This window comes from Thalia democratica, chromosome 8 (assembly GCF_965202585.1).
Source record: "Thalia democratica chromosome 8, ktThaDemo2.hap1.1, whole genome shotgun sequence".
Taxonomy (NCBI): domain Eukaryota; kingdom Metazoa; phylum Chordata; class Thaliacea; order Salpida; family Salpidae; genus Thalia; species Thalia democratica.
Genome location: NC_139172.1, coordinates 40,471,686 through 40,615,864, shown reverse-complemented (window position 1 = coordinate 40,615,864; position 144,179 = coordinate 40,471,686).

Sequence of the window (144,179 nt, the reverse complement as noted above, 5' to 3'; positions counted from 1 at the left end):
TTTATAAAAACTTATTCTAATTTTAATTAATTTATAATATTGCTTTCTGATAAAAAAGTTAATTTTTTATACAGTAAGTTAGTTATGTCTGTAATATTTTTGTTTTAAATAACAAATTTGAATTTTGATATACAATTTGTAAGTTCATAACTTTTTTCTAGTTCTTTTAGTTTTAATTTATCTAGATTTAATGCAGTATCATAAATAAATATATATAATATTTTTCTATTACTACTTATATGTTTTTTTTCTAAGCAGAAAAAAGGTATTTTAAACACAGAATTTTTCGGCAAATATTACGTACTTAACTGGCAGTGCATACCTAAGAAAAGCGTACTTAAGAATAAAGAACAAAAAAAAATTGTGAACTCCCTTTTAAAAACGGATAGACACGCCCCTGGTATATATATACATATAATGTTATATTATAATAATATTTTTGTAAATACTTTTATTTAATTTAGTAGTTTAAATGTTTATAATGAAAATGTTCTACCTCTTTTTAAGTTATTAAGTATCTTGTGCTATAAAAATGTGTTTAGTTATGAAAAAATAAAGCTTACTCTAACTTGATTATTGAAAAACTCTTTTAACGGTGTGAAAACTTCGAGTTTCTCAACATTTTTCAGTTTTTCTGACAATATGGGATCGTTTGAGATTTTGAAGACAAAAACCGCATCGTGCCTTTCATCAGGGTTCATTGATCTTGTTTGGCTGATCTGGTTTTCCATTTTTATGATCTTATGAGTGCTTTATGTAAATGATTTTATCAACTCTGTATCGAAATGTTTTGTAAGCCTTTTTTTATTCAAAGGTGATATGAACTAGGAAACTATTTTTCATCAAAATATTGAATTATTTTAGTTAAAAACCTAATTTTAAAAAATTGCCATTGTATAGTTCAGCTGTTTTTTTAAGAACAAAAGTCTATCATTTACCAAAGACTACTATATTTTTTGTATAATATAACAAAAAAGTACTAAATTTAAAGCTGTATTTTTTTCATGAACCACTACGTAATTAACTAGATTTTGTTTCATTAGATAATGTTATTCGTACAATTAGTAGCTATAAAAATCGTTTATTAGTAAGTAAAAATGAATGAAGTTTTTAATAAAAAATCAACATAACTTTTATTTAAATAGCTACGAATAAGTTTTTTGATTTAGTTATAAAATGTAAACTTTTATATTTTATGTCGCAATTCAAAGCTTAGTAATTTTGTTAATATTATTAATCTTTAACTTTGTTTAAAATCTAGCACTTAATGCATAAATAATTAAAACTTTAGACTTAAGTTATCTTAACAACAACCTCTTTTTATACTTTTAAGTACTAAAAGCTTAGAAATTTACTAAAACTGTAAAGTATATATTTTCTGTTATACTTTTAGAAAAAAAAAGTTCTATTTTCTTGTTAATAAAGTACTTTCAAATGTAATAAACGCAAAAAAATTAATTCAGAACTTATAAAAATCTGCTTTAAGGTACAAAAGTGTCTGACTACTAAGTTTAATTTCTAAGTATTAGCACTTCACTTGGAAACTTTGCTCAATTTTAAACCGAGCTGCCTTTCAATTGCTACTACAAAACAAAAATGAAACATCAAACAAAAATTTCAAAGAAACTTACTCTATTAATTTTAATGGTGCAAATGAATCAGGTATCAAATATATACAAAGCAAAATGATTGATTACTTACAAGCAAGCATAATTATTAAAAAACAATTCGACTATTTTGTCGAACTAAAATATGATCATTAACAAAAAGTACAAAATATGTAAGTTGCATGTAAAACATTTTCAATAAAAAAACTACACTTCAGTCATAAAAACTGTTCTGAGAACTTAAAAATTTTCTCAAAGTACAGTAACCTCTCGCTTATATACGCACATTGTGTCCACAGAAAAAGTGCGTAAAGATACTAGAGATCGTAAAGATACTAGAGGTACCAAATATACTTACTATAATGGCTGTATTAGGCTTCTAATTAAAAGCAGACTGGGGACATTCCCACTTTTAACAAATTGTTTACTTTATTTGTAAATATGAAAACAAAAGATAAAATTATGCATGTATTTAAAAAAAGATTTAAGTTTATATAAAATAATAATACTTGTAGAAGAATTTTACTAATTTTAATAATAAGTAGATTTTATTTTTATCTTTTTCTATATCTTCATTTAACATTTATGTTCTATTCTACTTAGAAAATTCAAGTCATAATTAAGCATTTGTTTAGAATTAAAAAATTGTGTGGTGTCTATATTAAAATTTGTTTCTACAGTATTTTACTAAATATGCATTTGGTGCTGTAATGGGTTTCTTCTTTTGAACAGAAAATATATAAATCATAAGAAAAATATTTAATAAGAACTGTTTATGTTACTACAACTTTTTTTTAATTTGACCTTTGCCCACATAAGGATAAACTTGTATTGTATTAGAAATCTATTAATGAATTTTTTAAGTAGGAATGAAATTCGATGCCAAATTTCTGGAATACTAAGCCTTATTTACTAAGGCATAACTAAATGTTTATCAATTAGTCAAGGAGCATAAGTTTACAAAGTTTAAAGATATAGAGAGGTGTATTAGCATTTAAAAACAAACTTTGAATTAAAAATAAACAGTAAAACTAATTTGTGCAATAATAAAAAAAAAAATGAATTTTTTAGAATTCTCAAATGCGTAACTAAACGAGAGTGCGTATAGTCACGAGTGCGTAAAAATGCGAGAGGTTACTGTACTTAAATATAGAATTAACACATACTTGATTTTTTGAAAATGTCTTAAACAGGTTTAACTTAGTCTGAGTTTTCAAATTTTTAAACTAGCCTGTTTGTATAGCAACCCTGTTTAAAATAAAGCTAACTAAATAAAGAAATAACGAAATTTATTAACAGTGAATTAGATATATACAGCAAAAAAGAAAGTAATTGTAAGTCAGCTTAAATGGACAGTTAAGTTTTTTAAATATTTATAACGAAAGTAAAAAAAAAATTATTAACTTCTAATGAAGCAAAAATACCTATTATTTTATTCAGCATTATAAAAATTCTTTATCTGCAATAAAAATAATTAATTTAAAAAGATTAAATGTGAAATATAAGACGAACTAGGAGAATTAAAAAACGTTAGTTAGGAGTTATTGCAAAAAACTAAACAAAATCGCTTAAGTCAGTTTTAACAAAGCACATGATTATCTTCAGTAACTACAGACTGATCAGAAAAGACTGTCAAGGCATTTATAAAGTGGCAAAAGTAAATACTAAACAAATGTACGGGTTAAAATGTTTTTTTCAATTAGTTTGTGTTGGCAGTAGTAAAATATTTTTGTTTATTTTTTCAATGAAGTCGTGTCTGAAGATTATAAAGCCGCATAAATCAAATTAGGACTTGAATCGATCTGTTAAGATAAGAGCACTGATATAACAAATGCTGCTAATCTGAAAACATTTATTAGATGTGTTTTTACTAAGTTTGAAATTTTAGAATAACTAATATGTTTAGTTCCGATGCAAAGTACAACAATAGGCAAAGACATTTTAAAAGCAATGGTGCAACGCACGATTATAATGGGTATTGATCTTAAGTTCTTGTGACTTTCATTGTTGCTACTGCTGTTATTGCTAAATACATTGTAGTAGTAGTAGTGACATGATTTTGTTTAAAAACCAGATCTTGGACTTATCTTGTTTATCAATTAACTTCATTTAGTAATACACCAAGAAGCATTACTTGCGAAGACAAAAGTTTAATGGTTAAGAAATTAAAAATTAAAGTTGTGAACACAGCTTTGTGTACGAATTTTACCTCCGACAGTTTTAAAAAAAATTAGAACAAGCGGAAATTCAATATGTTGTCCTATTTTAGTTTTGGCTTATTCGTTGGTTAAGTTTCTTCTTGATGTTATAACTGGTCTACAAATTAAGGGAAGAAATTATATATTTTCTTCGAAGTAAAAATATACGTGTAACTGTGTATGGAAATTAAAACTCAATATTTTTGTAGCACTTTTTGTATGTCTTACATCGCAACTAACAAACCTAACTTGACAAGAAAAAAAGTTACTTAAATGTGGTAAAATTTTATGACTCTTAAAACAAATTGGTAATTTATTAAGTAAATATATTATAATTATAACCAAAACTAGTAATTGCACAAAACATACAGCATTTGTTTACTTTAATACTCTTCAAGCAAAAAAGTTAACCTGAGTGACCAAAAACTAGCCTGATACTATGAAACAGAAAAAAAAATAATCCAAATACTAAAAAAAAGCCTTAATTGGTCTGAGATTTAAAAGTTCTACAAACTTCCCTGACTTACTCTGAGTGTATGTCAATGTTAAGTTTTTTAATTGCTTGAATTTGAACTATTTTGATTAAAAATATGCAGACTTAATAATTAATCACCCCTTAATCTAGCTTTTAATAAATCGGTAGTTCCAAAAACTAGCATCTGTGTATATTAGTATGAAAAACAAAAAAAAAATAAACTTGATTTGCAAAAAATAATGTTTGAAAATTGAAAATGTATACCTAATAAAAACTGTTATAGTTAATGTCATATATACTTTTTTAATTGTGTTAGTAAACACTTAGAATTTTATGTAGAAACAATAATATGAGTATCTTATGCATAAACTTTACTTATTCCGAACTAAGTATTAAATAAAAATGTCGTTTAAAAAATGGTTAAAAACATATGTGTACATTGGTGTGCATAAGAATTAACTAAAGTGCAAAGAAATCATTTAATAACAGAAGTAATTAACTATTAAATAATAACAGTTCAAAACCAAAACAAATCAAACTTTATCTCCTATTCTTATGTTATTTCAAACGTTTTTTGTGCACATCCAAATATAACATCTAGTGAAAAAACATCTATTAAAGAAACTTAAATATGAACTATAAATTTAACAAAGTACCTAAATTATAAAGAATGACATTTTAGTTATTTACTGCCCATTAGTTTTGTACACAACGGAAAACATTTGCGTTTAGTTTATTTACTAAACAGGTATTATAAAAAATACCTACTGAACCTAAGCATTCCTAAATCTCTTTTTTTTTACTAATAACTTGCTGTTGTAATAAGAAAGTTGTTATGAAACTGATAGAAAATCACTAGTCGAATGCTAATCTATCTTTTTCCAATGTTTAAGCCAAAGCAGTAAAGTCTTTTAATTGGTTAAAAATGTGTTACAGGGACTTAAAACAAAGTTAATCAAATTAAACTAAATTACCAAAACGAATTTAACCTAATAAAAATTTTTGCTCTGCGGGCCGGAAAATTTTCTCTCGCGGGCCGCATTCCATTCAAAAAAAAGCATTCTCGGGGACCGCAGATTAACCTATCGCGGGCCGCAGTTTGCCGGCACTTGTACTATGCGATGCTATTATAAAATTGTTTAACAAAATTTAACGTATAAAGCTTCAGTACTAGAAATTGAAAGCATTAATAGCAATTTTAATAAGAGGAAGAGGACTTATTTAAGCTTTCTTTAAAAATTTAATTAAACAACAAAAACAAAACTTAGTAGCTAATTTACAATAACTTAATTAAATAAGAATTATAAAAAAAATTTGTTTGCATAAACTTGGCTTATTAGTTTTTATAACTAGAGATTCTAAAACACTTAAATGATACATATTACGTCCTTTACAAACAATTAAAAACATATTATCCTTATAGTGTTTTAATCATTTTAAGCTGTTTAACAAATATTCACCTATTGTCGATTGACTTTTTATTGGCTTGTTTGTCCCATAGGTCATCCATTTTCTTAAGGCGTTAATAACATGTTGGTCCCTGCTTATGTGGAATCGTTGCGGAGTTCTCTCACTATCACAGTGACATTTAAACTTATAGATTATGTTGCATTTCTCTGAATCATGATAAGATCTTTAACAATCCCGTTAAGGGGTTTTCTGGTGAAATGAGTTATATTTAGAATATCTAAAAAAAACTATTAAATTATAAATTGTACATGACTATTAAAATTATGACAAATCAAATTCAGAAAGTTTAAAATATAATAAAAAAAAGGTTAAATCTTAAAAATCGTTTCAATTTTAAAAGTGTACAAAAATCTCGTTTATTTTTTTTTAAATACAAAAGTATATAATGGTAAAAAAATGTTTTAAATGTACTTATCAAAAGATAAAATTTAACGCTAATAAAAAAAGCCGTACTTTATTAAGTTTTTTAAATATATTTTTACCATATCACTTAAACTATTTCATTATATTTTTATATGCAATAAGTAAGGACGAAATTGAGACAGTAGTCCACTGCTGCAAATCAGTCCTTTTTTATAATGATTGTGCGTGGTTTAAAAAGGCTATAAGTGATGATTTTGATATACCGCAGGGAAGCTTTTATGGTTCAAAGGAATGCAAACAAGTAGGGTTTCTGATACTGTATGAAATTGAGAAGAAAATATTTTTGAGCAGAACAAACTTAAAAGAGAGACGATGGCTTAGCGATCAAAGAAAGTAAATTAAGTTAAATTATTGAGCGGGTTTTAAAAAGGCTTAGAAAGGTGTTAGACAGGTTTGTTTCAAAATAACTACAGATACAAATCTTGTAAGAACTGATTATTAGTGTAGAGCTAGACTTCAAAGGAGTTTCAGAGCTAAAAAATCAAGCCACCTCGATATGTTGACAACCAAGTACCTGAATCCACCAAAAAAAGTTTGACTAAAATGTCTAAGGATAAAAGCTCTTTTAGTAGAGCAAAAGAGCACTACCAGGAAGCGTTAGTTAAAGAGGGTCACAAACACAAGTTAAATATAACGCTGGTAACGATAAAAACATCAAAAGGAAAAAAAAAACATCCTATACTTCACGCAACCATTTTGTTTGTTGGAAGAGACAAAAATCGACAAACGTTTCCTGGAAATTGTTAGCCGAAACTTTGGCTGAACGAACCAGTACAATAAAATTTTGAAGAAAAAACTGTTTTGTCTCGTACTCATGTATGCCAAATATGAAGAGCAAAATAATGTCTCATGATCGCAAAATGTTAAAAGATAAGGCAGAGGAACGAAAGCAATGCAACTGCAGAGATAAATGAATAGTAGATGGCAATAGTTTATTAACAAATGTTATCAATAGAACGAATTTAAAAACATCAGGAAAAAGTAAGCAGTAAGTCTGGTCATCAGGTTTTTTGTTTAAAAATACACACAACATAAATTTTCTTTTAACAACAGTAAACACAGACTAAAACTACGTTTCAAAATATATTTAGGATTTGAAAGATAATAATGAAAGTTTTAGCACTTACAAGGAAATTTTAACACGAAGAAATAACAAATTTTATTTAAAACATGGCTGCACTCTCTGCAATATGGAACAACAAACTTAAATTAAAACTTTGCTTCAAATAAACAAAATAAACTTTTTAGTAAATGTGAACATTTTTCTAGCTTCTATCTTAAATAAATTTAATCAAATAAAAACGTTCGTGCAAATTTAGTGTTTGTTATATTTTTAAATGATTTATTTAGTGACGTTTTAATCTTTAAAGTATTTTGCCTAATTTCATGTATTTGATTTATGTTTTGAGATACTACTGTAAAAACTAATTGAAGAGCTGTTCTGTCTAAGAGAACAGTGAAACATTTGAAATAGTAAAACGTAGTGTTGTATTAATAAAACGCTTATGTAGGTCAAAGAGACTAGATTACATAATTTAAAAACAGAAACAACATTTCATTAAAAGACATAGTTCACAATAAATAAGAATTATTATAGAATTTAAATTGTCTGAACTTGAACAGTCGTGCATCTTATTCTTTGGGTTTTTTTTTAAGAAAGTAAATTTTGCTAAAATTACGAAAAGCTTGAATATTAGCAAAAACATTTTTTAAATCAACAAAGTTTTTGTATTTACAATAAAATATTAAGCAAAACATGAAAATATATAACAAAAGCTTTACAGAAATAATCAAGCATACCGTGTTTAGTAAATATTTCTAGCCTTTTTTTTTGTTCCTCCTACTTCAATCGACTGTACGTTTCTTTTGATCCAACCCATCTTTTTGTATAACTCCGATTCTTCTCAAGAGACAGATCCTCACTGTATTAAAATAAAATGTTGTTAGTATCTTAGCTGTACCATTTCTAAAAATGTTTTAATTGATTTAAACATTAATATACTTTGGTGATCCAGAAATTTTCTTAACTGTCTCACGCTTCGAAAAAAGCTGAAAAATATTTTTGTTTTAATTTATTTGTAGTATTTAATAAAAGTAATTTTAAACATTTTTTACTACATAAACTTTTGATGTTTTCAACTACGTTTTACTTCCGAAAGTTTTACTAAAAACAATCAGTTTTTACAATTATCGTACCACATTCAATGCACGAAGTTTCCGTAAAAACATAATTTAGAAAAATAAATCAAATAGAAATATATTGTCCAATGACTAACAGACATTTTCATTTATTTTAGAACCTTTATTTAGTAAAATAGTTCAACACTATTTTTAATTTTAAACAAAAGCTTAAGGCACAATTTAATCAAAAACATTTTATTGAGCTAACAAGTAAGATGTTTTTTAGCTAATTGTTATCAACTATTACTTTTAGCAACTTATTTCAAAATTAAAATCAAGAAAGTTACTTAATTTTTTTTTAATATATTGGTTGTTTTTTTAATAGAATACTCAATCAAGTTAAAAAGAAAATTTAATTCGAAAAAGTTAAAATTTTTTAAATTTTTGTATTTTAAACACTTTTTAAGGCATTGTTCAGTGGTTTAAATAGCCCATCTAAGATATATACTCAAAATAAATCTAATAAAACCCGTAGAACTCTAAGTATATATCTTTGATAAGCTATTAAAAAAACTAACGTTGTTGAATTATAATCTTAATTACAAAGCTTTAAAAACGGAAAGGTTTGAGCTTGTAATCATTAATTAAAAAAACATAACATAAAATGTTGAGAACACATAAATAACTAAAATTTTTAACAACGTTTAATAGAAAAAATAATTCTATTTACATTTTATTTTACAAAATTTTGAGTAAACTCCACAAAAGTTGTTCGCAATATAAAATCTTACTTATCGCGTGAAAACTAGTATAAAAATAAAACAGAGCTTTCAGCTATTTAGATACGGATAATTAAGTATAAATACATTGGTATTTTATTATCAAAAAACACAATGAAAAAGGCTTGACTAATTTTTAAATGTAACGTTAATAGTAGCATACATATTTAAAAACGTCATTCAATACTTTATAAAAATTATGTATATTGAATATTATGCGGTATAATGAAATTGGTTTGTTATTCATTTGATTAATTGTGCCAAAAAAGCTTTATAAGAATACTTGTTTTTTATTTTAGATAAAAAAATGTCTGTTCACTTAGATATTACATTCTCAATATTTACACACGTGTTAAGACCTAAAATAAATTAAAATTAATCAAAGAGTCAGGTTAAATAAGTACACTTTGCTTTAGAATAGTAAAAATTACTAATTGTTCCTAATATTGCTTTTGCTAGTAAAGTTTTTAAAATTATTATTCTATTAATAGCTATCAACCGTTTTAAAAATCTACTTATTGAGCCATTTAGCTAAAAACATTAAAGAAAACTGCTTTGAAAAACAAAATAATAATTTGATCAAGTCAAGATAATATTTATTTTAATTTCAAAACAGATATCAGTAGAATCTTAAGAACAGTTTAATATTAATTTTGAAAAAATTAAAAACAAACATAATTATTGCGTGCCAACTGATGGAAAAATGAAACAGAACTTTCACATAATTATAATTTAATGTAATTCTATATCACATAAAATCTGTTCTAAATAACTTGATACGTTGATTTGAAAAAATAGAAATGCTTCATTAGTTTTTAATGTAAAGGTATTTACGCGCGCTAAGAAACATTAAATGTGTCATTCTGCACATATTCAAAATCATAGTACGATTTAATATATAATACAAAGCATTCTATTTATCAATGATTTATTTCACGCTAAAAAAGCTTGAAAGAGAGCTTATTACTAGATTAACTAAAAATAAAATACAGTATGATCTTTATTTTTCTATTTAAATGTTAATGTAACTGTATACTTTTAAAAGTAAATTTATTCAAAATGCAAAATTTTCAAACACAAGTAGTTTACTTAAAGAACGTTCTAGATTCTAGAATAAGAAGAATAGCATATCTTTTGTGTAACTAATTAAGAACACATAATAAATTCTAGCTGTTGATATATAATTAATTTTTTACTGCATTCAAAACTAGACTTTGTGAAAAACTTTTAGTACAAAACAAAATAAATTAACTAACTATAATGTATGCTTCCTCTAAGTTTAGTGTTTTTTGTTAAAATTTTATAATGCATTTGCTTCAAGACATAATATTTTATTTACATTTGTTGAAACAATAACTAGATAAACTCTTTTTTAGTACTTTATAACAATATACAGTTTAGAATATCGTTTTGCATTATTTCATAAAAGAGTTATATATACCTTCCGTTAAAGTAAATATATTTTTTTTTATTAAATTTTAATTTTTTATTTTGTTAAATATAAAAGTATGTGTATAGAAAATTAAAAATGACTAGTTGTATTAACAAAAAAAAAAAGAATGTTTTATTGCAAATACAAAGTAACTTAAGAGTACTAAATTAAAAAAAAATTACCTATTAAATTTCAATGAATTGAGAAATGTATTTAACAATTTATCTATATATTTCTTTTTTGAACGAAGAAGTTTTAACATTCCAAATATTTTTTTAAAATAAATTCATATTCACTTTTTGTTTTCAACAAAAAATAAAGGTTAAAAGTTTAAATCAAATTGTTAAAGATAAATCTTAACATAAGTGACATGTTTTTACAAAAACTTATCTTGATAGTTTTTAATAAAAGTTTAAAAATTTTAAAATAAACTTTGCTTTGTTGGTTAAGAATCACTGAACAAAAATAATATTTATTTAAATGTGTTTAATCATCCTACCTAATTGTGTTGATGAAACTTACTAATCATTTGAAAAGTATAAGTTGAAAATAAAGTTATTACAAGAGTAAAAATTTAATATTGCGTTCCAAATATAGTAAAGCATAAGAATGTGTTTACAAGGCTTACGAATAAAAATGTTTTTCTAATTACTAGTTTTCATTTCATGACGAATTTGTTAGAGAGTATAATTTTAAAAAATTACAAGACAATCAATCAAAACTGTTTAAACTGTAAAGTTTCAATGAAGAGTTTTGCTACCTAATTAAGAGTTACAGTCGTTTAGAAAAAACCTCGATGTAATAAAAAACTAAGTTCGTCAGGTTTTAATCGTTAGTTAATCGAGACAAAACTTTCACAAAATGAATTTATCGTAATTATCGACTCTTGAAATTTAACAAATGTATGTTTAAACATTTGTAAGGTTAAAAGGTAAAACGTATTAACTCATAAACTTTAATAGTGAAAACAAAAATTAAATAAAGTTAAATAAAGTAGGTACAAGATAAAAAAATACATTGTCTGTCACTAACTAATGTTTTTAATGATTTAAAAATAGTATTGAATCTAACATAAGCTTTTAAAATTCGTTTGTATAGGAAAACAAAAGTGTGACAATACAAATCATTTTTTACTTTAATCTTTATACAAAATTATATCGTGAGTTTATGACAAATAATGTGGAATATTAAACATTGAAATCAATAGTTTTTGATTAAATTGATTTATTAAGGTTGAGTTATGTAAACATTAATATGAATAAAATAAAACAACAAATGTAACTAGTATATATTTTACTAATAGAACTTAAATTTTATATATATAATAGATGGCACAAAATGTATAAAACGCTATAAAATTAAAGGTTTAAATAAATTGTTTTGACTGTATAGATTTTCTGAAATTATAAAACTTTATTTACTAAAGTTTTTTTGACGTTTATGTTTATTCTAAACTAAAATTTTGTGTTTTTACAGTAGCCGAGTATCTTATTGACATATTTCGAAAATGCAGCTTAGTATTGTTTAACTAACTTTAACTTTCTTTTAAGATTTAAGAAAAAAATCTTAAGTTATTTTTAATTCAAACTAGTTAGTGAAATATACTTGAGCAGATCTTAAGTAATTTTGTCTAGACAAAAAAAAAAGAAAGTATATCATTAAAGTCTTTTAAGTAACAACTAAAAATTGCAATTCTCCTAAAAGTAATCTAAGACATTGGAAATGTTTTTTAATAAACAACGTCCTTTAAATGTTCCACAGATAAAGTTAAGCAATATTAAAAGAGATTTTTTTTGAAAGCTCATATTCGTGCAAAAATAATATCAGATAACAAAAAAATTAAAAAAAAAAATTGCTTAAAAAAAATTATAACGCGTTGTAGATAGCCCTTAAAACGTTTTTTTTTTTTTTTTTTTTGATTTTCTAAACGTTTAAAAACTGTAGAGTATAATATATTTAACAAATATCATTATATTATTAAATCATAAATAAAAGTACCTATAAAAATCGATTTAAATTTATTATGATCAATATACTGAGTATTTGCTATATAATTTGTTTCTCTAAGTATTTTTCTAAGTACCTATGTTGCAAAAACATTAAATACAAACACTACCCGAGTAAAAAGAAAAAAAGAATTAAAAAAAATCTAGCTAAAAACATGTATATTTAAATATTAAACTTTCTTTTAATTGTTATGTTTAATTGAAAAGCATAAAAATACTTTTATTTAATTTTAGAATACTTTAGTATAAATTGAATTTAGTTAATAACGATTAAGCAATGAAAATTTTCAACAAAACTTGTTCATTTTTATAATTAAGTGCGTGTAAGTTTAAAGTTTAATCTTAAAGTAATTACAAACAACCAAACATATTAAAATTATAAAAAAGTTACTTTTTGCAATAGTAAAACAAGTTATACTTTTACTCTTCAATCATCCAAAAAGTGTCTGGTTATGATAAAATATTATTTTTGCACAAATTTAAAGTCTTAAAAAGCTTTAGATAAAATATTTAAAAGCTTATAGTATTTAAATGCTGTTTACTTTCCGATAAAAAAATTCAAGTTTCTAAACTTACTTTTTGCCTCAAGTAAAATAAAGAAAGTATACTTGTTATTTGTTTTAAACTTTGTAATATATTCAAACTGTTTTGAGTAAAACACAGCATGACTTATTTCTATTCATAAACTCTAGAATAACAATTACATTTTAAAATAGTTAAATAGCATGTTTCTAAAACTAAGAAGAGTTTTATAAATTATACTTTTTATTGTAAGCAGTGCTAAAATTTAGTTTATAATATATTATACTAATGAAAATACGCATATTTTAATTTAAACTAAAAATATTACAAAATAAAAATCAAGGCAGACATCCTTTAAACCATTCATAATAAAAACTAAAATTATGTATATTAAGTTCTGTAATAAAAGTACTTTTTTTACAAAGAATCTTGTATAGTTATTTGCCTTAACTAATACTTGAATCCGGTACAAATTGCATCAACAAAAAAACGGAATTAATGAACTCATGCAGACACAGAAACAAATTTTTATTAATAAACTGGAAAGCAGACAAAACTTAAATTAAATCATAATTAAAGTACAAAACAGGTTATTTTTCTTGATTTTTTCATTGAGTTTTTGTTGACATCAGGCTTAAATTGAAAAAAAGTTTTTTTTAGACAGTTCTTAATTCAAATTAAATAAATTTTTAGAATTTTTTAGATAGTTCGTAAACACGTTAAAATTTTGACTGTTATATTAACTTAACACAAATTAGATTTTTAAATCTTCAGCGACTTTGAGTTTTATTAATGTTTTGTTGACTCTTGGCTTAAAATCACAATTTTAGACATTTCTTAATTTTATTTAGATAAATTTTAAGGTAAAAATATTTTATTATCATTATTTTTTTTTAAAGCTCTTAATTCAGTATTTTTATTTTGACTTATTATATAAATATTAATTCAATCCGTTTTTTTTTAACTAGTACCAATTTTACTTAAATATACTCTGATATGCTTGAATTTTCGAATATGCAACATTTTTATTTTTGTTTATATTCTTCACGCATGAATAAGTTTTTAAACACCAGTATAATTAACTAACATGGTTATATGCAGTTTCATATTTTATTTTTTGCTTGAAAATATCGCATTCTTTTGCCATCGAAACCATACAAGGCTTGCGAATAAAAATATTTTTTATTTACTAGTTTTCATTTCATGACGATTTTGTTAGAGCGTATAACTTTAAAAAAATAAAAGACAAATAATCTAAACCGTTTAAACTGTAAAGTTTCAATGAAAAGTTTTGCTACCTAATTAATAGTTACAGTCGTTTAGAAGAAACCTCGATGTAATAAAAAACGAAGTTCGTCAGATTTTAATCGTTAGTTAATTGTAGACACAACTTACACAAAATGATTTTATCGTAATTATCGACTCTTGAAATTTAAAAAATGTATGTTTAAAAATTTGTAAGGTTAAAAGGTAAAACGTATTAATTCATAAACTTTTTTAATGAAAACAAAAGTTAAATAAAGTTAAATAAAGTAGGTACAAGATAAAAAAATACATTGTCTGTCACTAACTAATGTTTTTAATGATTTAAAAAAAAGTATTGAATCTAACATAAGCTTTTAAAATTCGTTCGTTTACACAAAAAAAAGTGTGACAATACAAATCATTATTTTACTTTAATCTTTATAGAAATTTAAATCGTGAGTTTATGACAAATAAGTTGGAGTATTAAACATTGAAATCAATATTTTTTGATTAAACTGATTTATTAAGGTTGTGTTATGTAAACATTAATTTGAATAAAATAAAACAACAAAAGTAAATAGTATATATTTTACTAATAAAGCTTAAATTCTATATACATAATAGATGGTACAAAATGTATAAAACGCTATAAAATTAAAGGTTTAAATAAATTGTTTTGACTGTATAGATTTTCTACAATTATAAAACTTTATTTACTAAAGTTTTTTTGACGTTTTTATTTATTCTAAACTAAAATTTCGTGTTTTTACAGTAGCCGAATATCTTATTGACAAATTTCGAGAATGCAGCTTAGTATTGTTTAATTAACCTTAACTTTCTTTTCAGATTTAAGAACAAACTCTTGAGTTATTTGAAATTCAAACTAATTAGTGAAATATACTTGAGCAGATCTTAAGTCATTTGTGTCTATTTAAAAAAAAAAAAAAAGTATATAATTAAAGTTTTTTAAGTAACAACTATAAATTGCAATTCTCCTAAAAGTAATATAATACATTGGAAACATTTTATAGTAAACAACGTCCATAAAACGTTCAGCAGACTAAGTTAAGCGATATTATCAGAGATATTTTTTTGAAAGCTCATATTCGTGCAAAAATAATATCAGATAATAAAAAAAATTAAAAAATAATGCTTAAAAAAATTTAATACGCGTTGTAGATAGCCCTTAAAACGTTTTTTTTTTATGATTATATAGACGTTTTAAAACTGTAGAATATAATATATTAAAAAAATATCATTATACTATTACAATCAAAAATAAAAGTACCTAGTAAAATGAATTTAAATTTATTCATATCAATATACTGAGTTTTTGCTACATAAATTATTTCTCTAAGTATTTTTGTAGTAGTTTTATTAGTACCTGTTTTGCAAAAACATCAATTAAAAACACTACCCGAGTAAAAAGAAAAAAAGAATTTAAAAAAAGTCAAGCTAAAAACATGAACATATAAATACTAAACTTTCTTTTAGTTGTTTTGTTAATTAAAAAGTATAACAAAACTTTTATTTAATTTTAAAATACTGTAGTATATATTGAATTTAGTTAATAACGATTAAACAATGAAGTCTTTTAACAAAACTTGTTCATTTTTATAACTAAGTACGTGTAAGTTTAAAGTTTAATCTTATAGTAATTACAAATAACCATACAGATTAAAATTATAAAAAATCACTTTTTGCAATAGTAAAACAAGCAATACTTTTACTCTTCAACATCTAAAAAGTGTCTGGTTATGATAAGGTGTTATTTTTGCACAAATTTAAAGTCTAAAAAAGCTATATGCTACAAAAAATATTAAAATGCTTATAGTATTTAAATGCTGTTTACTTTCAGATAAAAAATTTCAAGTTACTCAGTTTACTTTTTACTTCAAGTAAAATAAAGAAAGTATACTTGTTATTTGTTTTAAACTTTGTAATATAATTATACTGTTTTGAGTAAAACACAGCATGACTTATTTTTATTCTTAAACTATATAATATCAATTAAATTTTAAAATAGTTAAATAGCTTGATGCTTAAACTAAGAAGAGTTTTATAAATTATACTTTTATTTTAAGCAGTGCTAAAAGTAAGTTTATAAAATATTATGCTAATGAAAAAACACATATTTTAATTTAAACTAAAAATATTACAAAATAAAAATCGAGGCAGACTTTCTTTTAACCATTCATAATAAAAATTAAAATTATGTATATTAAGTTTAGCAATAATAGTACTTTTTTTTACAAATAATCTTGTATAGTTATTTGCCTTAACTAATACTTGAATCCGGTCAAATTGCATCAACAAAAGAACGAAATTAATGAACTCATGCAGACACAGAAACAAGTATTTATTAATAAACTGGAAAGCAGACAAATCTTAAACTAAATTATAATTAAATTACAAAATAGGTTATTTTTCTTGATTTTTTCATTGAGTTTTTGTTGACATCTGGCTTTCATTGAAAAAAAGTTCTTAACTCAAATTAGATACATTTTTAGAATTTTTGAGATAGTTTTTAAATCCGTTTAAATTTTGACTGTTATATTAACTTAACACAAATTAGATTTTGAAATCTTCAGCGATTTTGAATTTTTTTAATGTTCAGTTGACTCTTGGCTTAAAATAAAATTTTGAGATAATTCTTATTTTAATTTAGATAAATTTCAAGGTACAAATATTTTATTATTATTTTTTATAAAGCTCTGAATTCAGAATTTTAATTTTGACTCATTATATAAATATTAATTCAATCCGTTTTTATTTTAAACTAGTACAAATTTTACCTTAATATACTCTTATATGCTTAAGTTTTCGAATATAAAAAATGGTTGTTTTTGTTTATATTTTTCAACCATGAATAAGTTTTTAAACAACAGTATAATTAACTAACATTGTTATATGCAGTTTCATATGATGTTTTTTGCTTGAAAAGGTCGCATTCTCTTGCCACCGAAACTGGTCGCTAATAAAATATACAATTTGCATAAATCTATTTAACTCTTTACATCCCAGTAAATTGAGCATTTTTTTTAGTTAATACAAAGAATCTTATAAATAAATTAATATTGTCATAGTATATTTTGAATACAATAGTAAGTTACTTACCAGATTTATTGATACAAGAATGTTGAACAAAATGATGGTTATTTTCACAAGCAAATTTATATAATATAATTAGTTATTATCCTAGATATACTTTTAAAAACTTTATTCTGCAATATTTTTATTTTCAGTTGAGAATAAACTATTTAATTATTATTAAAAAAAAATTAACATAAAACAAATACACAAAGTATTATTAAATACTAATTTTCTCGAACCTTAACATTGGCTAAATCCGATCTGATAACTATAAATAGCTTCAAGATAAAATCATTTTTATTGTAATGTACTATTTACACTACAAACTAAACAAATTTATAAATTTAAATAGTTATCTTTTTCTAAAACTGTTTTTTTAGAAATTTCAAAACTATTTAACATAAGCACTTAAACGAAACAAAACTTGCACAACTAAAAGAATATTATATACCGAGAAATTCCAAAATGCGTTTATAAAAAAACGCACGAAAAAGTTTGTAAATGCTTGACTAACTTTAGGTTTAACGTTTAATTCATGGATATCAAGAAAAAAAGAACTTGATACTCTCGTTTGATCAATGCATAATATTAAAACTTTTGTTTTAAAACAAGACGGAAACTTAATGCAAATAATAAAGAATTAAATAAATTATATATATCAGAAAAAAAATAAATAAATTGTTTTTCAATTATTTAATATCTAATTAAATAAGGTAAACTTAACATACAAGCTTAAACAGTGATCTTTAACAGAACAACTCTACTTACATCAACAATTTTCATAAAATTAATGGAACATTCTTTAAAATACAAAAAACCAAACAGTATTATTAGGAAAGTATAAAACATTTATTATTATTAATTTATAGTACACATTAAAATTTGGTTACAATTCAAAAGACTTTTAATCTTTTAAAATTGTAGACTTAATACAATGTTATTAGTTTATACAGTTTATAAATTGAAATTGAAATTTTTAAACAGTTAAGCGTTGTTCTAACACACTGCAATAGCGTTATAGTTATAGCGTTTTGTGGGTAATTTAAACACTAAAAGCTTGATGACGATTGTTTAGTAACTATGACGTAATTAAAATCCGTAATTGCAAAAGAAAGTTTTAAACACAATAAACATTTATTCTAAATTGCTGTTAAAACAAAAACGATCCGAATATTGTTAACACCAAAAAAAGTAGTAGGAAACTTGTCCCATACAACTTATACAATTTTTTGTTGTTTTTTATTAAAATGCACGACTATATATACTGATGTTAACATTTAAGCTGGTTACTTTTAAAGCGAATTACTGTAAAGTAAACAACGTTTATCTAAAAAATTATCCTAACGGTCGGCTGCATTTTATGAGTCGCGAGCCAATTTTACAGAAAAGGTTTCAGGCTGCATCATGTAATAAAATTATTTCAAGTTACTAATAAATAGCTTCAATTCTTAACTTGAAAATACTATTTCTAACCAAAACTGTAATTAAGTATGCTATAATAAAGTACCAGTAAATACTATTTTTTTAGTTAAGACTCCAACATTAAATTTCTAATCTAAAAACTTTCTTTACCATTTTAAAAAGCATGTTTTATCAGGCATGTTTTAAAATCACATATTTTTGTTTGCGGACCGCATTTTCCGATACCTTGTGTACAATGATAACAAGTTTGCTCCAAACCAGAAAAACCAAATACTTACTCATAAATATCTTGAAAATTTTAAGCCCGGAAGTTTGTATGCTTTTAAATATCCTTTAGAAGTTACATAAGTTTTGTTATTACTGCTTGTCTAGTTGAATAGATGTTGATAGAGTTCATTAAAAATGTACATAAAATTTTGCTAAAGATTTATTTAAGATATCACTGTAATTACGAAGACAAAGTTGTAAAAATTATTTTTGTAACTATTTTTTTAAGTATTAACAGACAAAACGTAAAATTAAGTATTATAACATAAGATTATGTCAGAACTTTAAACTAATTATATTAACAACGTTTAATAAAAAAAAATAATCCCGTTTACATTTCATTGTACAAAATTTTGAGTAAACTCCACAAAAGTTGTTCGCAATATAAAATCTTACTTATCGCGTGAAAACTAGTATAAAAATAAAACAGAGCTTTTAGCTATTTAGATACGAATGATTAAGTATAGAGCTTGATATTTTAACATCAAAAAACACGATGAAAAACGCGTGACTAATTTTTAAATGTAACGTTAAAAGTAGCATACATATTTAAAAACGTCATTCAACACTTTATAAAAATTATATTGAATATCATTATGCGGTATTATGCAATTGGTTTGTTACTCATAAGATTAATTGCGCCAAAAAAGCTTTATATGAATACTTGTTTTTTATTTTAGATAAAAGATGTCTGTTCACTTAGATATTACATTCTCAAAATTTACACACGTATTAAGACCTAAAATAAATTGAAATTGATCAAAGAGTCAGGTTAAATAAGTACACTAAGCTTTAAAATAGTAAAAATTACTAACTGTTTCTAATATTGCTTTTGCTAGTAAATTTTTTTAAATTATCATTCTATTAATAACTATCAATAGTTTTAACAATCTATTTATTGAGTCATTTAGCTAAAAACATTAAAGAAAACTGCTTTGAAAAAACATAAAATAATTTGATCAAGTCAAGATAATGTTTATTTTAATTTCAAAACAGATATCACTAGAATCTTAAGAACAGTTTAATATTAATTTTGAAAAAATTAAAAACAAACATAATTATTGCGTGCCAACTGATGGAAAAATGAAACAGAACTTTCACATAATTATAATTTAATGTAATCCTATATCACATAAAATCTATTCTAAATAACTTGATACGTTGAAATGAAGAAATAAAAATGCTTCATTAGTTTTAAATGTAAAGGTATTTACGCGCGCTAAGAAACATTAAATGTGTCATTCAACACATATTCAAAATCATAGTACGATTTAATATATAATACAAAGCATTCTATTTATCAATGATTTATCTCACGCTAAAAAAGTTTGAAAGAGAGATTATTACTAGATTAACTAAAAATAAAACACAGTATGATCTTTGTTTTTCTATTTAATTGTTAATGTAACTGTATACTTTTAAAAGTAAATTTATTCAAAATGCAAAATTTCCAAACACAAGTAGTTTACTTAAAGAACGTTCTAGATTCTAAAATAACAAGGATAGCATATTTTTTGTGTAACTAATTAAGAACACAAAGTCAATATTAGCTGTTGATATATAACTAATTTTTTACTGCATTCAAAACTAGACTTTGTGAAAAACCTTTAGTACAAAAAAAAATTAACTAACTATAATGATTGCTTCCTCTAAGTTTAGTGTTTTCTGTTAAAATTTTATATTGCATTTGTTCCAAGACATAATATTTTATTTACATTTGTTGAAACAATAACTAGATAAACTCTTTTTTAGTATTTTATAACAATATACAGTTTAGAATATCTTTTTGCATTATTTCATAAAAAATGTTATATATATCTCCGTTAAAGTAAATATAACTTTTGTTATTAAGTTTTAATTTTTATTTTGTTAAACATAAAGTATGTGTATAGAAAATTAAAAATCACTAGTTGTATTAAAAAAAAAAAGATTATTTAATTGCAAATACAAAGTAACTTAAGCGTACTAAATTAAAAAAAAATTACTTATTAAAATTCATTGAATTGAGAAAAGTATCTAACAAACTATCTATATATTTCTTTTTTGAACGAAAAAGTTTTGACATTCCAAAAAGTTTTGTAAATTAAATTCATATTAACTTTTTGTTTTCAACAAAAAATAAAGGTTAAAAGTTTAAATCAAATTGTTAAAGATAAATCTTAACATTAATAAAGTGTTTTTACAGAAACTTATTTTGTTTGTGTCTAGTAAAAAATTAAAAATTTTAAAGTTAACTTTGCTTTGTTGGTTAAAAATCACCGGACAAAAATAGTATTTATTTAAATGTGTTTAATTATCCTACCTAATTGTGTAGATGAAACTTGCTAATCATTTGAAAAGTAAAAATTGAAAATAAAGTTATTACGAGAGTAAAAAATATAATATTGCATTCCAAAATTAATAAAGCATAAGATTGTGTTTACAAGGCTTACGAATAAAAATACTTTTTATTTACTAGTTTTCATTTCATGAGGATTTTGTTAGAGCGTATAACTTTAAAAAATTAAAGACAGATAATTTAAACCGTTTAAACTGTAAAGTCTCAATTAAAAGTTTTGCTACCTAATTAAGAGTTATAGTCGTTTAGAAGAAACCTCGATGTAATAAAAAACTAAGTTCGTCAGGTTTTAATCGTTAGTTAATTGTAGACACAACTTTCACAAAATGAGTTTATCGTAATTATCGACTTTTGAAACTTAACAAAAGATTGTTTAAAAATTTGTAAGGTTAAAAGTTAAAACGTATTAACTCATAAACTTTAATAATGAAAAAAAAAAGGTTAAATAAAGTTAAATAAAGTAGGTACAAGATAAAAAATACGTTGTCTGTCACTAACTAATATTTTCAATGATTTTAAAAAAATATTGAATCTAACATAAGCTTTTAAAATTTGTTCGCTTACAGAAAAAAATGTGACAATACTAATCATTGTTTTACATTAATCTTTATACAAATTTATATCATGAGTTTATGAAAAATAAATTGGAATATCAAACATTGAAATCAATAGTTTTTGATTAAACTGATTTATTAAGGTTGTGTTATGTAAAAATTAATATGAATAAATTTGATTTTTTCATTGAGTTTTTTTTGACATCTGGCTTAAATTGAAAAAAAGTTTTTTATAGACAGTTCTTACACAACTTAGATAAGTTTTTAGAATTTTTAGACAATTTTAAATATGTTTAGATTTGACTGTTATATTAACTTAACGCAAATTAGATTTTGAAATCTTCAGCGACTTTGAGTTTTTTTAATGTTTTGTTTACTCTTGGCTTAAAATCACAATTTGAGACAATTCTTAATTTCATTTAGATAAATTTCAAGGTAGAAATATTTTATTATTATTATTAAAAAAAAAAGTTCTGAATTCTGTATTTTTATTTTGACTCATTATACTAATATTAATTCAATCCGTTTTTTTTAAACTAGTACCAATTTTACCTAAATATACTCTGATATGCTTGAATTTTCGAATATGCAACATTTTTGTTTTTTTTTATATTCTACACGCATGAATAAGTTTTTAAACAACAGTATAGTTAACTAACATTGTTATATGAATTTTAAATTTTTTCTTTGCTTGAAAAGGTCGCATTCTCTTGCCATCGAAACCGGTTGCGAATAAAATATACAATTTGCATAAATATATTTAACTCTTTACATCCCAGTAAATTGAGCATTCTTTTTTAGTTAATACAAAGAATCTTATAAATAAATAAATATTGTCATAGTATATTTTAAATACAATAGTAAGTTACTTACCAGATTTATTGATAAAAGAATGTTGAACAGAGTGATGGTTATTTTCATAAGCAAGTTTATATAATATAATAAGTTAATATCCTAGATATACTTTTAAAAACTTGATTCTGCAACATTTTTATTTTCAGTTGAGAATAAACTATTTAATTATAAAAAAAAATTAACATAAAACTAATACACAAAGTATTATTTAATATTAATTTTCTCGAACCTTAATATTGGCTAAATCGGATCTGATAACTATAAATAGCTTAAAGATAAAAACATTTTTATTGTAATGTACTATTTAAACTACAAACTAAACAAATTTATAAACTTAGTTAGTTATCTTTTTCTAAAACAGTATTTTTAGAACTTTCAAAACTATTTAACATAAGTACTTAAACGAAACAAAACTTGTACAACTAAAAGAATATTATATACCGAGATATTTCAAGATGCGTTTATAAAAAAACGCACGAAAAAGTTTGTAAATGCTTGACTAATTTTGGGTTTAACATTTAATTCATGGATATCAAGAAAAAAAGAATTTGATACTCTCGTTTGATCAATGCATAATATTGAAACTTTTTTTTAAACAAGACGAAAACTCGATGCCAATAATAAAGAATTAAATAAATAATATATATCCGAAAAAAATAAATAAATTGTTTTTCAATGATTTAATATCTAATTATATAAAGTAAACTTAAAATACAAGCATAAGCAGTGATCTTAAACAGAACAACTCTACTTACATCAACAATTCTCATAAAATTTATGGAACATTCTTTAAAATACAAAAAACCAAACAGTATTATATAAGACAGTATAAAACATTTATTACTATTAATTCATAAAAAACATTTAAATTTGTTTACTATTCAAAAGACTTTTAATCTTCCAAAAATTGTAGACACAATTCAATTTTATTAGTTTATACAGTTTATAAATTGATATTGATATTTTTGAACAGTTAAGCATTGTACTAATACACCGCAATAGCGTTATAGTTAAATGTTTTGTTGGTAATTAAAACACTAAAAACTTGATGACGATTGTTTAGTCATTATGACGTGATACAAATCCGTAAGTTTGATAGGAGAGTCTTTAAGACAATAAACATTCACATTAACTTATTTTTAACACCAATTAAGTCCGAATATTGTTAACATTACATAAAGTAGTAAAGCAAACTTGTCCTGTACTACTTATACAATTTTTTGTTGTATTCTGTTAAAAAATGCACGACTATATATACTGATGTTAACATCTAAGCTTGTCACAACGTTTACAGTAACCTTTCGTATCTTTACGCACTCGTGACGTTACGCACTCTCGTTTAGTTACGCATTTGAGAATTGTAAAATTTTTAATATTTTTTAATAACGCACAATTAAGGTTTATTTTTTATTTCAATGTAAAATATGTTTTTAAATGCTAATTGACTTCACTAGTCTTTAGAATTTGTAAACTTATGTTCCTTGACTAATGTCATTAATGTTATACCTCAGTATATCAGAAATTTTGTTAACAATAAGTGTTTAAATTAAAATTCTGAAAGAAATGTGACTTTGTTAAATAATGAAAGTTTAAAACACAAACCAATAATACAGCACTCTTGCCCTATATATGAACAAGCATCTAAAAAAGAAATCTTATGAAACTTCCTAGCAAAAAGTAGCAGTGATATTTAATAAATATAGAGTTTACATTTAACAAAAATGCTTAATAATAAATTGAATTTGCTAAGTAGAATATAAATGTTAAGTATCAAATAAATCACAGATAAATAAAGATAAAATCTACTTATTATTAAAATTAGTAAAAATTTTCTAAAAGTAGTATTATTTTATATAAATTTAAATCATTTTTATTTTAAATAAATGTATAGTTTTATCTTTTGTTTTCATATTTATAAACAAATTTTTTAAAAGTGAGAAAGTCCCCAGTCTGCTTTTAAATAGAAGCAATATCAAAAACCAGCCATTATAGTAAGTATATTTGGTACCTCTCGTATCTTTAATGTCTCTCGTATTTTTACGCAGTTTTTCTGTAGACACAATGTGCGTAAATAAGCGAGAGGTTACTGTATTTAAAAAACTATCCTAGGGGTCGCTAGCCTTTTATGAGTCGCGAGCCAATTTCGCAGAAAAGGTTTCAGGCTGCAGCATGTAGTAAAAACTATTTCAAGTTATTAATAAATAGCTTCAATTCTTAACTTAAAAATGCTATTTCAAACCAAAACTGTAATTAAGTATGCTACAATAAAGCACCAGTAAGTAATTTATTTTTAGTTAAGACTCCAGCATTAAATATCTAAAAACTTTCTTTACCATTTTAAAAAGCATGTTTTATCAGGCATGTTTTAAAATCACATATTTTTGTTCGCGGGCCGCATTTTCCGATACCTTGTGTACAATGATAACAAGTTTGCTCCAAACCAGAAAAACCAAATACTTACTTATAAATATATTGAAATGTTTAAGCCCGGAAGTTTGTATGCTTATAAACATCCTTGAGAAGTTACATAAGTTTTGTTATTACTGCTTGTTTAATTTAATAGATGTTGATAGAGTTCATTAAAAATTTACATAAAATTTTGCTAAAGATTTATTTGAGATATCACTTTTATTGCGAAGACAAAGTTGTATCAATTATTTTTGTAACTATGTTTTTTTAAGTATTAACAGACAAAACGTAAAGTTAACTGTTATAACATAAGATTATATCAGAACTTTAAACTAATTATATTAACAACGTTTAATTGAAATCCTGTTTACATTTCATTGTACAAAATTTTTAGTAGACTCCACAAAAATTGTTCGCAATATAAAAACTTACCTATCGCGTGAAAACTAGTATAAAAATAAAACAGAGCTTTCAGCTATTTAGAAACGGATAATTAAGTATAAAGCTTGGTATTTTATTATCAAAAAACACAATGAAAAACGCTTGACTAGTTTTTAAATGTAACGTTAAAAGTAGCATACATATTTAAATACGTCATTCAACACTTTATAAAGATTATATTGAATATTATTATACGGTATTATGCAATTGGTTTAATACTCATTGGATTAGTTGTGTCAAAAATACTTTATACAAACACTTGTTTTTTATTTTAGATAAAAAGATGTGTGTTAACTTAGATATTACATTCTCAAAATTTTCACACGTATTAAGACCTAAAATTAATTAAAATTAATCAAAGAGTCAGGTTAAATAATTACACTAAGCTTTAAAATAGTAAAAATTAATAATTGTTCCTAATATTTTTTGCTAGTAAAGTTTTTTAAATTATCATTCTATTAATAACTATCAACAGTTTTAACAATCTACTTATTAAGTCATTTGTTTAAAACATTAAAGAAAACTACTTTGAAAAAACAAAAAATAATTTGATTAAGTCGAGATAATATTTATTTTAATTTCAAAACAGATATCAGTAGAATCTTAAGAACAGTTTAATATTAATTTTGCAAAAATTAAAAACAAACATAATTATTGCGTGCCAACTGATGGAAAAATGAAACAGAACTTTCACATAATTATAATTTAATGTAATTCTATATCACATAAAATCTGTTCTAAATAACTTGGTACGTTGATATGAAAAAATAAAAATGCTTCATTAGTTTTAAATGTAAAGGTATTTACGCGCGCTAAGTCACATTAAATTTGTCATTCAACACATATTCAAAATCATAGTACGATTTACTATATAATACAAAGCATTCTATTTATCAATGATTTATCTCACGCTAAAAAAGTTTGAAAGAGAGCTTATTACTAGATTAACTAAAAATAAAACACAGTATGATCTTTATTTTTATATTTTATTGTTAATGTAACTGTATACTTTTCAAAGTAACTTTATTCAAAATGCAAAATTTTCAAACACAAGTAGTTTACTTAAAGAACGTTTTAGATTCTAGAATAACAAGAATAGCATATTTTTTGTGAAACTAATTAAGAACACAAAGTCAATATTAGTTATTGATATATAATTATTTTTTTATTGCATTCAAAACTAGACTTTGTGAATAACCTTTAATACAAAACAAAAAAATTAACTAACTTTTTGATCGCTTCCTATAAGTTTAGTGTATTTTGTTAAAATTTTGTAATGCATTTGTTTCAAGACATAATATTTTATTCACTTTTGTTGAAACAATAACTAAAGAAACTCTTTTTTAATACTTTATAACAATATACAGTTTAGAATATCGTTTGCATTATTTCTTAAAAGAGTTATATATACCTTCCGTTAAAGTAAATATAATTTTTGTTATTAAACTTTAATTTTTCATTTTGTTAAACATAAAGTATGTGTATAGAAAATTAAAAATGACTAGTTGTATTAACAAAAAAAAAGAATGTTTTATTGCAAATACAAAGTAACTTAAGAGTACTAAATTTAAAAAAAATGTACTTATTAAATTTAATTGAATTAAAAAAAGAATTTAACAATTTATCTATACATTTCTTTTTTGAACGAAGAAGTTTTAACATTCCAAAAATTTTTTTTAAATAAATTCATATTCACTTTTTGTTTTCAACAAAAAATAAAGGTTAAAAGTTTCAATCTAATTGTTAAAGATAAATCTTAACATAAGTGACATGTTTTAACAACAACTTATTTTGTTAGTTATTAATAAAAGTTTTAAAATTTTAAAATAACTTTTGCTTTCTTGGTTAAGAATCACTGGACAAAAATAATATCTATTTAAATGTGTTTAATCATCCTACCTAATTGTGTTAAAGAAAATTACTAATCAATTGAAAAGTATAAGTTAAAAACAAAGTTATTACAAGAGTAAGAAATAAAATATTGCATTCCAAAATTAAAAACGCATAATAATGTGTTTACAAGGCTTACGAACAAAAAAATTTTTTAATTAATAGTTTTCATTTCATGACGAATTTGTTAAAGCGTATTATTTTAAAAAATTATAAGACAAATAACTTAAACTGTTAAAACTGTAAAGTTTCAATGAAAAGTTTTTTCGATGTAATAAAAAACTAAGTTCTTCAGGTTTTAATCGTAAGTTAATTGTAGACACAACTTTCTTAAAATGAATTAATCGTAATTATCGACTCTTGAAATTTAACAAATTTATTCTAAACTAAAATTTCGTGTTTTTACAGTAGCCGAATATCTTTTTGACAAATTTTGAAAATGCAGCTTAGTATTGTTTAATTAACTTTAATTTTTTTTTGAGATTTAAGAACAAATTCTTAAGTTATTTTAAATTCAAACTAGTTAGTGAAATATACTTGAGCAGATCTTAAGTAATTTGTGTCTAAATAAAAAAAGGAAAGTATATCATTAAAGTTTTTTAAATAACAACTATAAATTGCAATACTCCAAAAAGTAATCTAAGACATTGGAAACATTTTATAGTAAACAACGTCCTTAAAACGTTCAACAGATTAAGTTAAGTGATATCTTCGGAGATTTTTTTTTTGAAAGCTCATATTCATGCAAAACTAATATCAGATAATAATCAATTTTCAAAAAAAAAAGCTTTAGAAATTTATAACACGTTGTAGATAGCCCAGAAAACATTTTTTTTTTTTTGATTATATAGACGTTTTAAAACTGTAACATATAGTATATTTAACAATGATCATTATATAATTAAAATCAAAAATAAAAGTACCTAGTAAATTCGATTTAAATTTATTATGATCAATATACTGAGTTTTTACTATATAATTTATTTTTCTAAATAACTCTGTAGTAGTTTTATTAGTACCTGTTTTGCAAAAACACCAAATAAAAAGACTACCAGAGTAAAAAAGGAAAAAGAAACTTAAAAAAAGTCGCTAAAAACATGAAAATATAAATACAAAACTTACTTTTAGTTGTTATGCTAAATAAAAAAGTATAATAAAACTTTTATTTAATTTTAGAGTACTTTAGTATAAATTGAATTTAGTTAATAACGAACAAACAATGAAATTTTTCAACAAAACTTGTTCATTTTTATAATTAAGTACGTGTAAGTTTAAAGTTTAATCTTATAGTAATTACAAACAACCATACAGATAAAATTATAAAAAATCACTTTTTGCAATAATAAAACAAGCAATACTTTTACTCTTCAACTACCAAAAAGTGTCTGGTTATGATAAGATATTATTTTTGCACAAATTTAAAGTCTAAAAAAGCTATAAGCTATAAAAAATATTTAAAAGCTCATAGTATTTAATTGCTGTTTACTTTCTGATAAAAAATTTCAAGTTACTCAGCTTACTTTTTACTTTAAGTAAAATAAAGAAAGTATACTTTTTATTTGTTTTAAACTTTGTAATATAATTACACTGTTTTGAGTAAAACACAGCATGACTTATTTCTATTCTTAAACTATATAATATCAATTTAACTTTAAAATAGTTAAATAGCATGTTTCTAAAACTAAGATGAATTTTATAAATTATACTTTTTATTTTAAGCAGTGCTAAAAGTTAGTTTATAATATATTTTACTAATGAAAAAACACATATTTTAATTTAAACTATAGATATTACAAAATAAAAATCAAGGCAGACTTCCTTTAAACCATTCATAATAAAAATTAAAGTTATGTATATTAAGTTTAGCAAAAAAAGTACTTTTTTTTACAAAGAATATTTTATAGTTATTTGCCTTAACTAATACTTGAATCCGGTTCAAATTGCATCAACAAAAGAACGGAATTAATGAACTCATGCAGACATAGAAACAAATTTTTATTAATAAACTGGAAAGCAGACAAAACTTAAACCAAATCATAATTAAAGTACAAAATAGGTTAATTTTCTTGATTTTTTTATTGAGTTATTGTTGACATCTGGCTTAAATTGAAAAAAAGCTTTTTTATGACAGTTCTTAATTCAAATTAGATAAATTTTTAGAAATTTTCTAGATAGTTCTTAAATCCGTTTAAATTTTGACTGTTATATTAACTTAATACAAATTAGATTTTGAAATCTTCAGCGACTTTGAATTTTTTTAATGTTTAGTTGACTCTTGGCTTAAAATCAAAATTTGAGACAATTCTTAACTTCATTTAGATATAATTAAAGGTACAAATATTTCATTATTATTTTTTAAAAGCTCTGAATTCAGTATTTTTATTTTAACTCATTATACTAATATTAATTCAATCCGTTTTTTTTAAACTAGTACCAATTTTACCTAAATATACTCTGATATTCTTGAACTTTCGAAAATGCAACATTTTGTTTTTGTTTATATTCTTCACGCATGAATAAGTTTCTAACAACAGTATAATTAACTAACATTATTATATGCAGTATTATATTTTATTTTTTGCTTGAAAAGGTCGCATTCTCTTGCCACCGAAACTGGTCGCGAATAAAATATACAATATGCATAAATCTATTTAACTCTTTACACCCCAGTAAATTGAGCATTCTTTTTTAGTTAATACAAAGAATCTTATAAAAAAATTAATATTGTCATAGTATATTTTAAATACAATAGTAAGTTACTTACCAGATTTATTGATATAAGAATGTTGAAAAAAGTGATGGTTATTTTCATAAACAAGTTTATATAATATATAAAGTTAATATGCTAGATATACGTTTAAAAACTTGATTCTGCAACATTTTTATTTTCAGTTGAGAATAAACTATTTAATTATTATTTAAAAAAAAATTAACAGAAAACTAATGAACAAAGTATTATTAAATATTAATTTTCTCGAACCTTAACATTGGCTAAATCCGATGTGATAACTATAAATAGCTTCAAGATAAAAACATTTTTATTGTAATGTACTATTTACACTACAAACTAAACAAATTTATAAACTTAGTTAGTTAACTTTTTCTAAAACAGTTATTTCAGAACTTTTAAAACTATTTAACATAAGTACTCAAACGAAACAAAACTTGTACAACTAAAAGAATATTATATACCAAGAAATTCCAAGATGCGTTTATAAAAAAACGCACGAAAAAGTTTGTAAATGCTTGACTAACTTTAGGTTTAACATTTAATTCATGGATATCAAGAAAAAAAGAATTTGATACTCTCGTTTGATCAATGCATAATATTGAAACTTTTGTTTTAAAACAAGACGGAAACTTAATGCCAATAAAAAAAAATTAAATAAATAATATATATCCGAAAAAAAATAAATAAATTGTTTTTCAATGATTTAATATCTAATTAAATAAAGTAAACTTAAAATACAAGCATAAACAGTGATCTTAAACAGAAGAACTCTACTTACATCAACAATTCTCATAAAATTAATGGAACATTCTTTAAAATACAAAAAACCAAACAGTATTATATAAGACAGTATAAAACATTTATTACTATTAATTCATAATACACATTTAAATTTGATTACAATTCAAAAGACTTTTAATCTTTTCAAATTGTAGACTTAATACAATGTTATTAGTTTATACAGTTTATAAATTGATATTGATAATTTTAAACAGTTAGGCGTTGTACTAATACACTGCAATAACGTTATAGTTATAGCGTTTTGAGGGTAATTTAAACACTAAAAGCTTGATGACGATTGTTTAATACTTATGACGTAATAAAATCCGTAAGTGCAAAAGAGAGTTTTGAACCGGTAGGACTTTTTATGGGTAGTTTTAAATATTCGGTACTTTTAATTGCAGCAATTTTGCAATAAAAAGTACCAAATATTTTAATGATGTCATTAACTTTACTTAGGTTACTTTTGAAGCTTAAACTTTTTAACAAAACAAAACTGCTGTCCAGGCCTATGATAAATTTACTTTGTTTATATTTCTAAATATGAAAATAACTATATCTGAAATAAAACAATAGAAGGTAAATAAATATTTCCCTATGTTAACAAAATTATAGAAATATAATTTTCTACCTTGATATTTTTTGTGTGAGTTACAATTTTAAGTTCAAGCATAAATTAAGCTATTGACTTTTTAAATATTTCTTTAATAGTTTATTGATGAATTTCAGTCATAGAAAAATTTGAACTAGTTGTACATAAGTTAAGTACTTCTATAAAAGCTACCTTTTTTTAGTTTGAAATAAATCTAACAGGGTGGCCATCAAACCTAGATGCTTAAGGAAATCTTGAAAAATGTTGTATAAAATCCTAGAGTGACTTGAAATTCTGATCCCTTGTTTTTTAAGAAAAGTAATTAAGACTTGCATTTAAAAAGTATATTACATTTAGAAAAGTTTAATAAAATTTCAAAAAAAATTAGGAGTCACTTTGGGTACAGGAAGGGTGTAGATCACTTTTATTACAAGTTGATGTCACTTTACAAATTTTAATCTAAACTACAAGTAGCTTTATACAGATTTTTTATACCAAAACAAACTTTTGATATGTAACATTAAAATAGGAGAGTACAGTAGGTTTTAATTGTCATCTTTTTTAATTTCTTCTTATTATAATAAATATTGAAAGGAATACTTCCTAAAAATTTGAGCAGGGTTTGCAACACACCTGGAATCCAGGAACTTGTCAGTTTAAACAAAAACTGGAAAAACCTTGAACTTGTGAAATTAAAAAAATTGAAAAAATTTAGTATTTAAAACAAAAATCACCTAAAAATCTGGAATTTTTAAACTACTTCTACATGTAAAATAGTGAAATTTTGATAAAATATAATAACTTAAAGTCATTAATAAACTATAAAAGAAAAATTTAAAAAGTAAATTGCTTAATTTGTGCTTTAATTTAAAATTGTAACTTACACAAAAAATATCAAGGTTGAAAATTATATTTCTATAATTTTGTTAACATAGGAAAATATTTATTTACCTTCTATTGTTTTATTTCAGATTATTGTTTTTTTTTTCAGATATGGTTATTTTCATATGTGGAAAAATAAACAAAGTGAACTTATTATAGGCTTGGACAGCAGTTTTGTTTTGTTAAGAAAGTTTAAGCTTCAAAAGTACCCAAAGTAAAGTTAATGACATCATCAAAATATTGGGTACTTTTTATTGCAAAATTGCTGCAATTAAAAGTACCCAATATAAAAAACTACCCATAAAAAGTCCTATCCGTTTTGAACAAAATAAACATTTATTCTAATTTGCTGTTAAAACCAAAACGATCCGAATATTGTTAACACCAAATAAAGTAGTAACGGAAACTTGTCCTATACAACTTATACAACTTTTTGTTGTTTTTTATTAAAAAATGCACGACTATATATACTGATGTTAACATCTAAGCTTGTTACTTTTAAAGCGAATTACTGTTAAGTAAAAAACGTTTATTTAAAAAAAATTAAAAAATTCCTAGGGGTTTGCTGCATTTTATGACTCGCGAGCCAATTTTGCAGAAAAGGTTTCAGGCTGCAGCATAAAGTAAAAACTATTTCAAGTTACTAATAAATAGCTTTAATTCTTAACTTAAAAATACTTTTTCAAACCAAAACTGTAATTAAGTATGCTATAATAAAGTACCAGTAAGTACTATTTTTTTAGTTAAGACTCCAGCATTAAATTTCTAATCTAAAAACTTTCTTTACCATTTTAAAAAGCATGTTTTATCAGGCATGTTTTAAAATCACATATTTTGTTTGCGGGCCGCATTTTCCGATACCTTGTGTACAATGATAACAAGTTTGCTCCAAACCAGAAAAACCAAATACTTTCTTATAAATATCATAAAATATTTAAGCACGGAAGTTTGTATGCTTATGACAATCCTTTAGAAGTTACATTAGTTTTTTTATTACTGCTTGTTTAATTTAATAGATGTTGATAGGGTTCATTAAAAATTTACATAAAATTTGGGTAAAGATTTATTTAAGATATCACTTTAATTACGAAGACAAAGTTGTGAAAATTAATTTTGTAACTATTTTTTTTAAGTATTAAAAGACAAAACGTATAGTTAACTGTTATGATATAAGATGATGTCAGAACTTTAAACTAATTATGTTAACAACGTTTAAAAGAAAAAAAAATCCTGTTTACATTTCATTGTACAAAATTTTGAGTAAACTCCACAAAAATTGTTCGCAATATAAAATCTTACTTATCGCGTGAAAACTAGTAGAAAAATAAAACAGAGCTTTTAGCTATTTAGATACGGATAATTAAGTGTAAAGCTTAATATGTTAACATCAAAAAAACACGATAAAAACGCTTGACTAGTTTTTAAATGTAACGTTAAAAATGTACATATTTAAAAATGTCATTCAACACTTTATAAAAATTATATTGAATATTATTATGCGGTATTATGCGATTGGTTTAATACTCATTTGATTAGTTGTGCCAAAAATACTTTATATGAATACTTGTTTTTTACTTTAAATAAAAAGTTGTTTGTTCACTTAGATATTACATTCTCAAAATTTACACACGTATTAAAACCTAAAATAATTTAAAACTAATCAAAGAGTCAGGTTAAATAAGTACACTAAGCTTTAGAATAGTATAAATTACAAATTGTTCCTAATATTGCTTTTGCTAGTAAAGTTTTTAAATTATCATTCTATTAATAACTATCAACAGTTTTAACAATCTATTTACTGAGCTATTTAGCTTAAAACATTAAAGAAAACTGCTTTGAAAAAACAAAAAATAATTTGATCAAGTCAAAATAATATTTATTTATTTTCAAAACAGATATCAGTAGAACCTTAAGAACAGTTTAATATTAATTTTGATAAATTTAAAAACAAACATAATTATTGCGTGCCAACTAATGGAAAAATGAAGCAGAACATTCACATAATTATAATTTAATGTAATTGTATATCACATAAAATCTGTTCTAAATAACTTGATACGTTGATATGAAAAAATAAAAATGCTGCATTAGTTTTTAATGTAAAGGTATTTACGCGCGCTAAGAAACATTAAATGTGTCATTCAACACATATTCAAAATCATAGTACGATCTAATATATAATACAAAGCAATTATTCTATTTATCAATGATTTATTTCACGCAAAAAAAGTTTGAAAGAGAGCTTATTACTAGATTAACTAAAAATAAAACACAGTATGATCTTTTTTTTATTATTTAAATGTTATTGTAACTGTATACTTTCAAAAGTAAATTTATTCAAAATGCAAAATTTTCAAACACAAGTAGTTTACTTAAAGAACGTTCTAGATTCTAGAATAACAAGAATAGCATATTTTTTGTGTAACTAATTAAGAACACGAAGTCAATATTAGCTGTTGATATATAATTAATTTTATACTGCATTCAAAACTAGACTTAGTGAAAAACCTTTAGTACAAAACAAAAAAAATTAACTAACTATAATGTATGCTTCCTCTAAGTTTAGTGTTTTCTGTTAAAATTTTATAATGCGTTTGTTCCAAGACATAATATTTTATTTACATTTGTTGAAACAATAATTAGATCAACTCTTTTTTAGACTTTCTAACAATAAACAGTTTAGAATATGGTTTTGCATTATTTCATAAAAGAGTTATATATACCTTCCGTTAAAGTGGATATAACTCTTAATATTAAATTTATTTTTTTTATTTTGTTAAAAATAAAAGTATGTGTATAGAAAATTAAAAATGACTAGTTGTATTAACAAAAAAAAAGAATGTTTAATTGCAAATACAAAGTAACTTAAGCGTACTAAATTTCAAAAAATTAAATTACTTATTAAAACTCATTGAATTAAGAAAAGTATCTAACAAACTATCTATATATTTCTTTTTTGAACAAAATAATTGTAACATCCCTAAAAGGTTTGTAAAAAAAATTCATATTAACTTTTTGTTTTCAACACAAAACAAAGGTTAAAAGTTCAAATCAAATTGTTAAAGATAAGTCTTCACCTTAAGTGGCATGTTTTTACGAAAACTTATCTTGTTAGTTTCTAAACAAACTTTAAAACATTTTACTGTAAACTTTGCTTTGTTTGTTAAAAATCACTGCATAAAAATAATATTTATTTTATTTTATTTATTTATTCTACCTAATTGTGTTAATGAGCTTACCTGTAACTTAAAACATTTAAGTTAAAGATAAACTTACTACGAGAAAAAAAAAACAATACTAAATTCCTAAATAAATAAAGCATAAAAATGTACTTAAAAAGCTTACGAATAAAAATAATTTTTAACAACTAGTTTTCATTATATTTTCGTTAAAACGTAAAATTTTAAAAATATTGAAAGACATGTAATTCGACGTGTTTTTACCGTATAGTTATGAATTAAATATTTTATTAAGTTAGTTAAAATTTTATTCTTTTTTTATAACATATAACTAATACACAAACTAAATTTAAATATTATTCTTTCTACCAACCTTGAAATTGGCTTCATCCAAAATGATTGTTATAAACAGCTACAAGATTAAAAATAATTATTTGTTGTGTATTATTTTTACACTACAAACTGAAAAACATAAAATTAGTTAGATATCTTTTACTCAAACAGTTTTTTAATAGCTTTTAAAACTATTTAAACTCACTATTTCTCACTAAAGTAAAAGTTATATCATTCAGAGTTAATAACCATCTAGAAATTTCAAACTGCGTATATAAAAAATGCACAAAAATATTTTTTAATGCTTGACTTTCTTTATGATTAAAGTTTAATTCAAGCATATGAAGAATAAAAAGATTGTAATACTCTAGTTGGATCAATGCATAATGATTAAACATTTTTTGCAGCAAGACCGAACATTCTATACCAATAATATTCAGAAAATCAATATTTGTACTTTTCGGGGAAAATCAAAATCAAAATGTTTTCAAATAATTTAAAAAACTTAAATAGGGTAAACTAAAATTAGAAGCTTAAACAGTGATCTTAAAGAGAAATAAATAATCCTTATTTAATTAATGGTAGATTCTTTAAATTATAAAAAAGTAAACAATATTAGTAAGAGGCAAAAAAAAATTACTACCATATCATAGTTCTTATTTAAACTTGATAACAATTCAAAATAGTTTTAACTCGACCAAAATTGTAGATTTACTACTATGATTACTAACTCATTAAACTGTAAAATGTTGAGTTTACATTTATTTTTTTATAATAAATGTTAAAATACTGCATTGTAATGACAATATAGTTAAAGTATTTAGCGGTTTATTTGAGAACTAAGGCGTTTGATGAAGTTGTTAAGTCATTATGACGTAATTGAAATACGTAAATGAAGTAGGAACACAATAAACATACGAAATTATTTTACCTTTGACACAAACAAAATACGAACATTGTAAAAAACAAAAAAATAATAATAACAGAAACTTATTCTGTACAGCAAATAAAAGTTTGTTATCTTTGATAAAAAATTCACGGTTATAAATACTAATATTAAAATTTGTATTGGTTATCATAAAAGTTCATTACTGTAAGTAAATTCTTTAAAAGTTAAAAAATGTTATAAAAGAGTATGTTATCATAGAATAGGGGTCGGCAGCTTTTTATGAGTCGCGGGCCAATTATGTAAAAAAATTTGCTCGCTGCTGACTATAGCAAAAACTACTTCAAGAGCTAAAGTTGTTTAGAATAGTTTGCAGTAACAAAACACAAGTAACTACTTAGTTTTGTATTAAAACTAAAACTTTAAGTTTTTAATGGTAGAACCATGCTTTTGTTTCGTTGAAAAGTGTGTTTATCTAAAGTATTAACTCGCTTTCGAATATTTTTAATTTGCAGGTTGTATATCCCCGACCACTGTTGTAAAATGATAATTGATTTATAATTAAAATTAAATACTTACATTTAAACAGTAAACTTTTGTAACTTAGTGAAATTAATTATAAAAAGTATAAACACGAAAGTTTTGATGCTTATAAATATTTTAAGAAAAGATAGAAGTTATTTCATAACTGTTTTTTAATTATAACGATATTAATATAGTTCATTGAATAATGTCTACAAAAACTTTACTAAAATTTAAATTTAAGATGTCTCTTTAATTATTAAGACACAATTGTACAAAAAATGCTTTATAATATTATTTTTTTCAGTTGTAAAACATTAAACGTAAGATTAACTATTGGAAAAATAGATTGAGTCAGAACTTAAGATTTATTAGTTAATGAGGTGTTAGAATTTTTCTTTATTAGCGTCTTCATACTTTAAAGTATAATAAGTTAAGTAACTTCCTCAAAAATAGTTCTCAGTATAAATACTTCCCTATCGCGTGAAAACTAGTAAAACAAAATAGAGCTTTCAGCTACTTAGATGCGGATATTGTAATATAAAGCTTGATATTTTTTAACCAAAAAACACAACAAAAAAGCTTGACTAATTTTATTGTAAAGGTAATTACAGTACACTACCGCTTAAGTACGCAAATTGAACCCGACCAAAAAGTGCGTACTTAGCACGGGTAGTGCGTACTTTTTGACGACATAGTATATTATGAAATTTAATTGTTTGTTTTCTTTCTTACAACTAGCCACCAAATAATTAAGCCAAACAAACAAGTCTTTTTTATTTTAAATAACATTTAATACATAACTCTAATTTGTAAATTTTTTTTATAAATTTTAAAATGATTTATTTTTTCTATAAAAAGTTTCTACATAATTAATACATACATTTAATATAGAAATTCAATGTCAGTCAATGATTTAAAAAAAATATTAAGCTACATTTTGTTTTGTTAGAGGAAAAGTACCAAACTACATTGTGTTTACCAAACATTTTCAAAACATCGATGTATGTACATTTAAATTAATTTATGACTTAACTATTTTGTATTTGTAGGTTTTTTTAACTTTGTCATCTATATTTATTTACTTTATAGCATTACAGCTCAAATATCATTATTCTTTTTACTTTTCTGCAACCACTACATAAGTATTTAGTTTATTAACATTTAATAACAGGACTGTCACAATCTCAGGTTACTTTAGACTACTCAGGATTACTCACCCTAGTTTAAAAGTTGTGAAAGTCTCAGGCTAACTCAGCAGGTTGGCCATTCTATCTGGAAACATAAAATAATCTGGAAAAACTTGATGATTGAAAATTTAGGCAAAAAAACTGGAATTTCTTATAAGTTCTAGTATAACATCCTTTACTTTGTCTTTCTGGATAAGTGCGTACTTAAGGCGTGATGCGTACCAAAAAAAGTGCGTACTTAAGCGGTAGTATACTGTAATCATACTTATTTATATGATTACATACTTAAAAACGTCATAGAACACTATTTTGAATTAATATTGAAGATTGTTATGCCATACAACAAAATTGGTTTAGTTCATTGAATTGTTTGTGCCAAAAATACTTTATATAAATACTTGTTTACTTGTTTTATACAAAAGGTTTTTTTTACTTATATATTTCTCATAGTTTCAAATAATTAATAACACCGAAGAATCATCTAAAATAAGTCAAAGAGGGTACACTAAGCTTTAAATATTACTTTTTCTAAAATACTTATAGCAATTATTGTCGTACTGTATAAAAATTAGTACTACAATGCAGTTTTTGAGATATTAAAATTCAAACATTTTAAAAGTTATTTTCAAACATTGTTGATCTAGTAAAAAACTAACTTTTATTTTAAGTTGAAATTAGCTACAATTAGAACCTGATACAAATTTAACTGTTAGTTTTAAAAAAAATATTAAACATAGCATTGTATAACTATTGTGTGCCAACAAATAAGAATTAAATCAGAAATTTTACATAATTTTAACTGAATGTTGTGCTTTATCACATAAATGTTTTCCTATAAAACTTGATGCGTTGATATGAAAAAGAAAAAAAAACAATTAATCAGTTTGAAGTATAAAGAATTATTAACGTACAAAAACTTTTAATGCGTCATTCAACGCATATTTAAAATCAAGTTAAGTTTTTATTTAGGTACAAAGCAAATTTTCTGTTTATCAGTGGTTCGTTTTACGCTAAACTAATAACTAACTAAAAACATGGTATCATATAATTTTTCAGTGTCTTTAATTAAATTTAGCTTAAAGGAGATATAAGAATCTAAAATTTAATAAAGACATGTAAAAACACTTATAAGGTTTATAGAGGGCGTCAACTCATAGAGATTTTTTAAATAAAGGAAATAAAGAAAGTTTATGTTATAAAAATGGTTAAATGAAATTTGAGAAAGTAGGTATAGGATAAATATTTACGTTGTCTGTCATATAATGATGTTTTCAAAGATTTTAAGTAAGTGTCATATCTAACATAAGCTTTTAAAATTCTTGTTGATTTGCAAAATTCAAGTATGACAAAACAGTTTTTTATTTTAAACTTTATTAGACTTTAAATCGTTAGTTTCTAAAATATATAATTTGAAAAAGAATATTTAGATCCGTAAGTTTTGATTGAGCTGATATTACAAAGTTATTTTATGGAAACATTACTAAGAAAATCAACAATAAAAGTAACTACAAAATCGACTGTTAATAATATTGTTACATATATAATAGGTTTTAGGTCCTAAAGGCGTTTAAAACTTACCTTTAATGTATTAAAATGTGAAGTTGAGTAGTTTGACTAAAAATAGTTGTAAATTTCTTGTTGGAAAAAAATCTTAGTTTTCATACAAACAACCTTCTATTTATTCGGGAAGATTGTCATTTTTAACTGGATTATTGTTTATGAATATCATTGTTATGGTAGATTGCTAAATGTACATATGTAAAATATTGTATTTAAATAAAAACTATGATTTGGGTAATTTGACAAAAGAATGTTCTAACATAGCAAGAACAAAATAATATATTAGTACAAAACAATGTTTTTATAACAACACATATATTAAAGTAAAATACATTTGTAAATATTTTTTCAAAGTCTAATTATTACGTTTCCTCTGTAAAAGTATGGTACAAAGCTATGTATATATAGATATGTAAAATTATCAGATTTAAATAAAAACTTTGCTTTGGGTAATTTGACGAAAGAATGTTCCAACTGAGTTAGAACAAAACAAAATATCAGTACAAAAATAAAAGTTTTTATAAATAAACTTAAACTAAAATAAAATACATTTGTAAACCATTTTTTAAGTCTAACTATTACGTTTCCTCTGTAAAAGTATGGTACAAAGTTTCATACAAATTTTATAATACTGACCTTGTTAGGCCGGTCACTTCACTCGCGGGCCGGTCTTCAACTAATTCGTATCCGACCCGCTAGCCGTAAGTAGTCCCTAAACTAAATTTTATCAAGCATTCTTAATTCTAACGCCTTTGTTTTGTTTTATCCGTTAACATATGTCAAGAGTAATACCATAGCAACTAAATTGAATGAATTACCTTTTTCATACACTTGTTCAAACTATTTAGAAAGTTTGTAATTTATCAGAAAAACTACTCACGGAACATTAAACAACTTGCTAAACCCTAAACATATAACAAGTTGTTGTAAGTTGTTTTATTTAATAAAACAAAGTATCTAAAAAATAAGTAAGAATTGGTTGTATTACGTCACAATAATTTCTATCGTTTACTCAGGGTCGGCAGCCTTTTGTAACTTGCAAGCCATTTATAGTAGAAAAAGTTTAAAAATTTGCAAACTATTTTTACTAAATTATCTCGTATAAGTTTTATTTTAGTTTTTTTATCAGTCGTACAAAAACTAATGTGTATTTCTAAAAATTATTTTGTCTACAACACACTAAACTTTTTACAAACGTTTTTTTATTGCTCACTACTGATTTTCTTTGCAGATTGTCAACTGCATGTTAAATTCTTTGTTTAATTAATTCTTATTTAATTTAAATAAAAAACTACTTATATTTTAAACAGTGCTTTCTCCTGACATTTTAGTAAGTATATTTTTATATTAATTTTCATTGCCGTTATAGTTTGTACACTTTTTCTTTATTTTATAAATATATGAGCTGATTGGAAACACTGTTTAAAACTTATTATAGCTCTTTTTGCAAACATTCTTAATACAAACATTAACTGGTAAAAAGTATTTGTTTTATTATTGCAATTTATTTCTTAGAACAATTTTATAATTATGTTGATAGTAATTCGCTTAAAGTTACAACTACTAAATGATAATAATACTATTAGTTGTGTACTTTTTAAAGCAGTTGAAAGAATACTAGCTCTTTTACTTAAAATTACAAAACTGTTTAACTTTCTAAGGTAATTGCATCTAATTTTACACTTTTTACAAAACTAAACGAAGTTTATTTACGCTTAGTCGAAGTAAAATGATGTTATCAAAAAAATTGTGTACTTAAGCTAGCCGTTACTGGTAGTATTTTAATTTGATATACGATGAAAAATTAGTTTAACCCTAATGTTATACTAGGGAACGGTCACAAATTTTTGCATAGAGCGACACTTTTGCAAGAAGCGTCACTTTTGCACGAGAGCTTAAACTCTTCTAGTTAAGTACTTTTTTGATTAAAAGATTAAACATTATTTGACACTAAAATAAATTCTTTCAAACAATATAATTAATACTCAATTTTTCAGAACAAAATATATTTAATGCTTCTTTCGTCAGTCGTATACTAAGCAATAAAAATAAAATTTTCAATTTAATTTATATAGTGAAAATGCAATCAACGTATTTAATAATAATTAAGCAAAGAGTAATTAACAATACATGAGTACATTTAATTACAATGTAACTAAAAAAGTAATAACACAGAGCAACAACTTATAAAACAATTTAAGAAAACAACAAACAGTATAATCAAAATCTTTATGTTTACACAACTTAGGTTTTCTTAGCAAAATACAAATAGCTTCAAAGTTAATTAAATCCGAAATGTGAAAACAATTTTTAAGAATTTTAAATCGTTTTAAATTATAATTACTAGCACAATCAAGGTTATTTACTAAGTGTTCAGCAATAGCAGATGTTTTTGAAGCATTTACTACTCTAATAGGTTTAGTTTTCTCATTACTCTTACAAAATTCATCAATACTTTTTGGAATATGTTCCTTTATTCTTTTGCCAAATTGTCTTGAGGTCATCCCATTTTTCAATAAAATTTACTTCACAAAAGGAAAATTGCGATGAATTGGCTTTTCTTGACGTTTTAGTTAAACGACACAAGACCAATTTTTGACATCTGTTTATAGAAAGAAAACTTTCACTTGTAACTACTTAAACTTTCATTCGTACTGTAGCATGAAGAGAAAGACAGATTTAATAAGAACGCTCAGCCATAGAGCACATAAGATTTGTTCAAGAGAAATATTTGATGACGAAATAAAACAGATAAAATTGATACTAAATAAAAATAGCTATCTACAAGAACTTGTAAATAAATTTATAAATTTACATCTCAATAGTTTGAACAAAATAAAGCCAGCAGGGCCGGAGAAATGCTTGATTTCTTTAGTATTGCCTTATGTCAATAGAACTCAGGAGTTTTGTAAAGAGAGATTTGTCAATTAGTAAGTAGGATTTAACATTCGGCAAAGCCGATTGTTATTTTCGTATCCAAACCAGTGTTCAGACCTGGAGGAAAAAATCCGTTAGGATAATTTAAACAAAGTATTGTAGTTTACAAGTTAAACTACTTCTGTGAAGCTAGTTATATCGGGATAACCTAAAGATAATTTGGCGAAAGAATAAAGGAACATATTCCAAAAAGTATCGATGAATTTTGTAAGAATAATGAAAAACTAAATCTATTAGAGTAACAAATGCTTCAAAAACATCTGCTATTGCTGAACACTTAGTAAATAACCTTGATTGTGCTAGTAATTATAAGTTAAAAAGATTTAAAATTCTTAAAAATTGTTTTCACATTTCTGATTTAATTAAACTTGAAGCTATTTGTATTTTGTTAAGAAAACCTAAGTAGTGTAAACATAAAGATTTTGATAATACTGTTTCGTTGTTTTCTTAAATTTTTTTATAAGTTGTTGCTCTGTTTTATTACCTTTTTAGTAGCATTGTAATTAGAAGTACTTATGTATTGTTAATTACTCTTTGCCTTATTATCATTAATTACGTTGATTGCATTTTCAATGTATAAGTTAGATTTGAAATTTTATTTTTATTGCTTAGTATACAACTGACGAAAGAAGCATAAAATATATTTTGTTCTGAAAAATTGAGTCTTATTTATGTTTTTTGTTTAAAACTTTATTTTCAATAAACAAAAGCTCTTTTGTTAATATTTGTAACCCGTTCCCTAGTATAACATCGTTGTTAAACTAAACTTTTCACGTCTATCAAAATAAGTATGCTACCAGAAAGTGATAGGTTAGGTACCCAATATTTTGTACAAAAACTTTAAAAATAATTAAGTATAAAAGAACGTCGTTTTCTTGTAATTAAAAGTGCAAAATTACTTACGCTTATCTTAGTGAGTTGGATAGCTTTGTATTAATTAGTGAGTTAGCTAAAAATCGCTTGCAAAAACATTAGCTAATTTTTCAGATACTTTTCTTGTCAACTTACAGTTTATAAGAAAGGACGAATGTTTATTAAAAGTATAAATTTTTTACATTACAACATTTTCTATCCACTAGCAGGTATCAAGAGTAAAACAGCAGCAAATAATTTGAACAAAGTTGGCTTTTATTATAAGTTTGTTAAATATGTTATTATCAGATAACTTATTTACGGGACACTAGATATTTAGTTAAACCCGATACATAAAGCAAGCTGTTGTAAGTTATTTTATTTTATAAAACAAAGTAAAACAAAGTAACTAAAATATTAGTAAGGATTGGTTGTATTACGTCACAAAATATTTTGATGTTTACTCAGGGTCGGCAGCCTTTTGTAACTCACTACTACTTTTGTTAGAAAACGTTTTTCTAAAAATGTACTTTTTCGGAAAAAGGTTTTAGACCCACAAAAAAAGGTTTTAGACATTTTTGATTAAAGAAAAAATTGTGTTAAATACTAGAAAAATACTAAACTAAAATTATATCAAAAAAAGCAAAGCACTAATAAAATACATTTATTTAATTAAGGTGCTCATTGAAGTTTTTTAATGCAATATCTTTTACTTTTATAATTAAAATAAATCACTTTTTCAATAGATAATACCTCTTGGGTTTGGATTTTGGCTTTGAGGGCCGCATTTATCCGTTCCCTATTTTTACTGATTCAAAGGATTTTAGCTTTGAATAATAAATTCTAATTTATAACGACTAAAATTTAATTGATATTTAATCAAATAATTACAAGTAGGTTTAAGTCGAACGTCATAATAAAAGTATTTTTTAAACAATTTAAGCGAATCAATAAAAGTACAAATGAATTTTTTGGTTTATTAAGTATACAACAAAAAAAAAACTTTTTGAACATAGGAACACAAAGTGTTATTAAAATTTTGTTTATAGATATGTTTAACTTTATTTATAAAACTGAAGTTCTTAGTATATTACAATTTAAAATAATAAAACAATATAGTTCAGTTGAATAAATAACTAAAGTTCAATATATATTTTTATATTTACTTAAACTAACTTTTATTATTGAGTATTAATTTTTCTCGAAATAAAAAGTGGATTTAACAAATTTAAAATTCAGTTTCTGCAATAAAAATCTTTACAACTAAATCGTACAAAAACAAGGTATATGCAAAAGATTAAGTTCTAACACTTCTAAAATATATTTTTTCAAATCAAATATTAACAGGTTAAAAACACTATTAATAAATTTATATTGATTACAAAACATACACAATTATTTTTAGTTTTTTAATATCAAAAAGTGTTAAAAGTATACAATAAAGAACCATGTGAGAAAAATGTTATTTTTTTAGTTTTTGTTTTTAAAAGAGTAGAAATTGTGTATACAAGTTTTTATTGGGCTTTTAGAGATGTTTCTTCTTGAAAAAGATATTGCATTTAATGAAACATAGTTTATCAATAAAAAATTTAAGTTAGTAAGATGTTTTTCGTAATAAGTGTAAACAAACAACTAAACAGTTCATAAACATTAAACTAATAAGAATAAAAATGTGAAAATGAACACATAATAATAGAAGCAATTTTAAGCAAAGAATTTTGAATAAAAGTTTTATAAATACCTGCTACTTTCAGAAAAAGTGATTAAATAAACATTCTACTCTACTAAAAATTTTATGTAGTTTAAAATACTTTATAAAAATAATCGATATATCAACTAAAACAAACTGGAAATTACGAAACTGATTGTTCATATTACATATACTCTTGTTTGATTGTTGAACTATTCTCATGATGTAACACTTAAGTCATCTGATGATATTTAATCGTAATCTTCTAGTATTGTGATGTAATCACTGTTGAAAAGTTTTGAGTTAATAATTAAAAACTATTAACTTGAAAAACAATCGTAAATTGTATTCGTGATTTAATTGCTTCAGTGGTTTTATTGGTTAAAACAACGTAAGAAAACATAAAATCTGTTTAACAATTTAATTTTAGAAATAAAATAAGATGCAGTTAAGTTACATATGTGCAAACACTTTTAAAAACTTTAATTGCATAATTATAATAAAAATTATACTAACAATTAATGCACAGTACTAACAGTTTATGAATTAAATAGTTTATATTTGAAAAAAAAAAAGTAACAACGCTCAACAGCTACGTAGCTTTCAAATTATACATCAAAATAATTTTTACAAACTGAAATGATAGAAGTTAAAGTGTAATATTGTAATTACTTATCTATAAGACAAAAAAGTTTTTGAAATATAATAAACTTGATTTAAATTAAAATTTAACCGGTTAGTAAACACTGGTGGTTGTCCTCTTTTTAATTTGGCTACAAATAAGGTTCGATGACCATAACCCCAATCTCCTATTTCGATTTCAACTTGCTGTTATGGAAATTAACAACTTTTCAAAATTAAAATTAATTTGTAACAATTATTATCACAAATTACAACATTATACTAACTTAAGTTAAAAATAACTAGATTAAAAACTAACATCATCAGAAGCGATGTTGTTTGTGTGGAAGTTTGAAATTATTTCATCATATTTTCTACAAATTCTAAAAATTGTTTCATCGTTACCGGACAACCAGATACGAATCTTATAAATTTGAATTTTATTGATAGAGTTGATTAACAATGAAACAAATTCCTCATTGTAATTTCGTACACCATAGAAAAGAAACGATTCAACCTTTTTAATTATTTATAACTTTATTTTGATAAAATTTTCAAGTTCATGTTATGCATTTACTAGTATTTTTAGCTAGATACAAAATAAAATGTTATAAATATCATATTTGTTCTTGTTACTTTAATTGACACGAAACCTAATCTTAATAAATGTATTTTGCCGAAACAATAAATATAAATAAACAAATGTCTAAAAACTGTTGTTCGATATTTATTTATAACATTAAAACAACTTAAAGAACAAAATAAACTTCAGTAACATGAAATTATCTAAATAATATTATAAAAGAAAATAGCAGTTCAAAATTTATTTAACTAATATTAAAACAAACTTTGATATGCGATGTTAATAAAGTTCTTATCATCCTCTTTAGATTAATTGTATTGAGACTAGATGGAAACCTCAACTCTTTCATTTGAGTTACGAAGTTTCTTATAAACAATAAGTCGGTTGTAACTTGTGTGATGTCGGTATCAATAACAAAATGGTGACGTCTAAAATCTGACTTTAATTCACTTATTATGTTTTGATCAGCAATTTCATTATAATCTTTTCTGGCTATAGCTGGATGTGGCACTGTTGTAATTTTTTTTGTTTGTTTGTTATTAAGTAAATTTATGTTTAATTTAGTTTAAATAACAAAATTTGTGTAATTTCAAATAATATAAAGCTACTATGTTTTTAATTTAAACAAAAACCTTAAACAACGTTAGTTTTATGTTTCTTTAGTAAATTACTATTTTTAATTTCAGATGAAGCTTCTTAAACAAATAGCAGTATAATTTAAATAAAATGCTTTATATACTAGTACGATAATATTATGTATAAAAACAAGTGGTTAGATATTTTCATAAAATAAATTTCATGAATAAAAGTTAAACATGTAGGATAAGTTTAAATAGATCAAATAATTTTATTATCTAAAATCAATTTTACTTTACATTAAGTTCTAAATATTACGAGCTATGGATAAATTGTATTACTTTTATACGTATTAGTTTGATAAGTTAATGTTAATTTAATTTTCAAACTAAAGTACTAACAACTAGTATGTAAATTGTTTCTATGACAACTGATGATATGTTCTGCTGATTTTTCAACAAATTTCATTTTCTTTCTTATCAGTTCATCATTATCTAAAACAATTATTTTGGTATTGAATTTACATTATAAGTTTCAACAAATAAAATAGCACATTAAACTATGTGTATTGAAAACTTTAGACTGAATAAATACACAACATAAGCTTTAATTAAACCCTAAAAGTACAACAAATTAAAAAAAACTATTTGAAACTAACCAAATACTAGAACATTCAGTAATGAAACTGTTAAGATACGCACAGTTGCAAAATCATCTTCTCTAATTGTATCGCCATATTGATCGAATTCAGGAAAAATTTTCTGTAAAAATTCGCAGAAATTGTTGAAGTCTAGTTTCAACCATGCGTGTCGACTTGTTAAATATTCCTGTTTAAAATGTGATTTTGGTAATAAACAGGGTTTACAAATAAATTAAAAGCTAATTCAGTTTTTAAATTCTACTAACTTTTTTTTAAACTTTAAATTGAATACATAACATTTCATTTTCAATTCATTTATATAGTACTGATCACAATAAGTTCTGTTTAAATAATTCCTTAAATTGATTTTAGATTAAGAGTAAAATCAATACTAAAAAATAAAATATAAATAAAAATGTATTTGTTTTTTTTAAACCAAAACATAAAATATTTAAAAAGATTAGCTTAACAACCTAACCAACAACTTTCGTTTAATCTAACTCAGGGGTCGGCAAACTGCGGCCCGCGGGCCAAATGCGGCCCGCGAAGGGTAAATCTGCGGCCCGCGAGCACGTTGTTTTTTTGAATGGAATGCGGCCCGCGAGAGAAATTTCTGCGGCCCGCGAGCTACTAAATGTGGCCCGCTGAGCAAAAATAAATTTTGGTGAATTTTTTTTCGGGAATTTGGTTTAGATTGATTAATATCGTTTTAAGTCCCTGAATAACATTTTAAAACAACTAAAAAACTGTATTGCTTTGACTTGAAATTGTTAAAAAGACAGATTAGCATTTGACAAGTGATTTTATATCAGTTTCACAATAACTTTCTTATTGCATCTGTAAATTTTTAGCTGAAAAAAGAAGTGCTTGGATGCAGTAGGTTGTTTATATAACATTTATTTAGTTATTTATATAACAAACCAAACGCAAATGCTTTCCATGTAATGCACAGTACTTAACTAAAATTTCTTTCTGTATAGTTCAGGTATTTTGTTTAACATGTAATTAGTACCTAAATTCTTTTATAAATGTTTTATCACAGTAATTTATATCTAAGTGTGCACAAAAACATTTAAAATAGCATAATAATAAATGGGTTTATTTTATTTTCCATTTAAAACATATTAAATTTTAGAAGAATTGTGTGCAATTTAAATTAATTGCTATAAGCACCAATGTACACAGATGTTTAGAACCATTTTTTAAACCATTTTTTTAAATACTTAAGTTAGATTAAGTGAAGTTTAATCATATATATATATAAATTTTTTTTCTACTTGAAAATCTTAGTGTTTACAAACACTTTTAAAACAGTATATATGCAGAAATAAAAATTGATTTGTTATGTAAATTGGTAGGTATACAGTTTCATTTTTCGAAAAAAAGTTTTTGGTAGATCGAATTTATTTCTTTACTTTCCACCCTAATATACATATATGCTATTTTTTGTAACTACGTATTTATGATATATTATATTTAGTGACGGTAAATTTAATAAACTTAAAAGTTGTTAATCAAAATAGTTCAAATTCAAGCAATTAAGCAACTTAACTTTGCCACAATATTGGACTAAGTCAGTCATTGAATATTTTTCAAATTTCAGGCTAATTTAGACATTTTTTTAGTATTTACCTTGAATTTCTATTTTTGTTCTAAAATTTAAATTTAAGTTATCAGGCTAGTTTTTGGCACTCATTCAAAACTTTTTTGCTTTGAAGAGTGGCAAACAAACTTATGATTTATGTTTTGTTATACTCACAGTTGTGGTTATGATTATAATATATTTTAAGTCTTGCAGCTGCTATACTTTGAAATATTGTTTATATTAATTTATAAGTGTGAACAATCAGTGTTGACGTAATACCTTGAATTTGACAATTTGCTTAGAAAAACCTGGAAAATGAGATTAAAAAAAGAGTTTTAAATGTTTTTTTCTTTTAAAGCTACAGATGCAGAAATGAACAATATAATTTTTTCGTATGTGATTCAAATGATCCTTCCCTTCATTAATTTCATTATTAATTCTTTTGCCATTTTTTGCGTTATTTGATAACTTAGGATACAACTTAATTTACAAAAAAAAAAAACAACTTCAATCAAGCTATTGCACGCAATAAACTTTGATTGTAAATGTGCGTTAGACTTTAACTTAATTTTTTTTTGTAAGTATTTTAGAATCTAAATTTAATTTATAACTATTGAAGGTCAAAAAATTGTAGAAAAAAAATTGTCTGTGGGTTTTATTTGCATCTAAGAAGTCAAAATCTGTTATTAGTTTTATGTTTCAAAGGTTTGTTTATCTGAAACTCCAAAAGTTTTGACTTTGTTTCAAGTGTCATTATATGGCACCACATTTCATAGATAACTTGTTTTTTTTTTGTAGTACCAAGTTAAGTTGCTAAGACAAATGTTTTAAAATGTTTTCAGTTCAAACGGTATCTCATTTTTATTAATTACTTTTGCTACTTTATAAATGCCTTGAAAAAAAATTCTGATCAGTCTGTAGTTAATGAAGATAATCATGCGCTTTGTTAAAACTGACGTAAGCATTTTTTCGTTTCTTGCAATAACTCCTAACCAACGTTTTTATATTTTTATAGTTCGTCTTATATTTCACATTTACTATTTGTAAATGCAAAATTTTTATTGCGATAAAGATTTGTTATAATGCTTAAAAAAAAACTTCTTTTTATTAAAGGGTTAATAATTTTTCATTTTCATTTTATAAATATTTAAAAAACTTAGATATACATTCAAGCTGACTTATAACGTTTAATTTTTTGTTTATATTTAATCTGTTAATAAACTTTTTTTTTTGTAAACTTTGTTATAAACAGGATTGCAAAAAAAAAAGCCTAGTTAAGAAATTTGTGTACTCAGACTAAATTAAACCTGTTTAAGACATTGTTGAAAACTCAGGTCTGTGTGAAATTTATTTTTCAAGTACTTTAAGTAAATCTATCAATACTCATAATAGTTTTATGATTGTAGTGTAATTTATTTATTGTAATTTATTCTAGGCTACGTACATATTTTGTACTTTTTAATAATGATAATATTTTAGTTAGTTATTTAAGCTTGATTTACAGAAATTTTTAAGCTTTTTTAACTTTTAGTAAACTTAGACTGGTTTTATATTACTCAAACATTTTTAGTTGTTAAAGTGACAACTATGTAAAAGACTAGTTAATTAGTAATAAAGAATTCGAGCGATAGTTATGTAAAAAAAAAGTTTTAGGTTTCTTCAATACAAATAGGTTTTGTTTTTATGTAAACTAATTACTGAATTTTTAAAAGAGTGCAGTTTTTAAAACCTTAAAATTTGTTTTCAATAATTAACAGTTTTATATATGAAAAATTAGTTGATAACATAAAAGAATGTATAAAAGTCACTCATAAAGTAATTCAAGCTTGGTTTTTAAAAAAAGTTAAGTAAATATTAAGTTAAACTATTAACTGAAAAAAATAGTACATAGTTTATTAAGAATTAAATATATTAGTCAATGTAAATGTAAATCCTTTTTTTTAATAAATAGTCTATGTAAAAATAAAAGCAAATCCAAATTATAAACTTAATAAAAGTTAGCCAAAATCGTGACTAAAACTAAAACCAGAAGATTATTTAAATGTAACTAAAACTAAAACCAGAAGATTATTTAAATGTAACTAAAACTAAAACTGCGGCCCGCGAAGTTTTTTGAAACTTGAAATTTGGCCCGCGAGCACCAACTGCCTGCCGACCCCTGATCTAACTATATATTCTTAAACCTAACTAAACCTGGATATAAACAAAACAACTGAAATTTCAAACTACAAAATATTTGTTTTTATAAACATAAGTGAAAATTAATCACATGACAAGTATTTGTAACAAATTAAACTTTTTATAATTCTTAATGTATCGTTTACAACTACTTTTGAAATTTTATCATAAAAAAATTAGAACTTTAAAAACTAATTTTTAGCTATCACTAGTTTTTGTCTTGAGGAAAACACACAAAAATTGTAGCAATAAAATCAAATCGTTTTATAAAACAACTACAGGAATATTTTTTCAATCATATACTTATTTGTATTAAGCTATCACAAGGTCTTGTAAAACCTTTGTGTTACTTACTTTAAGAACTTAATAACTTTTAAAGGTATAATTTGTTTCTAATTTAAAATTTAAACCTATTTTTGCCATAATTAATTAGTGTTTTAATTAGTTTAGTAAATTTTGTTTAGTTTTGTAAGTTAAAGCTTAATATTTTATGAAAAATAGCACAGCATTTGATTATATTAATGGTTAACAATCTTTACATGAAAATATAAGTAAAACTTTTACTTAATATTGTTTCAATATATAATATAAAAAAGGTCTTCGAAGTCTTATTAGAATCTAAATATTTTATCTTTTTTAAGCATCAACGTTCCTGAACAATACCAAAGCAAAGAAAAAATTTAACCTTTTTATATGCTTTTTAAATTATGAAACTTTTTGAAACGTAAATATTAATCACTATCAACCACATATATTAATTTGTACAAAAGTATAAGTATCTAAAGTATATAGTAAGCAAAAGTGTTTTTTTGTTTATGAGCATAGTTTTGTTACTAGATTCATTATTTACTATTCGACGTTTAATTTTTTACGGTTTTTAATTAGTTATCTAAACATTTAGTATACAGTCGCCTCTCACAATTCCACGCACATTGTGTCCAAAGCAAAATTTGAAAATAAACGAGAGAACGTACCTATAGTTTTAATTCAAGATGTACATATATGTGAAAAGTTTTGATAAAAACTTTTTATATGCACAAATTTTTTTCCTTGCGCACTTAAGACTAAAGTTGCTTTATATGGTATAAGAGAAAGATTTGTGTAATGTTTATTGTTGTTTTTATTTAACGTCATTACCATATCCTGCTAAAAATTTCTTTTGAGCCCTTTCTTTAGAAAACTATTTATATTGCTGTAAGCTTTTATTATTGTGAGTCAATATATTTCTGGCAGAACTTTAATAGAAACTGTTTTTAACTATCTAAGCTTATTCTACACTGGGACACAAATAAATGTTTATTTAACCGTCAATGAACATAAGTACTATAAACAAATATAAAGCTAGTTTATAATTTAAACTTATTAAAAAAAAATAACATTTTATCATTTCAACTAATACAACATATTTAGAATACTAAGGATTATTAAATTTTGTGTATTTTTTGAGAAGTCTAAAATATGAAACTAAACGATAGTGCGTAGATTTGCGAAAAGTGACTGAAATATTAAAACCTTTAAAAACTACAAAATTTACTCATAAAATCATTATTTAGTTTTTAAAAGATGTGTTTAAAATCACTTACTAATTTAACGTTAAATATTTATAATAAACAATTACTAGTATAAATAATTTAAATTTAATGAAGTAAAATAAAAATAAAAAACCTATCAAATAGGAAAACTTAATAAGTTTTAAAGACTTTAAATATACTTGTGTTTTTTGCATTTTTTTTTTTGACTGATTAAGCCTTAGCTTTATTAATTATACCTAACATTTGTTTAGAGTTAATTATAACTAAATTTTTCTATTTTAAAACTTTAGAACAGCTTTATGTAAATTTTTTACAAACATTCAATATAAATTATAAACATATAAGTTTTAAATAAACTAAAAATCAAAAACCTCTACTAACTATGAAAACGTAAAAAGCTTTTATCACTTAATTAAAATTTAACTAAGATATATGTTTTGTAAAAACAAAAATAACCTGTATGCTCTGATGAGCGAAATAGAACAAGCTTGGGCCAACTAAGGCTGAGTTTGATTCTCCATGAACTCCTAAAGCGAGATCCTGGATTTCATTGGGATCAATTCTCAAACTAGTCAAATCATTTTGATCAATGACAACCGATCCTTGCATGGTCTTTTTGTAAGCTAGTTCCATGATCTTAGTCATGACATTTGTGTCTTCAATCTCTCCTGCATTGTGTGCACAATCCTGAAGCCTTCTAAGAAACTCATCAAAAAGACTTGCAGTTGACCTTATTGTTTTCCAAACTTCATCAAGACCAGATAAATTGACAAGCATAGCAAAAAGTCGTAGAAAAAGCGGACAGTAAATAAGTTGTTGGACTCTCGGTGACTTTTCTTGAAGTTTTGAAATTATTTGGTCAACATCTCCTGTTTGGACGTAAAAAGACATCAGAATTTTCATATTGGTTTCAGACAAATCGTCAAGATACAACACAAAATCGGGCTGGATCAACTCACTAAAGTTTAAAACAGAATGGGGTCTTGAAGTTAATAAAAGTCTCACGCCAGGTAATATTGTTCGTGTTAAAATTAGAAACAAAAGTTCTGAAGGTAGATAACTTTTATGCACGTCTACTTTTGAAAAATCTTTAATGCTAGTTATCTCGAACCTTGCCTGGTCCAATCCGTCAATCACAAGAGTAACTTTGTGTTGGTTGGATAATAACCAGGCAAGTGCTTCATCTGTTTGATTTATATTTACCCTGTCGTTAGTAAAATAAGCCATTCCCAAGTTAAATAAGAAATATTTAAGATTAATCGACTGTCGAGGATCAATAATCATAAGAGGAATGAATAAAGCGTACCGATTGCAATTAAATGTGGATAGAACACAACGTTTGCTTAGGGTGGTTTTTCCTGCACCAGCTGGACCAATGAGCAAGATGTATGTGTTTTGATTGGATCTTAGTTGTTCTCTAGACTCACAAGATCGAGAATCACTAGGCTCAGTGGACAGTTGGTTTTGATTTTGACTAAACCTGTTTTAATTTTCTTGATTATTTTTAACTTTACAATTTTGATAATTTTAGTACCCTTTTATATATTTTTAGACAAAAGTAAAAAGTTATTACAAAATGCTAAATTTTGTTTCTTTTAATGTATTTACAGAAGTAAAATTAATGCTAAGTAAAAACGTTGTCAAAGAGATTACGAACTAAACTATTATTCAGAACTAAAACTCGGAATAAGCTAAAGGGTAGCCGTAAAATAAAATAGTGGAAGAATAATAATACGGTTTCTGTTTAACAATATGTACAACTTGTATAATTTATTGAACATTAAAAAACATGCTCAAAATATTTAGTCCTAGGACTCTGTGAACAAAAAAACAATTCGGTTATTGAGTCACACACCACAGATACCTTTTAACGTCTTGTCCAGGATAATAATAATAAATTGAATTAAACAATTTTTTTATAACTTACAAACATTTTGTTAAAAACTACAACAACCGAAAAATTTAAATGTTTTTTAATTTTTAAAGATAAGAAGCACTATGTAATATAGTAAAATTCAAAAATATAGTAAATACTTAGTAAATACTTGATTTAATACTTACAAAATGTTATATCTAATAATATTAAGTTACAACAAGTTCTGAAAAAAAAATCTAAAATTTTTTTTTGTTTTTTAATACAACTTTAGTAAAATTTTGAGGTTATTTTTAACTTAAGATATCAAAAACAAAACTAACCCAACTACGTCATCAAATTCAACTTCAGGAGCATGTTTGTAAGCTCTTCTTTGTTCTTCAAGCATACGATACCTTCCATCAACAAATGCTGTATTCCTTTTGAAGTGATCTTTACTCACTTTAATGACAGGGTGGACCACTGACACGTTTCGGTTCATCTCTTCGGTGTCTTTTATTCCCATCGGATCAGACAGAATACCACATTTCTCTAGAAGAACATTTTTGATCTTGAGAATAAGACATCCTTCTGTAATTTTATTTGTAGTGTTTTTTTTTTGGTTGTGGCATTATTTAATGAATAAAAACAAGAAGCTTAAGTAACTTTATGCAAACTTATAATTTAACTTAAGATTAAGTCTTACTTTCAGTTTTTAAAGTTCTGACTATTAAAAAAAGATAAGTTTATTGTTTAAGTTTGTCAATTTTTTTTTAATTAAATATACTTCTATGTTGAAAACGTTCTTCTAAATAGATAAAAATAATTTTTAGTGCATAGCTGTTTTGTAAAAACAAATTTTATATAAAAATACTAAATATCGTGTAAAAGCTATACTTTAATTAATTTGTAATAGAATTGTTTTCTTTTATGTAAACTAATTTATCACTTTTACGTTATAACTCATAACACTTAATGTACAACTGTTCTTAACTTAACTAATTTAAAACGTTTTTGGGTTAAAAAGTTTCTAAAAAGAAAAAAATGTTTACCGTAAAGTCCATCTTTTTCTTGATAGCTTGAAATACCATAAAGAGCTGCAAAAATACGTTTTATAACTAAAGTACGAGTCTTGTTTTGTAAGTTTTATAACAGTAAATTGAACCGACTAGGATTTATTAGGATGCTAAAAAAATCATTGACTAACTTGTACTTGTATAATTTAAAACTGATCAATTTTAAACATTATAAACAATGGACTATCAAAATTTTCTTAAAAATTTAATAAAAAACTTTTTGTTTAGAGATTAAAAAATGTTAAATGTACTTTTAAAATTATTTTTTTTATCCATTATCACAGATAACAAAACACAACCGTATTAACTTACCAGGTCTAACAACATCAGCAATATATCTTAAATTATTTTCTTCTAAAGACATCAGAAGTGTTTTACTCCATCCAGGTAACAAACGACCACATGCTCCATTATGAAGTAACATTTCCACCATCTTGTAAATACTCCCTTCATTTAAAAGGTGCTCTACCTCCTCCTAAAAGCAAATATATGTAGTCTGAAAATAATAGTCATTTTTTTTGCAAATATTTTTCTTCACTTTAATAAATAAAATGCTTTAATAAAATATTCTACCTCTTTATAAATCATTAGGTATCTTGTGCTATAAAAATGAGTTTAGTTATAAAAAAAAGCTTACTTTAATTCGGTTGTTGCAAAAATCTTTCAACGGTGTAAAAACATCTGGTTTGTCAACCTTTTTCAGTTTTTCTGACAAGCTGGGATCGTTTGAGATTTTGAAGATAAAAACTGCATCATGATGACTCTCATCAGAGTTCATTGATCTTGTTTGGCTCATTTGGTTTTCCATTTTTATTATTTTATAATTGATATGTATATAGTTTTATCAACTCTGTGTCAAAAGTATTTATCTAGTCTATTTATTTCGAAGTTGATATAAACTAGAAAACTATTTTGCCATTGAAATATTGCTTCATTTTAATTAGAAATGAAATTTACAAAATACGCGTGCTCTTATAGTACAGTTTTATTTTTTTGTTTTTTAACAATAAAAGCCTAATTTTTAACAAAAACTACTGTTCTTATAAACATGATAAAAACAAAATTACTAGAGTATAAAGACTTTAGTTTTTTGTTTCTTTTTTAATATAGCACAAAAAACATAATTAATTAGTTTCGGTTTCATTAGATAAGGTTAATTGTAAAATTAAGAGCTACGAAATTTGTTTATTTCTAAGTATAAAAATATCTAATTTTAATACAAAATCAATATAACTTTTAATTAAATATAGTCTTATTTAGTATATAAATGTAATCTCTTATATTTTAAGTCAAAAATCATACCCAAAGTGATTGTGTTAATATTATTAATGTGAAATTTTGTTTTAAACTAACTTAATGCTTAAAAAATTAAATTTCAGATTTAAATTATCTTATTAACATTTTAGTTTTTATTCTTTTATGTACTAACACCTTAACAATTTATTAAAACTGTAAAGTATATATTTTAAAGTATATTGTTTTACTTTTAGAACAAAAAAGCTGCAACTATTTGTCAATAAAATACTCTCAAATGTATTAAACGAAAAAACTAGATTTTAGAATTTATAAAAAAGCTGTTCTAAGTAAAAAAAAACACTATTTACTACTAACCTTAGTTATATATGCATTACACTTTAATTGAAAATTTTTTGCTCGATGTTATACGAGCTGCCTATCAATTGCTAGTAACAAACAAAAGTGAAACATCAAACAAAACTTCAATGAAAAATGTTCAAATAATTATACAGGTCCAATCGAGTCATGTATGAAGTATTTAAAAAGTAAAATGATTGATTATTCATATAAATATTATAACTTAAATTGATTATAATTTATAAAACAGAAATTAAGTCAAATGCACTGAAATTTTTTTATACTGTTGTGTATTTCTTAGCTTTTTTATATGTATATCGTTTTAGTGCCTTTTTTTCAAGTTGATGTATTTTAAAATTCAAGGTTTTACTTTAATTTACTTTTATTGTATTAGATACATTAAAAACTCAAATTAAATATTTTGGTGATAAAAATGTCAAATAGAGATGCAAGTAATTATTTTCATACTATTACAAAAATCTAACTAAATCTACAAATATAAAAAATTCTTATACATTAAAGTGCATAGTTTTGAAACTACCGTAAAAACATTTAAAATAATTTACTATTGTTTTTACATTTAGTTAGAAAATAATTTCCTAATTTAATTAAAGTTATTGTAATTAATAACATAAAAAATAGTTTTTAAAACAATTGAACAATAAAAATAAATAATACTTTTTATGAAGGTTTTATGTCATATAAGGTAATTTAGTTCAAAACTTTATTCTTTTTTTTCTACTTGTTATAGAGCAATAGTTTAACTTTAGTTAAGTAAGTTATAGAGTTAGTTAGTTGTAAATAAAGAATTTTAAGTATATATATATATATATATATATAAGCAGCTGTTAATCTTAGTAAGACTAGAATCCATAACAAATTTAGATTTTATAGAAATTATATTGTTATAAACTGTATACTAATAAGCTACTGAATAAACTTAGTCTAAAATCTAGTTTTTTAAGGTAAGTTTTTTATAAATCTTTATAAGTATTTGTAGCAATTAAATTTCGTTATGAGCTAAATAATACATTAAATTTTTATATACTTGATAAAAAGGAACCAGTTTTAAAGAGACTTATTTGTTTTTAAAGAGTTTTTTTTTTTAAATCATTGGTTGTAAAAGTATTAGTGTCCGTATTTAGAAATAGATAAGAAAGTCTTAAAATTTAGAAAATAGGGCATATAGATTTGTTGAATTGTATTTTTCATAAATTTTACCATTATTTACAAGGCATAATGTTTGTAAATATGGCAGCTAAATATAGTTTTCTATAATATTAATTGTACCACTTATAAATTATGTTTTTATAGTTTATAAACCAGTAAATCAGCTTTAAAACTTAGTTCACTTTTTGTCAATATCTTAGATAGATAACTTTTATACAATAAGTAACTTAAATAACTATTTAAAATAAATTCATTATATTTACTATAATTAAATCAAAACTTATTATAGTAAATTAGTAGTAGTATAAAAGTATTTAAAGGTTGAAGTTATGAAGATAGTAGAATAGAAACTTATGGTATAAAACTATGTTGTTGTATTTTGACACTAAATATTCGTTTTTACAGGGCTCTCTGTATAAATGGTATTATAGTAGAGAAATTTTTTACATTTAACCATCATTTAACAAGTTTGATACAACAAACGTACTAGCAACAATACATTGTTTAAAGTTTTTGCTTGATTTGAATTTAGCACTGTATAAAAAAATGATCTTTTAAATAATATAATTTATACCAACCTCCAAAAGTTTTTCTTAGTTTAATTTCTTACGTACTTCTTCAAAATGATATTGCTGTAGTTATACCTGTACTTGCACTTAGTTAGATCTATTCTATCTAGTTGTTCAACTTCAGGATCACTCAAGACTTTAAATGTTACTGTTAAAAAACTGTTAATTATAGTGTTTACTAAATAATTTTTAGCATACTTACTTTCAAATATTTTCAACCTTTTATTAATTATAAATAGAGTTTAAAACTAGAAAGTTTTTATGATATATAATATTTCTTAATTTTTACAACGTTACAAAGTTATAAAAAACGCGCAAAATATTTGGTCCTAGGACCTGGTGTAAGAAGATCCTTACTAAGAGCGAAATGATATTTATAAAGCTAATGTAAACCTAAAGGTTAGTCTGATTTGCAGTTTGCTGAGTCACCTAATTTTTCGTTTAGGTTTTTGTTTTTTTTTCTTTATACAGTTATTGCTAATCAACTCTACTTAAAATTTAAAAAAAATATTTAAAAATTAAGTTTTTTAGTAAAAACTATAAATAACAAGAAAAAATAATAGTTTTGCTGACATTATAGTCACAACTGACCTTGAGGTTCAATAGCCTTTATTTAGAGACCAATTAAACTCACCTTTCTAGTTACATGTTTTCGAAACTTTTTAAAAACAAAACCTAAAGGAAACGTTTAAGTTTTAATTGTTTTTTGATAAAAATTAAAAAGTTAGTGAAACTTAATTTAAGAGTTTAATTTTGAATTTTTGCACAATTTATGAATAAATAGTTTTAGCTTAAAACTAATTCTTAATTTGTTCTTTATTTTTATCAAAAGCTATTCAAACATAAAATAAAGCCATACTTAAGTTTTTTTTCACGTATAAATTATAAACAGTTTTTTGCTATCTTTAAAATAAACGATATGTTATCAAAAAATTATAACTTTAAAACAAAAGTTTAGTTTATAATTTGTTAATTAGTATGTGTTGATAAAATAAAACCAGTAAAACTTATTTAGAATTTCGTTTATATTTTTGAATAAATTAAAAGTCTTAGATAGCTTTGTAATAGCTAAATCATTTTTCAACTTAAACTATTTCTCAAGTGTTTATAAAGTTTTACTGTAATGTTAGTATAAGTAACATTACATAAAATCAATATTTAAACGTCTCACTTGACCAATTTTAAACATTGATTAAATACATAGAAACATTGAACATAAACAGTTGTAAATAATCTCTACTTATTTCACCTTACTTAATTTCTTAAGTACTTCTTAAAACTTCGTCGTCTCCTTTAAAGCTAGCAATCGCACTTTGACAACTTTTTTTTTACTGTAGCTTCAGGGTCTATAATCGCTTTCACAAACATAAGTATTTTTTTTTTCAATATTTCATAACTGAAAGAATTTTATATAATCATTCTTGTATATAAAATTATTTTTTTCTTCTATATACTTAAAATTACTAAAAGCAGCGTTGATGCAAATATTTAACATAAAAATGATAAATAATTTTTAAATTGATTTTATAACAATTACATAATTGTAAAACAACCTCGGTACGTTGACTAATTCTTAAAGAGTTCGTTAGTTTTAATCAGCAAAAGTTCATCTTGTTGTAAACTTGTTTTCTTTAAGTATTACTGTATTAGAATGTTAATTGTTTTTAGGTTTTAAGTCAGTCGATATTCATAAATGCTGTTGTGAAAGAATTACTAAACATCTAAAATAATTGAAAAAAATTTTTCAAACAATCTAGCCAGATGAATATTTAAACAGTTATACAACAAGTCTAAGCTTGTATAAAACAAAACAGTAATGTATAATCATTTCTCATATAAAATAATATTAAAACGTGCAAATTTTACAATTAAAAGAATGATAGTTTTTTAAACCTAAAAGTTTTGTTTTAAGAGTAACAATTTTACTTAAAGCACTTAAGATTGCATTAAAACACAAAATAACTTTAATGAACTTTAACATTGTTAAACTAAAGACAGTTTAAGCAAAAACTTAAAAAAAAATCTTTTTAGTATTTCTCTAATTTGTAGTTTTCAAAATATATTAATTTTTTAATGAACTTATAAAATTCTTGATTTTCATAAAAAGTAAAAACAAGAAAAAAATTATCTCGAAGTTACATAATTTCTTAAAACTTTTTTGTTGAAATTTTGATGTAAAATTCTTATTGATCAAAGCATTGAGAGATTTTTTTAAGTAGGTTTACGACTGCTTTAAAAGTGTTTGCGTTACCAATAAAGTCAAAATATCACTATTGTCTGTATGTTAAACATACTGTTAAATTGCTAGTAATAAAAATATTTTCTTTGAAGTTAGTTTACAAAAAAGCTTTTATAAAACGTGTTTTTTGTAATTTTTGAGCAATGAATTTGAAACAACGAAAATATTTTGGTTGTATAAAAATTTACAACTTCTTTGAGAAGCTATAGATAAAAAAACTCTTTTACGTGCTGACTTCTGCAAAAATACTTTAAAAATACTTCAAGTTTTGTTTTTCTTAAGATGGTTATAATCGCTTTGAAACGTTTAAAAAGGTTAAAATAGTTAATTTATCTATAAAATTAAAGTAAAGTGTATTAGTTAAAAGTATAAAAACAACCGAAACTTACTAAGAGTTAGTTTTAAAACATACTAAATAAAGAACATTATTTTTTACTGTTATCAAATTATCTTCGAATAAATGGTTTGCATTTTTTGAAACGAAAGCTTAAATTCAATCTTTTTTATAAGTTTAAACGTTTTACATGAAAACTTTAATACTAATACTTAAAAAAATATTGTAAATTATAGGAGTTTGTCAAACATCCATACTTTTAATGTGTTTTTGAAAATATTTTAAGACTATTGTTATAAAATAGTATTTTCGTATAAATACTTTATTCAAAGGATTTTTTAGTGTTTAATATTTTTAAGCTACACGTATATTGCTTTATAGCTATAAAAGAAATTTATAAGTTTTTATTTTTATTAAGAAATTCTGTAATACCAACCTCAATATTTTTTCTTATTTTTATTTCTTATGTACTTCTTTAGAATGATATTGCTGTAGTTTATACCTGTACTTGCGCTTTGTTAAAACTGTTCTATCTAGTTGTTAAACTTCAGGATCATTCAAGACCTTAAAATGTTACTGTAGGAAAAATTTTATTTATAGTGTTTAAAACTAAGAAGTTTTTATGATATATAGTGTTTTTAAATTTTCATATGATATAGTTAACATCGCTAAACAAGAATCTATTTGTACAGTAAGTTTTTTAGTTTATTAATATTGATGCAACAATTAAAGTATTAACAATTGAACTATTATGAATAAATGTTTTTGGGGTATTTTAACTAATTTAAATTGTAAATTTTATTACTGTTTGCTATTTTTAATTATTTTTTATTAATTTAAGAAAATTCAGTATGACTATACATGAATAATATTTCCAAATTTTCTTTTTTTTTGTTTATGTAAATGGTTATTGTCTACTGAATTTTTTTTGTTTTAATAAAATAATATTTTGATAATTTATATATATGATAATTATTATTTATCGAGAGTTTATTAGGTTTTACTGTGGTCTTAGTATAAACAACACTACACTACTAAATAAGTCTCACTTGACCAACTTCAAACATTGATAAAACACATACAAACATTAAACAAAAAGAGTTGAAAATATTCTCAACACATTTGACTTTACTTAATTTCTTAAGTACTTCTTAAGTCGTCTCTTTTGAAACTAGCAACCGCACTTTGATAATTTATTTTAAAATATTAGCTTTAGGGTCTAAAACCACGGTCACAAGCATACATATTTTTTTAATTTCTTTACTGAAAACATTTTATAATATTTATTCTTGAATATAAAATTTCCTTTTTCTTCTTTATATCTAAAATTATTAGATGCAGCGTTGATGCAAATATTCAGCATAAAAAAGAACTGATTTTGAAATTGAGCTTATAAACAATATATAGTTATCAAATACACAACAACCTCGGTACGTTGACTAATTCTTAAGGAGTTCGTTAGTTTTAATCATCAAAAGTTCATCTTGTTGTAAACTTGCTTTCTTCAAGTAATACTGTATTGGAATGTTAATTGTTTTTAGGTTTTTAGTCAGATGATAATCATAAATGCTCTTGTGAGAATTTTACCAAACATCTACAATAGTTTAAACAAGATTTTCAAGTAACCTAGCTAGATAAATATTTAATGATAAATAGTTAAACGAAAATTCTAAGCACAATATAAAACAAAATATTATTCTAAAATTAGAATTTGTCTTAATTATCATAGTATTTAAACAAACAAGTTTTGTAAAAAAAAATTCTATACCTAACAACTTTTAATATAAGAGATACAATTTAACCTAAAAACACTTAAGTAAGTATAAGAATATAAAAAGACTTTTTTGAAGTTTAACACTGCTAAACTAATAAACTATTTAAGATAAAAACTTAACATTTTTTTTTACTATTTTATTAGTTTATACTCTTTTGAACACTTTACTTTTTATATTCTTACAAAGTTCTTTAGTTATCGAAAATAGTAAAAACAATAAAAAAATTACTTAAAATTTTCACAACTTCTTAAAACTTTTTTTTATTAAACTGTTGAAGCTAAAAGCATTGTGACTTTTATTAAGTAAGTTTACGACGGCATTAAAAATGTTTGCTATACGACTAAAATTAAAATATCCCCTATTGTCTGTATATGAAACACACTGTTAGAATGCTAGTAATAAAAATTTTTCTTTGAAGCTAGTTTACAACCAAAGTGTTATAAAATTTGTTTATTGTAAATTTTGAGCAATAAACTTAAAAACAGCGAAACATTTTTGGTTGTACTAAACTTTACAACTTTTTTGAGTTGCTATGAAATAAATTTCTGTTGTGTGCTGACTTCTGCAAAATTACTTTAAAAAACTTTTAAATTTGGGATTTTTAAGCTGGTTTCAACTGTTTTTTTAATTTTGAATGTTTTTTTTTTCAAATTAAACATTTTAAGTAAACTGTAATTTTAAAAGTATAAAAACAACCGGAACGTACTAAGAGTTAGATTTAAAACATATTATTTATTTATTAAATACATAGTTATTTTCTGATATTGAATTATCTTTTATTAAATGGTTTGCATTTTTTGAAACGCAAGCTTAAAATTTAATCTGTTTTATAAGTTGAAACGTTTTATATAAAAACGTTAATACTAATAGTGAAAAAAATATTGTAAATTATAGGAGTATGCCAAACATCTATACTTTTTATGTGTTTTTAACAGTATTTTAACACTATTATCATAGAATAACATTGTTGTATAAATATTTTATTTAAAAGTTTTTTAGTGTTTAGTAACTTTAAACTACACGTATAGTGCTTTATAGCTATAAAATAATTTTATATGTTTTTTATCATAAAATAAATTCTTTATTATATACTTTTAAAAATACAGAATTAAAAGTAGTTTGAAATCATAAAAAGCAAAAATAAGATAATTTTAAAAACAAACTCACATATTTTAGTTCCCTTCAGCTTTCCAATATTCTCAACATTGTTGTTAGATTTACATAAAATAGATACGCTTTCTTAAACTAGATTAGTTAGTTGTAGAATATTAGATTTTTAATTTCCTCACTTAAAACTGTTCTAAATTATTTTAAAGTTTTATAATGATATAATTGATTTACAAAGTATTTTGTAGCATTTATATATAGCAAATAGCAATCAAATTTTCAAACTTACACATAGCAGTACATTTTAGTTTGAAATATCAAATTCAGTATTGAAATTCTTTTAAAATCGTTGATTGGCAATAACATTTCAAATAAAGCAAAGGTTCTATGTAAGTTTTTAAAACAGAAAGAAAACATGATGTTTTTATTTGACGGTTTAAAGTGTTTAACAAAGTTAAACTTGATGTTTCTTCAAATTAATTGTAGTTATATAAGTCAACCGCAACATTATAATGTATAAACTATGTTTTTTAACGATTTCGAAAAAGTTTTTTATTTTTAAATAGCTTTAAAACAGTTACGTTAAACTTAAAAAAACATATAATAATTCTTAAGTTGAACCCAAAAAAAACTTCAGTTATTTTGTAAAGTCAATAGAGCTGGTATGTTTTAAGAAACCTAATATACATTTAAGTTTACGTATTAGTCTTGAATTTTAACAAAACTAGTAGTAAAAACAAATATTAATACTACTTAAAATACAAGAATACTTTCAATAAAAACTTATTTTTTTATATCGTACAACACGACTTGTTCAAACTCATTTTAACAAGTATAGTGTCTTTTATACTTTTTTCAAAATAGGGTTCTAAAATAACTTAAGGTTAGTTTAGCTTATTTAAAATTTAAAAAAAAACTATTAGTTTTACAATATTTTTTAAGAATAATGTTTAAAAATCAAAAAAAAAATTCTTTGTTTAGTTATTATTTACGTGAAACTGAAAACTTTATATGTTAAATCTTTTTGTTTTTTAATTTATGACGAGTGAAACACTGATAAATTTTAAATGTTTAAAATTAACATCAAAAATTTTATTGAAATTTACAGAAACAATATAGTTTTTTTTTCGTTGATATGATACTATAAAATTACGATCAAAGTAAATTCACGACCTTTTAGATGACTTTACAATTTAGAAGTATATTTGGTTAAATGTTTAAACTTCAGTTGTACAAAGCTTTCTACTTTTTATAAAAAGTAATTTGGTCTTTGATGTAAGTTTACGACTAAACTTACTATTAAGAAACTTTATATACATTTAAGTTTACGTATTAGTTTAAAGAAATGATTTTACAACATTCATAAATTGTAATAAAAACGTATTGTATTATAACAGGGTTGCTTAAAAATCCTTTTTAATTTAAATTTGTATACTTCATCTAAATAAAATATTATGTTTTAAAGTTAACTTTGATATGAAAAATTATCTTATAATATCTTTAAGTACCCATCTGGTATTAGTACTAACATAACAAATAATGAGTATTTTATTAAAAACTAACAATTCACGTTAATAATTTGTCATTAAAACAACTAGTAATTATAACAAGTATTGTAACTACTTGAAATACAAGAGTACTTTCAATAAAAACTTGACTTGTTTATGTTGTACAACATAATTTGTTCAAACTAATTTTAACAAGTATCTGGTTTTTTATACTTTTTTTTTAGAATAAGGTTTCAAAATAACTAAAAGTCAATTCAGCTGGTTTTAAAGTTCAAAAGAAAAGTACTAGCTTTAAGATATTAAATAAGATAAATGATTAAAAATCTAAAAATATTTTCTTCGTTTAGTTATTAATTAAGTGAAACTGAAAAACTTTAAATGTTAAAACTTTTCACTGATAAAGTTTTTTTGTTTTTCTTTTACATCAAAGATTTTATAGAATATAAAACTAGCAGCATTAAAATTTTACCTTTGATATGATACTATAAAATTGCTGTTAAAGTAAGTTCACGACCTTTTTAACGACTTAACTAATATGAAGTATATTTTCTTAAATGTTTAAACTTCAGCTGTACAAGCTTTCATACTTTTAACAAAAGAGTATTAACTTTGATGTATGTTTACGACTAAATTTACTACTAATCGCCAAAGTCTACATTTATAAAAATAAAATTACAGTTATCAAACTTTATCATATGGATAATGAGAGTTTTATTTTGATGAGAGTGTACCATAAATTATGTACTTTCAGTTTAAAATAAAGTAAAAGTTACGACAACTGACCATAAGAGTGTTAACATGTTATAACAATTAGAAATGTTAGACCTAAATATAATTCATATCAATAAAGTTCTTAAAAAGAATGATTACAAAAACATTACAATGAAAGACGTTTAACAATTAGCAACACATGTTTAAGTTAATTACAAAAGTTTGCTTACCTAATCTGAGTAGTATATTTTAAATATTAAGTTAATTTAAGATCTGAGATAAATACTATAAATGAATCAAAATTATTTGTTGGAAATGGCAACGCTTAACATTTGTAATTAGATTGATAGTACATTTACAAACAGTTGAGGTATTATTTTGAAATTTAATTTTAGGTAAAATTATTTTCAACATAAGCACTAATTTAAGAAAAAGTTAATTTTACTGTTTATACTTACTTGTCATATTTTTTAAATGTCTACTCAAAATTAAATAAATTAACAAATAATAAAAAAAGTAGCTATAACAAGTAATGTAACTACTTAATATACAAGAATACTTTCAATAAAAACTTGACTTGTTTATGTTGTACAACATAATTTGTTTATACTCATTTTAACAAGCATCTGGTTTTTTATATATTTTTTTCAGAATAAGGTTTCAAAATAACTTAAGGTCATTCAGCTGGTTTAAAACTTTTGAAAAAGTTCTAGTTGAAAATAATTAATAAGATCAACGTTTAAAAATCAGAAAATATTTTCTTCGTTTAGCTATAATTTACGTGAAACTGGAAACTTTAAACATTAAAACTTTTAATATAGAATTTTATGACAAGTAAAACACTGATAATTTTGAATTTTTTCCTTAACATCAAAGATTTTATTCAAATTTAAATTGACAACATTAAAATTTTTTACTTTGATGTAGTACTATAAAATTGCTATTAAAGTAAATTTACGACCTTTTAAATGACTTTACAATTAAGAAGTATATTTGCTTAAATGTTTAAACTTCAGCTGTACAAAGCTTTAAAATTTTTATCAAAAAAATATTTGTCTTTGATGTAAGTTTACGACTAATTTTACTACTAATCGCCAAAGTCTACATTTCTAAAAATAAAATCATAATTATTCATATGGATAATGACAGTTTTCGTTTGATGAGAGTCTACCATAAATTATGTACTTTCAGTTTAAAATAAAGTAAAAGTTACGACAACTGACCATAACAGTGTTAACATGTTATATCAATCAGAAACTTTAGACCTAAGTATAATTCATATCAATAAAGTTCTTAAAAAGAATGATTGCAAAAACATTACAATGAAATAAGTTGAACAGTTAGCAACAATTGTTTAAGTTAACTACAAAAGTTTAAATACATAATCTGAGTATTATATTTCAAATGTTAAGTTAATTCAAAATTTTAGGTAAATACTACAAATAAACCAAAATTATTTAATAAAAATGGCAACAGTTAGCTTTTGTAATTAAATTGACAATACAGTGCTTCCTCGCTAATCCGGTCCTCGCTAATCCGGTTCCTCGCTAATCCGGCCGGTTTTAGTCAAGAAGTCGACTTATTTACTTTAGCGTTTAATTTCATTTTACTACGAAAAAGTATTCAATTTACGTTTTATAAGTATGCAAGCAATTTATTGTTACGTCATAATAAAGTATCATTTGTATAATCTTAAGTTTTTTTTCATACTTTTCCGCTCATTTGTAACAAACTTGTTTATTATTCATTTGCAATTTTTCTGTCTTTGCTAAGCAAGTTACACTTTAATATACTACAATCGACATATCTGGTTAAAAAATGGATAAGACAGAAAAGAAACGAAAATGCGTTCAACTAACAATCGAAAACAAGTTAAAAGTTTGCGAAATGGCAAACAATAATGTGCCTAAAGCTGTTATAATGAGCCAGTTTAACATTGGTAAGTCATCAGCTCTTCATTGAAAGCCAAAGACCCTTCAGAAAAAACTCAAGACAACGAGTTTGTATAGCAATTTGCGAGATTAAATATCACATTTAAAGAAGATAATATTCAAAGATGTATGAGTTGCGATGGTCCTGGATATGAGCATATGGACGAGCAAGAAATTGTTGAACTGGTTACTGGGGATAACAAAAAAGAGGCTGTTGAAGTTGTTGAAGATGAAATTGGTGTTTCCCAGCCTTCTAAGTGTCCATTTTCTCATGCTGAAGCCATGCAGAAAATGGACGATTACTTAGCTTACTATCGTTGCCAACCAGAAGCCACACCTGAAGATGTGTCAAAACTCATCCGATTTCGTGAGTTTTCTGCTAAGAAACGAGAAAGCACTGTAAAACAATCTTCCGTTCTTTCTTTTTTCAAAAAAAAATCTTAATTTAGTTAAAGTGTTAACAGTGTTGTTTTTTTGAACTTATAAAATTTTGTTTCGTTTAGTTTTGTCTGTTTTAATTCTTTTTTCTTTGAATAAAGTAATATAAATTAAATTAACAGTAATTTTATAGTACGTTTTGTTATATACATTCATAATATAACTAAAGTAGATAATTTGTAAAAAAAGCGGTATTTTGTTCTTATCCAGCCAAAGGCAAATCCGGCCGTATTTTCAAAAAAATCTTGCCCAACTTGGCCGGATTAGCGAGGATGCACTGTACTTTCACAAACAGTTTTATAAAAATGTTTAATCTTTATTGGATATTTAAAAAATATGACTAGTAAGTACAATCAGTAAAGCTCACTTATTCTTAAATTAGTGCTTATGTTCAAAATAATTTTACCTAATATTATATTTCAAAATAATACCCCAACTAAAGAAATTTTGTAGTTATGCAGTTAGTAAAATCTAAAAATCTAGTTTCTAAGGAAAAAAGTAATAACTTTCAATTTTGGAGTCGTATTTTGTTTATAACGAAACCTGTGATCTGCAGTCTCCTGCTTAGCGGACCCAAAGTTTGTTGTTTTTTCAGTCATTGATATATTCTGATAAATATCTGCATTATATAACTGTTAAGTTTTGAAATCCTCTTGTATATATTGTTGTTGTTTCCAGAAAACTACATATAAAAATAAACGCGTCTAGTTATAGTTTCAAGTTGTTTTGTAAAGCAAAAATAAATATATATTAAATTCAAAAATAAAATGATGTTATTAAAAACTTCAAAAATTTTTTAAACCGAACTAATTTGGTAAGAACAGCTAGATGTAATAACAATAAAAAAAAAAACTAAAACAATATCAGAAAAAATTCTGTTAACAATTAAGTTATACAAGCAAAGTATGTGAAATATATTTTTATATCTAAATTTTTATAGTTTTCAATATTGTTTTAAAATTTTAGCTTATTATTTCAAAGAGATAATATGTTTTTGTTAACCCTATAAGTGGCGTAACTTTAAATACTTAAAACTTTTTAAACTAAATTTTTTAATAATTCTTAATTAATATATCATTTTTAGTTGTTTATAACAATTAAACTCCTAAACTTTTGTTACGCATTAATTTTTTGTATTTTAACTTTTATTTTTTTCAGTTCATAAATAATCAAAAATCTTTTTAGATTTCCAGCAAAACAATATTAACACTTAAACGATTATAACTGCAAATGTAAAGTTTTGAAAGTTTTTATAAAGTTTTAGTACTTTTATCATCGTAGACCAATTATATAGCTTTATTATATTTTAGAAAATCTTAATCTTAAAAAAAGTATCGACTTACAAAATCTCACAGTAAACATTTGGCTCTTTCTTTCCAGGGCTATAGATCGCAGTTTCGATTTTTCTTTTATGAATATTTCAGCTGTATTTGTGTTATGAAGCTAAAATTTATAAAAAAGTTTTAATATTAAGTTTCGTTTGTATATCTTTATTCAATTTTATTTTGATTTTCTTATTAAGAGCAAATTGATATTCTTAATAAAAATTAAAAAAAAACTTACTGTACTAAAACGCTAAGTTAATATACCAGTGCTAACAATTATTACGTCACAGAATATATATGACGTCATTACACACTAGGTATACACTGTATTCTTAAAAACATAAAACTTAGAAAATAAGAACTTTCGTAAGATATTGATATACATCTGTTAGTTTTTTGTCGTTCTTTGTTTTGATTACGTTTATTTATGATTAGTTTTCCGCTTGATTTATGTACTAAAATTTTATCTACTTTTACAATTTTGTTAAAATTAAGTCTATCTAATTAATTTATGAAAACCAAGTACAATTCAAACAACATTAAATTATGCATTAGTATCCCTTGTAGTAAGTAAAATTGATCGTTTTTTACTTCGTTTCGTTTTAAATATCTATTTCTATCAAAATTTTAAATAATAAATTCCACTTCACAGTTATAAAACTTTATCATATTAATAATAAGAGATTTATTTTGATTAAACTACTATTTACATACATTTTGTTTAAAATAAAGTCATAAAATATTAAAGTTACGAGACTCGATCATAATAAAGTTAAGATTTTATAATAACTAGAAATATTAGACTTATATATAATTCAAATCAATAAAATTCACAAGAAATTCATTACAAAAACATTACAATGAAAGAAGCTGGATAATTAGCAATATTATTTTGGCTTAAATCAAAAGTTTGAATGTATAATCTGAGTAGTATTTTGTCGATGTTAAGTTGTTTTTCAATTTTAAACTAAGTATGAAAATCTACTTCTTAAAAAAAGGCATTATTTGTTATTTGTTATTAGACTGACAGTACATTTAAAAAGAATCTTATTACTTTACTTAATTTTGAGTAGACTTATAAAAAATAGGACAAGTTAGTATAATCAGTAAATTTAGCTTTTTCTTAAATTAATGCTTATGTTGAAAATAATTTTACCTATAATTAAGTTTAAAAATAATACTCAAACTAAAGAATTATTTGTAGTTATGCAAATAATAAATTGCATTTAGAAAATCTAGTTTATAAAGAGAAACAAATAATTACTTTAAATTTTGGAGTCGTATTTCGTTTACAAATAACCCGTGATCTGCACTCTGCTGCTTAGTGGATCCGCGTATGTTGTTTTGAAGTCATCGATATATTCTAATAATCGTCTGCTTAATATAGCTGTTAAGTTTTGAACTACTCGTATATATAATGTTGATATGGCCAGAAAACCTAAACATAAAAAAGACACGTGTAGTTATAATGTCAAGCTGTTTTGTAAAGCAAAAAATATCTTTAGTAAACTTTGAAAATAAAGTTTATGTTACTAAAAACTAAAAAATTCTGTTCACCTAAAGTAATTGGGTAACAATAGCTAAAATAAAATGGACCAAAAAAAAAAATTCTTATAAATAAACTGAAAATATACAAGCAAAATATATGTAAAATATTTTTATATTAAATCTTTTATTATTGCTTTTTATATTGTTTTAAAATTTAAGCTTACTATTTCATAACGATTATATGTTTTTATTAGCCGTTTAAAGGGCGTAACTTTCAAAAATGTAAAAATTCTTAAACTAATATGTTTATTAGTTTACAACTAGTATATCAGTTTTAGTTTTTTTTATAACAACTGAATACCTAAACTTTTGTTTTGCATTAATTTTATACTATTTTAACTTTTAATTTGTTTAGTTCATAAAGAATCAAATATTTTTTTAGATTTCAAGCAAAGTAATATTAACTTTTAAACGATTATCAACTGCAAATGTAAAGTTTTGAAAATTTTATAAAACATTTTTGTACTTTTTAACAACAGACCAACAATATAGTTCCAGTATATATAATAAAGAAATGTAAAATCTTAAAAAAGTATCAGGCTTACAAAAACTCACAGTAATCTTTTTGCTGTTTCTTCAAAATCGGTCTGCAGTCTTGATTTTCCTTTTATAAAGTTTTCGACTGTTTTTGTATTATGAAGCTAAAATTTTTAAACACGTTTTAATAATAAGTTTTGTTTATATATATTTTTTAAGTTTTTGTTTTTGTAATGAAGAAAAATTGGTACTCTTAGCAAAAGCGTTAAAATTTTCTTTACTTTACTAAAAAGCTATATTTATAGACAGGAGCGTACAATCATTACGTCACAAAATACATATGACGTCATTACACACTAGGTATACAGTATATTTTTGTAAATATAAAACATAGAAAATATACTTCTGTTTAGAGTTTTGTTGTCTTTATTACATTACGTTTATTTATGATTATTTTTCCGCTGGCTTTATGTACTAAAAGTTTTAAGTTTTATCTACTTATTCAGTTTTGTTGAAAATGTAGTTTATAACGGTTAGTATTTAATATTAAATTATAATTAATACAAAATTAAATGATGCATTAATTTCCGTTTTAGCCAGTATAAACGATCGTTTTACAAATTATTATAGTTCATATTATACTTTTTTACCAAAATTTTGTATTTAAAGTTAAAGTTTAAAGTATAAAATTTATTTCTGTTTTGCTTCTAAAATGTTTTTTTATCTCAAAACTTATCAAAAGTTTAATATATACAACTTAAATTTTTAAAGTCAAATATTTTGGAAATGAACTTTTGTTTGTAAAAAACTTACGTTAAAATACAAATAAAAACCATTTTTAACAGCAAAAAAATACTTTAATTACCTGTTTTTATAAATAAGATTACAAGTTTCATACAAGTTGTAGTTTTGACATACAAGTCGATTTGTTATCTTTTCGAGAAAGAAAAAAACATTAATTTTTTTGGTGTAAAATTGTATTTAAAATTAGTTTTCTAATGACACTTTTCATTAGCAAAAAAAATAATACTTTAGTCAGTTCTGGTGTTTACTTTAGTCTAAATAATGAATATTTTCGTTATCAACTTCAGGGTTTAACTGCAAAAAAAATACTTCCAGTATATTTAATAAAAAAAATTTTATAAAAGTAGATTAAAAAAATAAAGATCAATTTCTGTTTCACAACTGATTTTAACTTGTGTTCATTCAGAAACTCAAAATTTGTCTTGCTTATAGTTTGTAGAAAAGTTCAAATGTCAAAAACTTAACAACTATTAAAGCTCACTTAATTTACTTCACAACTTACTGTTTAGAATATCTGAATATATATACTCTATTTTTACAGTTTTTGATAATTTCTTTTCTTAAACATACTAAAAGCTTGTAAGTACTCAATTTAAGTCTAAATATGTTATTTTCAAGCTTTTAACCATATAACAACTCATTTTGAAGTAAACCTACTTTACTCATCGCTATTTAACTTTTCTTTATGTTTGTTTTATGACAACGTATTGAAAACGCTATTAAATTGAACCTTAACAATTTTATGGTGATAAAAAGATTTTGAAAAGATTGTAGAATTGTATTTATAAAAGTGTTTGAAGCAAAAGTTGAAATTGTGTAGCTTGTTTAGTTTTAATTACGAAAGCACCAAGCAAATACGTTTTTTTATTGAAACTGTAAAGAATCACTTAACGATATAAATTGTTTATAATTGTGTTAGATGAATCTGAAAATTATAAATTAAATTATCCGTTATGAAAACTTTTACCTTTTAATACAAGATTAAAACGTGCATTTATGATATAAATTACAATGACCAGGTATTAAAACGCGTTTTCTTAAAATGCATACATTGAAAAACTACTTAAAAAAGCTTTATTTTTGTAGAGCTACTATTAAAAAACTTAATATAATTTACTTTGATACAAACTAAAAGTTCAAACTTAGATTTTTATGAAACCAAGTATCTTTAAAACAAACAAAAATAGGTCACTGATAACCTCGAAATAATTTGTTAAAATAGCTTTAGTGAAGTTTGTGATCGAAAAAGATTTTTAAATTTACTCTTATATTCAATTGACTATATTTCACGATGTATTTACTATATTTATGGGCGTTTTGTTTTTCTAACCGTCAATAGAAAAGTAACTTTATGATTTATTAAAAAAATAGTAATTGTTTTTCGATAACTGAAAAAATTCTCTAAAACAGCTAAAGAAAACTACATATTTAACAAAAAACTATCCCGTGGATCTACATTTACGGTTTTCATTATAAAAAATTTTTAGTAGTCGATATATATGGAATAAAGCAACTATTCGAATAGCATTGTTTACACCAAAGATAGGGAGTTTTTATAAGTAACGGGACAAAAATGAAAAAAAAGATCTAGAAAATTAAGTAGGAACAGATATTTATAACTTTTAGTAAAAATAAACTTAGTTGTTTTATGTTTTGCAAAATATTTTTAGCAAAAAAAAAAATGTTTGTCACCTGAAATTGGTCCACAGTTTGTAGTTTGCCAACCTTCTAATTTATACAAATAAAACAATATATTAAGGTAAAATTTGTAAAATTCATCTATTTTCATTTTAAATTTTACATACTCTATATAAACAACTTAACAATTTTTCTGCTAAAAAATTAGTATAAAAAATAAAGTATAATACTACAATAATTAAATTATAGAGATAAAAGCCTGTTTACTTAACTGGATAAAACTTTCAGAGAAAATAAAATACAATTTCAAATAAACAATCAAATTAACTTTTGCTTACTTTTTTACTTAGTTTACTAAAAATTAATCAGTTAACAAAACATAAAAACAGATCTGTGTAAAAAAAATGTTTAGATGAATCAGTTTTAAAACGATATATGAATTAAAATATTTTAACCCTTTTTTAATCGCTTTTTGTTTTATAATATCTAAGTTTAAAACTATACAGATTTTTATAATAAAAAGTTTTAATATAAAATAACCTAATAGTTTTTAAAACCATAAAACTGAAACTATTTGTTTTTCTCTAATTTTTCATTTTGTTTAAGTAAAATATTTTTCTTTAAGTATTCTATAACATACAATTCAAATTTGTACATTGTTATAACTTTGCTATAAGTAAGTTCTAAATAAGATTTACAAACCCTTAGTTATAATTGTAACTAATTAATTTGTTTTTGTAAACTAATTAATTTTTGTACAAAATAAAGTACATAACATAAAGTACAAAATGTGTACTTTATTATTCAGAAAAAAACAATAGACTTTAAAAAAATTGTGTTAAAAATTACTTAACATATACATTCTGTTTGTTTTAAAGCTTAAAAAAATCAATAACGAAAATTGTCTCAAACTTTACTACGAAGTACAAACTGATTTTATAATTTAAACGTTTACTACTCTGGCTAACAAATTATCTATTTCAAATTTTTATTTTCTCAACTTCAAAATGATTAAATTCTTTTTTTTTTATCAATTTTATCTACAAATATTTTTGGCATGTCGAGCAATTTTTAAATTTAATACCAAAATAGGTCAATGTACAGGAAAACCTACAGATCATAAATAAAAAGATATCATTTGGTAATTGACGTTTTCTTAATTTTTAAATACTTCAAGTTTTAAACGACAAAAACTATTTAAGATTTTGTTTTTTCAACAGTAACAAGTTGTTAAGTTATTAACAATTTTTGCTCATTAATATCAAAAACTATCTACTGAATAGTAGAAACTTTTAAAATTTTCGTACAGTGTAAACTGTTTAAATCAAAAAACGAATACTAAAGCGTTCTCAAAATATTTTTAACTACATATAATTTACTTTTTTTATCAAACATAGTTTACATGTTTTTGAATGTAGATGGAAACAATTAAACAATTTATTAAGTTTTATGCTTATTTTATTTTCTTAACAAGTTAATGCTTAATAAATTTAAAAATATGTTATTTTACTCCACTTATTTAATTAATTTAAGTATAAATTTATTGAATTTATTCGGAATTCGTTTTGTTTAAAAATAGTTTTATGTTTTTTGTATCTTTGTTAAAAATTTTCCATTTTTGAAAGTTCAAAAATGTACATCACTTTAATACGTTTCAGATCAATTTAATCTTTTTTGTGTTACTAATTTACAATTAATATAAATGTCTATATGCCTCGTATGGAAAGTAATTTAATCTCTTAAATGTTTTTCATTTAAAAATAAAAATTTTATTTGCCTATAATTTTTTTTATTATATAGGCTATATTAGTGGTAGCTACTTTCTAGCCAAATTTTATTTTAAACTATAGTAATATGACACATCAGTTTAAAAGCATATGTTTTTCTAAATTTACATCAAATAGTTACAATTTATTACCTAATCTAAATATTATAACTTTTTAAAGCTTACTTTCTTATTGTTTTTAAAGAAACACTAGAATATTATACATTATTGATGTTATTTATGCGTTTAACAGAATATATCATTATTAAGGATAAAATGTTTTAAACTTATTCTTCTTGTTAGGTATATCTATAACATATATAAAATAGTTTTATATGTGGAATAAGTTTAAAAATTTATAAATACATGAATAGTTGATTAAAAATTAAAACTGTTTTTTTTAACACTAAAACTACAAAGTTAAAAACACAGTTAGAACGACTTTTTTTTATAAAATTGAATTACTAAAAAAATAAACTTTGATTTTTGATGTTGAATAAATTATTATATAAATTTGAATGCTGAATACTGAAACTAGTGAAGGGATTTCGAATTAGTAAATAAAGTTTTTAAGATTGTATAAACTTCAAATAAAAACTTTATATTAAAATGTAATTAAAAAACTACCACTTTATATTCTAAAACAACTTGCGTTTAAAAGGGAATATTATTTAAGTTGATAAAAAAATATTTAGTTTGTTTCAAGTTTTATTTGAGAAAAAAAAAATTATAAGCGTGCGAAATAGAAGCTCCGTTCAAAATTGACTGTTTATTTAAAATTTACGCAGTTCATAAGTATACCCGTGAAAACATAACGCCGTGCGAAAGTGACGCTTTGCAAAAATGTCGCCATGCAAATGTAACGTCGTGCAAATGTTTTGACGTGTAAAAATGTCGGCGTGCAAAAGTTACGACTGTGCAAAAGTGTCTCCTCGTGCAAAAGTGACGCTGTGCAAAAATGACCTTGCGTGCAAAAGTGACCCTCGGTGAAAAAGAGTCGCCGTATAAAATAGACGCCGTGCAATAGTGACCCCTCGTGCTAAAGTGACACTCGTGCAAAAAAGTCGCCGTGCATAAGTGTCCCCTCGTGCAAAAGTGACCCCTCGTGCTATAGTGACGCTCGTGCAAAAGTGAAAACCACCCAATTTTTCTGATAAAGTTGCACGCAAACCCACTTTTTATATAAGTTTTAAAATGGCCACAGTTATTTTCAAAAAAAAATTAGTAGTCACTAGAAAAAGACTTTGAACTAATATATGACAAGAAGCAATAAAGGGGCACTATTAAAGATTTTTTTTTGAATTCTCTTAGAATATGTACTTGAATTTGCATTTAGCCCGCGGGACGTAGTTTATCGACCCATATGTTTACTGGTTTAAAGTATCTTAGTTTTAGAGAATAAATTTAAAATTATCACAACTAAAGCTGTTGTTTAATTGATACTTATTAAAAACTTTTAAGTGTTTTCAAGTTGTACGTGCTAACAAAAATATATTTTTGTATAATTTAAACAATCCAACAAGTGTATAAATGACTTTTTCGGTTTATTAAGTATACAACAAAAAAAAACTTATTAAAAAAGCAATACAAAGTGTTACTAAAATAGTTTTTGTAAAGATTTTTAGTTCATACTTAGTAAAACTAAAGTTCTTTGCATATTAAAAAAAAAAAAACAAAACAACATAAGTCAGGCAAAAAGTAATTATAATCAAAGTTCTAAATTTTCAGATTTGAAAAAAACAGATGCTCACTTTTACTTTGTTTTAAGTTAAATGTTTGTTGAGTACTAGTTTATCTCAAACTTAAAAAAAAAGATTTTCTAAATGTAAAATTTAGTTTTTATAATTTAAAAATATTTTGATTAAACGATAAATGTTCAAAATTAAATTAAATCCAATAGATTTAATAGTTTTTAGTTTCAAAATGTTATTTTTTAATTTTTTTGCTGTTTTTAATCAAAAATTACTAAGTTAAAAATTGTTATACGTACCCAGTTTATATTGATAACAAAACAACAAAATTTTCAGATTACTTAGCTCAAAAAAATATATATTATGTGCAATGTAAAAAACACGTTAAAATAACTTTTTTTTACTCTCTTTTCGGTCTTAGAAGAATGGAAACTCTGTGTATAAGTTTTTATAAGTGCTTAGAAAGATGTTTTATTTTAATAAGTACTAAATGAAAAAGAGTTTATTAATAAAAAGAATTAAGCTAGTAAGGTGTTCTTTGATATAAATGTAAATAAACAACTATACAACACATAAATATATAATTAGCAAAAATCATAGTTTTTAGTAAACGAGTTTTATTAGAAGCTTTTTTAAGCAAAGAAATTTTAAATACAAGTTTTGAAACTATCTGCTACTTTCAGATAAAGTAATTAACTAAAACATTCTGCTCTACTAAAATTTTTTATGTAGTTTTAAAAAGTTGATAAAAACAATCTAAAAACTTTATATTAACTAAAACAAACTGCAAATTACGAAATTGATTGTTTACATTACATATACTCTTGTTTGATCATTGAATTATTCCCATAATCGATTCGATTGAGTCATCTTTTGATGTTTGGTCAAAATCTTCCTTAGTATCGTAGATAATTACTGTTGAAAAGTTTTGAGTTAGTAATTAAAAACTGTTGATTTGAAAAAAATGGTAAATTGTATACGTGATTTAATCTTCAGTGTTTTATTGTTTAAAACAAAAGTAGGATAATATAATACCTGTTTAACAATTTAATTTTAGAAATAAACTAAGATGCAGTTAAGTTACATATGTGAAAACACCTGTAAATACTTTAGTTGAATAATTATAATAAAAATGATTCTAACAACTAATGCACAGTACTAACAATTTATAAGTTAACAAGTTTATATTTGCAAATAAAAAGAGTAACAACGCTCAACAACTACATAGCTTTCAAAATATACATTAAAATATTTTTTATAAACCGAAATGACAGAAGTTAAAGTGTTTTAAAGCAACTACTTATTTATAAGACAAAATAGTTTTTATAACAAAATAAACTTGATTTATATAAAAAACTAACCGGTTAGTAAACACTGGTGGTTGTCCTCTTTTTAGTTTGGCTACAAATAAGGTTAGAAACTCACCACCCCAATTTAATATTCTGACTTCAACTTCCTGTTATAAAAATTAAAAACACTTTTTTATTTCAAATAATTTATAACAATTAATATCACAAATTACAACATTATACTAACTTGAGTTAAAAAATAATTAAATTAAAAACTAACATCATCAGAAGCGATGTTGTTTGTTTGGAAGTTTGAAATTTTCTCATGAAATTTTCTGCAATTTCTTAGACTTGTTTCATTGTTACCAAGCAACTCGATACGAATCTTTTTAATTTGAATTTCATTGATGGAGTTGATTAACAATGAAATAAATTCCTCATCGTAATATTGATTATAAAAGATACACAACGATTCAACCTTTTTAATTATTTATAACTTTATTTTGATAAAGCTTTCAAGTTCATGTTATGCATTTACTAATATTTTTAGCTACATACAAAATAAAATGTTATAAATATCATATTTGTTCTTGTTACTTTAATTGACACTAAACTATATCATAATAAATGTATTTTGTCGAAACGATAAATATAAATAAATATATGTTTCAAAACTGTTGTTCGATATTTATTTATAACATTAAAATAACTTTAAGAACAATATAAACTTCAGTAACATGAAATTATCTAAACAATATTATAAAAGAAAATAACAGTTCAAAATTTATTTAACTAATATTAAAACAAACTTTTATATGTGATGTTGATAAAGTTCTTATCATCCTCTTTAGACTAATTGTATTTATATAAGATAAAAACAAATCTTTTATTTGAGTTACAAAGTTTCTTATAAATAATTCATCGGTTGTAACTTGTGTGTTGTCGGTCTCAATAACAAAATTGTGATTTCTTAAAACTGACTTCAGTTCGTTTATTATGTTGTGATCACAAATTTCATTGTAATCTTTTCTGATTACTTCTGAATGTGGATCTGTTGTAAATTATTTTTGTTGGTTTGTTACTAAGTATATTTGTGTTTTATTTAGTACAAATAACAAAATTTGTGTTATTTCAAATAAAAAAAAATTATCAGTTTTTTATTTAAACAAAATGTTTAACAACGTTAGTTTTATATATTTTTTTAGTAAATTACTAGTTTTAATGTCAGATAACGCTTCTTAAACAAATAGCAATATAATTTAGATAAAATGGTTTGTGTACTTATACGATAACATTATGCATAAAAACAAATGGTTAGATATTTTAATAAAATAAATTTAATAAATAAAAGTTAAACATGTAAGTATAAGTTTAAAGTAGTCAAATAATTTTATGATCTATAATCTATTTTATTGTACATTCTAAAAATTACGAGCTACGGATAAATTAAATCACTTTTATACGTATTAGTTTATTAAGTTAAATTAATTTTCAAACTAATTTACTAACTTCCAGTAGTTGACAAATTGTTTCTATGACAACTGATGATATGTTCTGCTGACTTTTCGATAAACTTAATTTTCTTTCTTATCAGTTCATCATTATCTAAAACAATTATTTTGGTGTTGAAACTACAGTATAATTTTCAACAAATAAAATAGCACATTTAACTCTGTGTATTGAAAACTTTAGACTGAATAAATACACAACATAAACCTAAATGTAACCCTAAGAGTTAAACGAATTTAAGAAAATAAGTAAAAACTAACCAAATACTAGAACATTCAGTAATGAAACTGTGAAGATACGCACAGTTGCAAAATCATCGGTTCCAATTATATAGCCGTTTTCATCAAATTCAGGAAAAATTTGTTGTAAAAAGCCACAAAAGTTGTTGAAGTCTAGTTTCAACCATGCGTGTCGGCTTGTTAAATATTCCTGTTTAAAATGTGATTTTGGTCGTAAACAGGTTTTAGAAATAAATTAAAAGCTAATTCAGTTTTTAAATTCTACTAATTTTTTTTTAACTTTAAATTGAACATATATCAATTTATTTTAATTTTTAATTTATTTATATAGTACTAATCACAATAAGTTCTGTTAAAGTAATTCCTTTTATTTATTTTAGATTAAGAGTAAAATCAACACTAAAAAATTTAATAATAAAAATAATATTTGTTTTCTTAAAACCAAAACATATAATATTTAAAAAAAAACTTAACAACCTAACAAACAACTTTCGTTTAATCTAACTATATATTCTTAAACCTAACTAAACTTGGTATAAACAAAACAACTAAAATTTCATACTACAAAAAATTTTATTTTATAAACATAACTGAAAATTAATCAAATGACAAGTATTTGTAACAAATTAAACTATTTATAATTCTTAATTTATCGTTTACAACTACTTTTGAAATTTTATCATAGAAAAAATTAGAACTTTAAAAACTAATTTTTAGCTATCACTAGTTTTTGTTTTGAAGAAAACACACAAAAATTGTAGCAACAAAATCAAAAAAACAACTACAGGAATTTTTTTTAAATCATATACTTATTTGTATTAAGCTATCACAAGTTCTTGTAAAACCTTTGTGTTACTTACTTTAAGAACTTAATAACTTTTAGAGGTTTTATTTGTTCCTAATTTAAAATTTAAACTTATTTTTTCCATAATTAAATAGTGTTTTAATTAGTTTATTAAATTTTGTTTAGTTTTGTAACTTAAAGCTTAATATCCAATGAAAAATAGCACAGTATTTGATTATATTAATGATTAACAATCTTTACATGAAAATATAAGTAAAACTTTTACTTTATATTGTTTCAATATAAAATATAAAAAAGGTCTTCGAAGTCTTATTAGAATCTAAACATTTTATTTTTTTTCAGCATCAACGTTCCTGAACAATACCAAAGCAAAACAAATTTAAGCTTTTTATATGCTTTTTAAACTACTAGTATAGTACTATATAGTAGTTAAAGTTTATTTTGTTTATGAGCATAGTTTTGTTACTAGATTCATTATTTACTTTACGACGTTTAATTTGTATGGCGTTTTTAATTAGTTATCTAAACATTTAGTATACAGTCGCCTCTCACAATTCCACGCACATTGTGTCCAAAGCAAAATTCGAAAATAAACGAGAGAACGTACCTATAGTTTTCATTCAAGATGTACATATATGTGAAAAGTTTTGATAAAAGCTTTTTATATGCACAAATTTTTTTCTTTGCGCACTTATGACTAAAGTTGTCTTATATGGTATAAGAGAAAGATTTGTGTAATGTTTATTCTTGTTTATATTTAACATCATTACCATATCCTGCTAAAAGTTTCTTTTGAGCCATTTCTTTAGAAAACTATTTATATTGCTGTTAGCTTTTATTATTGTGAGTCAATAATTTTCTAGCAAAACTTTAATAAAAACTGTTTTTAACTATTTAAGCTTATGCTAAACTGGGACACAAATAAATGTTTATTTAACCATCAATGAACATAAGCATAAACAAATGTAAAGCTAGTTTTTCATTTAAACTTATTAAAAAAATAACATTTTATCATTTCAACTAATACAACATATTTAGAATACTAAGGATTATTCAATTTTGTGTATTTTTTGAGAAGTCTAAAATACGTAACTAAACGAGAGTGCGTAGATTTGCGAAAAGTGACTGAAATGTTAATTCCTTTGAAAACTACAAAAAATGTTCATAAAATCATTTTTTAGTTTTTAAAAGATGTGTTTAAAATCACTTACTAGTTTAAACGTTAAATATTCATAATAAACAGTTACTAGTATAAAATAATTTCAATTTAATGAAGTAAAATAAAAACAAAAAATTAATCAAATAGGAAAACTTAATCAGTTTTTAAGAATTTAAATATACTTGTGTTTTTTGCGTTTTTTTTGACTGATTAAACCTTAGCTTTATTAATTATACCTAACAGTTGTTTAGAGTTAATTATAACTAAATTTTTCTATTTTAAAACTTTAGAACAGTTTAATGTGAATTTTTACAAATATTTAATATACATTGTAAACATATAATAAAACAAATGTTTAAGCACTGCTTTGGTTTATTACCGGTTTCGGTGAGCCTTAGCCGACCTTTTCAAATAATTTCAAAACAGTAAATAACATTTAGACATTGGCAGTAATGTGAATCTGAACTCATTGATGCGTAAAAAATAAATAAACATTAACTATTCAAATTTTAATGAAAAATGCATAATTAGGTGAACTAAATATTGGTATTAATTAATAAATAAAAATAAAAGAAATTAAAAAACTAAATGCAGTAATATAAACGAAAACACAACAAATTCTTAACAAAATTCTGAAAAAACTAACGGATGATTAAAATGCTAAAAATATTTAAATTATTAGGTTTTAGACTCATTCCAATAGAATAATAAAAATTTGTTTCTGTGCCTGCAAGAGCTCATTACTTCTGATCTTTTATTAATACAGTTCTTATCTGCTTGTAGGATCTTTAATGCTTCTTTCAAGCACAACCTGCACGTCTCGATTCTCGGTCTTGATTCATATTCTTTTTCCAGTATTGTCCAAGTCAATTCATAATTCTTATTTTCGTTCTTCAATGTGTGGATGTATTTTGATAGCTCAGTTGCTTGTTTGTATTGAATATAATTTCTATCTTCTGGGTTGCTATTTATTGTCGTTCTGTGGGTTGCCACTCTTTTTTTAAATTGGTTGGCGCTTAGACCAATATATGATTTAGTTGCATTGTCAGTTTTTACTGTGGCCTGGTATATGACATTTTTTGCCCTACAGTTACCGCCTTTCAAAGGACATTTCTCTTTGTTTCTACAGTTACATGTTTCATCTTCATCATTCTTGTTGCAGTTTGTGAGCTTCTTGTTATGATTCTTTATGATTGTCTCAATGTTTGGCAAACAGCTGTAACTTAATTTGATGTTGTTCTTATTCAAGTATTTTTTGAATTTACTGTCTACTCCGAAGTATTTGTTTATTATTTGGAGAAATTTCTTGCCAATATTTGTTTTTATTGATTTGCAGTATGGTGGATTAAACCATATTATTTTTGTTTTTCTTTTTCTAGGCTGTTTCTTTTCATCATCTTCATCTTTGAACTTTATTTTGTAATTATAGCCACTTAACTTTATTGCGTCATTGTAATCTTTACTTATTTCATTGAATAGATTTTCATTGCTAGAATTTTTGGAAAGTCTTTCTTCTATCATTTTTGGGATTTGTTTCAGTATAGCTGGAGGGTGGTTGGACTTTGAATTAATATATATAATTTTGCTGTTTTCTTTTCTATATGGTTGGAATGTGTGGTTGTATAGATTGAAGCTTAAGTCTAGATAGTTAATTTTACGTGAAGGATTTTCAATATCTAACTTTATTCCCATTTCTTTTGATATGTTGTGCATGGATTTTTTAATTTTCTCTATATCAACATTACTTTTGTTTTTTTCTATGACCATTAAGCCATCGTCGCGGTACAATCCTGTTGTTAGGTTTGGGAGCGCATTCCTGAGTTTATGTAGTATATAGAGACCTACTAGTTCGCATATTTCCGCTCCATGCTTACCTCCCATGGTGATGTCGAAAAGTTCATTCTCTTCTGTGTTACTCTTTCTTTTTACCCATACTTCTTCTTTATTATGTAATACAGATTTAGATGCGTTTAAGATGATCTTAATTTCTTGTTCGCTTACTTTTGTACTTTCTTTTGCAAAAGCTAAGGCTTTACTTAATAGTTTTTCTGATATAGATGGGTAAAACTCCACAATGTCAAACTTCATGAACTTGTATTTGTGTTTTTTTAGTTTTTTGTACCAGTTTAAGACTTCTTGGGAACTTCGCCACTGGAGGTATTTGGTTGATTTTCTTAATACATTGTTGATTTTGTCAATTATACATTTATATACATTGTAAACATATAAATTTTAAATTAACTAAAAATTAAAAACCTCTACTAATTATGAAAACGTGAAAAGCTTTTATCACTTTTTTAACTTTAGCTAAATATATGTTTGTAAAAAAAAAATAACCTGTATGCTCTGATGAGCGAAATAGAACAAGCTTGGACCAACTAAGGCTGAGTTTGATTCCCCATGAACTCCTAAAGCGAGATCCTGGATTTCATTGGAATCAATTCTCAAGCTAGTCAAATCATTTTGATCAATGACAACCGATCCTTCCATTGTCTTTTTGTAAGCTAGTTCCATGATCTTACTCATGACATTTGTGTCTTCAATCTCTCCTGCATTGTGTGCACAATTCTGAAGCCTTCTAAGAAGCTCATCAAAAAGATTTGCAGTGGATTGTATCACTTTCAAAACTTCATCATGACCTGCTAAGTTTATAAGCATAGCAAAAAGTCGTAGAAAAAGCGGACAGTAAATAAGTTGTTGAACTCTCGGAGACTTTTCTTGAAGTTTTAAAACTATTTGGTCAAAATTTCCTGTTCGGACATAAAAAGACATCAGTATCCTCATATTAGATTCAGACAAATCATCAAGATACAACACGAAATCGGGGTGTATCAGTTCAGTGAAATTCAAAACAGAATGAGGTCTAGAAGTTAGTACAAGCCTTACACCGGGTATAATTCTTCGGGAAAGAATAAGAAACATCAGTTCTGATGGTAAATACTTCTTATGAACGTCTACAATTGAAGATTGTTCCACACAAATTATCTCAAACCTTGCCTGGTCCAATCCGTCCAACACAAGAGTAACTTTGTGTTGGTTGGATAATAACCAGGAAAGTGCCTCGTCTGTTTGACTCTCATTAAAAGTAAGATCACTTGAAAAGTATCTTAATCCTAAACTTATCAAGAAATACTTGAGATCAATCGGCTGTCGGGGATCAACAATCATTAGAGGAATGAATAAAGCGTACCGATTGCAATCAAATGTAGAAAGAACACAACGTTTGCTTAAGGTGGTTTTTCCTGCACCAGCTGGACCAATAATTAAGATGTATGGTAATGGGTTAGCTCTTAGTTGTGCACTGTATTTAGACTCATTAGATCCGGAATCACTTGGTTCAGTAGACTGTTGGTTTTGATTTCGATTCAATCTAAATTTATGGTTAGTTATCTATCTTTGTTATTTTACTTTTACATAAATGAAACAAATGTACATTTTTCAAAATTCTTTCAAACATTTGCACAATCATTTAATATGAAATTTAAAAGGTTTATATATAATACTTTTACCGATAAATAAAAGTTTATCTGATATATTAAAAGTGGAAACGGGTGTAAATTGCACGAAGACAAACTGCACAAGGCTACTTAATTGTACGAGGAGGCTAAATTGCACGAGAAAAAAATTGCACAAAGCCAAATTTGCACGAGGGAAAAAATTTGTAAAAAATTTTGCACCAAGACTCAATTTTGCACAAGTTACATTTTTGCACAAGAGCAAAAATACAAAAAAAAAATCAGCATGTAATGACAGTGCAAAATTTCTTGCATTGTCATTGTGTTAGCGAGTCAGATACGCTTCAATGCACGAGCCAATGAGAGTCATCTGATGTAATGTTGAAACTAAATACTGATGCAACGGAGCGTCGAGGTGTGACAGGCAGTTTATATGTAAGCAGTCAGTTAGCTTGGTGTGCAGCTGGAAGCAACAACATATTGAACTTGTTTTGATTTGTGATTGTGTATTGTAAGTATTGTTTTGTGTTAAAAGTGAATATTTTAACTGGTATTTAATTATTTTAATATTTAAGCCAGGTTTATAGTTAATAGTTTATTCTTTTACAGTTTCTTGTTTACTAAAAGTTTTATTTAATTTTTAGTTTATTGCTTAAAGTCTTTAAAATAGATTTAAATAGCTTGTAGTTTCTAAAAAGTTTGTCATAGTAATTTATAGTTTTGTATATGCTACTATTTCTTGTTGTGTTTTATATAAAAGATTCATCACTTAAAACTGTCTTGTCTGATTTATATAAAGTAGCATTAAATAGTGTATAGTTATTATGTCCAACTACAATAATATAAATGAGAAGTATGAACAAAAAGGTCAGGTTGACTATCTGCCCACAGTAATTCACCCTGACCCAACTGAGGTTTTAGATGTTGGGCCACCAACATCGGTAGCCCACAAGCATAAAAAAACTAAAAGATAATTTAACTGATAAAAAAGAAAAAAAGTCACTGACCGAGAGTAAGGGATAGGGGTAACAGTGATAGTAAAAGTAAAAATAAATAAAAATTACTAATAAAAATTATTTAAAAAAAAGTTACCGACCGTGGTAAGGGTAAGGGGTAGCAGTGACAGTAAGAAAAAAAAAACTAAAGTCAAAAATTAATTAGAAATCATAAATAACTAAAATTAAAAGCCAACAAAAACAAAAAAATAAATAATTCGTGCAGAAATTTCTCCATGCAAAATTTTCTGCTCGTGCAAAATTGTTTTCGTGCAAAAGCGACCTCTTGTGCAAAAGTACCTTCTTGCAATTTTATCTTTGCGCAATTTTATTTCCTCGTGCAAAGACATTTTCGTGTAATTTTGTGCACTCGTGCAATTTTGTACGCTCGTGTAAATTGGACAGCTACCCATTAATAGTATAGTTTAAGCAATGTAAACTAATATAAAAGCTAACCCAACTACGTCATCAAATTGAACTACAGGAGCATGTTTGTAAATTTCTCTTTGTTCTTCAAGAACACGATACCTTCCATCAACAAATGCTGTATTCCTTCTGAAGTGATCAATACTCACTTTCAACACAGGATGGACCACTGGCACGTTTCGGTTAATCTCTTCAGTGTCTTTTATTCCCATCGGATCGGCAAGAATACCACAATTTTTCAGAAAAATATCTTTAATTTTAAGAATCAGGCAGTGATCTGTTATTAAATTAGTTGACTTAATAGTATATTTTCCTTTTTATTGTAGGATAATTAAAAAACAAAAGTATTTGTATTTCATGCAAATAGTGATCAATCAAATTTACGATCTTAAAACTAAATCTAAAATGTTTGTTTTTCAAACGTTTACCATACCATTTGTTTTCAAAACGTGGTACTTAACAGATCAAAAGTTTAAACAATCTGTCAAGAAAAATTATTTTTTAAATTTATATATTTTGCTTCGCCACATTTAATACTTAAAGTTTAGTTTTTATACTAAAGTTTAACAAAAAATTATTAAAGTATAGAAAAACGTGTAAAAAGAATATATTTTACCGTAAAGTCCACCTTTTTCTTCGAAGATTAAAAAATCATTAGGACCTGTAACAAAAACTTTTTATTAGTTTTATTCAAAATCGTGTTTTTAAAATTTTAATTTAGACCAAACCGTACATATCAAAATTATTTGAACTTTGATAACAATCCTCAACTTAATAAAACAGTAATTTTATACTTTTAAATATATAAACTTTAATACTACTAATTAAGTTTTTACACACAATACTACTAACTCATCACTTTAAAAAGTTGAAAACAAGTTTTAAATTTTACCTTAATGCCTTATTTAATTTTTTTTTGTCAATTGTAACAAAAAAAAACCGCATCAACTAACCAGGTCTGACATCATCAGCAATTTCTTTCAAATTATTTTCTTTTAGAGATTTCAGAAGTTTTTTACTCCATCCAGATAACAAACGACCACATGCTCCATTATGAAGTAATAATTCCACTATCTTGTAAATACTCCCTTCGTTTTGAAGACACTCTATCTCCTCCTAAATGTAAATATATACTATTTTACTATAATACTTTTTTGTACGTACTTGCCCTTTTTTGACAACATTTACCTCATTCTTAATAAACAGGTTTGAATTATAAAAATGAGTTTAGTTAAGAAGTGTAAAGAAAAACTTACGTTCATTTGATTGTTGCAAAACTCTTTCAACGGCGTGAAAACTTCGAGTATCTCAATAGTTTTCAGTTTTTCTGACAATCTGGGATTATCTGAGATTTTGAAGATGAAAACTTTATCTCTAAGTTCTTCAGAAACGATAGATCTCGTCTGGTTCATTTGGTATTCCATTTTAATTATTTTATAAGTGATTTATGTATGAAATTTTAAAAACTCTGTGTCAAAAATATTCTATGAGCATATTTTAGTTATAAAATTAAATAAGCTATAATACTAATTTGTGATTAAAAAATTGAATCATTTGAACTGAAAGCCGAATTTAAAATCTATTTTCTCTTGTAACGATTAGTTTTATTTTTTATTTTCTAACAATGAAAGCTAAAGTTTTAAACGAAAGCTACAATATAATGTACTTTTATACTATAAAACAACAAAGAACTAAAGCTAAAGCTGATATATTTTAAATGAAGCGTAACAAACGTACTTAACTAGTTTTGGTTTTATTAAACAAGCGTATTTTTTTTGGTAGCTATAAAATTATGTTTATTAATGAATAAAGAAAATGAATGTTGTTTTTGTATAAAAATTAACATAACTACTATATAAGTACAGTCTTAGTTTTAAAATGCAAACTTTTAAGTTTTAATTTAAAAAATCATACTAAACTAATTGTATTGATGCTATAAATGTTAAGCGTAATTTAAATTTAAATTTACGCTTAAAAAATATTCAATATTTTAAGAAGTTAGTTTTTTATACTATTATGCTCTTAAACTTTAGCACAAAAAAAAAATTGAAAAGTGTAATTTTTCAATTTTACTTTTAAATCAAAATGAAGCTTTTTACTTTTTGATAAAACAATGTCCTCATATGTTGTTTTTAATAAATCTAAATCAGAGTTTATAAATAAGCTCATCTAACTACGAAAACTGTTTAACAACTAACTTTAATTAGGTATTTGTTACACTTTTACTCGAAAATGATGCTAAATGTTAAACTAGTAACTAGACCATGTTGTTAAGTTAATACCAGTATTTGCACATTTTTAAAACTGTTCCATTTGTTTGTTTAAATTCAGGTTCATTCACGATTTTGAGTGTAACTGTTAGAAAAAATGTTATTTATAGCTTATGTTAAACACTTTTCGTATAATTATATTGAAATTAAACTAAATTATATGGATAAAGTTTTGTTTGTACATAGAAGTAGGTGAAATATTTTTAGTTATTGTGTACTTATTTTTGTTTTAATGAAGAATATTTATTTAAGTATAGTTATATCATATTAGTTATAATATTATCTGTATATATATTTAATTGGCAAGTTTTGAAATTTTAAAACTTGCAAAAAAAGTTTAATATTAACTTTCTTTACAAAAAAAGCTTTATAAAAGTATTATATGACTAAATAGAAAAATATTTTAATCAATACTTTGTATGAAACTTTGTAGAAATTAAACAATAATAAAGTTTATTACAAGACGTAAAAACTTGCAGAACTCAAGTTTCGTGCCTACGAGCTTTAAAACGTCTTTGAAAAACTTCTTTTTATAAAGCTAAAAGCTTTTTTTTTTTTTACTAAATGAAATCAAAAAAAGTAAGATTTTTATAGATAACTAATTTGGATTATATAGAGATGACGGACTAGGGATAATAAGAAGCAAATCACCGAGATCAGCTGAAAACACTGCTAAATATTTAATCAAACTATTCAAACAAAACGGCTTTAAAATAACAATAGAATCCGGATTATTCCAAACAGACTTCTTAGATGTATCCTTCAACATATTAAACTCAAGTTACCAACCATACAACAAACCAAACTCACCAATTTTATACGTAAACCACAACTCCAACCACCCCTGACTAATACTAGAACAACTACCCGAAACAATAAACAGAAGACTAATAAAACTATCTAGTAACGAAGAATCTTTCAACAATGTAAAAAATGAATACCAAAAAGCATTAAATTCGTCTAATTATAAAAACACCTTAAAATACGATAAGACCACTTTACCAGAAAGAAATAAAAAACAAAGAAAAAGAGACATAATATATTTCAACCCACCATTCAGTCTAAATATAAGTTCCAAAATAGGCAAACAATTCTTAAACCTGATTACCACATTATTTGACGAAAACCACCCATTCCATAAAATATTCAACCGAAACACAATCAAAATATCTTACAGTTTCACAAATAATTTCAGAAGTAAAATAATAGCTCACAACAACAAAATATTAAACATAAGCAATAAAGACGATAAAAGCACCATAAATGATAAACTTTGTAATTGCCGTAAAGAACCTTGCGTAAAGAAATAACGAATGCCTAGTGTCAAATATAATTTATAAAGCAACAGTAACATCAAATAAAACAACAAAGCAGTATATAGGATCGACAGGAAATACCTTTAAACAAAGATACAGAAACCACAAATCACCATTCAACAATATTAACAAAAGACACACAACAGAACTAGCGAATTACATATGGAACTTAAAAGATAACAATACAGACTACAAAATTAAATGGGAAATATTAAACAGGACAAAATTAAAATTCAATACTAAATTCGGCTGCAAACTTTGTAACTTAGAAAAAATAGAAATCGAAAAATCAGATATGAACGTAACACTAAACAAGAAAAGCGAAAGACAAAACATATGCATCCATTATCAAAAATACTTTTTTTAACAAAATTAAAACCAACTAAGTATTAAAACAAAATAAAATCGAAGTGGCAAACACGAGTATTTTATAACATTTTTCCCAACAGCCTAAAAAATGTTTTCTAACAGCTTAAAACATTTTTCCAAAATAACCTTTTTAAACTTTCTTAAAAAGTATAAAATAACATTCACAGCGTATTTCAAATTCAGCTAATCGTACAATATACTGTACCATTACTACGTCACAATTATTATAAAAATTTTAAAATCGAAATTTCTGTTCACATTTTATAATAAACTGTAACTTATTGACGATCACATGAAATTTTACATTTCAATGTGTGAAACAGCTGTTTAAATTGTAGTTTTTATATAATTAGACAAATATATATATATTAATAGTTGTTTTGAAAAGTTCTGGTCGATAATGGTCGATAAATTGAGTTAGAGCTAATCATTTATTTAATTTTATAAAAAACAGTAGGTTCATACGACCGTTTGATATATTAGATATATAACCTCATAGACTTAAAAGTAAAACTAAAGCTTATTAACAATGTCAAACATAAATTAAGAATTTGAAAACTTTATAATTATTAAGACGTTGTAATAATGAAGGTTTTTGTACAGTAAGTTAAGCTTGAAAAAAAAACGCTAGTCTTGTTAGTATTAAAGTTTTTGCATTTTGAAAAGTTTAGAAAGGTTGTATTAGAAAAACGTTTAAAGCTGTATTAGAGAATGTATTAAACCATTTGTGGTCGCTTTATCAATTTCTTTTTTTTTAAGTTGCTAAGTTTGCAGCTGAACAACATTAACAAAAGACATACTACAGAACTGGAAAACTACATTAGGAGTTTATAAGATAACAATAAAAACTACAAAATTAAATGGAAAATACTAAACAGGAAAAAATCAAAATTTCATACTAAATTTGGCTGCAAACTTTGCAACTTAAAATCAGACAAGAACGTAAAACTAAATAAGAAAAGCTAAAGACAAAATATATGCATTCATTACAAAATCACCTTTTTAGCAAGATTAAACTAACAAAATAGTAAATCAAGTTAAAATTAAGCCGATAACACGAATGGTTTAAAACATATTTCTAATACAGTTTCAAGCGTTTTTCTAATACAACATTTCAAAGTTTTTCAAAATTCATAAATTTTTAATATAACTGAATCAGTGTTTATTTTCAAATTTTACTTACTGAACAAAAACGTTCATTATTATCACGTCATAATAATTATAAAATTGTCTAATTGAAAATTTCTGTTAAACATTGTTAATAAACTTTAGTTTTACTGGTGAGTATATGAAGTTATATATCTCATATACGAAACAGTTGTATAAACCTATTGTTTTTTATATAATCAAATAAATATATACGTTTTCTTCCTAGATTTATAAATTCTTTACCGATATTTGTTTCGACTAAACTACAGAATGGAGGATTAAACCAAAATATATTCCGCTTTCTTTTATTTTTATTGTTCGTTTAAGTTTTTTAGTCCGTTATTTCAAAATTAATTTTATCATTAGAACGGAATTTCTCATTATTAATTCAAAATCGTGCGAAACAAAATTTGGTATAATCGTCCATTCTGTAGTTAAGTCAAAACAAATATCGGTAGAAAATTTATAAGTCTAGTAAAAAAAATTTCAACAAAAATAACCTATTATCTAAGATCTTTAACAAACATAATATGCGAATCGGTTATTTATGTATGGCGAATTTGGAGAGATTATTCATTTCACAAAATCAAAGGATTTTAAACATAAGTAATTTAAACAAAAATCAGTGTAATTGCGCTGATGGCTGCAAACATGATTTGAAAGGGAGTAATTGCCGTTCGGAGAACATTATTCACAAAGCTACGATTTAACTGTGTCCTTGAAAAGAAGTTCTACATGACTTATGCTCAACTCAGCTCAGATTTCGTTATGCTAACCATAAAAAAAACTTTTAAAGGTGATGTATACGAAAATGAGACTGAGCTTTCAAAGTATGTTTGCGGCCTAAATTGCAAAAACATTGATTTTTTATTAACTTGGGAGTTGATAAAAAGAGCACAGCCAATAGCAGATGGTAATACCCCTGTTTGTAGGCTGTGATTAAAGGTATCAACAGCCGTTGTGTATGCGTTTAAAAAAGGAAGGTTGTTTAAATTAGAGGAGTGAACTCATATCGTTCTGAAGACATATGAAATTTTCCTCTTAAAATGCATTAAACTTTAAAATATTTTGTGGTCACTTAACTGTTGTTTTTTTGAATTTTAGTTGTTTGACTAGTTAGATGGAAGAATAGTTTTTGTACCGAACTTTTGTAATGTACAATTGTCAATTTTTACGTCATACTATTTTTTGTTTTTTTTTTATAACTTTTGCATCTCTGTTTAACAAAGTGTTTTTTATTTTAAATTGAACTAGCTGATGATTAAAGCATTTAGCTTTATGAAACATATGTACTAGTATTTTTTAAATCGTTTTTTCCTAATAATTTAGCTTAATAGGCCTTCTAGTGGGCTCTGTGGAAGGTGTTCAAATTGAATAATCACCTTATTTTATATAGATATATATATTTATAGTACAAAAAACAACTAACTTTCGTATCGTTTACTAAGTTTGAACCTTAACACGTATCTTCAGAACAAAATAAAGTACATAGCAGAATTTTTAAAGAACCACACAAAATAACATTATGAGGTTTTAAATAAAATTGAATAACTTTAGTTAGCCTATCTTAAAAATGTACAAGTCAAATTATTTTTAGCTTTGTTTGTTTTTGTTTTTTGTTTTACTTAATTGCTATTTTTTGTTATTGATTAATAGTTTTTTTTCTTTTGAAATACATGTTTTGATTGTGGAGACAGGGTTGCTCCATATCTTTTCTTTTATTTAATGGTAAATCTTTTTTGGTTTTTTATTTTATTTCGTACTTTTCTAGGCAACATAAATGGAATGTTTTGTTGTTTTTCTGTTTTGTTTTAGTACTGCAGAATATTTCTCATTTTAAAATAAGTCTTTGTTTGCGTCTTTTAAATCTCATACATAGTTCGATAATTCGGTAATGTTTCTTTTTTTAATTTGTTAGTAAAACTTGCCTTACGGTTGCTACATTTGTTTTTAAATGTAGTACTAGTTGAACCCACGTAAAGTTTTGTTATATTGTCTGTTTTTATAGTAGCTCGGTAGATTATATTTTTTGACATGCAGTTATGGTTTTAAGGGCACTTTTCTTTCCTGCAGTTGCAGGTTATTTCTTGTTGTTTGAAGTTTAAGTGTTTAATATTTTTTTTGTTGTGTTTAAGAATTTTTGTTTTGAAATTTTCCAAACATCTATTAGAAATTTTGAGTGTGTTCCTGTTTAAAATTATGTGGTATAGGTGGTTTGTGTCAAAGTGTTTATATATCAAGTTTAAGAATTCTTTGCCTATTTTAGTTGCTACAGTTAAGGAAAAAGGTGGGTTGAAATAAATATTTTTTCTTTTTCTTTGCTTTCTAGTTGTTTTATTTGCTTTTTAGTATGTTAGATTGAATTTTTAGCTGGCGGATTTTATATATATATATGTATAAAATACAATACATTTTGGTAAAAATAAATGCAAAAGTTCTAAAAAAAAACAGTTTGATGTAAGAATTGGATATTGTACATTACAAAACTTCGGTACAAAAGTTGATCTTCCATCTAACTAATCAAACAACTAAAATTCACAAAAACCACAGCTAAGCCTTATAAAAATCAAAACGCAAATATTATGTATATAAATAAATGTTCTAGCCATCCAAAAAATATTATAAAACAAATACAAATTAGAATTAATCAACGTTTAAACAAAAGATCAAGTAACAATAAAATTTTTAGAAGACAAAGAATGATTACAAATTAATAATGATAAAATGCGGTTACAATGATAAACTTAATTTTGAAACAACGGAGCAAAAAAATAAAAAGAAGAATAAAAATAAAAAAAGCAAAATAAAATTGGTATAATCCTGCATTCTGTAGTTCAGTTAAATCGAATATAGGCTGAGAACTTATAAATCAAGTAAAATAACATTTTAATAAAAATAACCCATTATCAAAGGTCTTTAAAAAACACAATATGCGAATTATTAATGAATGGCGGATTTAAAGAGATTAATTAATAGATTATTTTAGGAAAAAACTAAATAAAAAGAAAATTTTAACAAAAATTAATTTTGAAATAGTGTAACGCAAAAAAACATTAAACTTAATATTTTCATGTTGGCATTGTACACTTATTCATTAGCTTTCTTCGTTTGAAAATAAACAAAATAACAGTTGAGCTTAATGTTTATTTAAAGCACTAAAGTCATAGAAACGTCGTTCACTTGAATAGAAAAGTAAATATTGTAGAATAAGTATTTCATGACTTTCACAATGCTTCTTAAAGTCCGTAAAAATGTTTTTCAAAAATATATGTATTTGTAAAATTTATATCATAAGTGCTGATTTTAGGTAAACAAATAAATCTTAAACAGCCTGTAATTCTTTTTGTTTTAATTCACTATAGTTGGTAAATTTTGAATAAAGATTTTAATGATTATCACAACTTGTATTTTTGTTCATCAAATATTCTTAAGAAAGTAAAAAAAAAAAATCAAACGACATATACTTATAAAGTAAATAATTAAAAATAAATGAATTTATAAAAAATAATTATATAAAAATATAATAATATATAAATATACTATAAATGTTTTTTTATTGAATAAATATAATCAATAAATATATTTGCTAATAAGAATTTTATTAATAAATAAATTATAATAAATTAATAAATATAATATAAAAAAAATAATAAAAAACTCAACCTGTGCAAAAATGTTTTTGTGAAAGTGACCCTTCGTGCAATTTTGTCCCCTCGTGAAAATTTCACAGTTTACCACTAAAACAGTATTGAATATTGTTAATAGCAGTTTACTTTAATTTATTACAAAAAATTGAATAAAAATAACAAGGTCATAGCACCAAATTCTATTACTACTTTTACCATAAACTTTTTTGTAAATCTTTTTAAACTTAGTATTATAAACATTAAGTATTAAGTACATTAAGTATTATAAACGTTAAAAGTATATAAAAAGTAAACAAACTTTTTAAAAACCAAGTTAATTAACTAGTTATATTAAGAACCAAAACAAAACAGCTATACTGTTAAATTTAATTTCCATTACATTAGGCATATAAAATACTATTTTTTATAATAAATAGAAACTTGGTTAAAAACAAATAACCAATTATGTTTTTATATTCGTATTGTGTTAATCACTGTAAAAAATATTTATAAGCTTTTAACAAACTAAATTTAGGTATGACTCTGTTGCTTTTAAAAGTTTGTCAAAAAATGCTTTAACTCGTTTGCAATTTATTTGTTTGTTGGTATAACTTGATAATTGTCAAACTACAATAATTTTAATTATTACCTAACAATTAATCTAACCAGGAAATTTTTAAAACAAACAAAAACTTTTTTATTCAAAGGTGCAAAAAAAAAAACTATATCAAACACTTAGGGTTAGTTTACTTTTTAGACTAAGTTTTAAAACATTTTCTATACATAAATTCAAATAAAATGAATAAACATTATTTAAATAATCGATTTTTATTTGTTTTTAGAATTTAGCAACTTGTTTAGTTTCAAAAGTCTACACAGTTTAAAAATATATTTTTGAATTATTAAGAAACTACCTACTTTGTAAAAATTGTTAAAATTAATTGTGTACAAAACTAATTATGTTTTTCTAATTTAATAAAATATACCGAATCAGTCAAAAAATTATTAGCTTGTTTTTTTAGTTTAATTCATTGACTCTAGTTTTTATTGAGAAATGTAAGTTTAAAAAAGTGTATATGTTATTAACAGGTTATAAAGTATCCTTTTTTAATTACACTAACACATGTTTTTTGTGTTAACGGATTAACACACTTCGAACGAGCTCTGTAAAAAAAACATTTAATTTAAGAATAGAAGCTAAAGTAGGTATAATAAAGAAAGAATACTGTATTAATTGTTCCTAGTTTAACTTTTATATTTCATAACAGTCTTTTCACATAGTTCCGTTTAAGTAAGTTAATACGTAAACACACAAAAACATATACTATTGTAATAAAGAAAGGATACTGTATAACTTTTTTTATTTATTCCAGTGAACTTTTTTCGCGAGGATGTTTTGTTCACAAACGAATAAATTTATATTTTCGAATAGTTTTACTTTATTAACACAGTATCAATAGTAACCTTCATTGTTGGATTTAAGTTCTTATGTTTATTATGAATTACATTAACTATTAAAATACTTGTTCTAAACTTGAAATAAAAGTTTTGTTTATAAGTTAATAAGAAGTATGTGGTAAAAAAATAAAACCAGTAAAACTAGTTTAAAATCTTGTAAAAAATATAATTGATATTTCATACTTGCGTATATTTTGATGTAAAGTAAGAGTTTTAGAACGACAAAACAACTTATAAACTTCAACTATTTATCAAGGCTTTATAATGTTTCACAGTAACATTAGTATAAATAGTTTTACAACAAATCTCTATTTTAAAGCCTTAATTAATCTTTCTTTAATATTAAATAAAAGTTTAAAAATATATAACTTTAAAATGTCAAATAACCTCAACACTTTTCCTTACTTCTTATATACTTCTTTAAATTGTGTCCTCTCTTTTAGAACCATCATTCGCACTTTAATAGATATTTTGAATCTATCAGCTTTAGATTCAATTATCGCTGTCGGAAAAAAAATATATATTTTATTAATGAAAACAGTTTTTAATATTAATTTCTATAAATACTTTTTTTTTTTAAACATCTGTAAAATTATGAGTAGCAGCATTAATGCAATTTTTTTAACTTACAAGATTTATATAGTTTTAAATAAAATTTATAATAAATATACAGTTATAATTATACAACAACCTCGATGGTACGTTGTCTAATTCTAAACAGTTTCGATAACTTCATACCAACAAGTTATTTCGTCTATTTGTAAGCTTCCTTTCTTCAAATATTACTACAACAAAATGTTAGTTTTATATAGGTTTATAGTTAGTTGTTCATTTCATTCTCTTTAAAGCTATATTTAACACCTAAAACTATTTAAAGAAGATTTTTAAATAACCTAGCTAGACAATTATTTGATTTCAAACAATTAAACAAAAAATCAATAGTTATAGTGTTAAACAAAATAACCGTTTAAAATATACATTTTTTCATATATATAGTAATATTTTAACAAGCAATTTTTTCTATAAATTAAGTTATAGTTTTCTAAACTTAACAACTTATATAGATAACAAAATTTAAAAAAAAACGTTTCTTCTTATATCAATAAATTTTCTAAATTAATTAATACTTAAATAGTATTTAAAAAAAGTACTAATTACCATATTTTCAAAAAAAAAAAGAAACAAAAAACACTAAAAACTATACCTAATACATTTTTAGTTACTGCTAATATACACTCATATGTAGTTTTGATTTCATTAGTAAGTATTTTTTTTATATTCGGTAATAAGTTTATAAAATTATGCGTGTTAATAAGGAAAGATATCTAATTTAGTTTTAAATATGATTTAGCAAAATAATAAAACGTTTAATACAGTCTGATTAGGTTGTAAAATGCAACTTTTATATTATAAACAAAAAAACAGTCTTAACTGTTTGTATTAATATTTGTAATCTTAAACTTTGTTTTAAAACTAACTTTTAAGGCTTAAATTAATTTTTATTTGTAATTTCTGTTTTTGTTTAAAAAGTTCAAATTCTAGAGTTTTATGGTCTAACTAAAATCTCAGCAACTGAACTAATTGTATGATGAAAAGGTTTTAATTTTACATAGAAAAACAAAGATTCCTTACTGTTTGTCAAATAAGATGCTTTAACCCTTTTTATAAGAAGTTGATTTTGAAAATTTTAAAAAAATCATGTTACAGGTTTTTTTTTGAACTTCTTATAGTTATTTGTCTGAACTAAAAAATATTTATAAATACTTAACTTAAACTTCAACAATATTTAAGAGTTTACTTAAATACTTAATACATTGAATAAATTAAAATTATTTGTTTACATTTACAAGTATATTAAAACTGAAAAGTTATTTGAAAAATAAAACTGCGAGTAATATATCTAATATAAGTTTACACTTTCATACCGAAATGCTAATTTTTATATTAGTTTTCTTCATGCTTAAGTTCTTTAAAAATGTTTTATTTCAAACAAGTCGAATAAAAAAGTTAGAATTTTGCTTATTGTAAACAAAATAAAGTTTTAACTTTTAGTTTTATTTTATTAAAAATAAATGACACGTTTCCTCCAAACTTACGAAACATTTATAAAATTGCTATACAATTTAACTTACAATTCTTAAATAGTAACAGTTTGGAAAAATATGTTTATAAAACTAATACACATTTTAATTTACAATTTTAAAGTAGTTACTGTTTTTTTAAGAAATTTTGATCAAGTTTATATCGAAGAAAAATCAAAGAAAAATTTGTTTTTACATAATCAATTATTATTCAAACTGATACTTGGTCAGAATATATATATGAAAAAAAAATTACTATTTAGAAATTTGTTGTTTCTTTTTATATAACAGTTACAATCTGTTTGTTAGAAGAGATTACTTAAAAAAATAAGTCGAAAAAACTAGAGATAACAAAAATTAGATTTTAAAAATTGTAAAATGCGAAAAACATTAAACTTAATACTCTTAATGTTAGAATTTTTTCCAATTATTGTGCATTTATTGAACAGGCTATTACGTTTGAAAAGAAACAAAATCATCGTCGAATTTAATATTTATCTAACGCGTTAATGTCATAGAAACGTCATTCACTTCAATAGAAAAGTAAATATTGAACAACAAGCTTTTCATGATTTTCTCAGTGCTGCTAACATTCCGTATAAAATTATAAAAGAAAAAAAAATGTGAAAACTAGATCAAAAGTACTGATTTTAGGTGCAAAAATGAATATTTAGTGTTTAATATCCTGTAATTTTTTTTATTTAAAAATAATATTTTTGGCATTTTCGAATAAAGATCACAACGAGCAAAGTAGTTAACATAAAGTAATAAAAAGTTTATAATATTTAAAAAGTCTACAAAAAACAAATTCAGCAATAAAAAAATAAGAGCTAATTAGATATAGACTTAAGTATAATTTTCAATTCCTTATGCGTATAGTGTTTTCTGAGTTTATGCAATTATTTTCATAAAAAAATATAAAAAGTGATTACGTATCAGGTTTTTGTATTCATTAATTTTTAGTCAATGTTTATAATCTTTATAAACTTTACGCGAACTAAGTTAAGATATTTCTCTGTTGCTGTTAAAAGTTTTTCAAAAAATATTACATACTGTTTGATTTTGATTTATTAATTGGTGTAACCTGACAGTTGTCAAATTGAAATAACATTAAATATTAGACTTAAAATTTAACTAATTTTCAAATTTCCAAATCAAACAAAATAGTTTCTATATACATACTTCCACATAAATGAATAAATAATATTTAAAAAGTTGATTTATATTTGTTACTAAAATTTAGCAAATAGTTTAGTTTCAAAAGTTTATACTGTTAGAAAAAATATTTTTAAAATATTAACAAACTACCAAACTAAACGTTAAAAAAATTTGTCGAAATGATTGGTGTAAAGTGTACACAGCTAAGTAAATAATTGTTTTTGAATCGTACAACATGTACAGACTCAGTTTAAAAATTTTTAGCTTTTTTTTTATTTAATTCATTTTCTTTCGGTTTTTATTGAAAGTTATTAATCGAATAATAATACTTGTTACTATTCAGTATAAATATTATTCTTTACAGTTTGAATAAAGTTCTTGTGTTTATTATCATTATAGTTTATATATAATCAAAATAATATGTTTTTTCTCAACTAGCAGTAACTTTATTTTTTAAGTTCAGTTTTAATGTTTTAGACAACTTTGAAACAGGGTTTCCATTTTAAAATCTGATATACTAAACTTGAAGCTTTGTTTTAAACTTTAAACTATTTAATAAAAAAAATTGTTAATTATCTCTACAAAATAGCTAATACTAATAGCTCAAAATATTTTACAAATATGTACAACACATATTTTAATGTTAGTTATGTAGTTATCTTTTTAATAATAACTCCACTATAATAAGTTGTAATGTATAATTTTTAAACAACTATAAACTTTAAATTCACTATCTCTGCTCTGTATTTATCTAAATTGTTTAAAAGAACCTATAAAACGTAACTTTATATATTAAAAAAAACAAGTTATTTACTTTGACATTTACCATAAGATAATGATGTTAGTTAGGTAACAATCAAAGCAGTACTAGACCATAATAACACATGACTAATTTGAAAAAAATAGTTTAAATTATATCTATTTTTGCGTAAAATATAGTTAGATTAGTATAATAATTTGAAAATATAAAACTAAGCAATAAAACTAAACTTCTATGTAGTATAAAATTCAGTTTATAACATTATAAGTATAATGAAATGACAAGGTTTAACTAAATATTACAAACTATTTACAAAACTGGACATCATACTGAACTGAATAGAAGAAAATAATTTTTTTCTAAACTATGCTAAACCATTTAATTTTAGTGTTATACTAAAATATTTCGGACTCAAACAACTAGATACTTTGATAACTAAATTTACAAAAAAATTTTTGTACACCTTAATTCAAAGCGTACAACATTAAACTGATAGCTTCTGTATTCGAACGCGCATCTACGCCTAAAAAAAAACAAAAGAATAAAAGAAGTTAATGTTTACTTTATGAAATACAATATTAGAAACGCTCAGTTGCAAACCTTACAGTTGGTAATAAGTTTTTTTGTTAGGTTAGTGTTTGTTCAACTAGTAGAAAGTTTCAAAACTGTTGAAAAATCATATATGAATAATATTAAACGGGTGCATTAAAAAACTTGCAATTGATTTGCTTTTTTTTACAATACAAAATTTTGGAGAAATAATTAATTACTAGCTTTAATAAGTAAAAAGTATTGAAATTGCTAGTAACTGAACAACGATAAAGAACTTTTTCAGGTCAACTTTATTAGACTCTTTTTCAAATTAGTTTTTTCAAACTTAAAAGCGGTTAACTATTACAAATATTATAAAAATTACATTATATTGCCTGAAAACTTAAATAATTAAGAGTTTGAACCGTTTTGTTTTATCTTATTTTGTTTATTTATTTTAGAATATTTAAACAACATTAAATTCATTTTACGTGAAAAAACACAATCTAATTTGGATTTTTTTTTATGTTTTTTATTTTAAACTTTAATTTAGTTTAAAATATTTGTTATTTTAATTTAAAAACAAAATGATAACTAGTACGCAACACTAGTATAGATTACTTATGTGTACATGTATTTACCGTTAAATTTAAACTTCTAATCGCTTTAAATTAAAAGATAGTTTGTAACCTTAGAAAAGTAATATGAAGTCTTTCTTAGTTACAAAACTTTTTTATCGCGATTTTTCAATATTTTTAAAGCCGACGCGAGATTAGAAAATCTCTTATATCAAGTTGTTCACTACTATGTAAAAAATATAACTTCTTATTTTTTTAATGTCAGTAATTAATAGAATCCATTAAAATTTTCACGTAAACATTTGTCTAGTTTATTTTTATAGTTATTCAGACCAAAATTTTTTTATTTTGTGAAACGATAAGATATTATAACTGAAAAATTGAAAAACAATGATCTATTTTTGTTACTACAACCAATGTTTATTGAACGATTAAAAAAAACGTAAAATATACTTATATATAATTTTTTGGTTACTTTTTTCTAGTTTATCATTGTGGTAATAATCTAGACTTCTCTGATTTTTTTGTCTTTTTTTCCTTTATACTTAAATTTTCTTTTTGATTTTTATTTTGTTTGAAAGATTCACTAACAATTTTTGAAAATTATTTTATTTAAAAACCTCTACTATAATTAATACTATGTTTGTTAAAATCGTTGCCCCTTAATTAAATGTTTGCTAATGTAAAAAAGTTTAACTAGATTGAATATTAAATAGCACATACATTTAAAAAAAAAAAGTACGTTCCTGAAATTAGGGTGTTTATTTCAATTTTGATTATTTGATGAATCTAACTACTTTGATTACAGATAAACTTAGTTATTAAAGGATAAAAGTTAGGAAAGTATACTTAAAAATCAGTCTAATTACATACTTGCAAAATCAGAAAAAAAAGTTTTTTTTTATAATTTTTTTGATATATATTCTTATCTCTTACCAACTAAAAAATGAAATAAACGTTTTTTGCTGACTCATAAAATATGCAAATCAGACTGAATTTTAAGTATACTAGCCCGAAAATGTTTTTATGGGATATGTTTACATCATCAAGTTTTTCTAAATAAATTTAATACAAGTATCCTGTGCCAGGCTTATTTAAACTACTGATTTATTGAGCTAATAAATTTTTAAACTAGTTTTACTTAACAATTTCCTTCAAGTGTTGTTTTAGTTTTCTTACCAGTTGTACGAAAAATATTGTTCATTTTTTTATAAATCTTCTCTCTAAAACACACTAAACCTTTTACAAGCATTTTCAAATTGCTTATTTTTACATTTGCTTCTCAAATTAATAAACTGTAAGTTATTCTTCGTTTAATTAATTCTTTTCTAAGTTTAATAAAAAGAAACTTCTATAGTAAGCAGTGCTTTCTACTGATATTCTAATAAAAATTTTTTAAATAATTTTATGTACATTTATAGTTTTATACACCTTTTTTTTACTATATTAGTGTGTGAAATAAAAGAAAACGTTTTATAAAAATTTTTTGCAAACATACTTAATCAGATATTAAGTTGTAGAAAAAAAATTGTTTCACTGAAATTTACTTTCACAACGTTTTTATGTTTTTGTTGATATTAATTTGCTTATAGTTTACATTCTACTACTTAAAGATAATACTATTAGTTGTGTTCTTTTTAAAGCGGTTAAAAAAACTTGTAACTCACTAAGCATTACAAAATTGTTTAACTCACTTAGTTAAGGGCAAGTAGTATTTATCTTTTTACCAAAGAGATACGCAATTATTTACACTTTGTTGATGTTTAAAGTATGTACATAGCATTGTTTTCTTAACCAAGCTCTTACTAGTAGCATACTAACTAATTTTGTAACCCATGAAACGTTTAGTTTAACATCGATGTAATAAAAGAAATGGGCTACAAATGCACCTACAAAATGAGTCACGTTGTAATGAAACTAACATTCATTTAGTAGTTTAAAGCTTGTGAATAAATATGGAATTTTTTGTAACAATAAAAGCATTTCCAAAACATGTTTCATTATTTTCAAAACAAGCTTGTCCAAAACAATTTTTATAACTCTTAAAACAATTTTCTAAAACAATAAACAATATTGTTTACTTAAAGGAGTTACATTTATTTCAGTGCTTATAAAACGGAATTTTACTTGCACATACTTGCAGTAGCAGTAGCAGTATCAGGTGTTTGGTAAAGCTCGAAATGTTGTATTATAAAATGTTTAAGTTTAAGTCTGAAATACTTCGTTTTCTTTAGTTTAAGATACTTCTTGTTACTTGTGTTCAATTGTAGTTTTAGTTAGTGTGTCGTGTGATTATTTTATATTTGTAAATAAACTTGTACTTTTGAACAAACCCTCATCTCATAACATTGGTGTTAAACTAATTTTTCGTGGCTTATAAAATTTATTTGATAGTAGTAATAGATAGGTTAAGTATAAAATGCTTTGTTAAAAACTTTATAACCAAATTAAATGTGAAAGAACCGGGTTATCTTGTTATACAAGGTGCAAAATTACTTACGCTCAACTTAGTGAGTTAAAAAATTTGTATATTTTATAAGAGTAAGCTGTAAAATCGCTCGCAAAACCATTAGCAAATTTTTCCGAAACTTTTTATCGTCAACGTACAGTTTATAAAAATGGACAAATGTTTATTAAAAACTTCAATTTTTACACCTAAATATTTTCTTTCCACTAGCGCAGGGGTCGGCAAACTGCGGCCCGCGGGCCAATTGCGGCCCGCGAAGGGTAAATCTGCGGCCCGCGAGCACGTTAGTTTTTTGAATGGAATGCGGCCCGCGAAAGAAAATTTTGTGGCCCGCGAGCATGTAAAAGTGGCCCGCTGAGCAAAAATATATTTCAAGTTAAATTTTTTTCGGTAATTCGATTTAACTTGTTTAGTTTGGTTTTAAGTCTCTGTATAACATTTGAAAATAATTAGAAGAAGTTACTACTTTAATTTAAAAATGTGAAAACGACAGATTAGCATGCTAACAGGATATTTTTCTGAGTTTCATAATAACTTCTATTTTACAACAACAAGTAATTATCTGAAAAAAGAGTGCTTGAATTTAATAAGTAAGTTATATTATACCTATTTATCAAATAAACTAAATGCAAATGTTTTCCATTTTGTACAAAAGTAATGCACAGTAATTAACTAAAGTGTCATTTCTTTATAGCTTAGATATTCTTTCCAATATTTTTTATACCTAAGTTTCTTTTATTTATTTTTATTTGTAAATGTTATGTTTTAGTGTAAAAACATTTAAAATAACATAGTAATAAGAAAAAAAGGTTTATTTAAGTTTTGTTTTGACACATTTTAATTTTTTAGAAGTTTTCTTTGCACTTAAACTAATTTATATGCACACCAACTTAAAAAAATGCTCACATTTTAAACCACATTTTATAAAATACTTTAGTTAGTTTAAGTTTAGTTTATGCATCATTTTCTAAGTTTGTTTCTTCTACAAGTAATATCTAAATTTGTACAGACACAATTAAAACAATATATATGACATAAACTAATATAGTTTTTGTTAGGTATACATTTTCATTTTTCAAACATAGATTTCGTCAAACTAAGTTAACTTTTATGCCTTGCATATCAATACACACATTTGCTGGTTTTTGGAGCAACCTATTTAATATAAACTAGACTTAGAAATAGTTTATAAACATTGACACACACTCAGACTATCACTATTTGAAGACTTCAAATCTCAGGCCAACTAAGTCATTTTATAAGTTTTTGGCTAGAATTGTTTTTTGTATACAAAAATATCAGGAATTTTTTTGTTAATTCAGGCTGGCTTTTTTGCTCAAAAGAGTGGAAAATTAAACTTATGATGTAAGTTTTGCTCAACCCAAAGTGTTAGTTTCAGTTATAATATATTTTATAATATATCAAGTTCAAGCTTTGAACTTAAAAATTTATGCTTAAAAATTTTGGAAAAAAACTTGAATTTGAGAATTTTTGAAAAAACCTGGAGTTTCAAACAATTTTTACACGTAAAGTAGTGAAATTTCGATTTGACACAAAAAATTTAGCTAATAAACATTTCTTTATTAAAAAATATACAAAAGTAGCTTAACAGTGTTTTTTAATATTGATATACTTTATAAGACACTTTTTAAACTTTAGTTAAACTTTATACTAAAAATAAAAGAAGGAATTGTACTTCTAAAAACTTTTGGTGCATTGCACCTTTACTTGTAAAATTTCACCGATTGTTATGCTTCGTGTTTGAACTAAACCAAGAAATTATACTAAAGTGTAAAAGTCAAAAAAACATCTCTAACAAAAATTCTCAGATGAGCAATAGTTTTTCTATCAGTGCTCTCATCTTAACATATTGATTAAAGTCATAATTTGTTTTATGCGACTTTATAGCCTTAATACATTTCCTAAATAGGACTTTTTGTTGTCATTGAAGAAATAAACAAAAGTTTTTCATTACTGCCAACAAAAATTCTTTAAAAAAGTTTTCAATTATAAAAGGTATCTCATTACTAATAATAAATTTTGCTACTTTATAACTTGCCTTAACAACTTTTTTCTGATAATTCTGTAGTTACTGAAGATAATCATGTGCTTTATTGGAACTGACTTTGGTGATTTGTTTTTTATCTTTTCTCGCAATAACTCCTAACTAACGTTTTTTTTTTGTTGCTCGTCTTTTATTTTACAACTAATATTTATAAATTGTTATTGCAGATAAAGAATTGCTGTAATGCTTAATAAAAAAGAGGTTTTTCTCTTCGCTTATGACTCAATTAAGTTTTATACTTCTGTTAAAAATTTTTGAGGAAGGTTAATTGTCCATTCCAGCTGACTTATATTTTTTTGGCATGTAACTTGTTTACTGTTAATAAGTATCGTTATTTCATTATGTTGTGAACTTTGTTTTAACTGGGTTGCTACAAAAACAGGCTATTTTAAAGCTTGAAAACTCAGATGCGTGTGAAACTTTTATTTCATAAACTTTAAATAAACCTTAGAATTCTCAGAATAGTTTTTATGACTGTAGTGTAGTTTACTAATTGTAGTTTTTTCTTGTGTTTTTACACTTTGTGTACTTTTTAATGATGATGATATTTTTACTAGGTACTTAAGCTTCAATTACAACGATTTACTAGCTTTTTAAACTTTTAATGAACTTAGGCTGGTTTGATACAACTCAGACATTTTTGCTTTTTAAGTGACAACCATGTAAAAGACTAGTTACTAATAAGATATTTTATTTAAGTATTCGAGAATTAATTATGTTAAAGAATTTGTTTAAGCTTTCTATAATACAAATAGGTATTAATTTTATTAAATTAACTAATTACTAAATTTTTTAATGAATGTAGACTATTTAACACGCAAAAACTTTTTTTTGAAGTTAATATTCTTAGAGATATGAAAAAAGGGGTTGATAATATAACAAATATATAAAAGTAACTAATAAATTGTCTTTCAAGTTTGGTTTTTATAGAGAGTTAAATTGTATGTAAAATTACAAAAGTATTAAATTTAACTTAGTCAGTGCTTATGAAAGTACATAGTTTATTAACACTTAAGTATATTAGTCAATGTAAATTTTATTCTAATTTTATTTAATTTAATTTAAATAGTCATTCTATGTATAGCTAAAAGTTATTTAAAATGATAAGGTGAATAAAAGTAAAACTTTTCTCTAGTGTGACTAAAACTAAAACCAAAAGATTATTCAAATGTCACTAAAACTAAAACTGCGGCCCGCGAAGACTTTGTAAACTTGAAATTTGGCCCGCGACCACCAACTGCCTGCCGACCCCTGCTGACTAGCGGGTGTCACGAGTAATACAACAGCAACTAAATTTAATGAAAATTGCTTTTTAATAGGTTTTTCAAAACCATTCAAATATGTTATTTTTCAGAAAACTTATTTACGGAACATTAGATATTTAGCCAAACCTGAGACATAAAGCAAGTCGTTGTAAAGTTATTTTGTTTTATAATTTAAAGTAAATAAATCTTCAGTAAGGAATAGTTTATTACGTCACAAAATATTTTTACTGTTTACTCAGGGTCAGCAGCCTTTTGTAACTCGCAAGCCAGTTTTACTAGAAAACATTTTTCTCAAAACGTACTTTCTAAGAAAAAGTTTTAAGGTCCACAGTTATTATAAAAAGATTGTAGTAAACACTGAAAAGTACTTTTCAAACTAAAACTATGACAAACTAAGCAATAAAAGAACACTATTAAAATGCATTTGTTTAATTAAGGTGCTGATTTAAATTTTTCACTACAATAACTTATATCTTTATAGTTTAAGAAAAATACTTTCATATAGGAAGTACATCTTTGGTTATAAATTTTGACTTTAATAGCCGAATTTAGCCCGCACAGCGCAGTTAGCCGATCCCTATGTTTACTTATTAAAAGTATTATAGTTCTGAATAAAAAAATCTAATTTATTACGACAATAATTGGATTGAATTTAATCAAGTATGTTTAAATCGTACGTGTTCGAAACAACTATATTTTTATACAGTTTAAACGAACCAACAAGTGTTTGAATGACTTTTTTGGTTTATTAAGTACACAACAACAAAAAAACTTATTGAACAAAGCAATACAAAGTGTTATTATAATTTTTTTTGTAGATATTTTTAATTTCATTTATAAAATTAAAGTTCTTAGTATATTCAAATTTATGAAAGCAAAACAACAAAGTTTATTCAGGGAGTATAAATAATAAAAATTGGACTTTTATAAAATAAAAACAATGTCTATTTTTCTATTGTCTTAATTTGAATTTTATTATTGTATATAAACTTGTGTCAAAATAAAGAGTGGATTTTATAAAAGTAAATCTAGTTTCTGCATTTAAATTATATTGAAATAAAAATCATTACGACTAAATCGTACAAAAACAAAAAATACAAAAGAGTAAACACTAATAATTCCTTTTTTTTTATTAAAAACTATAAGGTTAAAAAGACTATGCTTTTTACAAAACATGTCATCAATTTTTTTTTTTTATGAGAAAATTTTTCTTACACATACAATAAATAATCATGTGAACTAAGTTATTTTTTAATTTTTGCTTTTAGAAGAATAAAAAATTATGTATATAAGTTTTTATCCTTGCCTTTAAAGATATTTTTCGTTCCAAAGATAGTATATTTAATGAAACATAGTTTAAAAAAGAATAATAATTTAGAAGATGTTCTTTGTAATAAATGTAAACAAACAACTAAACAGCTCATAAACATTAAACTAATAAAAAGTAAAATGTGAAAGTAAACACGTAATAGTAGAAGAAATTTTAAGCAAACAAAATTTGAATAAAATCTTTATAACTATCTGCTACTTTCAGAAAAAGTAGTCAAAAAAACATTCTACTCTACTAAAAATTTTTATGCAGTTTTAAAAACTTTATAAAAATAATCATTAAATTAACTAAAACAAACTGGAAATTACTAAAGTTGTTATTATTATTATTGTAAGTTTATTGTCATATGAATTGATTGTTTATATTACATATACTCTTGTTTGATTGTTGAACTATTTTCATGGTGTAACACTTAAGTCATCTGATGATATTTAATCGTGATCTTCTAGTATTGTGATGTAATCACTGTTGAAAAGTTCTGAGTTAACAATTAAAAACTGTTGATTTGAAAACTATCGTAAATTGTATACGTGATTTAATTGATTCAGTGGTTTTATTGTTTAAAACAAAAGTAGGACAATATAAAACCTGTTTAACAATTTAGTTATAGAAATAAACTAAGATGCAGTTAAGTTACATATGTGAAAACACTTTTAAAAATTTTCTTGAATAATTATAATAAAAATGATACAAACAACTAATGCACAGTACTAACAATTTATAAGTAAACAAGTATAAATTTGAAAAAAGAAAAAAGAGTAACAACGCTCAACAACAACGTAGCTTTCAAATTATACATCAAAATATTTTTATAAACCGAGATGATAGAAGATTAAGTGTATTAATGCAATAATTATTAATAAAACAAAAAAGTTTTTGAAAGAAAATAAACTTGATTTAAACTAAAAACTAACCGGTTAGTAAACACTGGCGGTTGTCCTCTTTTTAATTTTGCTACAAATAAGGTTCTGTTTCTTCTCAAATTCAAACCAGCTGCTATTTCGATTTCAACTTCCTGTTATGAAAATGAAAAAAAATTAAGAATTTATAATAATTTATAACAATTAATATCACAAGTTACAACTTTATGGTAACTTGAGTTATATTAAATTAAAAACTAACATCATCAGAAGCGATATTGTTTGCTTGTAAGTTTGAAATCATCTCATCATATTTTCTAGAAGTTCTTGGAATTGTTTCAACATTGTTACCAAGCAACAACTCGATATAAATCTTTTTAATTTGAATTTCAATGATGGAGTAGATTAACGATTCAATTAATTTCATCATCATAATTTTCAACATAACTGATATGCAAAAGATCAACCTTTGACAAAACTTTCTAATTCATGTTATGTATTTACTAATAGTTTTAGCCTGATACATAATAAAACGTTTAAAATATTATTTTTATTCTCGTTATTTTAATTGGCACGATACCAAATAATATTGAAATATTTTTTGCCGAAACAACAAAAAATGTTTAAGTGTTTCAAAATTGTTTTTCGGTATTTAAATATAACATAAAAATAACTTTAAGAACAAAACAAACTTCAGTAACACGAATTCATTTAAAAAATGTTAATAAAATAAAATAATAATTTGAAAAATATTTTAACTCCTATTAAAACTAACTTTGATATTTGATGTTAATAAAGTTCTGATCATCCTCTTTAGATTGATTGTATTTATATAAGTTAAATGTAACTCTTTTGTTTGAGTTACAAAGTTTCTTATAAATAATACATCGGTTGTAACATGCCTGTTGTATATACAAATAACAAAATTGTGATTGTTTAAATTTGACTTCAGTTCATTTATTATGATGTGATCACAAATTTCATTGTAATCTTTTCTGATTACTTCAGAATGCTCGACTACTGTTGTAATTTTTTGTTGTTGGTTTGTTACTAAGTAAATTTATGTTTTATTTAGTTTAAATAACAAAATTTGTGTTATTTCATATTAAAGTTACTATGATTTTAATTTAAATTAAAAGCTTAAACAACGTTAGTTTTATGTTTTTTTAGTAAATTACTATTTTTAATTTCAGATGACGCTTCTTAAACAAATAGCAATATAATTTAAATAAAATGCTTTATATACTAGTACGATAACATTATGTATAAAAACAAATGGTTATATATTTTCATAAAATAAATTTAAAAAATAAGATTAAAAAATGAAGGAATAAGTTTTAAGTGATCAATTAATTTTATTATCTAAAATCAATTTCACTTTACACTAAGTTCTAAATATTACGAGCTATGGATAAATTAAATCTCTTTTAAACGTATTAGTTTATTAAGTTAATATTGAATTAATTTTGAAACTAATTTACTAACAATAAAATTTGTTTCTATGACAACTGATGATATGTTCTGCTGATTTTTCAATAAATTTAATTTTCTTTCTTATCAGTTCATCATTATCTAAAACAAATATTTTGATATTGAAACTACAGTATAAATTTCAACAAATAAAATAGCACATTAAACTCTGTGTATTGAAAACTTTAGACTGAATAAATACACAACATAAACTTAAATGTAACCCTAAGAGTTAAACGAATTTAAGAAAATAAGTAAAAACTAACCAAATACAAGAACATTCAGTAATGAAACTGTGAAGATACGCACAGTTGCAAAATCATCTCTTCTAATTGGTCGGCCATCTTCATCAAGTTCAGGAAAAATTCGTTGTAAAAAGTCGCAGAAATTGTTGAAGTCTAGTTTCAACCAAGCGTGTCGGCTTGTTAAATATTCCTGTTTGAAATGTGCTTTTTGTAACAAACAATGTTTAGAAATATATTTAAAATCTAATTCAGTTTTTAAATTCTACTATTTTTTTTATTAATTGAAAACATAAAATTTCATTTTTGATTCATTTATATAGTAATAAAACACTTAAAAATCGTATCAATAAGATCAAATCATTTTATAAAAGAACTACAGGATTTTTTTTTTTAATTATATACTTATTTGTATTAAGCTATAACAAGTTTTTGTAAGACCTTTATGTTGCTTTATAAAAAACTTAATAGTTTTTAGAGCTTTTATTTGTTTCTAATTTAAAATTTAAACTAATTTTTGCCATATTTAAGTAGTTTTTAAGTTAGTTTATGAAGTTTTGTAAAATTTCGTAAATTAAAGCTTAATATTAAATGGAAATAGCATAACACTTTTTTATATTAGTGCTTAAGTACATTTACATAGAAATATAAGTAAAACTTTCAGTTTATTTTTTTTCAATATAAATTTAAAAAAAGGTTTTCTAAATTCTTAGTGGAAACTAAATATTTTGTTTTTCAACATCAACATTCCTAAACAATACAAAAGTATATAAAATGTTTTATTTTTTTATATACTCTTTAAATTATGAAACGTTTTGAAACGTAACGTAAGTATTAATTACTATTAACCACATATATTTATTTATACAAAAGTATAAGTATCCAAAGTATATAGTAAGCAAAAGTTTTTTTTTGTTTATGAGCATAAATTTGTTACTAGATTCATTATTTACTTTTCGACATATAATATTTTATGCGTTTTTAGTAAGTTATCTAAACATTTAGTATACAGTCGCCTCTCACAATTCCACGCACATTGTGTCCAAAGCAAAATTCGAAAATAAACGAGAGAACGTAACTATAGTTTTCATTCAAGATGTACATATATGTGTAAAGTTTGATAAAAACTTTTTATATGCACAGATTTTTTTCCTTGCGTGTTTAAGACTAAATTTATCTTATATTATAAGAGAAAGATTTGTGTAATGTTTATTCTTTTTTTTATTTAACATCATTACCATATCCTGCTAAAAGTTTCTTTTGAGCCTTTTCTTTAGAAAACTAGTTTTATTGCTGTTAGCTTTTATTATTGTTAGTCAATATTTTTCTAGCAGAACTTTAATAAAAACTGTTTTTAACTATTTAAGCTTATGCTACACTGGGACACAAATAAATGTTTATTTAACCGTCAATGAACATAAGTATAAACAAATATAAAGCTAGTTTATCATTTGAACTAATACAACATATTTAGAATACTAAGGATTATTCAATTTTGTGTATTTTTTGAGAAGTCTAAAATACGTAACTAAGCGAGAGTGCGTAGATTTGCGAAAAGTGACTGAAATGTTAAAACCTTTGAAAGCTACAAAATTTATTCATAAAATCAATATTTAGTTTTTAAAAGATGTGTTTTAAATCACTTACTAGTTTAAACGTTAAATATTTATAAAAAACAGTTACTAGTATAAAATAATTTCAATTTAATGAAGTAAAATAAAAATAAAAAATCTATCAAATAGGAAAACTTGATCAGTTTTTAAGACTTTAAATATAATTGTGTTTTTTTCGTTTTTTTGACTGATTAAGCATTAGCTTTATTAATTATACCTAACAGTTGTTTAGAGCTAATTATAACTAAATTTTTCTATTTTAAAACTTTAGAACAATATAATGTAAATTTTTTATAAATATTCAATATGAATTATAAACATATAAATTTTAAATAAACTAAAAATTAAAAACCTCTACTAATTATGAAAACGTAAAAAGCTTTGATCACTTAATAAAACTTAAACTAAGATATATGTTTTGTAAAAACAAAAATAACCTGTATGCTCTGATGAGCGAAATAGAACAAGCTTGGACCAACCAAGGCTGAGTTTGAATCTCCATGAACTCCAATTGCGAGATCCTGGATTTCATTGAGATCAATTCTCAAACTATTCAAATCATTTCGATCAATGACAACCGATCCTTCCATAGTCTTTTTGTAAGCAAGTTCCATGATCTTACTCATGACATTTGTGTCTTCAATCTCTCCGGCATTGTGAGCACAATCCTGAAGCCTTCTAAGAAGCTCATCAAAAAGACTTGCAGTTGACCTTATTGTTTTCCAAACTTCATCAAGACCAGATAAATTGACAAGCATAGCAAAAAGTCTTAGAAAAAGTGGACAGTAAATAAGTTGTTGGACTCTCGGAGACTTTTCTTGAAGTTTTGAAATTATTTGCTCAACATCTCCTGTTTGGGTATAAAAAGACATCAGAACCTTCATATTAGATTCAGACAGATCGTCAAGATACAATACGAATTTTGGCTGGACTGATTTACTAAAGTTTAAAATAGAATGGGGTCTTGAAGTTAAAATAAGTCTCACGCCAGGTAACATTTTTCTTGAAAGAATAAGGAATAGAAGTTGTGAAGGTAGATACTTTTTATGTACATCTATACTTGAAAAGTCTTTTATATTAGCTATCTCAAACCTTGCCTGGTCCAATCCGTCCAACACAAGAGTAACTTTGTGTTGGTTGGATAATAACCAGGCAAGTGCCTCGTCTGTTTGATTTTCACTAAAAGTAAGATCACTTGAAAAATATCTTAATCCTAAACTTATCAAGAAAAACTTAAGATCAATCGGCTGTCGAGGATCAACAATCATAAGAGGAATGAATAAAGCGTATCGATTGCAATTAAATGTGGAAAGAACACAACGTTTGCTTAGGGTGGTTTTTCCTGCACCAGCTGGGCCAATGATCAAGATGTATGAGTTTGGAATAGTTCTTATTTTTTCACTGTGGACAGATTCGGAATCACTAAATTCATAATCGCTGTATTCATAATCATTTGATTCAGAGTCATTTAGTTCAGAAACATTTGGTTCAGAATAATTTCGTTCAGAATCATTTGTTTCTGACTCATTTGTTTCAGACTCATTTGGCTCAGAATCATTCGGTCCAGAATCATCTGGTTCAGAATCATTTAGTTCAGAATCATTTTGTTCAGAAACATTTGTTTCAGACTCGATTGTTTCAGAAACATTGGAATCGGAATCGCTCAGCTCAGTTCGCTGTTGATTTAGATTTCCTCTTAACCTAAATTTTTAATTCGACATTTACTACGTAACTTTAATTTTAAAAGCTTAATAGTTGTTTAAAAATAATTTTTGTTAGAGAAAGGAAATATAATTATAGATTATTAACTTTTTTTCATAAAAAATATTTCTAAAATAACTTGAATAGTTTTAGCATAAAACCTTCTGTTTAACAGAAATAAACTCAGAATAAATTAGAAAACCGATGAATAAACTAGCTAAATCTAAATAATAAGGTTTTTAGTAAAATTAATAAAACACAGTTTTTCTATATCAAATACAATTTTGTACAAAATTCTTCAGTAAGGAATCTTGTCGCAACTTTACGTTTAGTCTAACTAGGAATCTATTACAAATCAAAAGACAGAAATTTAGTAACCATTTTAATCCTACTGGTTTATCTAAATTAGGTTTCTATGCTCATCTTAACTTAAAACTTAAATAGATACTTTTTTACAGATTTTTTTTTAATTTCTATAACTGAGTTTAGTTTGATTGTGTTACAAAATTTAAGATATTAAGAACCAGTTAGAACTAACCCAACTACGTCATCAAATTGAAGTTCATGAGCATCTTTATAAGCTCTTCTTTGTTCTTCAAGAATTCGGTACCTTCCATCAACAAATGCTGTATTCCTTCTGAAGTGACTTTTACTCACTTTTAATACAGGATGGACCACTGGTACATTTCGATTCATCTCTTCAGTGTCTTTTATTCCCATCGGATCAGCAAGAACTCCACATTTCTTCAAAAGTACATCTTTAATCTTGAGAATCAGGCATTGATCTGTAACTTATTTAGTTGACTTCTAAGTACTCTTTTGGTAGGTAAATCAAAAAAGCTTTAGTATTTAATTCAAAGCAAAAATATTATCTTTTTGTAGTTAAACGTTATAAAACTAGTTTTAAACCATTTTATTTGAAAAACCATAATATAATGTTATGATCAAAAAATCTGTTGAACTTTAAAACATTGCTTCTAATAGATTATTTAATTTTTTAATGTTTATTTTGAAGTAAAGTAACTTTTGTTCAAAGATTATAGAAATTTATTGAAACATACTTTTCTAAAATTTTAATAACTTTGTTAAAATATCCAAAAAGTTTATTTTTACCGTAAAGTCCATCTTTTTCATGATAGGTTGAAACATCATTAGGGCCTGTAATAGAAATTTTTATTATATAGTAAAACCAGCGTTTTGTTAATTTTTTAAGTTAAAATGACCCTTAAGAGTTTATAAAAAACTTGCAAAACCATTATCTATTTTAAAACAATTAAACTTTAATTTGTATGAAACGTCATACAAGTAACTTATCCTGAACTTATTTTTTTAAATTTTGATTTCTTATGAAAAAACCTTGAAATTGTACTTTATGCCTTAAATTTTAAAAAGATTTGTTTACATGTAATAAACCAGAATGTATAAACTTACCAGGTCTAAAAGCATCAGCAATTTCTTTTAAATCGTTTTCTTCCAAAGATCTCAGAAGTGTTTTACTCCATCCAGGTGACAAACGACCACATGCTGTATTATGAAGTAATAATTCCACCATCTTGTAAATACTTCCTTCATTTTGAAGACGCTCAATTTCTACCTAGTACAAAAATATTGACTTACATACTAAACTGTTTGTAAAAAAGTGTAGAAGAGTTTACACACTTTTCTTCTTTTCCGGGGACTACCCTCATTACCAACTTCTCTTGTTTCTTCCTGAAGATTAAAAAATAAGTTAAGGTGTTAACTGATTATATTTAAGTTAATGCAAACTTGCAATTCTTCTTTGAAAAACTCTTTTAACGGTGTGAAAACATCTGATTTCTCAACATTCTTCAGTTTTTGTGACAAGCTTGGATCGTTTGATACTTTGAAGACAAATACTTTGTCTTGCAAATCATCAGAAATTGTTAGTTGCCTTGTTTGGTTCTTCATTTTAGTATTAAGGTTTTAATTTACAAATCTATATAAACTTACACTTCCTGTTTGATAATTTAATCAATTTTAACTGAGTAAAAACACTTGAAAAAACAAAAAAATCTAATAGTACGTAAAAAAAAATTTCTGAAATAAGGTAAAATTAATTATTTAACATTTTTATATTTATATTTGTAAAACAAATTATCAAACATTTCCTTTAAAGTCCAAAAAATTTTTTGTTATAACTCGCTAGACAGACAAAGTAGTGAGAAACTACTACATTTATAAAGCTGAATTTAGTACTGCCGTCTTAAAGGATTAGTTTGTGGTTACATTTTAGCGAATTGTCTGTGGTTGTGGTTTTAAACTCCTGTTATGTACAATAGCAAAAATTGCTTTGCTGAAAATAGCAGAAACGTTCTACCAGAGAAATAAATATTTTAAAATTAAAAAACTCCGGCTGGCTCAATACATTTATTTTAACTGATCTTCAGTGAAATTATTTACTTTTTTAATTAACTGTATGTACAGCTAAAATATTTCTTATGTTTTTCTAAAACAAATAGTTTTGCTAGTTTACAAAAGTTTAGTTCAATAAAAATAAATTAGCAATACATAATTTAATAACTGAGTTTATTAAAATACTTTTTATTAAAACGTGCATAACAAAATTTTGTATTAAATTTAATTCGAAACATCATTAACTATATTTTCAAATTTAAACATCAGCACTATATTTAGAAATTATTTAAAAACTGTCAAAAGCAATGTTTGGTTTTAAAAGATTAGTTATGCAGTCATGTGAAACTTTACTATAAACTTACTTCTGCAGTTTTTTAAACTTTTTTTTAAACCATGTGTAAGTAAATTTGAGACTTCGAAAGTTAAGTCACAATCTAATTTTAAACAAACAATTATTTAGATCAGATATTACCCTCACATTAAGAACTTTTGGTTAAACATGAATATCTTTAAACTATGTATAAATATTAGTCTCGTAGTTTTACTGTTATTTATAATTTTAATTAATAACTGTATATATTTTATACGTGTCTTATAATTTTAGTTGTTTTGCACTAATTTTAGTTATTTAACACAGATTTTAATTTTTGATAATGAGTAATTTTATACAGAAATCTAAGACAATGTTCATTCAAAAACATCTTTATTAAAGCAAACAACAAAAAAAATCGATTTCGGCTAACGCTTTTCAACTATTTTTGTTAACAACTTATAATTGAGCAGAAATTAATTAATTAGACATTCACAATTCATAAATGCATATATAAAACAGTTGATCAGTAATTTAACTAAAATAAGCAACAATAAAAATAGAAAAATAAGCGACAAAATTCAAACAAAATCTATAACAACTTATAAAGATTAGATTTATAAACGTATTGTTGCTTACACAAATTAGGTTTGCAAGCTTTTATAAATAAAGATTCTAAAACACTTAGGTGATAATCGTTACGAGCTTTACTTATAATTGAAAAGTTACTATCACTATAGTTCTTTGCGCAATCTGAATTGTTTAATAAGTGTTCAGCAAGTTTTTTTAAACCAGTGTCCATCCATCTTCTGAGGGAATTAAAAACGTGTTGGTCCCTTCTTATAAAGAGTAAGGTAGAGTCGAAACGTCAATGTAGCAATGAATTAAAATTAATAAAATTGTTATGTGTATCTCTTTAAAATGGTTTTTAGAAGATCAAACATCCCCTCCTGTATCTTATTATAGTAAAATAACATTTATCAATTAGCTAGTAAGTTATCAAGTCATTGTAATCTTGCCGAAGTGAATTTCAATCTGAAGCGCTTCAATATTTTGATGACTTCCAATGTTTAACTTTCAAAAAGATAAAAAGTTTAATGTCTTTTCAAACATTGTATTGACTGTGATCTTGAACTTTTTGAAAATTTAACGCGCTGTCGCTCCTGTATAGAGCAGGAAGCAAAGTTTTGTTAAAAATATAAAAAACAAGTCAACATTTTCGAACAATATTCTCGACGTGAGCTTGAGGTTTTCTGCCAATATTTATGATTAGAAAAAAAAAATAAAATGTACAAAAAAGTTATGCTTAGTATTTATTTTTCAATTCTTTTCGTTGTTACTCGTAACTTGTTTAATAATAACGATATTTATGTAGTTCATTGAATAATGTTTATAAAAACTTTGCTTATCCTTTTTTGATGAGTCTCTTTAATTATGAAGACACAATTCTAAAAATGATCTTTTATAATTGTTTTAGTAATAAAGATAAAACGTTATTAATAACTATGGCATAACATTAAGTCAGAACTTTTTGTTAGTTACATTAACGAGGTTTTAGTAAAGACAAAGTATTAAAAGTATTTTGTTCAAAATCTTTTATAAATCTAAACGCACCAAAAATTAAGTAACTTTCACAAAAATGTTCACAAGACTGGCATATCGCGTGATAATTAGTATAAAAATAAGACAGAGTTTTCAGCTATTTAGACACGGATGGTTAAGTATAAAGCTTGACATTTTGATATCGAAAAACACAATAGAAACGCTTGGCTAATTTTAAGCGTGTGTAAGCATACATGTTGGTATGATCACATGTTTAAAAGCGTCATTCAACACTATTAGAAAATCATATTGAATATTTATACGTGGTACAATGCAACTGGATTAATTTAAGTTTGATTATTTTTACCAAAAATACATTGTATTAGTATTTGTTTTTTATTTTATTTAAAAAGTTGTTTGTTCACTCATATGTTATTTTCTGACAATTTCACACAAATATTAATACCAAAAAATAATTCAAAATTAAGTCAAATAGTCAGGTAAAAAATAGTACACTAAGCTTTAAAATACTAAAAATTAGTAATTGTTTTAAATCGTGCTTTTGCTACTACAGTTTTAAAAATTATTATTTCAATTGTGAATAAACTAGTTTTTAACAGTACAGTTATTGAGCTCTTAAAATGAAAACATTTTTGATAAAGCTAAAGATTAATCTTTATTTTAAGATCAAACTAGCTGTTAATACAATCTTAAAACCAGCTAACTATTACATTTAGAAAATGTAATGACAAAATAGAATTACAGCATGCCAACTTACGGAGAAGGTTAGAATAGCACAGCGTCACTTTAGCACTGAGGAACACTTTAGCTAAGCGTCATTTTACCACAGATGGTCACTTTAGCACGTTTGGTTACTTTTGCACGGAGCGTCATTTTTGCACGGCGTCATTTTGGTACGTTTGGTCATTTATGCACTGCTTCATTTGAGCACTTTGAGTCTCATTTGCATAGCACATCATTTTTACACGGCGTCAGTTTATCACCTAGCGTAAATTTTGCACCGTTTTTTTTTCTTCTATTTTTGGTTGAAGTGTTTATTTTTAACAGTTTCTTTTTGGACTGATCGTTATATTGTACTAACTAAACTTTTTAAAACCTTTATTTGAAATTTTTTTAAAACTTGAAAAAAATATTTTTTTAATTATAAATATATAAAACATTGTAAACTTAAACATGTGTTTAAATAATAAATTAAAGGTGAAAAAACGCACTAGTTCGTAAAATATTTAAAATTAATTTACTATTTTATTTTGAAAGTATTTTACTAATTAATGTAGCATAACGTTTTTAAACAAAGTCAAATATAACTTAATATTTTAAGCAAACACTGCATACTTAAATAAAATTTTAACATGTTACTAGTTTTACTGGTATATGTATTACAACAATTTATAGTTAACCAAAATTATTTATCAGGTTTAAAAAGTAATAGATTAAAAACTTGAAAACAAAGTTAAATTTACTTCTTTAGTTAAATTCTTTATTTTAACTGTTGTAACAATAAAAATATTTAAATATTTAAAATTATAGTTGCTTGATACATTAGTTTTAAATTCTTAAAATTAAGTTCATAGACAACATTGATACACACATTAAGAAATCTTAAGTTCCATTTTTTTACACACCACTGCTTATCATGTTTATGTATTGAATAAAAGGCTTATAATGAATGTTTTTAGAAATAATAAAACTAAAACCAAAGATGTTGTACAAGAATATAAAGTTAGAAACACACGGTAAATAATTATCTTCTGCAAGAGTTACTATCAACAACAACATAATTTTTAGAATTGAAATACATGAAATCCTTAGAATACAAATGCTGTATTAGTAAACATACTAAATTATATAAAATATTATTTTATAAATCTTATTAAATGGGATTTCTGAAATATAAAGTTATTATAAAAAGTAAAAATGATTATTGTGCAAATATTCTATAAATCAACACATGTTTTAATGAAGTTACTTAAAACATATGTTTAGACACCTATTTTCATGTTGAAAAGCAGATTACATCAAATTCTAAAATAAGTTTATGTTGTATGAAATTACATTCTATACTTAAAAAAGTATAATTGTTTTAAAATATAATATACAACTTTCAAGTTTTTGAATTGAGTTTAATTGAATTAATTATCAGTTGATCAATTGAATTAAAATTAAAAGGTTTTATGTAATCAAACAGGGTTAATACTTAAAGGCATTTATTAGTTTTACTAAACTTGAAAATAAAAAACTTTAAACTGTTAAAAACTGCTATTTTACTACCATATGTATTATAAAATTACAAAACATTGTATACTAATTACAAAATCAGTAAATGAAAATACACCAAACGTCTCTAAAAGTATATTGTAGTTCGTTTTTAACTATTTTGATACTTTATATTCTTCAGTTTTTAATTAAGTTTTAAAACTATCACCTTTCTTTTGATTAAAAAAGTATTCTACCTTAATGGTAAGTTAGTACTTGTACTACCTTATCGTATTATTTATTTAGTTTAAAATGTATACAAGTGTTAAGAAACAAACTTTAACCTTTAAAGGTTTGGTATAAAAAAATGTAACAAATTTAACACTATAACAACTAAAAAGTATAAAAATAAGTTTTCCTTGAAATACTTTTATACATAATAAAAAATAATAATTCCAGCTTAAAATTCATAAAAATTTAAAGTATACACATTTATTTTTCATCACTTGAATAAAAAGTTTCATTAATCCTCCTATTGAAAAGCTTTATGTCGTGCTAAAATAACACTCCGTGCTAAATTTACCCACGGTGCTATAGTGACGCCGTGCAAAAATAAAACTCCGTGCAAAATTGACCGACCGTGCTAAAGTGACGCACCGTGCTAAAGTGACGCAACGTGCTAAAATGACGCAGTGCAAAAGTGATGCAACGTGTAAAAGTGACCAACTGTGCAAAAGCAACCAACCGAGCTGAATTGACGACCCGTGCTAAAGTGACGCTGTGTCAATCTGACACCCACCTGCCAGCTTATAAAAAAGTGAAACAGAAATTGTGAATATTTTTAACTAAATGTTATGCTTCATCACATAGAAGCTATTCTATAAAACTTAAAACGTTGCTTGAATTTTTATGTTTAAAAGATCTTTTAATTATTTTAATTTTGTTAACCTTTGCGTTTACTGCATTTACTAAAAACATATTATTTATATTTTTCAAATTATATAAAGTTTATCTAATATATAATATTAAAATTTAAAACAGTTATGTAAAGACACTTATAAGGTTTAAAAAAGGGTATAAACTTATGAACATGTATATATATATATATAAAAAGAAAGTTTAAGTTATAAAAAAGATTAATTAAAACTAAATAAGGTATTGTTTTAAGTAAGTTCTAATTCTAACATAAGCTTTTGTAATTCCTATTCGTTTGCAAAATTTAAGTTTGACAAAACAGTTTTTTATTTTAAGACAAACTTTAAATAAATTCAAATCATTGGTTTATTAAACATATAACTTAAAAAAAGAACTTTTAGACCGATATGTTTTGATTAAACCGATCTTACAAAGTTAGTTTATGTAAACATTTAAAATCATCAACAAAAGTAACTAAAAAAGTCTATTTTAATTGTAATATATTCAATATATAGTTTATATTGTATAAAATACTATAAATATAAGTTTTTATTTCAATTACTTTTCATAGTATTGACTTAACAAATCCATTAAATTAGATTTATTTAAGTTTTTGTGCTGTTTCTGTTTACTCTAAACAGAAACTTGCATATATTCCTGTAGTTTAATATATTATTGAAAAAATAAAAAACGCATTTTAGTAATTTTCGTTCACTTTAACTTTCTTTAGAGTTTTATTAACAAATCCTTCAATTGTCATCAATTCAAACTAGTTAATGAAGTTTACTTTACGCAGATATTGAGTCATATGTGTTATGCAGAAAAAAGTTAAACTATGTCATTTAAGTTATAAATGACATTCATACATCTTATCTTACTAAAAAGTAGTCTGGGAGGCTGAAAAAAATTTATCGGAAGAAAAATTTCCTCAAAATGTTTCATATTTTAAGTTAAGCGATGTTTTCGGAGCTTACAAACTAAAAAAAAAATCATATTTGTGCAAAAACAATTTTAAATAACATAAAATAATCTAAAAAAAAACTATTTATGCTTAAAAAGTAAACTTATAACGCGTTGTACATGTTTTGAACATCACTAACACAATTTAGCTGAAAATTGTAAAACATGACGTATTGTTTGCCTAAAGTATATTTTATCAACTATATTTTATAATACTTAAACAGCTCGTTTATAAAGCTAAATAGGAATTTATAAGTAACTTTTAAACTTTCAAACCTGTGCATCTAAAGTTTTGATAAAATATTATACTTGTAAAAGAAATACATACTTTAAGCTAAAATAAAAATAGTACAAAGTAAAATTCAAAGCAGACTACTTTAAAACTGTTCATTTAAAAAAAAAAAATTGTTTAACAAATTTAGTAATAAAAATAAGATGCTCTTTTTTACAAAGTGTAATATAAGTAAGTTAATATTATCAAAGTTTTTATTTTTAGATTGTAATAGAAATAAATAAAAAAAAACTCATCTATATAAGAGCAATAAAATTTTCGAAAATTAATATTTTACTAACCAGCTTTATTGATACAAGAAAGTTGAATGAAGTTATGGTAGTTTTCAAAAACAAGTTTCTATACGATATAATATTCTTGATTTTTATTTTAACTTATTTCTGCAATAAATGTTATTGTCAGTTTTAAAAAATCTATTTAATTTTTAACACACAAACATTTTTTAAACATAAAAATAACATTCAAATTACGTTTAAATATTATTCTTTCTATGAACCTTAACATTGGCTAAATTCAATCTGATAACTATAAACAGCTACAAAATTAAAATATGTTATTGTGGCCTACTATCTTTAAAATACAAAAAAAAATGTATAAACTTAGCTAGTTATCTTTTACTAAAACAGATTTTAACAGCTTTTAAAACTACGAAAAGTTTTGTTAATGCTTGACTTACTTCAGGATTAAAGTTTAATTCAAGCATATCAAGAAAAAAAATTGTAATACTCTAGTGTTCCCAATGCATAATATTAAATCTATTTTTGCAACAAGATGCAAACTTTAATACCAATAATATTTTGAAAACTAATAAACAAGTCTTTTTCGGGACAATAAAATTTATACGACTTAAATACGTCATCCAAAGCATATTCAAAATCAAAATACATCTTTAATAAGGTACCAAGCAATTTTCCTATTTCTCAGTGTTTCGTTTTACGATAAAAAGAAACTTTTTTTTAACCTATGCGTTAACTACACTAACTAAAAACATGATATCATATAATATTTAAATCTCTTTAATTAGACTTAAGTTGAAGGATATCTAAACTTTTAAAACTTAATAAAGACATGTAAAAACACTCAAAAGGTTTAAAAAAGGGCGTTAACCTATGAACATTTTTTAAATATATGAAAAGAAATAAAGTTTGTTTTATAAAAAAGATTAAATAAGATTAAAGAAGTCAAGGATAAGATAAATAATTACTTTGTCTGTCATATATTGATGTTTTCAAGGATTTTAAGTAAGCTTTAAATCTAACCTAAGCTATTGTAATTCTTATTCATTTGCAAACTTTAAGTATGACAAAACAGTTCTGTTTTTTTTTTTAAACTTTATAAACATAACATTAACTATAAAACATTTAACTTGTAAAAGAACATTTAGATTAGTATGTTTTGATTGAGTTTATCTTACAAAGTTAATTAATGTATGCGTTACTATTAGTTAGAACGATAAAAGTAACTAATATAATCCCTATAACTTGTAATATTTTTAATATATGGTATATAATGTAAAAAGTACTACAATAATAAGTTTTTATATCAACTGTTTTTGATTGTAATGACAACGTTAAGCCATTAAACTAGATTTATTATTAGTTTTTCTATTGTATGTATTTTTTGTTTAATCTAAACAAAAGTGTGGTTTTTTCTTTCAGTAGACTAATGTTTCATTGAGAAATATCAAAATACAGTTTAATAATTTTAATTAACTTTAATTTTCTTTTAAGTCTTCAGCTGTTTTAAATTCAAACTAGGTAATGAAGTATACTTTAAGCAGATATTAAGTCAAGTGTTTTCCACAAATAAAAAATTTAATTATACCATTAAGGTTAGCAATTAAAAATTATACATGTTTAGTTCACTAAAAAGAAAGCTAGTAGATTTTAAAAATTTTATCAGAAAAAAAAATCCTCAAAATGTTCAACAGTTTAGGTTAGGCGATATTTACGGAGTAATAGTTTTCGAAAACTCATATTTGTGCAACAATAACACCTGAAGATAAAAAGTAATCTAATAAAAACTTTGAATTTTTGAAAAGTATATTTACAACGCGTTGTACATAGCATTGCAGATTCTTTTTAGTTTTAAACTTAAACTGATTAAATTCACTTTACAAATATGTAGTGTGTAGACTATACAGTACTCATTACAAAGAAAGTCAACATTGAAAATGACTTTAAAAATCGATTTTAATTTATTAAAACCAATAAACTAAGTTTTTCCTATTAAAGTAATTTCTTTAAATAACCGTGTAGTAGCTTATTAGTGCTTTTTTTTTTGCAAGTAAAAAAAACACTTTTATGAGTGAAAAAAGCATTGAGTTTAAAAATTAAGTTAAAATTATTAAAAATACATAATTTTTTTTATTTTATTTTATGTTGAATAAAAAACTTAAAGAAACTTTAAATAAGTTATAGGATAATTTTAATAGAAACTTAATTTACATTCTAACGAACTAATTATGACATTTATATAAGTAAAATAAACTTTGTTTTCTACCCATTAAGCATCAAAAGTTATTTCAAATAACTTAAAGATGTGTTTTATAATCTACAACAAATAAAAAGTTTAAAAAATTAAAAACTGTAACAAGCTCGCTTGAAAGTTTATATCATTTAAAGATTTTTTATTTTCTAATATAAGTTTTCCAGCTTCTTAACTTACTTTTTGTTTGATTAATCTTGAAAAATAACCTGTTTTGACTTTTCAACATTAGTAAAATAATTTTATTGTTAGTGTAAAACACAGCATGAATAATTTTATTTCTTAAAGTGTATTTTATTAACTAGATTTTAAATAGCTAAATATCTTATTTATAAAACTGATAACAACATTATAAGTAATTTTAAAGTTTTTAAAGCAGTGCTTCTAAAGTTAACTAATAAATATTATACTGGTAGAAGAAAAACAGTTTTCAATTTGAGTAAAAAATTATCACAACATAAAACTAAGTAAATCAAAATAAATAACTGTAAAGTCTTGTAAAAAAATTAATATTACAAAGTTTTATTTTAATAAAATAAAAATAATTTACCTACCAGCTTTATTGATACAAGCAAGTTGAATGAAGTTATTGATATTTTAAAGTTACAAGTTGTTTCTTAACGATGCAATATCTCGATCATTTGTTTTACATATTACTGCAATAATATTTTTTTGTAGTTTTGATAAGCTAATTCATTTTATACAAACTTTTTTTCAAACATATAACTAATATAAACATTATTTAAATATTATTTTTTCTATGAACTTTTACATCGGCTACCTTTTCTTCGATCTGATAACTTTAAATAACTACAAGATTAAAAATTGTTGTTGTGGTGTATTAATGTCATACTACAAACTAAAACCACGTACAAACTTAGTTGGTTAAATTTTATTAAAACAGTTTTGTAACAGCTTTTAAAACTACTTAATGCCACTATTTCTCGATAAAACAAAACTTGTACCATTTAGATTGAAAGACATCGAGAAACTTCAAACTGAGTTTATAAAGAAAATGCACGAAAAAGTTTGTCAATGCTTGACTCACTTCAAGATTAAGATTTTGTTCAAGCATCGAAAGAAAAAAAGAATTTAATACTCTAGTCTCATCAGTGCATAATGTTAAAATTATTTTTACATTAAGACGTAACCTTTTATGCCAATAATATTTAGTCTTTTTCGGGAAAAGAAAAAACAAAATGTTTTTAAATAATTCAATACCTACTTAAATAGAGTAAATAAACTTAAGTTACAAGCTTAAAAAGTGATCTTAAAAAGAAATCAATAACCCTCATAAAACTAATGATAAACTCTTTAAATTTTGAAAAAGTAATCAATATTATAATAAGACAACAAAAAAACGTTTACTACCTTATCATAGTTCCTAGTTTAAACTTGATAACAATTCAAAATATTTTCAAATTGCAAAAAGTTTTAGACTTACTACATACTATGATCACAGACTTATTCAGTTGTATAGTTTTAAATTGATATTGATTTTTATTTAAGCAATATCGCGTTGTATTACTACATTGCAATGATATTATAGTTAAATAATAAAGCGGTTTATTTGAATACAAAAACATTTGATGACGTTGTTAAGTCATTATGACGTAATAATAATCCGTAAGTGCGATAGGAACACAATAAACATTTACATTTAGCTCAACTCTGACACAAACAGAAATCGAATATTATAAACACCAAAAAAAATAGTATTAGAAACTTGTTCTGTAAAACTAATAAAAGTTTGTTTTTTTAGTAAAAACTGCACGACTATAGATACTGATCTCAACATTTAATTACTGTAAATGCAATACTGTAAAGTAAATACATTGATAGGTATTAAAAAATTTGTAATAGAATAAATTATCTTAGAATAGGGTCGGCAGCTTTTAATGAGTCGTGACTCGTGGGCCAACTTCGTGAAAAAAATTGCTCGCCGTTGACTGTAATACAACAGATTTTAAGGGCTAATGCTGTTTTAGAATATTTTGCATTAATAAAATACATTTAATTAGTAAGTATTTTAATGTATGCTTATCTAAAGTATTAACTTGCCTATGATTATTTTCAATTTGCAGGTCGCATTTTCCCGACCAATGTTGTAAAACGATAACTAACTTGTTTCAAACCAGTTAAAACTATATACTTTCTTTTACACAGTAAACTTTCGTAACTTCGTGCAATTTATTGTAGAAAGTATAAGCACGGAAGTTTTAATGCTTGTATATGGTTTCTAGAAAAGACAGAAGTTTCGTTATCACTGCTTTTTTTTAACTAAAACAATATTAATATAGTTCATTGAATAATTCCTACAAAAATTTGACTAAAATTTTAATTTAAGATGTCTCTTTAATTTAAATGACACAATTGTACAAAAATGTTTTATAATATTATCATTTTCAGTTGTTAAAAATTAAACGTAAGATTAACTATTAGAAAAATAGATTGAGTCTGAACTTTTAACTTATCAGTTAACAAGGTGTTAGAAAAAAAGTTTTTTAAGCGTCTTCATATTTTAAAGTATAACAAATTAAGTAATTTTCTCAAAAAATTGTTCTCAGTATAAACACTTCCCTATCGCGTGAAAACTTTTAAAATAAAACAGAGCTTTCAGCTGTTTAAATACGGATGTTGTAGTATAAAGCTTGAAATTTTTCTACCAAAAAACTCAATGAAAAACGCTTGACTAATTTTAGTGTAGAGGTAATTAAGCTAGCATATTTATATGATTACATATATAAAAACGTCATAAAACACTATTTTGAACTTATATTGAACATTGATATGCCATGCAACAAAATTAGTTTAATTTTCATTGAATTGTTTGTGCCAAAAGTACTTTATATAAATACTTGTTTACTTAATTTATACAAAAGGTAGTTTTTTTTTTTTTTTCTTCTCATAGCTTAAAATAATTAACAACACCGAATAATTTTTTAAAATATGTCGAAGAGGGTACACTAAGCTTTTAATACTACTTTTTCTAAAATACTTATAGCAATTATCGTTGTACTATATAAAAATTACAATACAGTTATTGAGATTTTTAATTCAAACATTTTAAAAGTTTTTTTCTAATCTAGTAAAAGTTGATCTAGTAAAAGGCTAACTTTTGTTTTAAGTTCAAAGTAGCTACCATTAGAATCTGAAACAAATTTAACTGTCAATTTTGAAAAAATATTAAACATAACATTGTATAACTATTGTGTGCCAACAAACAGGAATTAAATCGGAAATTTTACATAATTTTAACTGAATGTTGTGCTTTATCACATAAATGTTTTCCTATAAAACTTGATGCGTTGATATGAAAAAGGAAAAAAAAAACGATTAATCAGTTTGAAGTATAAAGATTTATACTATTTAAGTCATTCAACGCATATTTGAATTCAAATTACGTTTTTATTTAGGTACAAAGCAAATTTTCTGTTTATCAGTGGTTTGTTTTACGCTAAATTAATAACTAACTAAAAACATGATGTCATATAATATTTCAGTGTCTTTAATTAAATTTAGTTTAAAGGAGATATAAGAATCTAAAATTTAATAAAGACATGTAAAAACACTTATAAGGTTTATAAAGGGCGTCAACTCATAAACAATTTTTTAAATAAAGGAAAAGAAAGAAAGTTTATGTTATAAAAATTATTAAATTAAATTTGAGAAAGTAGGTATAGGATAAATATTTACGTTGTCTATCATATGTTGATCTTTTCAAAGATTTTAAGTAAGTTTCATAACTAACATAAGCTTTTAAAATTCTCGTTCGTATGCAAAATTTAAGTATGACAAAACAGTTCTTTATTTTAAACTTTATTAGACTTTAAATCGTTAGTTTCTAAAACATGTAATTTAAAAAAAGAACATTTAGATCCGTAAGTTTTGATTGAATTGAAAATAAAAAGTTATTTTATAGAAAAATTACTAAGAAAATCAACAATAAAAGTAACTAATAAAATCGATTGTTAATAGTTTTGTTACATATATAATAGGTTGTAGGTCCTAAACGCGTTTAAAACTCACCTTTAATGTTTTAAAATTTAAAGTTTAGTATTTTGACTGAATATAATTTTTAATTACTTGTTAGAAAAACAAATCTTAGTTTTCATACAAACAACTCCCTATTTATTCGGGAAAACTGACATTTTTAACTAAATTATTGTTTATGAACATTATTGTTATGGTAAATTGCTAAATGTAGATATGTAAAATATCAGATTTAAATAAAAACTTTGCTTTGGGTAATTTGACGAAAGAATGTTCCAACTGAGTTAGAACAAAACAAAATATCAGTACAAAAATAAAAGTTTTTATAAATAAACATAAACTAAATTAAAATACAATTGTAAAAATTTTTTTTTAAGTCTAACTATTACGTTTCATTTGTAAAAGTATAGTATAAAGTTTCATACAAATTTTGTAATAATGACTTTGTTAGGTCCGTATCCGGCCCGCTAGCCGTAAGTAGTCCCTAAAATAAAGTTTATCAAGCATTCTTATTTCTAACGCCTTTGTTTTATTTTATACGCTATCAAATGTCAAGAGTAATAGGATAGCAACTAAATTGAATGAATTACCTTTTTCATATACTTGTTCAAACTATTTAAAAGGCTTAACATTTATCAGAAAAACTACTCACAGAACATTAAACAACTTGCTAAATCCGAGACATATAGCAAGTTTTTGTAAGTTATTTTATTTAATAAAACAAAGTATCTAGAAATTAAGTACGTAATGGTTCTATTACGTCACAATAATTTTTATTGTTTACTCAGAGTCGGCAGCCTTTTGTAACTCCCGAGCCATTTATACTGAAAAAGGTTTAGAAGTTTTTAAACTATTTTTACTAATCTATCTCGTATAAGTTTTATTTTAGTTTTTATCAATCGTACAAAAACTAAAGTGTATTTCTAAAAATATTTTTGTCTACAACACTCTAAACTTTTTACAAACGTTTTTTATTGCCTACTGGTGATTTTCTCTTTAGATTTTCAACTGTAAGTTAAATTCTTTGGTTAATTAAATCTTATTTAAGTTTAAATCAAAAACTACTTACATTTTAAACAGTGCTTTCTACAGACATTTTAGTAAGTATATTTTTATATGAATTTTCATTGCCGTTATAGTTTGTACACTTTTTCTTTATTTTATTAATGTGTAAGCTGTTTGGAAACACTTTATAAAAATTATAATAGCTCTTTTTGCAAACATTCTTAATACAAACATTAACTGGTAAAAAATATTTAGCTTTATTAATGCAATTTATTTATCGAACATTTTTATGATTATGTTGATAGGAATTCGTTTATAGTTACTACTACTGAAAGATAATACTAATAGTTGTGTATGTACTTTTTTAAGCAGTTAAAAGAATATTAACTTTTTTACTTAAACATACAAAATTATTTAACTTTTTAATTTAAGTGCATCTAGTTTAACTCTTTTTACAAAATTAAACGAAGTTTATTTACGTTTAATCCAAGTATATTGATGTGATTTGAAATATTGTGTACTTAAGCTAGCCGTTACTGGTAGTAATTCAATTTGATATACAATGAAAAATTAGTTTAATCCCAATGTTATACTAGGGAACGAGTCACAAATTTTTGCATAGAGCGTCATTTTTGCAAGAAGCGTCACTTTCGCACCAGAGCTTAAACTCTTCTAATTAAGAACATTTTTGTTTGAAACTTTATATTCACTAAACAAAAGCTCTTTTGTTAATATTTGGAACCCGTTACCTAGTATAACAACGGTATTAAACTAAACTTTTCACGGCTAATAAAATTTGTTTGCTACTAGTAAGAGATTGGTTAGGTACCTAATGTTTTGTACGAGAACTTTAAACATAAATTGAGTCAAAAAAAACCTCGTTTTCTTGTAATTAAAAGTGCAAATTACTTACGCTTAAATTAGTGAGTTAAGTAGTTTTGTATTTCTTAGTGAGTTAGCTGTAGAATCGCTTGCAAAAACATTAGCTAATTTTTCATATACTTTTCTCGTCAATTTACAGTTTATAAGAATGGACGAATGTTTACTAAAAGTTTTAAATTTTTACATTACAATAATTTCTATCCACTAGCAGGTGTCAAGAGTAATACAACAGCAAACAATTTGAATGAAATTGCCTTTTATTATAAGTTTGTTAAATAGTTTATTATCAGATAACTTATTTACGGGACATTAGATATTTAACTAGACCCGAGACATATAGCAAGCTGTTGTAAGTTATTTTATTTTATAAAACAAAGTAACTAAAATATCAGTAAGAATTGATTGTATTACGTCACAAAATGTTTTTATGTTTACTCAGGGTCAGCAGCCTTTTGCAATTCACTACTATTTTTGTTAGAAAACGTTTCTCTCAAAATGTACTTTTTCGAAAAAAGGTTTTAGACCCACAGTTATCAAAGAATAAATTGTGTTAAATACTAGAAAAGTACTAAACTAAAATTATACCAAAATCAGCAAAGCACTAATAAAACACATTTATTTGACTAAGATGCTCATTAAAGTTTTTTATTACAATAATTTTTACTTTTACAATTAAAATAAATCACTTTTTCAATAGAAAGTACCTCTTGGGTTTGGATTTTGGTTTTGAGGGCCGCATTTAGCCGTTCCCTAAGTTTACTGATTCAAAGTATTTTAGTTTTGACTAATAAATTCTTATTTATTACGACTAAAACATGATTTGTATTTAATCAAATAATTACAAGTAGATTTAAGTCGTACGTCCTAATAAAAGTATTTTTCATACAAACTAAGCGAACCAAGAAAACCAAATGAATTTTCAAGTGTACAACAAAAAATAAATTATTGAACAAAGCAATACTAAGTGTTATCAAAATGTTTTTTGTAGAGGTTTTTAGTTTGGTTCATAAAACTAAAGTTCTTAGTATATTCAATTTTATTAAAACAAAACGACATAGTTTAGTTGAATAAATAACTAAGGTTCAATAGTTATTTTTATATTTTCTTAAGTTAAGTTCTATCATTGAGTATTAATTTAAAAGTGGATTTAACAAATTTAAAATTCAGTTTCTGCAGTAAAAATCTTTACGACTAAATCGTACAAAAACAAAGTATATGCAAAAGATTAAATACAAACACCTCAAAAATATTTTTTTTAATAAAATATTATCATGTTAAAAACACTATAATTACTTAGTTTATTAATATTACAAAACACAAACAATTATTTTTAGTTTTTTAATCCAAAAAATGTTAAAAGTATACAATAAAGAACCATGTGAAGAAAATAATTTTTTTTTAGTTTTAGTTTTTAAAATAATAGAAATTGTGTATACAAGTTATTATTTGGCGTTTGAAGATGTTTTTTCTTTCAAAAGATAATGCATTTAATGAAACATAGTTTTTCAATAAAAAATTTAAGTTAGTAAGATGTTTTTCATAATAAGTGTAAACAAACAACTAAACAGCTCATAAACATAAACTAATAAGAATAAAAGTTTGAAAGTAAACACGTAATAATAGAAGCAATATTAAGCAAACAAAATTTGAATAAAAGTTTTAAAACTATCTGCTACTTTCAGAAAAACTAATTAAATAAACAATCTACTCTGCTTAAAATTTTTATGCAGTTTTAAAAACTTTATAAACATAATCACTATATTAACTAAAACAAAGTGCGAAATTAAGAAAATAATTACTTATATTACATATACTCTTGTTTGATTGTTGAACTATTCTCATGATGTAAGACATGAGCCATCTGATAATATTTAATCAGAGTCTTCTATTATCGTAGATAATCACTGTTGAAAAGTTTTGAATTAGTAATAAAAAATTGTTGATTTGAAAACAATCGTAAATTGTGTACGTGATTTAATTGCTTCAGTGTTTTATTGTTTAAAACAAAAGTAGGACAATATAAAATCTGTTTAACGATTTAATTTTAGAAAAAAAAACTAAGATGCAGTTAAGTTACATATGTGCAATCACTTTTAAATACTTTAATTGAATAATTATAATAAAAATTATAGTAACAATTAATGCACAGTACTAACAATTTATAAGTTAACAAGTATATATTTACAAATAAAAAAAAAGAGTAACAACGCTCAACAACTACGTAGCTTTCAAATTATATATCAAAATATTTATGTAAACTGAAAGGAGTGAAGATAAATGTAATATTGTAATTACTTATCTATAAGACAAAAAATATTTTGTAAATATTTTGATAAAACAAAACAAACTTGATTTAAATAAAAAGCTAACCGGTTAGTAAACACTGTTGGTTGTCCTCTTACTAATTTTGCTACAAATAAGGTTCGATAACTCCTATTTATTATTTCGATTTCAACTTCCTGTTATGAAAATTAAAAACTTCTTACGTTTGAAAATAATTTATAACAGTTAATATATCAAATTACAATATTATACTAACTTGAGTTAGATAATAATTAAATTAAAAACTAACATCATTAGAAGCGATGTTGTTTGTTTGAAAGTTTAAAATTTTCTCATCAAATTTTCTGCAATTTCTTATAATTATTTCATCGTTACTAATCAACCTGATACAAATCTTTTCAATTTGAATTTGATTGATGGAGTTGATTGACAATGAAATAATTTCCTCATCGTAATTTTGCTGACGAGGCATACTCAACAATTGAACCTTTTTAATTATTTATAACTTTACTCTGATAAAACTTTCAAATTCATGTTATGTATTTACTAATACCTTTAGCTAGATACAAAACAAAATGTCTTAAATGTTATTTATATTCTTGTTATTTTAATTAACGCAATACCAAATCTTAATGAAATGTATTTTGCCAAAACGATAAAAATAAATAAATTTTTCAAAACTGTGGTTCGATATATATTTATAACATTAAAACAACTTAAAGAACAAAATAAACTTCAGTAATATGAAATTATCTAAACAATATTATAAAAGAAAATAACAGTTCAAAATTTATTTAACTAATATTAAAACAAACTTTGATATGTGATGTTGTTAAAGTTCTTATCACCTTCTTTAGACTAATAGTATGTACATAAGATAAATGTAATTCTTTTATTTGAGTTACAAAGTTACTTATAAATAATACGTCTGTTGTAACTTGTCTGTTTTCGATCCAAATAACAAAACTGTGACTTCTTAAAACTGACTTCAGTTCATTTATTATGTTGTGATCACAAATTTCATTGTAATCATTTCTATCTACTTTTGCATTGACAGCTGTGGTAATTTTTTGTTGTTGGTTTGTTACTAAGTAAATTTATCTTTGATTTAACTTTAACAACAAAGTTTGTGTTATTTCAAATAAAAAATATATTATTATTTTTTTAATTTAAACAAAAAGTTTAACAACGTTGGTTTTTAGAAGTTTTAGTAAATTACGAGTTGTAATGTCAGATAACGCTTCTTATAAAAATAGCAATACAATTTAAATAAAATGCTTTAATACTAGTACGATAACATTATGTATAAAAACAAATGGTTAGATGTTTTCATAAAATAAATTAAATAAATAAAAGTTAAACATGTAGGTATAAGTTTAAAGTACATAATCAAATAATTTAATTATCTAACATCAATTTTATTGTACATTCTAAAAATTACGAGCTATGGATAAATTAAATCTCTTTTATACGTATTTTATGAAGTTACTGTTAGATTAATTTTGAAACTAATTCACTAACAATAAGTATTGTTTCTATGACAACTAATAATATGTTCTGCTGATTTTTGAATAAATTTTGTTTTTTTTCTTTTCAGTTCATCATTATCTAAAACAATTATTTTGGTATTGAAACTAAAGTACAAATTTCAACAAATAAAGTAGCACATTTTACTATGTGTATTGAAAGCTTTAGAGTGAGTGAAAACACAACATAAACTTTAATTAAACTCTAAGAGTACAACGAATTAAAAAAAAACTATTTGAAACTAACCAAATACTAGAACGTTCAATAATGAAACTGTGAACATACGCACAGTTGCAAAACCATCTTCTCTAAATGGATTGCCATATTCATTAAGTTCAGGAAAAATTTCTTGTAAAAAGCCACAGAAACTTGTGAAGTCTAGTTTCAACCAAGCGTGTCGGCTTGTTAAATATTCCTGTTTGAAATGTGCTTTTTGTAACAAACAGTGTTTAGAAATAATTTAAAAGCTAGTTCAGTTTTTAAATTCTACTATTTCTTTTTTATTTGAAGACAGAAAATTTTATTTTCGATTCATTTATGTAGTAGTAAAACACTTAAAAATTGTATCAATAAGATCAAGTCGTTTTATAAAAGAACTACAGGAATTTTTTAAAAATTATTTACCTATTTTTATTAAGCTATAACAAGTTTTTGTAAGACCTTTATGTTGCTTTATAAAAAACTTAATACTTTTTAGAGATTTTATTTGTTTCTAATGTTAAATTTAAACTAATTTTTGCCATAATTAAGTCGTGTTTTAGTTAGTTTATGAAGTTTTGTAAAATTTCGTAAATTAAGGCTTAATATTAAATGGAAATAGCATAAAACTTTATTATATTAGTGCTTAACAACCTTTACATAGAAATATAAGTAAAACTTTCAGTTTATACTTTTTCAATATAAAATTTAAAAAAGGTTTTCTAAATTCTTAGTAGAAACTAAATATTTTGTTTTTTATCATCAACATTCCTAAACAATACAAAAGTATATAAAATTTTTTATTTTTTTATATGCTCTTTAGATTATGAAACGTTTTGAAACGTAACGTAAGTATTAATTACTATTAACCACATTTATTTATTTATACAAAAGTATAAGTATCTTAAGTATATAGTAAGCAAAAGTTTTTTTTTGTTTATGAGCATAATTTTGTTACTAGATTCATTATTTACTTTTTGACATATAATATGTTATGCGTTTTTAGTAAGTTGTCTAAACATTTAGTATACAGTCGCCTCTCACAATTCCACGCACATTGTGTCCAAAGCAAAATTCGAAAATAAACGAGAAAACGTAACTATAGTTTTTATTCAAGATGTACATATATGTGAAAAGTTTTGATAAAAACTTTTTATATGCACAGATCTTTTTCCTTGCGCACTTAAGACTAAAGTTGTCTTATATGGTATAAGAAAAAGATTTGTGTAATGTTTCTTCTTGTTTTTATTTAACATCATTACCATATCCTGCTAAAAGTTTTTTTTGAGCCTTTTCTTTAGAAAACTATTTGTATTGCTGTTAGCTTTTATTATTGTGAGTCAATATTTTTCTAGCAGAACTTTAAATAAAAACTGTTTTTAACTATTTAAGCTTATGCTACACTGGGACACAAATAAATGTTTATTTAACTGTCAATGAACATAAGTATAAACAAATGTAAAGCTAGTTTATTATTTAAACTTATTAAAAAATAATATTTTATCATTTCAACTAATACAACATATTTAGAATACTAAGGATTATTCAATTTTATGTATTTTTTGAGAAGTCTAAAATACGTAACTAAACGAGAGTGCGTAGATTTGCGAAAAGTGACTGAAATGTTAAAACCTTTGAAAACTACAAAATTTATTTATAAACTCATTATTTAGTTTTTAAAAGATGTGTTTAAAATCACTTACTAGTTTAAACGTTAAATGTTTATAATAAACAGTTACTAGTATAAAATATTTTCAATTTAATGAAGTAAAATAAAAATAAAAAATCTATCAAATAGGAAAACTTAATCAGTTTTTAAGACTTTAAATATACTTGTGTTTTTTGCGTTTCTTTTTTTGACTGATTAAGCCTTGTCTTTATTAATTATACCTAACAGTTGTTTAGAGTTAATTATAACTAAATTTTTATATTTTAAAACTTTAAAACAGTTTAATGTAATTTTTTAAAAATGTTCAATAAAAATTATAAACATATAAATTTTAAGTAAACTGAAAATTAAAAACCTCTACTAATTATGAAAACGAAAAAAGCTTTTATCACTTTTTTAACTTTAGCTAAATATATGTTTGTAAAAACAAAAATAACCTGTATGCTCTGATGAGCGAAGTAGAACAAGCTTGGACCAACTAAGGCTGAGTTTGATTCCCCATGAACTCCTAAAGCGAGATCCTGGATTTCATTGGGATCAATTCTCAAACTAGACAGATCATTTTGATCAATGACAACCGATCCTTGCATTGTCTTTTTGTAAGCTAGTTCCATGATCTTAGTCATGACATTTGTGTCTTCAATCTCTCCTGCATTGTGTGCACAATCCTGAAGCCGTCTAAGAAGCTCATCAAAAAGACTTGCAGTTGACCTTATTGTTTTCCAAATTTCATCAAGACCAGATAAATTGACAAGCATAGCAAAAAGCCGTAGAAAAACAGGACAGTAAATAAGTTGTTGGACTCTCGGAGACTTTTCTTGAAGTTTTGAAACTATTTGGTCAACATCTCCTGTTTGGACGTAAAAATACATCAGTATCCTCATATTAGCTTCAGACAAATCGTCAAGATACAATACGGAATCGGGCTGAATTAATTTACTAAAGTTTAAAACAGAATGGGGTCTTGAAGTTAATATAAGTCTCACGCCAGGTAAAATTCTTCGCGTAAGAATAAGGAAAAGAAGTTGTGAAGGTAAATACTTTTTATGAACGTTTACTCTTGAAGACTCTTCCACACATGTTATCTCAAACCTTGCCTGGTCCAATCCGTCCAACACAAGAGTTACTTTGTGTTGGTTGGCTAATAACCAGGCAAGTGCTTCTTCTGTTTGGTTTTCATTAAAAGTAATACCACTTGAAAAATATCTTAATCCTAAACTTATCAAGAAAAACTTAAGATCAATCGGCTGTTGGGGATCAACAATCATAAGAGGAATGAATAAAGCGTATCGGCTGCAAGTAAATGTGGATAGAACACAACGTTTGCTTAGGGTGGTTTTTCCTGCACCAGCTGGACCAATAAGCAAGATATATGGGTTTGGATTAAATTTTAATTGTTTAATACGTCGTTTACTGTAACCAGGCTCATTATGTTCAGAAACACTTGACTCAGTAGACTGTTGAATTTCATTTTGATTTATTCTAAAATTTAAATTTATGTTCTAAATTAGTTTTCTACTTTACAGCATACTTTAACTGTTATTTTTGATAACCTCTCTACTTACACTTTAAATTTATATTTTAAAGCATTAAGTTTCTCTGTAAAATAAAAATAGTTTAAATTGTTCATTTTAAAATTTAAAAAAGTAAGACTTAGTTACAGATTACCAAATTTGTTTGTTAAAATGTTTTTTATCAATTAATGCTTGATTTATTGAAGCTACTTTCATGAGAACATACTAAGTAAAGTAATATCTAAAGAAGAAAAGTTCATAATCAACCGAAAAACTTTTTATTATAATAGCTTAATGCTAATAATACAGTTTCTAGTAATTTTTTAACTAATAAATTTTTCTATATAAACTATTGTAAACATGAAACTATGAAAATACTTTATTTGTTTAATCTAACTTGCATTCTATGACATATTAAATATTAATTATGGTAACTACTTAACTCAATATTTGAAATGTTTTGAGTTGATGTAAATAATGTTACTACAATTTCTGAATTAGAAACTTTAACTGAAGTTTTTTAAATAGACAATTTTACTTTTGTTTACATAACTGAAACAAAGACTTTAGGTTTTACTAACATTTTGGTAATAAAAACCAAACAAAACTAACCCAACTACGTCATCAAAATGAGCTACAGGAGCATCTTTATAAGCTCTTCTTTGTTCTTCAAGCACACAATACCTTCCATCAGTAAATGCTGTATTCCTTCTAAAGTGATTTTCACTCACTTTCAACACAGGATGGACCACTGGCACGTTTCGATTCATCTCTTCAGTGTCTTTTATTCCCATTGGATCAGCGAGAATGCCACATTTATTCAGAAGAACATCTTTGATTTTAAGAATAAGACATCCTTCTGTAATATTTTTATTAATAATCTTTTTTTGGTTGTGGCATAATTTAATACAAAAAATAGAAACCATTAATTTTTTGCGAACAGCTGATTTTAATTTAAGATCAAGTCTGACTTCCAGGTTCAAAATTCTGATACTTATTAAACAGATAACATTATTTTCTAAGCTTGTGAAAATTATTTTCAAATTAAATACAATTCTATTTTGAAAACATTCTTCTATGTGAATAAAAATTATTATTAGTACATAGCTATTATGTAAAACTAAATTTATTATAAAAACTAAAAATAATGTAGAAACTATACTTAAGTTAATTCGTGTTAACATTGTTTTCTTTTTATGTAAACTAATTTTTCAGTTTTACGTCAGAACTCATAAAACTTAAAGTACAACTGTTTTTTATTTTACTAATATAAAAAAATTAAATTAGAATAGTTAGTGAAAAAATCTTTACCATAAAGTCCATCTTGTTCATTGTAGTTTAAAAAATCACTACGAGCTGTAAAATATATTTTTTAATAACTAAAGTACGATTCGTGTTTTAAATTATTTTAAAAGTAAACTGAATCTACTAGAAATTACTAAGATACTGACAAAAATCATAAACTAATTTTACAGTACTTATATAATTAAAACTTTTAACCTTTTGAATATTCTAAACACTGAACTATTAAACTATCCTAAAGCTTTTATTGAAAGAATTTTTTAATTTATATAAAACCAAAAATGTTCTTTAATTTTGAATTTTATTAAATCTTTATTACAGATAAAAAAACATTAACGTATTAACTTACCAGGTCTGACAGCATCAGCAATATATCTTAAATTATTTTCTTCTAAAGATATCAGAAGTGCTTCACTCCATCCAGGTAACAAATGACCACATGCTCCATTATGAAGTAACAATTCGACAATCTTGTAAAAACTTCCTTCGTTTTGAAGACGCTCAATTTCTACCTAGTACAAAAATATTGGCTTAAAAACTAAACTGTTTGTAAAAAAGTATAAAAGAGTTTACAGACTTTTCTTCTATTCCGGGGACTACCCTCATTATCACCTTCTCTTGTTTCTTCCTGAAGATTTAAAAATAAGTTAACGTGTTAACTGATTGAATATAAAGTTAATGCAAACTTGCAATTCTCCTTTCATAAACTCTTTTAACGGTGTAAAAACTTCGGGTATCTCAACAGTCTTCAGTTTTTGTGACAAGCTTGGATCGTTTGAGATTTTGTAAATGAACACATTATCTCTGAGTTTATTGGAGATTATTGATCTAGTTTGGTTCATTTGATTTTCCATTTTAATGATTTTTATAAGTGCTTTATGTATATAATTTTAACAACTCTGTTTCAAAAATACTATATGAGCCTAAAAATACTATATGGTTAAATAAGTTATAAAGCTATTTTGAGTCTATAAAAAATTGTATCATTTGAATTGAAAGCCAAAACTAGAAACTTCTTTCACTCGAACGATCAGTTTTGTTCTTACTTTCTAACAATAAAGATAAAGTTTTAACATAAGCTACAATATAATGCATTTTTTGATAAAACAAAACAACAAAGTACTAATATTAAAGCATATATATTTCTAATGAACCACAAAATACGTAATTAATTAGTTTTGGTCTCAATTAATAAGTTTACTTGTATTTTTAGTATCTACAAAAATCATTTATTAGTAAGTAACAAAGATTAACCAAGTTTTTAGTACGAAACTTTTATATTTTAAGTTTAAAATTATACCTAAGTAATTTTGTAAGTATTATCAATTTTAAACATTTTTTCAATCTAACTTTTAATATTTGATAAATTAAACTTCAGATTTCATTAAAATTATTAACAATTTCAATTAAAAAAATATTTCTTACTAAAATTTTTGCAATTTACTAAAACTGTTAAGTGTTTTTTTTTTGTTTTACTTTTAGAACGAAAAGAAGCTTCAAGTATTTGTTTATAAAACACTCTCAATTGTTTTAAACGCAAAAATTTAAACTCAGAATTTATAAAAAGATGCTTT